General features: G+C 36.8%; 1 protein-coding gene across 1 annotated transcript; it reads right to left on the bottom strand.

Annotated features, from left to right (window-relative positions):
- Positions 1-48,183: 48,183 nt before the first annotated feature.
- Positions 48,184-139,554, bottom strand: ITGB8 (integrin subunit beta 8). Its single transcript, XM_060156149.1, has 14 exons — positions 138,551-139,554; positions 102,469-102,554; positions 96,368-96,539; positions 87,438-87,684; positions 85,872-86,037; positions 85,132-85,290; positions 72,015-72,110; positions 62,729-62,818; positions 58,872-59,006; positions 55,820-56,225; positions 53,159-53,384; positions 51,568-51,674; positions 48,403-48,566; positions 48,184-48,306 (listed from the first exon to the last, which is right to left on the bottom strand). The coding sequence occupies exons 1-14, from the start codon at positions 138,675-138,677 to the stop codon at positions 48,184-48,186; spliced, it is 2,304 nt and encodes a 767-aa protein (XP_060012132.1). The 5' UTR covers positions 138,678-139,554.
- Positions 139,555-144,179: the final 4,625 nt, after the last annotated feature.

The raw sequence follows: 144,179 nt of genomic DNA, 5'->3' as shown, positions 1-144,179 counted from the left end.
ATATTTAGGTGCTCCTGTATTGGGTGCATATATGTTAACAAGTGTAATATCCTCTTCTTGTATTGATTCCTTTATCATTATATACTGCCTTTCTTTGTCTTTTGCTATTGCCTTTGTTTTCAAGTCTATTTTGTCTGATATGAGTATTACTACCCCTGCTTTCTTGTTATTTCCGTTTGCATGAAAGTTATATCCCATAACTTCCCATCTGTGTGTGTCTTTCTTCATGAAGTGAGTCTCTTGTAGGAAGCATATTGAAGGGTCTTGTGTTTTTTATCCATTTGGCCACTCTGTGTATTTTGAACATTTCATCTATTGACATTTAAAGTAATTCTTGATAAATACATACTTATTGCCACTTTATTATTTTTTCTATATGGCATAATAGAAATATAGTTGTTTTTGTAGTTCTCTGTTCATTTCTTCTTTTGTTTCTTCCCTTGTGGTTTGATGATTTTCTTTAGTTATTTGCTTGTGTTCCTTTTTGTGTATCTATTGTATGTTTTTGGTTTGTGGCTACCATGGGGTTCATATATGTTAACCTATAATTATGTCTTGTTTTAAACTGGTAGTCATTTAAGTTCAAACACATTCAAAAAGATCTTTTTTTTTTACTCTCCTCCTGCACATTTTGTTTTCGATATCATGTTTTTCATCTTCATGCTTATTCCTTAACTGTTTGTTGTAGTTATAGATGATTTTACAATTTTTTGTCTTTTGATCTATTTACTGCTTAATTTATTATTATTATTATTATTTTTTTTTTTTTTGTGGTACGCGGGCCTCTCACTGTTGTGGCCTCTCCCGTTGTGGAGCACGGGCTCCGGACGCGCAGGCTCAGCGGCCATGGCTCACGGGCGCAGCCGCTCTGCGGCATGTGGGATCTTCCCAGACCGGGGCACAAACCCGTGTCCCCTGCATTGGCAAGCGGACTCTCAACCACTGTGCCACCAGGGAAGCCCTTTATTGCTTAATTTAAATGATTGATCATCAATCTGTACTGTTGTATATATTTGCCTTTCTCAGTGAGATTTTCCCTTTCCTTTAGCTTCTTACTTCTTTTCTATTTAGAGAAAACCCTTCAACATTTTTTAGGGTAACTTTAGTATTGATGAACTCTTAGTTTTTGCTTGTCTGAGAAGTTCTTTATCTCTCCTTCTATTCTAAATGATAATATTGCTGGCTATAGTATTGTAGCTTGAAGGTTTTTTTCTTTTAAAACTTTGATTATATCATGCCACTCCCTTCTGGCCTGCCAAGTTTCTGCAGAGAAATTAGTTGATAGCCTTACGGGGATTCCCTTGCATATAACTCTTTGTTTTTTATCTTGCTGCCTTTAGAATTCTCTATTTAACTTTCTCCATTTTAATTATGATATATCTTAGTGTGGGACTGTTTGGGTTCATCTTCTTTGGGACCATCTGTGCTTCCTCTTGTACCTGCATATCTGTTTCTTTCTTCAAGTTTGGGAAATTTTCAGCCATAGTTTCCTCATATACATTTTCTATTCCCTTCTCTCTCTCTTCTCCTTCTGGAATACCTATAATGCAAATGTTGGCATGCTTAATGCTATCTCAGAGATCTCTTAATTGCTTTCATTTTTTAATTTGATTTATTTCTGCTGGTTTGATTTGGTGATTTCTATTATTATATCTTCCAGATCACTTATGTGTTCTTCTGTATTACTTAGTCTGCTAAGTGTGCCTTTTTATTTCAGCTATTGAATTATTCATTCTTGATTGGGTCTTTTTCTTTTCTTTTTTTTTTTCTTGTGGTACGTGGGCCTCTCACTGCTGTGGCCTCTCCCGTTGTGGAGCACAGGCTCCGGACACGCAGGCTCAGCGGCCATGGCTCACGGGCCCAGCCGCTCCGCGGCATGTGGGATCTTTCCGGACCGGGACACGAACCCGTGTCCCTTGCATTGGCAGGCGGACTCTCAACCACTGCGCCACCAGGGAAGCCCTGGGGTCTTTTTCTTATATTTTCTAGTTCCTTGTTAAAATGTTCACTGTTTAGATCAATTGTTTTCCTTAATCCAGTTAAGATTTTTATTACTAATGTTTTGAATGCTTTATCTGGTAAATTGCTTATTTCTGTTTTATTTTTATATTTTCAGGGATTTCATCTTGCTCTTTCAATTGAGAGTACTTCCTATGCCTTTTCGTTTTGCTTAACTTTCTCTGCCTCTATGAATTTATGTGAAGCAGTTACCTGTTGCTGTGTTGAAGGGGTGTTGTTATGTGGAACATCTCTATACAGACTGCATGTGCCCAGTGCCTAAGGTGGGAGAGCTGGATTTGATGTGGATGCACGACACAGTTTTCCTCATGGTGCTGTCAGCTGTCACCTTGGTAGGGGGTCGGGCTGGAGATGGAGGGGCTAGAGCTGGCACTGGGTGTGAGGAAGGACTTCCTTTCTGCTTAGTGGCTGTCACTGCCTTATCAGGGTCATGGTCTGATCCCAAGTTGCTAAAGCAGAAGCCATGTGGGTCATGCTTGAGCTGGCTCTGTTCCTTATGTGTGTGTTTTTCCCTCTTCCTACACTCTGACCTTTGCCCCAGAGGGGGCAGTGCTGGAGGAAGTGGGGCCTGTGTGCACACAAGGGTCTGATATGCTGCCTGTGCATGTGTTCATAGCTCTGCCCAGACACAGTCTCAGGCACAAGTCTCCTCTGTCTGTCACATCTGATGACTGCCCACCACCTTTGCTGCCCACTGCCTTACCATGAAACTGCTCTATAGGGCTGGAGGAGGCCCATGTGGACTCTCAGTGTGTATCAGTAGGCCAGCTGTGGTGGAGCAGCTGCTGTCAGAGATGTAGGTAGCTCCTGAGGTGCTGCTTGAGTAAGCATCAACAATGGCTGCTACTGTCCCGCCCAGGGCTCTGCCTGTGTTCCCAAGTCGAGTCTTTCCTCTAGTCGTGACCATCCCAGATCCAGTGCTGCACTATGGCATGGAGTGAGGGGGCTGGAGCATTTGCTCAGTTTGGGCTGGGGCATGTGGCGAGGTGGTTGAGGAAAACCAGGCAGCCACTAAGGCAGACCTCTCTCTTCCCTGTCTCAGGGGCTAGCCAGCATGCACTGTCCTCAGGAGCAGAATCCAGGCTTCTCCACCCAGCCTTCTGTTTGTCCCAGCAGCCCTCCAACCAGCCAATTAAGCTTGTCTACTCCATGTTGGACCCAGGACTAGGTCCCCAATCTGTGACTCAATGCGCTCACTCCTCTGGGTAGATGTCCACCTGTGTAATCTCCCTTTTCCTCTGAGTCCCTTCCCGGGGGCATAGGTCCTGACCCATTTACTTTCCTTCCCTTCCTACCCAATTACGTGTATATCTTTCTTACAGTCTTCCTTGTACAGGAATCTTTCTGCCAGTTTCCAGTTAGTTTTCTTCGAGAATTGTTCCACACATAAATGTATTTTTGATGTGTTCATGGGAGGAGGTGAACTCCACGTCCTTTCCCTCCACCATCTTGATCCAATCCCAAGAAAGGCCACATTTAATCACTGGCAATCCCTTTGGACTCTGGCCTGATTAACTTAATTACTTTGGTTGAGGAGATGGAACATAATTATGGATAAAAGAACAAACTTCTTTTAATGTCTGATGGAATGAGGATTCACCCAGAATCAAGCATTGTTGTAGTTCAAATTTATGTTTGGTAATATCTATTTAAAAAGGTGAAAGGAGAGAGGGGTTGTGAATTTGTTGAACTTTCTTCCATCCAAAACAGTTTTAATATCTAATTTAGTTGAAGATGCACATAACTTTTTATCCAGAAATCTCACTTTTATTTATTTATTTATTTTTGCGGGGGACACAATTCAGTCCATAACAAACACTAAACCCTCATAATATCCTTTTTTTAAAAAAAATTCTGTGTAACTTTTATATATTTATTTTTTATAAATTATTTTTGGCTGCATTGGGTCTTGGTTGCTGTGTGTGGGCTTTCTCTAGTTGTGAGCGGGGGCTACTCTTTGTTGCGGTGCGCGGGCTTCTCATTGTGGTGGCTTCTCTTGTTGCAGAGTGTGGGCTCTAGGTGTGCGGGCTTCAGTAGCTGTGGCTCGCGGGCTCTAGAGCTCAGGCTTAGTAGTTGTGGTCCACAGGCTTAGTTGGTCCGTGGCATATGGGATCTCCCTGGGCCAGGGCTCGAAGCCGTGTCCCCTGCATTGGCAGGCGGATTCTTAACCACTGCGCCACCAGGGAAGTCCCAGAAATCTCACTTGTAAGTGTAGCCTCGGGAAGCTCTCATGTATGAATGCAGGTATAAAAACATTTAGAACAGCATTATTTATAATGGCAAAGCAATTCTGTTTGTCAATAGGAAAAAGGTTATATATCGATACAATGGAATCATGCAGTTGAAATGTTATTACAGATCCTTCTATATCAACATCTTTGTGAATCTCACAAACATATGATCATCAAAAAAAGAAAGTTGCAGAAGTGTTTGTACTGTGTAAAACTATTTGCATTTAGTTTTGGAAACATGTAAAGACTGTGATACATGTTGTTTAGGAATATATACAAATGGAGTAAAAGTATAGATAATATATGGAAATAAGCATAAATTTAGAATGGTAGTTATATTGTGAGGGAGTGAGGGGCATGTGATCAGGGATCAAGTCTCAGAGCTACCAAAGTTTTGGAAATGTGTTATTTTTTTCATGAATATGACATTAATTAATGTTTTGAAATAGAGCATGGATAAATGAAAATCTTTACATATCTCAGTGTTTTTAGCATACTTTACACAAATAGTCAAGAATAAAAATTCTAATTTCAAATGAAGAAAATTCATGGCATACTTCCTGGGTTGTGGTTTAATCATTGTATACCCAGGAAGGTATCAGCAGGTGTCCTGTGGAAGCTATTAAAGTTGCTGTCCAAGGTTAAATGAAATTGGTTTATAAGAGAAGCATTGAGAAAATAAGGGAATCTGTTCATGGCTCTTTGATTAATGCCAAGTATGATCAACACAAGGGGGTTCATTAAGCCATCCATCGTGTGGGTAATTTAACATGTCATTGTGTCTGCTGTCTGCTTTGACTGTGCACAGCCTTAAGTCTCAGAGTTGTATCTCTGATACCACTGAGTTCTACATAGAAGCAACCCTCTTAATTCTTCTATTGTACATTTTCCATTATGCATACTTAGTTTTTAGACATATTAAGCATTTCATATAAATTATTTAATGTGCTTTGGGACAGAACTATATCTTGACTTTTTAATGGATTTCCCTCACACTATGTGTAATAAAATTTATTAGGAAACTCTCCTCCTTTTGAATTTTTTCCCCCTAATCATATTTAGTCTTAAAATCTGATGTGACTAAATGCTGTTTGCTAAGTTGGGATGTGAGTGCTTGGCTATATATTGTTTTATTCTGCACACATTTTTATATGTTTTAAATATCCTATATATACATTTTTTAAAGACTGTGTTGGCAGGGAAGATAATGAGGGGGATGTTGGTGTCTTCTATGGTATAATGTTTCTTCATGCTAGGATGGGGAAAATAAAGGTGAAAGACAGGGAATCCCCTATCATATGTACAATCAGCTCTTTGGTGTCTGGTCTCTGCTGACTGGTAGAGGAAGCCCCAGCATTTTGGAAATATTTAGTATATCAAAAAAAGCTTTTCAGTGGATAGGGCCTTTTCTCACTTCCTTTGAAGTACTTCTTAATGTCTCTGTATCATAACAATGCATTTTTGGCTCACTTGGGAAAATAATCTATGGGTCAGTTCTTCACCTTTCTATACAAGGAAATGATAGAAGGTAGTATGCTGTAATGAGCAGAAAATGAACTATGAAGCCAGACCATCTTAAAATCAGATCCTGCCTTCTCCCCCAGAAAGCTATATCAACTTGGGCAAGGGATAAATTATTCAACTTTTCTGATTTGTTGTGAGAGTCAAGTGAGATATCCTCTATAAAGTGCCTGACACATAGGGGCTCAGTCATATCCCATTTTTTTCTTAAGGCATTTCCATATCATTTTAATGATACCTGTAGTCACAGAATTGAGTGATTGTATTGAAAAACCAGATTGAAAGTCATACATTGAAACCAAATCAGGGATTCTCAGGGTACTTGTTTTTTTCCTGACTAAACATTAGAATGGTATGCTGAAAAAGTCAATTAGGCTACTCCTTGATCTTTCTATTGAGTGAGCTGTTACTTAGCAAAGCTAAGGACTTTTTCCTCATATGTAACTGCATAGTAGAGGGTTCTTTATTTATATTAGAACAGATAAGAGTACATGTCTTGGTATTTGTACTTTCTACTTGCAAATTGGTATTTATGATAAAGATTTTCTTTAACTGGAAAAATTATAGCATTTAAATCCATCAGAATTTTAGATTTTAAGTGATCTTTAGAGGACATTCTAAGCTTGTCATTGCTACTGTTCCTTGGCCCCTCTCCATAGTTTATCGGGACCTACTATGGGGAGGGTGATTCCTGGGGCCTGCTCACAAAGACTTGATTGATTCATCACCAACAACATCCTTTTCGTGCCTTCCCTCTTTTAAGTGAGGGGACCCCTAGAGACTTATTCTCTAGCCATCACACTCACTGTCCGTCTTCTTCATCTTGCTGTGGTTTTAAGACTTTTAGAAAGAAAAGTTACTCTTCTTTGGGAGGAATTTAGGCTCTCCTTACCTCATCTAAGCCCCTTCAGCTTCTGCATCACAGTTTGGTCACTGTGTATCACCTTTCACAGCTGCTATTCTGCTTTGATCCCCATTACTAACTTGTTTGATTTTAATTAGCTACCTCTGATAGGAAGAACTAGATAAATAGAAGTTTAATAGAACCCCCCAAAAGTTAAAATTCTTTTGTCTTGACAAATTTGAAGGGCAATAAGGTTGAATTAATTGCTGTTTTATATTAACAGGAGCTTTTACTAACAGAACTGTTGTAGCACTAAAGCACTAAAGAAAAGTGAGATAAAGCAGAAGAGAAAGCACTAAAAACAAGACCCAAAACCAATCAGATAAACAAAATTCCATTATTTTGATTTTCTTTCCAAAATTTATGGATGGCTAGTTCATTTCTATTTGGCTTATAAACAAAGGAAATATTTGTTAACATCTCATAGCACACATTTTTTTCCATTTCTGTATCCTCTGGTTAGAATGTCGTTGTGATTTATGTTTTCACTCTTCCTTGTTATTCTTTACATTTTATTTGATTAGCTAAAGCTATGTCTTCCATTATGGTAAATGTTCCAGAGAAGGAAACTAATCATCAGATGACATGAAAGCAAAATGGAAAGAAGAAATGACATAGGTGGCCCATTCAGCAAAGTAATGACTAAAAGTTCCACATATTTAATGTCAAAAAACAATTGGTTTCACATAAACACATTTTTCAAAAAATTAAAGGTAACTGTTTTAAGCACATTAGTAAAAATATTTGTTAAATATATCTTGAATGCAAGTGTCTTTATCATGGTATAAACGTCAATAGAATGTTTTCTTAATAACTTGAGGGAATACTTATGAGTCTAAGTTTCCCTTTAGATGTTCCTGTAGAGAAGCCAGTGCACTAAATGGGCTAAGATGATTTTTAGAGCTCAGTTCTACTTTTATAGATCTTCTATATGTTTCCCAGTGTTTTATAGGTCTTCTAATGTTTCCCAGTCTGCAGAGACTATAATGAGGCATGTAACATATCTGACATATGTACCTGATACACTAAGGGATTCAATAAGTGTTAATTTCTGAGAAGTAGTTTACAATTAGATGTAGAATAAAAGTAGGTTGATCTTGAGGGCTCTTGTATGGGTAAAATTTTTATGCATGGATCTTTTTTGATACTCTTTTGCTTCTTTTTTTATTGCTTACTTTTCAGTTAGAAAATGGGTGAAAGACGGGATATATTTCCATAGGGAATCATAACAAAGTTTGCAGAGTAGGTTTTCCTAAATTAAGTAAGCTTCTGTGACAACGCTAGATTCTGCCCTAGCTGAAACTTACTGCCACAGTGACTCCCTATTAATGCGAAGTGTGTAGGGCATGAGGGAACTCGGGATAAATTAGATATTAAGTTTCATGTGGTTTGAGGAAAAAGAACAAGCTTATTGCCAATTAAGGAAAGACTTAGAGTTGAGAGTCCAGGAATTAAATTTATGTAACTTTATGTTTTGGGTTGCTTCTAATTGGAATTCCACTTAACTTAATCATTTGTGGTAGAAGTTAAGCATCTAGCAGAAAATGAGAAACAGCCAAAATGTCCAACAGTGAGGGAATAAGTAAAAAATTTATGATATATGCATAATTGGAGTATTATTAAAATTAATTAGTTTTAGACTAATATTTACTGAATGAAAAATGCTCACAATGTCATAAAAAGTGGAAAAAGTAAGATAAAAATGGTGTCTGGACTTGGATATCAGTTTAAGAAAATAAAAATATATATGCATAGAAAAACAAAAAGCAAAACAAAGTGGATAAAACTTGATGGTGGCATGGGTGGAGATTTTAAGAGTTTATTTTCATTTGTATTTCTGCAACTTTCTAAAATATATATTGTATATCTATTATATCTATCTGATATATCTGTCCAAATGTATATATGTACCTAATATATATTTTATATTAGATATATACATATATTATTGAGGGGCTACTTTAAAGAAACAGGCAGCTAACATCCATATACTACCACTACTACTACTATAGTACTTCTACTACTGCTTCTACTACTACTACTACTACTAATATTTCTACAGAGTTGTTACTCTTCTTAGCACCTTGCATACGTTAACTCATTCAACCCTTTCAACAACCTGTTGGAGACAGTTAGTTCTCCATGGGTCTCTTGCACTGCTATCCATCTTGCTGAGAATGCCAAGAATGCAAGACCCTGAGAGCTCTTTACCTGAGTCACTTTTCAAGATTGTGTTTGCAGTGCTTGGGAGATGAGGTAATATCCAGCTCTGGGACAAAGAGTTGGCTTGCTTACAGTCTGCTGTAAAGCAGCAACCTCTCCAGGCCCAGAATTCCTCTTCTGTAGCACAGTTCTCAGTGTGTGCAAGCATTCATCTAGCCAAACCTGCAGTGCCACTGGGAACTTTGTTTTGGGGAACTGACACAGCAATGTTGACACTTTGGCTATCTGCTTGTCTCAGATTCAGAAGTTTTGTGTCTTCTGTCAGTATATGTGAAACTGTGGCAAGTTAATTTGTTAGCTTTCACATAAGGTAAAATCTAAGACTCTTCATGGCTCTTGACAAAATCCCGTTATTATCTGCATTATATAGATGAAGAAAGAGAGACACAGTTTAAGTAACTGGCTTGAGTTTACGTAGCTAGTAAGTGGTAAAGTCAGATGTGAACCTGATAGGCTCCAGTGTCCAGGCTCTCAATTACTACGTTATACTGTTACTTTATAGCAGCTGAAACTAGGTACCTTGAGTGGTCAAATGTCCACCAACTGCCTGTATGGTCGACAATCCTGTAAAATAGCTGAGGGGTTCCTAAGAGTTGCCATATGATGATGCTTCCTTCATCTGCAAACATATGAAAGTGACAGATTATCACTATGAAAGCCTGTGAAAGCAAGTCATAGGTCCTTTTATACCTATAAGATAAACTAAATGTAAAAACAAGGGGGTGGGATAAAAGTAGGTACTATTCTATCATCTTTATATTTTGTATTATATTATTGCATGCTTGCTATTTTGTAATATTTCTGTTAGTGACTAGAAGAAGCCCTCTTCAAAGAGAAAGGAAGTTTTGTTTGGACATCATCACTGTCAGTTATCTCGGTTATCAAAAAAGGTGTGTCTCCTTATCACTTCAAAGCAGTCCCCAGGTTCAATTTTCAGACCTTGACTCTGAATGAATGTCTGGTTGCACTTGGATCCAGGGCTGCTGCTTTATATGATTCCTGAGGGCACCATTCACATGCACACAACATGAATGGTCCTTTTTAGAGTTGTGCGATATAGATACTATTTAACCTTAGATACAGTTCACAAACAGGGACATCACTGGCAATGGGCTTAAGACAAAAACAATGCAAGTAATATCTCATTTTTATTAATATCATCTTGACTTTGAAATAAAAGGATTTTGTTAGAAAGCACTTCTGAGTGAATTTTCTTTTAGACTTCTTTCTTCCTGTCTGATTTTCAGATTAAAAATTTCCATATAATACAAGCTATTCATATTAAAATATTAGAGGCAGATTCATTGGGTCTAGGCAGGGAGTTGAGATGCTACATTGTTTTGTTTTTTTTTTTTGCCGTACGCGGGCCCCTCACTGCTGTGGCCTCTCCCGTTGCGGAGCACAGGCTCCGGACGCACAGGCTCAGCGGCCATGGCTCACGGGCCCAGCCGCTCCGTGGCATGTGGGATCTTCCCAGACCAGGGCACGAACCCGTGTCCCCTGCATCGGCAGGCGGACCCTCAACCTCTGTGCCACCAGGGAAGCCTGAGATGCTACATTTTTAACAGGTTCCCAGGTGATGACTCTGCCACTGGTCCAAGGAACCCATATTGAATAGCAGGATCAGCATTGCACAAAATTCTCTGCTTATAAGAATCACCTGGGCAACTAATGTTTTAGGGTGTTCTCAGGTCCCACCATTAGAGAGTCTAATTAGGTTGCTCTCGGGGATGACTTAAGCCTTTTTTAATGAGCAACCCAGGTGACTTATCATCAGGAAAGTTTGGATATGCCGTTCTAGATTAGTGGTTACCAAATCTATCTGTGCTTTACCATTACAATAAGGCTTTTTGAAAAAACAGAGAGATGCCTATAACCAGAAATGAGGCTCAGGTAACTGTTAGAGGCCTAAGAAATAGTTACCTCCGTGAGGGCAGGGACAAAAGTTGTTTTGTTCAGTGTAATATCTGAAGGACTTAGCACAGTATCTAACAAAGTGAATACTCATAAAATATTTTCCAATTGCCTTATTGTAGGCTCCCCGCAATCTAGCCCTAGATTAGTCAGAGCTCTTGTGATCTCAAGTGACAAAAACTCATCTTAAATCAGCTTATGCCAAACAAGGGAATTTGGGGTCTATAAAATAGAACAGTCCAGGGTTGTTCTGATTGGCATAGGTGGATTCAGATGGTCAAATAATATTATCAGGTATCAAGTTTTCCTCCCTCCCTCCTCCCCTTCCTCCCTCCTCCCTCTGTCTCTTTCCCCCATTCTCTCATTCTCTCTCCCTCTTCCTTTCTTTCTTCTTCTCTCCCCTCCCTTTTTATTCCTCCCTCCCTCTTCCTTCTTCTCTCTCTCCCCCTTTCCCTTTCTTCCTTCCTTCCTTTCTTTCTTCCACCTACTCTATTTCTTTCTCTATTTCAACTCTTATTTCTTCTGTATTGTCAGTAGGATTCTGTACATGGGAAAAGATGTCTAGGCACATCTACAGGTTGACGTGATCTTTAAATTTTATGTCTATGGAAGATGGAGTCTCTTTCCATGATAAATTCCTACAAAATCCTAAATGTCCCATCTGTGTATGTGTATATATGTTTGAGGGAGGGGATACTTTGATTATTGAAACTGCGGTTAATTCTCCCCAAACCATATGGATTGAGGAAGATTAAATGGAAAAGGGGGGCAAGTCATGCACAGCTGAGAGGTGGTGTTGTGGAGACAAATAAATGTCCACCATAGGCTCAGATCTACATTTCCAGCTGCATTGTTCAGCCTATTAGTCAGTGGAATATGACCTACCCTAAACTAGTTGCCAGTCTGTGACTATTCTGTATCTTCCCAATTCCATCCTTTTCCCAAGGTATCCTCTTGATTTAAGATTCCCTAGAATTGTCCCCCAATTCCACCAGTTTATTGTAATTATTCATGTTATTGTTCATTTCAAGTGATCTTTCTCTTTGAAGACTTATTTTTCTAAAGTTGTGGTAAAAAACAACATGAAATTTATCACCTTAATCATTTCTAAGTGTTCAGTTCAGTAGTGATAAATGTATTCACATTGCTGTGAAACACGAATCTCCAGAACTTTTTCATCTTGTAAATCTGAAACTCTATATCTATTAAACAACAGCTGCCCATTTCCCCCTACCCCCAGCCCCTGGCAACTACCATTCTGCTTTCTGTTCTGTGAATTTGATGACTCTAGATATTTCATATAATTGGAATCATACAGTATTTGTGTTTTTTGACTGGCCTATTTTTCTTAGCATAATGTCTTTAAGGTTCATCCATATTGCAGCATGTGGAAGAATTTCCTTCCTTTTTAAGGATAAATAATATTCCACTATACGTATGTACCTCATTTTGTTTATCCATTCACCTGTAGATGGCACTTGGGTTTCTTCCACCTCTTGGCTATTGTGAATAGTGCTGCTATAACATGGGTGTACATGAAGCCTTCTTTAATCCCTTCTTCTCTCTCCTCCAGGTAATGAATTTCTCCCATTTTTATAAGAATGCTGGTTCTTCCCATGCCATAAACCATCCTACCAATGCCACTCTGCCTGCTATGGTACATAGATAATATTTGAGGTGAAGCATGTATGGGATTTGAACACCATTCGTATTGCTCTTGATATATTCATTGACATTCATTCTTATGGATGGCTAACTAGTTGTAAGATTCCACAGAAGAACACTGCCCCAACTATGTAGAAGCCAGTTTCTGTATTTTTCATTTCATTGCAAATTTAGACACCAATTTTCTTTTGAAAAATAGAAATGAGCAATTGAAAACTATGAGGTGAATGTTTAAGCCAGATGGTCATCTAAGGAAGACAAATGTTTAGGATCATCTGCCAAAATTACTTCTCCATGTTGCATGTTAAAGTAGAACGTCTGATGTGTGAAACTCTGTGTGTGTGTGTGTGTGTGTGTGTGTGTGTGTGTGTATGTGTATGTAGGAAGTGTTTAATAAATTTCACGTTTCTGTTCAGATTAATTGCTATAACTGATTTTCTGAAGAAAAATCATAGTTTACCCATACCATTTATAGTTAACAAAGTAATTCTTAGAAATATATTGCCAGAGAATTACAAACCCTTGCAGGAAAAGGCATAACCAACTGCATGGAAGTTAATGGTTTTTTATAATTTTAGTCCTAACAACTCTATTTGAAAGTTTTGGAAGCTATCTGAAATTGCACTTAGGGGTAAACCCTTAAGATGTAGGAGTTGTCTCTCCAGTCTTTCTTGCTTTCAGAAGCTGATTTAAATTTTGATATTTTCCCATAAATATATTTTTTAAAAAGGAGAGAAGCAAAATAATACTACTTGAATTAGGTTAGATATTTTTAATTCATAAAACTTGAATAAATGCAAGTATGAAACTTTCTGTTATAAGCACATTAAGTATTTCATAATTTGGAACAGAATTATTTAGTTAAAAGGAAAAGGATTAGTGATATGTAATCCCATACCTGCTTCAATAGCTAGGAGCTAAATTATGGAACATAAAATACAGGCATTAGTTAACCTAGAAGACATTTAATACTGCAGAAGACCTCTGTTTAGTGCTATTTCATCTTTTCCAACCAGGTAACTACTTTCTAGCCATAGATAATTTTTGTTTCCTTTTACTCTCAAAATCTGTGAGGGGAATTTGTATATTTCTTATAAAAATCAGACTCTGTATGAAAGTGAACAAGTTCTACAAGGTCCAAAATATGTCCTGTAAGATAAAAAATCTGAGAAATCTCAGGTCCCAGTCCAATGTGGAACCCCTTAGTTTGAATATCAAAAGGCATCTCTTTTCTCCTAAAACTTTCATATGCCATGTGATAATCAGAATTAAGAAGCAAGTTTATGGCAAATTTCCATAACTCTTGGAGAGATGAAGAATTCAGCTGTGGCAAATTGAGGACAATATTTGCTTAGACCACATAATTTCCTGTTTTAACATAAAGGTATATGCTCATATCAAAACTATAATTAAAATTCAGGTAGCCTGTGTCTGCAACCAACAGAGAATATAGGATAAAGCTTCAGTCATGTCCTTATCCGAAAGGAGTGATTATCTAGACCCATCAAATGTCTGCCTGAGAAAAGAGATATTTATAGACAATAATTCTTGGCATAAGCAGCTCATCTTGCACATAAGCTGTATGAGGGCAGAGGCTGTTATGAATTATTCAGTGCTCCATCCCCAGAAAATAGAACAGTATCTGTTCACAAAATATCTGAACAAAGAGAAATATTGAATAAATGAATACATTCAGGTGTTCCGAATTTGCTCCTTGGATAGATCTCACTCCCAGGACAATCATGATTTAGTCCTCTCAGTTTTAGTTCCTAAGTTACTCCCAAATCTGTCCAGAGTTCTGCATATTGACCACCACCAAATCCAAAAGCCTCTCTCCTCGTTCTCCTTCCTTCCACTCTGGTAGGTAGACCCAAAGATGTCTGTGTCCTAATCTCTGGAACCTGTGACTATGTTAGGTTATAAGGCAAAGGGGTATTAAGGCTACAGATGGAATTAAAGTTTCTAATTAGCTAATACTGAGATGGGGGAGATTATCGTAGATGATCTGAGTGAGCCCAATCTAATCAAAAGGGTACTTAAATGTGGAAGAGGGATGCACAGTAGTCAGTGGCAGAGGTATGTGATGTGAGAAAAACTCTACTGGCTGTCGCTAGCTTTGAAGATGGAAGGGTGACATGGGCCAAGAATTGTGGGTAGTGTCTAGAAGCTGGAAAAGACAAGGAAACAGCTTCTATCCTAGAGCCTCCAGAAAGGAATGTAGCCCTTTGGCAACTTGATTTTACCTCAGTGAGACCCATTATAAACTTCAGAACTACAGAACTTTAAGATAATAAAATTTGCATGGTTTAAGTGCTAAGTTTGTGGTAATCTGTTATACTGGCCATAGAGAACTAGTACATCCTCCAAATGAGTCTTATTAGCAGTACCTCCTCACTACAATATTTCAATGATTCTCCTATTTCTGTCAAGATGAAGACCACATTCCTTAATATAATCTACAAGGCTCTGCCTGGGCTGCCTTTCCCTAATGCCATATTCTCATCTTCTTTCAAGTTTGCCCTCAGCATCTGTCTGCACTGTAGTCAAACGAGCCTTCTTGGTGTCCTGTGGTCCCTTCTAACACTGGGTCCGTTGCCCTTTTCTGCTACAATTGGCTAGCTCCTACTCTGCCTTAAAAAATAATCACTTCCTCATCTCTGACCATCATGCACCATCTCTGATGCATCTCTGACCTCCATAACCAGGTCAGTTTCCACTACTAGAAGCTTTGTTAACACTGGAGAGTGAGCCTCTCTTGTGTGTAATTATCAAAGGTGTGATTTCACATTTGTTCATCATGTGATTCTCTAATTAAAATCTGCAATTTCTTTGGGATCTTTCCCGCATCTCATAATATTTCTTGTGCCTAGCAAAATACTTTGCACACATTAGGCACTCAATAGCTATTTGTTGAATAGAGGAACAAATGAATGAATGAAGCTGGATCACCAGAAGACTGGGCCTCAGGGTTGTTTGTGGTTCGCCCCTTACAGAATCTGATGGAGAGGCATATTAATGTGATTCTCTTATCAAGGACACTGTAGAAAATAGCCCCATGAAATCTGTTAACTGTGTTTCCTGTAGGGCTATTAGTGAGAATTTTTTTCCATCATACAACTCTGTTTTCTATATACCAAGTAATGAAAAATAATTTATTTTTCATCCTGTTTTGGAATAACTTTGCTTTCCCAGAGAGAGTAATCTGTTTTCTTTCTTTTGTAAGTGAACAGTAGGGGTGCACCAAAACCATGACCTTCAGGATTGAAGCACACATAACAAATCTCCTGGGAGAATGGACAGCTGATGACTCGCAGCTAAGGCCCTTCCCATCTACCCTCATTGCGCTCTGTTGAAGAGAGCCACCTGGCCCAACATTACTCCACTTCCCAGGAGCAGCCTACATCAGTGACAGCCCAATCTGAGGGGGTGGAGTGAGAGTTATAAAGCCTATGTTATCCAATTGGAAAAACTCTGAAGAGCCACCCCAGCTTCAGTGCTCCCCATAGGGAAGCTTTTGTTGGCTTCACAGTCCCATTTCTCTCTACGTCCGTTGGACTTCCCTCACTCCCCCATAGGTGCTAATCCCAAGAGCCCTCCCCACTAAACTTCTTGAAAACAAATCTTTGCCTAGAAGTCTCCTTCCTAAAGAACCTGACTTATGACCTTCTCTTCCTCCAAGGTGAGAATTGAGTGATTATATTCTTCCACTTCACCTAGAAACTCAGAAACCCAACTAAAGAAGCTAAGGTTGCTTATATGTTCTACATATTAATAGATTTGGTCTAGGTTGTCTATTTGCATGCCTGTCTGTCTAGATTTTCTCTTTCTATTCATGTTATACAGTTATTTTTATTGGGCATACTCTGACTTTAAAGTATCTCAACTCTTTTGATTGAACAAGGCAGGATTTCATGAGCAAACAAACCAAATAAATAGGAATATAGTCTGTTTGGAAGACAAAATAAACACTAAGCACAGAGATTTAGGCTTACCAAGGGCATATTGAAATTTTTTACACTAAAGGGTGATAGGTATGCCCAAATATTGAGCATATTGATTGTTTTCCTTCCAATATTCTGCCATTAGGGTACAGTTATTACTATTTGAAGTAAAAGTTAGCTGGGCAGAAAAAGGAGGTGTGAGTGCACTTGTCTTTTCCTTAAAATTTACCTCCTGTCTAAGAAGCAAGCTGGGAAAAAAGAAAAGCTAGCCAGGAAATGAGAAAGTTAGGAGGCACATGGTCCATGGTTCAGTCAACCTTCCACATTCTCTTCCTCTTAGACAGTTATCCTTAAATAACTACTTTAAGCCATTCATCTCCTGAGAAATGAAGCAATGTGTACTGTTAGACTGCTTCTATAAAGTGGGTATGACTCTGCTTCTCAGTTCCTCATTTTTTCAAACCCTTGGTGTAACTGAAGTTACCAGATACAAAAATAGAGTGAGAATTAAATAACAAACATTTCCTGAGAAGCTGTTTAATCCATTTACATGAATCTCATAGGCTCATCATTTTTAGCAGCTAGAAAGCAAAACTTTTGACACTGGATTTTGGCTTGGGTAAGTGAACTATGTGCTCTGCTAACATTCCTGGTACATTGCTCCCTGTGCCCATATCAAAGACATTCACATTCTCTGATCCTGTTTCCTCATGGTATGGTTTTCTGATTATTTCCTTTTTTGAAATTTCATCTCAAAAAATGAAATCAGAAACATGAACTTCCTTGATAATGGTGGGGGAAATGCTAGAATCTTTTTTTTTTTCTTGCAGTTAGGGTCTTTCCTGAGAACACTACATCCTTGATAAGGGAAGCTTTTACATAACCTAAGGAACTTTGAGTCTAATGCATTTCCCATCAATGGCAAATTACTTCTTGCAGCCAGGAGTTCATATATGATAGTTAATGTAGTCCTCAGAGACCGCTGTAACTTGGATACCTACCTAGGTAATATGTGCGTGTCCTAGCAGAAAAGAGATGGAGTGATTCTAGAGGTTCATTAGACTATTGCTATTTGTTTATTACTCTATATTATGGATACAAATTAAGATCTGTTTATAAAAATAATAGTATAGTTAAACATTTCTTTTACCTGTCAGGCAGAAGAAAAATTTCTCCTTCAAAATAGAACTGATCTAATAATGTAAGTTAGCAAAAGAGTGCGAAATCATAAGAAAAATCTTCTTTTAAAGTCAGTTTATTCTGATAATCATCCTAAGGAATGTAGCTTCTTTTAGAAGTAAAGGATTTTTTTTTAAATAAACAAACTTTAGGAGATTAACATAGTTACTTAGCAAAGTTAAGATGGTGTGCAGAAGCATGGCTTGGGGAAATGAATCCTGATGGGAGAGTATCACCCCACCATCTAGGAAGATAACAGGGAAAAATAACAGTATAAGATGTGACCTCCTTAACCCAATTATACTTAAAAAAACCACTATCTCAGTCTTACAGTTTGGCTATAAAATCACTAATAGAAGATAGAAAGCAAAAAAGAAAGACTTATAAGAATTCAGAATATAAGTAGAATGTGACATGATTTTAATTAAAAAAGGAACTGCAATGGATGCTGATACTAACTAGGCCTAACTTAACAGATTAGGAGCACACTCCTCTGTAAAACTGCCCTAATTTCAGACATAGGCTATAATACCAGCTAGCCACAGATTTAGGGATTCTCACCACCCCCACCCCCTCAACGTTTGATAATTTGCTAGGATGACTCACAGAACTCAGGGAAGTGCTATACTTATGATTATAGTTTCATTACAGCAAAGGATACAAATCACATCCAGCTAAAGGGAGAGATGCATAGGGCAAGGTCTGGGAGGGTTTCAAACAAAAAGCTTCAGTTGTCTTCTCCCTCTAGAGTCAGGACTTGTTACCTTCCCAGCACATCAGTGTTATGTCAGGATTTTAAGGGTTTGACTTTGCTGAATAAGAATATAACAGGTGGTGTTCACTTGGTTCCAATTAAGAAATATGTGCTTCTAGCTTTACGTTTCAGGATTTTTCATTTTCTACTTAATGATTTCCAAAACATTAGACTGTGTTAATCTTATTTCATTTACCAAAAAGACAATAATGAAAGCTATTCCTGAATAATTTCGTAAAGTCTTAGCTCATTGGGTCTAAAAACAAGTTTTGCACGTCAGTCATTTCACATGCAAAGGCTTTACGTTTTCTAAAGGTGATAATTTTTGCAGACAATTTTAGTTTTCAGAACTGTACTTCCATCTGGAGAATCTCCAAAGTAATTTTTCCTCAAAGATATTCAGGAAGGTGGCTTACAGAAAGGCATACTGATAAAAGAAAAACAAAGTAAAATACAGAAATGAGAATTAAATCTGATTCTTTCATTGGAAATATCACTTGGAATTACTAGTTGTGTAAGAGTTTCTTCCATTTTTCTTCCCTCCCTCCTTTCCTTTCATCCTGATTTTCAATCAAATGGTGCTTAGTGAGAGAGAAGTTTTGTATTTGCAGATAGAGACTTTCTTTCTTCTTGTTATTTACAGTTATTTAAAATGCTACTAATATTCTACCTAAAGGTATCTCTTTGTAAGTTAAATTTCTGCACTTTTTGAAAAAATACTCAATATCTTAGTATCCTTGAGTAAAAGTAATAAAGCTCTATACTTTCAGAAACTTAGCAAAATGCTTTATAATCCAGCTGTGTAATAATGAAATCCAGAATATTCTACTCTTCATATCCCAAGCATGCAGCCCTAGGCAATTCGGAAAATGTGTGGGTATTGAGCCAAGCTCCTTGTCAAAGCATTTCTTGCTCTATTCTTTCTTGTCATCAAGTGGAGTGGAAGCAGTAGCTAGATGGAGACCTGGACAAGGGCCAGGTTGATAAGTGGGAAGGCCACTGGAGATCAGAGCGTTCCCTAATTATCATTGTAGAAGACAGAACAGATTTCTTTGGTATTTCCCCAGCCAAGATTAATAGCTTTGTTCGTATCTTACCTCCACAGGCTTAGAAACAACCCCAGCCTTTTCTTTCTACCAGTACATTTTCTCCTTTTCCTGTTATTATCTTAATTAAATATCCTCCTATAAAGGATCTGATTAGTGAATTCACGCTAATAAACTAATAAGACCCGAATACGTTTTTTTAAGTTAAAAAAACCTATTTATTAATAATGCATTTAATATTCATTAATATACAACTGAGAGCATTCCTTTCTTCACATAACTATGCCCCTGTTCTTTTTTTTTTTAACATCTTTATTGGAGTATAATTGCTTTACAATAGTGTTTTGGTTTCTGCTTTATAACAAAGTGAATCAGTTATACATATACATATGTCCCCATATCTCTTTCCTCTTGCATCTCCCTCCCTCCCTATCCGAATATGTTCTTAATGTCCCAGAAGGATGTTGCTCCTTAGAGACATTGCTTTGATTCAAAGGAACAAACATTTAATGATAGAATTTTATGAAGACAGAAGAGATGATCATTTTTACAGATGATTCGGATATAACCTAGCCAGCACAAGAAAATAATAAAAAATGCTTAGAATTTAAAAAATCGATTAGATAAAATAAGAGGAATTTTTAAGAATCGGTGACTTTCTTATGTGCAGTTTTATATCTAGCTAAAAGATATAATGAAGAGAGGATGTGAGATATTCTTTACTGAATAGCAAAAATGAAAGCCGTACAACGTATCCAGGAATAATCCTCTAAAACATTTGTGTGTCCTGTGAATAAACATTTGTGTGTCCTGTGAATAAAGCTACAACAATATATTGAGAGGTATAAAAGAAGAGTTGAATTTGCAGATTTGTACCGGAAGACTGATTTTGTTTCTAAAGGTTAATTCTTACTAAATTAATTTTTGAAATCCTAATATATTTACTGACAGGATTTCTTTCTTTGGTGGGTGTGGGACTTCATGCAAAAATTCTGATTTTCACTTGGAAAAATGAAATTAGCTAAAAGCATTCTGAAGAAAAATATAAAAAGGAGGGATTTGCCCTAAAATGCCTAACTATTGTGATTAAAATATCAAAGTAGTGCAAGACGGGGAGGGGGAAGGGTGAGCTGGGACAAAGTGAGAGAGTGGCATGAACATATATACACTACCAAATGTAAAACTGATAGCTAGTGGGAGGCAACCTCATAGCACAGGGAGATAGCTAGGTGCTTTGTGGCTGCCTGGAGGGGTGGGATAGGGAGGGTGGGAGGGAGGGAGACGCAGGAGGGAGGAGATATGGGGATGTATGTGTATGTGTGGCTGATTCACTTGGTTGTAGAGCAGAAACTAGCACACCATTGTAAAGCAATTATACTCCAATAAAGATGTTAAAAAAAAAAAAAGCAGTGCAAGAGTTGATTGACAGAGTAATAGATCAGAATAATCATCCTAGAATAGACAGAATGGATAGAGTAGATGAATAGATCATCCTAAAAAGTAGTCACACTTCCATCACAAGCAATCACAAGGGACTTATTCCTAAAGATTTCCCATAATTCAGCAACTCATTCAGGATGAATGCTGACTAATGGCGTTTCTGTTTACCATTGGAGCAGAAAGCAGCCTTAAATCCCTACCGCAGTCCCCTGAGCTCACTATTGTAGTGCACCCCCCATTCTCTCCGCCGTCATCTGGCTGCTGAAGCAAGGTCTGCCTCCAGAGGCAGCTGGAAGTGTTGAAGAAGTAACACCACAGCCAGTAACTTTTAACCACAGACTGATGAGAGTTGCTGCATAAAATCTCCAGCTCCCTCATTCCTAGGGTAGACACCTCCAAGGAATGAGGTCTGCACTGACAGGTTTAAACTTTGCCCACAGCGATAAAGAGGTTTTTTTTTTTTTTTTTTTTTTTTTTGTGCGGTACGCGGGCCTCTCACTGTTGTGGCCTCTCCCGTTGCGGAGCACAGGCTCCGGACACGCAGGCTCAGCGGCCATGGCTCACGGGCCCAGCCGCTCCGCGGCATGTGGGATCTTCCCGGACCGGGGCATGAACCCATGGCCCCTGCATCGGCAGGCGAACTCTCAACCACTGCGCCACCAGGGAAGCCCCGATAAAGAGTTTGATAAGGCACTCTTCCTTGGTCATTTTCCATTTATCTTTCAATTCCCCATTCCCCTACCAGTGTTTCCTCAGATCACCTCTCAAATAAACCCTCTCCATTCGAATTTTTGGGGGTGAGGGATGTGGCTTCTGGGGAAGCCCAAACTAACCCACCAGTTGCTGGTTACAGGGCTTCACAGACCAGGAACATCATTTACTGGAATACACAACACTGTGCTTCAGGCAGCATGCAGCACGGGAACATAGATGGTATATCATTTTTTCCTACCTCTCTTTTTGGAATTACCATATTCTTGAGAGATTTTAAATTTAGAGTGCAGGTATTAAATTTTGTGCACAAATAATGCTTTGTTAACATTTTCATAGTAGAGTATGTTTTCATATTCCCATAATTCAAATTTATATGCAAGAACGCCCCTCAGTTTGTGTAGTTACAGTGAATTCACATATTAGTAAAAGAACAAATTATGTGATGAATGGCGCTGGGACAATTGGTTATTTATTTGGAGGTGAAAATCAAGTTATCCCTAACTTCATATTAAAAACATAAGTACCAAATTGATCAATGAATTAAATGTTATTTAAAAGCACTCTAAAGCAACTAGAAAATATCACAGAATATCTTATCTTGGGGAGGGAAATGACTTTCTAATCATTAAAACAATGAAAGAAACTACAAAACATTGTTAGATATTACTACATAAAATGAAACATTTCTGTTTCATAATTAAGGAAAGCTAATAGGCAAATTATAGAGTGTGAAATATTTAAGAAGTTTTGATAGGGACTTCCCTGGCAGTCCAGTGGTTAAGACTCTGCACTTCTACTGTAGGGGACATGGGTTCTGTCTCTGGTCAGGGAACTAAGATTCTGCATGCTGCACGGCGCTGCCAAAAAAAAAAAAAATTTTGACTGAGGGCACTAAAGCACAATATTAACAGTATGAACCTTAGAGACAGAAATGGATAAATTCATTGGTTTAAGACTTGTCTATATGTTATAGCTGTGTGACCTTGGGGAAACTAATTAATAATGATGCCTCCATTTTCTTATCTGTTAAAGTGACATAATAACGAATCTACTCATAAGGTTGTTTTGAGTATTAAATGAGATTATCTAGATAAAGTACTTTGCAGAATGCCTGGGACATGGCAAGAGTTCAATAAAGTCTAATTCTAAGTAGTATTATCTTTATAACTGGTTTACATCTTTTATAAATGGTGAATGCTTACAACATTATTCTCTTAAAGATGAATATGTCATAGAGAAATCATAAAAGGACATGAACAATTTACAAAAGAAGCGATTCAAATGATTAAGTACTAGGCATTTATTCTAAGCACTTTACATGCATTAGTTATTTTAATACTTATAACAACCTTATGAGATAGGTACTATTGGTATTTTCATTTTTATGGGTGGGATGAGAAAACTGAGGCACAGAGGGGATAAGGAACTTGCCTGTGATCACACATCTAGTATTATATTAATTTCTCTAGGAGTTTCAATGATTATCAAAACATATAATTTGAAAATTCCTTTACATAATGCAAAGTACCAAAAAAACCACTTTTAACTATTTTTACAATTAATAATAAAATACTTTAAATGTTTTTTGATGGAAATTGGTTAAATTATTTCCTCTCATCCTTACCAGACTTGAGAACAGTGTAAAAATTAAATTTGGTTGAGTGACTTGAGTCATTCTTTTTTATCTACTTTCTCCTACTCAAAAAACTGAAAATATTTGCTGTTTGTGGAAAAATAAACTGTGTGACTAGGGCAGGAGTGGGAGGAAGACTCTCAATAATGTAGTGAAAAATTTCTCCAGTAATGATCTAAAATAGAAAAATTATTTATGACAAAACTAATAAAATGGAAAACTGGCAACCTAAAGGTCAGAAAGAAATGGGAGATTATGTAAGGAAAATTAATCTACTCATATAAAAAATGTCTCAAGTATAGGAAAGTGCTTTGTTGTTTAGGCATAGATGACAGCAAGAGGGTCTAAGTCTGGAGAGCTCAACAGCATCATTGAGATCCTTCTGGATTCCTTAAATACCTGTCATACTCTACACCAAACAGGACTGCAAGGCTGAGAGTCAACATTGGAGGTGGTGGAGATGCGGTGTCATATAGGGAAATTACAGTTCAATGGAAGCCTGCAAGTATACAACCAGAGAAGCTTTCCCAGAGGTCGCAGAACAGAAAGACTCAGAGACTAAACTCAAATCATCAAAACTTATGATTTATTGAATCAACTTAAAATAGAGTGAGAAGTAAGAGAAAATAGATGGGGTAGGTTAATACATTTAGGAAAGGATAGAGAGTTGGAAGGACCACACTATGTGAATTCTGTGCTATACAGTGTTCCTATGTCTTATCTTTCTCTCTTCCTCATCAGTCATTCCCACTGTCAGGGTAATTACAAGGACCAGAGTTGAGAGTGAGCAAGGAACTCAGCCAATAGAAAGTGCCTGAAGTCAATAAATGCTTGTGCTTTAGGAGAGACACAGGGGCAAATATTCCTGGCCACAGCTGTAGCTTCCCCATTAGCTTGCAGAACAGTTGTAGATTTTATCTGCATGTCTTAGGCAGAGGACACGTGAGCCAGAATGGGTGTCACCAATGGGTGGGGGGCAATTTTAAATCCCATGAGTATTGAGTATCTCATAAATATTTGATATCTCTTTTGCCTCATAAATATTTAGTAGAATATGAAGCTTTGGTGTCTCATGTGCCATATGAATATTTGGTGTCTTTGGTCTTTCCATCTCCACCTATATTTATCACTTATGCTCTTCTTACTCTATCTGTGTCTTGTATCTCACAGGGTACTAACTTACTATCTATGCTTAACATGAGTTTCTCCTGTGTCTCATAGCTACTTTTATACTTACTATGTATATTTAATGTTTCTCATGAGTTTCATTGATTCCATTTGCTTTTCTTGTCTTTCATAGGAGAATTGAATATTCTTAAATAATACAGCAAACACACCTTACAAACACACCTTACAGGAAGGGATCAAAGGTTATCCCTTTGAGAGAAGACTTCTTTGTGTTTGTGGAGGTTATTTCCTCCTAAGTGTGGCATGGCTCTGCAGGAGCTGGCAAAGGGTGAGCAAGGTATTCCTCTTCCCTTGGGTAATTCCTATATTACCTCTCAGCTCAAATACTCTGAACTGTCTATACTGGTTTTCATTGATGGCTTATAAATAGGCACTGAAGAAGACTCTACATAGCTGCAGACTTTTGAAGCATTCCTTTCATAAACGGTTCTATGTTGTTTCTTCTTTTACCATCATATCTTTACTAGAACTAATAAATTATTTACTTTAGGTTGACAAGGCTTAGCTAGAAAAACAGCAGAAAATCAATATTATTTCAAAGGATAGAAGAAAGTCTATTCACACAGACTTTCTCATGCAGATGATTCCTAAATTATTCAAGGTAGAATTCAGACTTGCACACAGAATTTGAAATGCGTAACATGTAAAACTAGGATTCATCAAGTATCCTGATCTATTACTCTTAATGCAGTTGACTTGTAGTTCAAGTCATACATTTGATTTTGACCACTGACTACTGTAAATTCCAGCTGAACTTTAATTAGCTGAGTTTTAATATAAAGGAGAAAAATCCCCACTATCATTTACAGTATCAGACTTTCTTCTTTGTTTGTCATCTTGGATCATGGAAATCACCAAAGTTTTACTGTTGTGTCTTAAGATTCTGATCTGAGGGGGGTAGTGCTAATCCAACATTTGGCAATTTCTGCAGTTACTCTGTACTATGTCTGCCATACTAAGACAAATAAATTTCAAAAAGAAATATTTAACAGTTTGCAGTTCCTTACCCAGGTAATTTAATAATCAGCTGGAGACTGTTATTAAGGCCAAAGCTGCAAATGTCCAACAGCATAGGTGGCAAAATACTTCCATGAAAACAGGTGCCAGTTTCATCACAGAAATCCTGACAGAGCCAAAAGCTGCACAGTTCAGAGCTCCCATATGGTTTTAATTCTAAAAGCTGGCTTTAAACAAGGTGCTTTTCATTTTTATTAAAACCAGTCTGCTATGTTTTAAATGGGTTTTCTAGTCAAAGATTATGACAAAATATTCAAAATTATTTTTACAAATTAAGGATTATATTTCATAATTGTTTGATAATGAAACTGGTTGTGTAAACCTATGCAAAATAGTGCTAAATTGATGTTAATAATGTTTTTATGTGATCATATATTTTAGTATTTGTATATTGAATAGCACTTTTCCATGGGTAGAAGGAAGCTGAGTGTGTGTTTCTGGGGTGGGGGAACTACAAAGGAATAGAGATTTCAACACAAGAAATAATAAGTAAACATAAGTATACATAAATTGCATTATGTGTAATTTAAATTCAGATATGTCAAACAGATCTGATCTTTGTATCCCCTACAAAGGTTAGCACAATGTTTCATACAAGGTACTGCTGAGCCTTTATTGTATAAATATATGCAACATTTTATCTTTATTTTATCCATATTTTTACAAAGTATTTTCAGAGAAACAGGAGGCTCTCTTTATCTTTGCAGTTCCACCAAAAAAAAAAAAAATGAGCACAGTCTTTCAGAATTGCTCCAAGAACAGTAAGGGTGGGAGGAGGATTATCTATGGGCATAACATGACTGGAATCTCCCCAGAACTAGAACTAGAAATTCCCTCTGTTATTGTGCTAGGAGAAAAATACCAGTTGTGATACTCAAACATTATGCTACCCTACTATCCTCCACTGACTCTTATCTCCATTTGCTGGCCTCCAGCAATTTCTCCCTTTTCTTGATATTGCTCCTTGATAATAAAAATTTGGAAGAGTGCTCATCTTCAAATGATTGGCCCATGGAGAGAGAACTTAGATAACTGGAGAAAGGCTCATGGAAGAGGTGGAATTGAACTGGACCTTGACAGTAGACAGGGGTCCAGATAGGTGAAGAGAAAAGAGGATTGTGGGTCAAAGGATGAGTGTCAGTCAGTCAGGATAGTGAGGTCCCACAGCTTAGAGTTTGTGATTGCACCTTGTGCAAAATTTGGCTGAATATATAGAGAGTAAGTTTATATTGTGGGGGGTCTTTACAAACAGCTAGGTTAGTTGAACATTCAAAAAAATCAATTAATGTAAATCACCATATCAATGAGGAAAAAAATATGATCATGTCAATAGATGTAGTAAAGACATTTGAAAAAGTCAACAACCATCATGAAGGAACTCTTAACAAATGTGGAACAGAAGGGAATTTCCTCAATTTGATAAAGAGCATAACTATAAAAGCCAACAGCTCATAACTAACTTAATGGTGAAAGACCAAATGCCTTCACCCAAGAGTTGGAGACAGTGCAAAGTGTATGCTTTAATTACTTCTGTTCAACATTGCATTCACTAAGATGTGAGTTTAGAAAGTTCATAAGATAAAAGGTTAATACACAAAAATCAATTGCATTTTTCTATACTGATAATGGAAAATTGAAATTAATAAAAAGTATAATTAAAATTGAATTAAAATATAAAATACATAGGGATAAATCTAAAAAAATATGTGTAAGATTTGTATGTTGAAAGCTATAAATCATTGAGAAAAATCAAAGAACATCTAATTAATTGAAGCTGTATCTTGTTCATGGACCAGAGGAAACAAGATTGTTAAGATTTCAGTTCTCGGATTAGTTCAAGATGGTGGAGTAGAAGGACGTGCGCTCACTCCCTCTTGCGAGAGCACCGGAATCACAACTGCTGAACAATCATCAACGGGAAGACACTGGAACTCACCAAAAGACATACCCCACATCCAAAGACAAAGGAGAAACCACAATGAGGTGGTAGGAGGGGGGCAGTCACAATAAAATCAAACCGCATGACTGCTGGGTGGGTGACTCACAAACTGGAGAACACTTATACCACAGAAGTCCACTCACTGGGATGAAGGTTCTGAGCCCCACAGCAGGCTTCCCAACCTGGGGGTCTGGCAACGGATGGAGGAATTCCTAGAGAATCAGACTTTGAAGGCTAGTGGGATTTGATTGCAGTACTTTGACAGGACGGGGGAAACAGAGTCTCCACTCTTGGAGGGCACACACAAAGTAGTGTGCATATCGGGACCCAGGGGAAGGAGCAGTGACCCCATAGGAGACTGAACCAGACCTGCCTGCTAGTGTTGGAGGGTCTTCTGCAGAGGTGGAGGGTGGCTGTGTCTCACCGTGAGGACAAGGAAACTGGCAACAGAAGTTCTGGGAAGTACTCCTTGGCATGAGCCCTCTCAGAGTCCGCCATTAGCCTCACCAAAGAGCCCAGGTAGCTCCAGTGTTGGGTTGCCTCAGGCTAAAAACCAATAGGGAGGGAACCCAGCCCCACCCATCAGCAGACAAGCTGATAAAGTTTTACTGAGCTCTGCCCACCAGAGCAACAGCCAGCTCTATCCACCACCAGTCCCTCCCATCAGGAAACTTGCACAAACCTGTTAGATAGCCTCATCCACCAGAGGGCAGACAGCAGAAGCAAGGAGAACTACAATCCTGCCTGTGGAACATAAACCACATTCACAGAAAGAGAAGATGAAAAGGCAGAGGGCTATGTACCAGATGAAGGAACAAGATAAAACTCCAGAAAAACAACTAAATGAAGTGGAGATAGGCAACCTTCCAGAAAAAGAATTCAGAATAATGATAGTGAAGATGATTCAGATCCTCAGAAAAAGAATGGAGGCAAAGATTGAGAAGATGCAAGAAATGTTTAACACGGACCTAGAAGAATTAAAGAACAAACAAACAGAGATGAACAGTACAATAACTGAAATGAAAAATACACTAGAAGGAATCAGGAGCAGAATAACTGAGGCAAGAAAATGGATAAGTGACCTGGAAGATAGAATGGTTGAATTCACTGCCATGGAACAGAATAAAGAAAAAAGAATGAAAAGAAATGAAGACAGCCTAAGAGACCTCTGGGACAACATTAAACACAACAATATTTGCATTATAGGGGTCCCAGAAGGAGAAGAGAGAGAGAAAGGACCTGAGAAAATATTTGAAGAGATTATACTCAAAAACTTCCTTAACATGGGAAAGGAAATAGCCACCCAAGTCCAGGAAATGCAGAGAGTCCCAGGCAGGATAAACTCAAGGAGAAACATGCTGAGACACATAGTAATCAAACTGACAAAAATTAAGGACAAAGAAAAATTATTGGAAGCAACAAGGGAAAAACAACAAATAACATACAAGGGAACTCCCATAAGGTTAACAGCTGAATTCTCAGCAGAAACTCTACAAGGTAGAAGGGAGTGGCATGATATATTTAAAGTGATGAAAGGGAAGAACCTACAACCAAGATTACTCTACCCGGCAAGGATCCCATTCAGATTCAACAGAGAAATCAAAAGCTTTACAGACAAGCAAAAGCTAAGAGAATTCAACACCACGAAACCAGCTCTACAACAAATGCTAAAGGAACTTCTCTAAGTGGGAAACACAAGACAAGAAGAGGACCTACAAAAACAAACCCAAAAATATTAACAAAATGGTCATAGGAACATACATATCCATAATTACCTTAAACGTGAATGGATTAAATGCTCCATCCAAAAGACACAGGCTTGCTGAATGGATACAAAAACAAGACCCATATATATGCTGTCTACAAGAGACCCATTTCAGACCTAGGGACACATACAGACTGATAGTGAGGGAATGGAAAAAGATATTCCATGCAAATGGAAATCAAAAGAAAGCTGGAGTAGCAATTCTCATATCAGATAAAATAGACTTTAAATTAAAGAATGTTACAAGAGACAAGGAAGGACACTACATAATGATCAAGGGATCAATCCAAGAAGAAGATATAACAATTATAAATATATATGCACCCAACATAGGGGCACCTCAATACATAAGGCAACTGCTAACAGCTATAAAAGAGGAAATTGACAGTAACACTATAATAGTGGGGGACTTTAACACCTCACTCACACCAATGGACAGATCATCCAAACAGAAAATTAATAAGGAAACACAAGCTTTAAATGACACAATAGACCAGATAGATTTAATTGACATTTGTAGGAAATTCCACCCCAAAACAGCAGACTACACTTTCTTCTCAAGTATACATGGAACATTCTCCAGGATAGATCAATTTTGGGTCACAAATCAAGCCTCAGTAAATTTAAGAAAATTGAAATTGTATCAAGCATTTTTTCTGACCACAGTGCTACAAGATTAGAAATCAGTTATACGGAAAAAAACGAAAAAAACACAAACACATGGAGGCTAAACAATACATTACTAAATAACCAAGAGATCACTGAAGAAATCAAAGAGGAAATCAAAAAATACCTAGAGGCAAATGACAATGAAAACACGACAATCCAAAACCTATAGGATGCAGCAAAAGCAGTTCTTAGAGGGAAGTTTATAGCAATACAAGCCTACTTCAAGAAACAAGAAACATCTCAAATAAACAATCTAACCTATACCTAAAGGAACTAGAGAAAGAACAACAAACAAAACCCAAAGTTAGTAGAAGGAAAGGAATCATAAAGATCAGAGCAGAAATAAATGAAATAGAAACAAAGAAAACAATAGCAAAGATCAATAAAAATAAAAGCTGGTTCTCTGAAAAGATAAACAAAATTGATAAGCCTTTAGCCAGACCCATCAAGAAAAAGAGGGAGAGGACTCAAATCAATAAAATTAGAAATGCAAAAGGAGAAGTTACAACAGACATCGCAGAAATACAAAGCATCCTAAGAGACTACTACGAGCAGCTCTATACCAATAAAATGGACAACCTGGAAGAAATGGAGAAATTCTTAGAAAGGTATAACCTTCCAAGACTGAACCAGGAAGAAATAGAAAATATGAACAGACCAATCACAAGTAATGAAATTGAAATTGTGATTAAAAATCTTCCAACAAACAAAAGTCCAGGACCAGATGGCTTCACAGGTGAATTCTATCAAACATTTACAGAAGAGATAACACCTGTCCTTCTCAAACTCTTCCAAAAAATTACAGAGGAAGGAATACTCCCAAACTCATTCTACGAGGCCACCATCACCCTGTTACCAAAACCAGAGAAAGATACTACAAAAAAAGAAAATTTCAGACAATATCCTTGATGAATATACATGCAAAAATCCTCAACAAAATACTAGCAAACAGAATCCGGCAACACATTAAAAGGGTCATACACCATGATCAAATGGGATTTATCCCAGGGATGCAAGCATTCTTCGATATATGCAAATCAATCAGTGTGATACACCATATTAACAAATTGACTAAGAAAAACCACATGATCATCTCAATAGATGCAGAAAAAGCTTTCAACAAAATTCAACACCCATTTATGATAAAAACTCTCCAGAAGGTGGGCATAGAGGGAACCTACCTCAATATAATAAAGGCCATAGACGACAAACCCACAGCAAACATCATTCACAATGGTGAAAAACTGAAAGCATTTCCTCTAAGATCAGGAACAAGACAAGAATGTCCACTCTCACCAGTATTATTCAACATAGTTTTGGAAGTCCTAGCCACAACAATCAGAGAAGGAAAAGAAATAAAAGGAATACAAATTGGAGAAGAAGAAGTAAAACTGTCACTATTTTCAGATGACATGATACTATACATAGAGAATTGTAAAGATGCCACCAGAAAACTACTAGAGCCAACCAATGAATTTGGTAAAGTTGCAGGATACAAAATTAATGCACAGAAATCACTTGCATTTCTATACACTAATGATGAAAAATCTGAAAGAGAAATTAAGGAAACACTCCCATTTACCATTGCAACAAAAAGAATAAAATACCTAGGAATAAACCTACCTAGGCAGACAAAAGACCTGTATGCAGAAAACTATAAGACACTGATGTAAGGACTTAAAATGATACAAACAAATGGAGAGATATACCATGTTATTGGATTGGAAGAATCAATATTGTGAAAATGACTATAGTACCCAAAGCAATCTACAGATTCATTGCAATCCCTATCAAATTACCAATGGCATTTTTCACAGAACTAGAACAAAAAAATCTTAAAATTTGTATGGAGACAGAAAAGACCCCGAATAGCCAAAGTAGTCTTGACGGAAATAAACAGAGCTGGCAGAATCCGACTCCCTGACTTCAGACTCTACTACAAAGCTACAGTAATCAAGACAGTATGGTACTGGCACAAAAACAGACATATAGATCAATGGAACAGGATAGAAAGCCCGGAGATAAATCCATGCACTTATGGTCACCTTATCTTTGGTAAAGGAGGCAAGAATATACAATGGAGAAAAGACAGCCTCTTCAATAAGTCGTTCTGGGAAAACTGGACAGCTACATGTAAAAGAATGAAATTAGAACACTCCCTAACACCATACACAAAAGTAAACTCAAAAAGGATTAGAGACCTAAATGTAAGACTGGACACTATAAAACTCTTAGAGGAAAACATAGGAAGAACACTGTTTTACATAAATCATAGCAAGATCTTTTTTGATCCACCTCCTAGAGTAATGGAAATGAAAACAAGAATAAACAAATGGGACCTAATGAAACTTAAAAGCTTTTGCAAAGCAATGGGAACTACAAAGAAGACGAAAAGACAACCCTCAGAATGGGAAACAATATTTACAAACGAATCAATGGACAAAGTATTAATCTCCAAAATATATAAATAGCTCCTGTAGCTCAATATTAAAAAAACCAACAGCCCAATCAAAAAATGGGCAGAAGACCTAAGTAGACATTTCTCCAAAGAAGACATACAGATGGCCAAGAAGCACATGAAAAGCTGCTCAACATCACTAATTATTAGAGAAATGCAAATCAAAACTACAGTGAGGTATCACCTCATACCAGTTAGAATGGGCATCATCTGAGAATCTACAAACAACAAATGCTGGAGAGGGTGTGGAGAAAACGGAACCCTCTTGTACTGTTGGTGGGAATGTAAATTGATACAGTCACTATGGAGAACAGTATGGAGGTTCCTTAAAAAACTAAAAATAGAATTACCATACGACCCAGCAATCCCACTATGGGCATATACCCTGAGAAAACCATAATTCAAAAAGACACATGCACCCCAGTGTTCATTGCAGCACTATTTACAATAGCCAGGTCATGGAAGCAACCTAAATGTCCGTTGACAGATGAATGGATAAAGAAGATGTGGTACATAGACACAATGGAATATTACTCAGCCATAAAAAGGAATGAAATTGGGTCATTTGTAGAGAGGTGGATGGATCTAGAGACTGTCATACAGAGTAAAGTAAGTCAGAAAGAGAAAAAGAAATATCGTATGTTAACACATATATGTGGAACCTAGAAAAATGGTACAGATAAAGTGGTTTACAGGGCAGAAATAGAGACACAGATGTAGAACACAAATGTATGGACACTAAGGGGGGAAAGTGGCAGGGAGTTGGTGGTGGGATTAATTGGGAGATTGGGACTGACATATATACACTAATATGTATAAAATGGATAACTAATAAGAACCTGCTTTATCAAAAAGTAAATAAAATTCAAAAGAAATGGAAGGCTTATCTTCATAACTAGAAAAAGAAAGAGATTTCAATTCTCACTACATTGATCTATGTAGTTAATAGAGTCCTGATTAAAACCTCTTCAGCCCTTTTTACAGAAACTGAAAAATGTATAATTTAAAATGTGTGTGGAAAGCAGAGTACCAAGAATAGCTAAAGAACTTTTGACAAAGAAAAAACGAAGTTGGAGAATCCATACTGATTTCAAGATTTATACTTTAAAGCTAGAGTAATAAAGCCAATGAAATACTGGTAAAGGATATACAAATAGACCAATGGAATAGAGTAGAGTCTAGAAATAGAACCACATACATATATGGTTGACCCTTGAACAACATTTGGGTTTGAATTGCTCAGGTTCACTTATAGATGGATTTTTTCAGTAGTAAATAGTACAGTACTACATGATCCATAGTTGGTTGAATCTGCAGATACTGAATCACAGACAAGGAGGAACCATGCACACAGAGGGCTGAGTAAAAATTATGCCCAAATTTTGGACTGTGCAAAGGATCAGTTCCCCTAATCCCTGCATTGTTTGAGAGCCAACTGTAGTCAATTGATTTTTTTTTTTTTTTACAAAGGTACCACGTTTATTTAATGGATAAAGAATAGTCTTTCTAAGAAACGTTGCTGGAATAATTAGACTTTGAAAAAATGAACTCCACTGTATTTTTAAAAAACTTAAAAATGGATTGCATATCTAAAAGGAAAGCCTAAATTTATAAAACTTCCTGAAGGAAATATGGAAAAAAATATTTTGACCTTTCATTAGGCTAAGATTTCTTAGATATGACACCAAAAGTAGGAACCACGAAAGAAAAAGTAGACAAATTGGACTGCATCAAAATATGAAATTTCTTTCCTTGAAAGAGTCTGTTAAGAAGATGAAAGAAAACAAGCCAAAAATCTGGGAGAAAACATTTGAAGAACACCTATCTTATAAAGGATTTATACCCGAAGTATATAAAGAAATCTTTTAACTCGAGAACAAGAAGACAACCCATTTAAAAAAAAAATAGACTGAAGGCTTGAACATACATTTTACCAAAGAAAAGATATGAATGGTGTGTTAATTATCTATTATCACATAACAATTTACTAAGTAACCTAGTTCCTTAAAATAATGATATCTGAGTTTTTGTAGTTCAAGAAATCAGGAGCATTTTTTTTTTTTAAAGCTGTGGTTTTACTCTTTTTTTTTGAAGATGTTGGGGGTAGGAGTTTATTAATTAATTCATTAATTTTTGCAGTGTTGGGTCTTCGTTTCTGTGCGAGGACTTTCTCTAGTTGTGGCAAGCGGGGGCCACTCTTCATCGCGGTGTGCGGGCCTTTCACTATTGCGGCCTCTCTTGTTGCGGAACACAGGCTCCAGACGCGCAGGCTCAGTAGCTGTGGCTCACGGGCCTAGTTGCTCTGCGGTATGTGGGATCCTCCCAGACCAAGGCTCAAACCCGTGTCCCCTGCATTAGCAGGCAGATTCTCAACCACTGCGCCACCAGGGAAGCCCATGAAATGAGGAGCATTTTAACTGGTGTTGTTCTGTTTTATAGTCAAGATGTTGGTGGGGTTGCAGTCATCTGAAGCCTTAACTGGGGCTTGAGGATCTGCCTTCACAATGGCTCACATGGCTGGCAAGTTGGTGCTGGTTAATGTCAGGAGGCCTGACGTCCTTATGTGGATCTCTCCATAGGGTTTTCTCTTTAGGCTTTTTGTTTTTGGCCACTGTGCTTACCAGGTGGCATGTGGGATCTTAGTTCTCGGAATAGGGATCAAACCCATGGCCCCTGTAGTGGAAGTGCAGAGTCTTAACCACTGGACTGCCAAGGGAAGTCCCCTCCATAGGGTTTTCTGAATGTCGTCATTATATGGCAGCTGGTTTACGTCGAAGTGAGTGAGCCAAGAGCCATCAAGGAGGAAGCAACAGTGGCTTTTATGACTTAGCCTCAGAAGTTACACTGTATCATTTTCATGGTATCCTATTTGTTATTTGTTACAAAGCCCTATTAAATTTAAAGAGAAGTACATAGAGGTGTGAATACCAGTATCTAGGGATCATTTGTGGGAGGGGGGGCGCGAAAGGTGGGGGAGACTTGGATGTTGGCCACTACAGATAGTAAAGAAGCACATGAAAAGAAGTTACAGATCTTTAGTCATTAGGCAAGTGCAAATTAAAACCAAGATAGAGCAGTACACAGCTGCTAGAATGGCTTTTAAAAACCTGACACTACAGGGCTTCCCTGCTGGCGCAGTGGTTGAGAGTCCGCCTGCCGATGCAAGGGACGCGGGTTCGTGCCCAGGTCCGGGAAGATCCCACATGCCGCGGAGCGACTAGGCCTGTGAGCCATGGCCGCTGAGCCTGCGCGTCCAGAGCCTGTGCTCCACAACGGGAGAGGCCACAACAGTGAGAGGCCCGCGTACCGCAAAAAAACCCCAAAAACCTGACACTACAGAGTCCTAACATGGATGCAGAGCAACTGCAATACTCATCTGTTGCAGCTAGGATTGTAAAATGGTACAGCCACTTTGCAAAACAGATTGGTAGTTTCTGATAATGTTAACCATACACTAACCATTTGACCTAACAGTTCTACTCCTAGGTCTTTAAACAAGAGAAACAAAACATATGTCTGCATTAAGGGCTTTATGAGAATGCTTATAGCAGTTTCACTCAAAAATCATTAAAAACTGGAAGTAGTCCAAATTCCCATTAACCAGTGATTGGATCATCAAATTGTGGTACATTCATACAGTAGAATCTTACAGTTCAGCAATATGTATTACTTATACGTGCCATTACGGTTGAATCTGAAAATCACTATGCTATGTGAAAGGAGCCATACACAAAAGGCTATATACGGTATAATTCCATTTGTATGACATTCTGATAAAAGGAGACTATAGGGACGGAAATCAGATTAGTGGTTGCCAGGGGCTGGGGATAATAAGAAAGAATTGACTGACTATAAAAGGGGCATTGGAAAGTTTTGGGAATGATTCTGTATCTTGATTATGATAGTGGTTGTACAGTGATACACATGCATTTGTTGAGATCCATCTGAAAAGAATAAATTTTTCTATAGGATAAATTATACTACAGTAAACCTGACTTTTTAAAAAAACAAAGGTAATTTATTTAAGTATTATGCTAGCTTCCATACTTAATTGCTATGAGAAGATTGGGTTTGGATAAATGTCAGGGGAAGGTCTGTTAATTCTGAGGGAAATTACAAGTAAGAAAGCTGTTTGGTTATGGTAAGAGAAATCAGTCGATTCAGTGACAGAACTGATTGAACTTCAATTTCAATTGATTGGATGAGGCCCACCTACATTATGGAGGACTTGAAGTCCACTGATTTAAATGTAAATCTCACCCTAAAACACTCTTACAATAATATCCAGAATACTACTTGACTAAATATCTAGGCACTATGTCCCAATCCAGTTGACATAAAATTAACTATCGTAAGAAGGGGATTGATTGACCGGAAAGGGGCATAAAGAACCTTTTGAAGTGACAAAAATGTTCTATGGTGGTTATACAGGTGTATACATTTATCAAAACTCATCAAGTTATAAACTTAAGATTTGTGCATTTTATTGCATGTAAATTAAACATAAAGCAAGAAAATCCAAAAGGGATGCTGGGCAGCTATGTCATGACATGTCATACCTCATACAGAGTAGTATATGTAAGTGTGTGTATGAGAATGAGTATGTGTTTGTGTGTGTTTGTGTTTGTGTGTGTGTGTGTGTGTGTGTGTAAGGGCTGGTAGATAAGTGATGGAGATTTTTCCTGCTGTGACTTTTTCTTCACCATTTGTCTCTCTTTTATTCTTGAACCACCTACACCCATCATAAAGACTCACTGATGCCTTCACTCACCATCATTTTAAAGAATGCATTTACTTTCTCCCCATATCTTTGGAAGTGTGTGGGTTTCTTCTTCTATCTGCTCTTGTTTTCAAATGATTACTTACTAATTAGGCCATTATCTACTCATTACCAGAATAGAGAGTTAAGATGTATGCTTATTTTACTAAATGACTGAGGAGCTAGGAAGAAACTTAAATTGCATATATTTCTTTTATTAATAAAGGAAATTTAAAAGCTGACGTATATAGTTACCATTCTAGGCATACAATTTTGACTTGAAGAGTTGTACATATTTTTTCTACCCAAATAGACTCAATGTCATCAGAGGACAAAGTAATGAAATCTTGAAGCTTAATAATTGGCCTTTTCACAATTTATCCAAGGGCAAAAGAGAGTACTGTAGTCATTTTAAATGTTGAATAATAGTCTGTATTTCTATTTTTTAAAAAATAAAAACCGTAGTCAAACAAAAGGAAGCAAGGAAATTGCCAAGTGAAAAGTAACCAATATTTGCAAAATCAATCTGTAGATTAAGGTGAATATTTTTTATACAAAGTAATCTCATGCATATTAAATGCACTAAAAATAAACTCTAAGTAATTTTAAAAACATAATAAACAGTATTATTCCAAATGTTTTCAATACATGTTTTTCATTGTTCTCAAATTCTCTGGTCAGGGTGAGGGCATTTAAATTACACCTAAAATCATTCTTGAGAAGAGTCTGATAGTATTGTTTCGGTATTTGAAATGAAAGAAAATGACACTTATTTATTGTTTCAAATTATATATAATTGTATATATAAGTGCCATTAAATAGAGAATTATATATATATATATATAATGATTATATACTTGTAGAGTAAGAATGACACTTGGTTAGAATTAGGACAGACATACCTAATACTTGCCATTCTTCCCCTCTGGTTTTCATTGGGGAAGATAGGACCCAGGCCGCAGCCTTATGTGTTATGAGCACTAATCTATGATGAAGCGTCTTTTTCTGGCATGAGCTAGGCATCAGAATTCTGTCTCCCAAGTGTAGGGAATACATTTCAAAGGTCCTAAGAGTTCCCTTGAAGCCACACTAGGCTGGAAGTTAGAGGGAATATCCCCTCCTATCCCCAAAGAAAGCTGAAGTGGAGACCCAAGGCAAAGGGTCTCTCAAAAATTATTTTTAACAGTATCCATTCCTTCCTGTCTCTGCCCTCTCTTTATATCCTCCTTGGCCTGAGTGATCCAGAGCCCCAGAATAAGTTCTCAGTACCATTTCTTATTCTTTGGGTCTGTCTGCCCCTGTATACACATATGCATATGTTTCCTTTCCTTTTTTCTATTCACTGATACTGTACAGGTTATTTTCCCTTGTCCAAGTTCACACTAAAGCAGAAATACTACCAAAATAAGTTCAAAATTTAGAGGACCAGAGACAAATTTGAATGCATACCTGTAGAGCTACTTTTTTTTTTTCAGGATGAGATAAAACTGGATCTGGGGTAAGGGAGAAAGGGGTGACTTAGATATTTTTCTTAGAGAAGAGTTAAATGTGATTCCTCAAAGTAAGAGGGAGCAGAAGGGTTTTCTACTCCAGTGACCAGTGGGTGGAATGGAAGGGATGCTGCACCCAGCTGTCCTTGGTATCGCTGTCCCACTTGTATTCCCTATAGACAGCCAATAGACCTTGACACTTGCAAGTGTCTCTGAACAGAGAGGAGGGAGAGAAGTTGTATACTTTGGTGGACATGAGAATATGAAGAGAAGATTCAGCCCTCTAACCAAGATGGAACTCCACAGACCATGTTAGGAATTTCCCTATTAATTAGGGCAGTGGTAGAGATCCTCCACTATCTCATACACCCACACATAAATCTGTATGCATTTAGCTTTTGGGAAGAACAGTGTTTAAGTGACAGAAAAAAAGATAACTGCCTGTAGCTAATAAAAATATTTAATGTGGGCCTCTACATACACTGGATATGTTAGGCTTGTTTTAAAAAGTAATTGAAGTCAATTTTATTTTCTTAAACAACATACCAGACAATCATTTTATTACTTTGATTTTAGCTATAATAAATGACAGACAAATTTTGAGCACAGTCTTTTCAAAGGGACATGTCTGAGGGGCTCAGAGAAAATAGAACATCACTGACTCATTCAACACTTAATAAATAAGTACTTGCACTGAGTATTGAGTATCAGGTACTCGTCTATGTGCACCAGTAAGCATATTCTATAGCTTTTGGTTTCCTGATGCTAACTTTTACTCTTTATGGAAATGGTTCTTAAACTTTGGCAGGCATCAGAATTACTTAGAGAGCTTGTTAAAACACAGATCTCTGGGCCCCATTCCCAGAGTTTCAGATTCAGAAGATTTGGGGTAGAGACTAAAAATCTGCATTTCTAACAAGTTTTCATGTGACACTGATGCTGCTGGTCTGGGAACTACCCTTTGAAAACCACGGACCTATAGATTATCCTTAATTTAATAAGGGAAAATATTTTAAAAAATGTTAATGGCAAATTAAGATTTTCTTAAATGGATAATTATCTCTCATGACTTTAATGATGGTTAGAATGTATTTTGTACTCATAACAATGGAAAAACAGCACAAAGTATGACAAAGCCCAATAAAGAAAGAGTTTTCCTCTGACCACTGTAGACAGATAGTTTTTTATGACCTTTAAGCAATTCATTGGAAGAAGTCTAAACAGCACTGGGCCCTAAGTACGAAATAATGCACCAGTCCAAATAAGTGCTAAATAGGATTGCCAAGTTGGAAGCCAAGTTGCCATTTGTTTTTCTTGTGCAGCCCACCACTACTTCTGATTATGATCAAAATATTCATATATAAATAACTAGGTTAAAAGGAGATACTGCTTATCTTGCACTTAGGCTTATTTTGATAGTACTGAAAGCATGACCATTGACATGGTTTAAAAATTTGCAGCTTTGGTTTTGTCTGGCCAAATATTTTGATGAAGTTAGAATTTAGTCTAAAAGTCATGGACTGGCAAGAACAATGTGGTTTGTGAGACCAGATTGGGAGTTTTATCCAATTTGGGTAGAAGTCTGTAGTGACTTTCAGAGTTGGCATTAGAATTCTGTTCAACTAAATTCTTTCCTTATCACCTGTATCTAGCCAATCTCCAAGTTCTCTCTAATTTTCCTTGTAGCAGTAGCTCTTATTCCCTCCCTTTGTACTTTTGTCTAAATCTTTATTTCCTCATGAAAATTCCCTAAGCTCATTTCACTGATTCCACTTTGTCATAATTTGAAATGCTCCCCTATTGTACCTTAGACCAATACAAACCATCCCAATATAAACATTTCTCTCTGCACTGGTTCCCTCTCCTCTGCCATTATAAATGTGCAGATCTCTCCCATTCAAAAACAGTTTACTTAACCAGTCTCCTCCTATTGAATACTAAAGTTGTTGACCATTGTTTTATATTTGTTATCATTTCTTGCTCATTCTTTTTCTCTTGAACATAGAGCTAAGATTGTGGCACATTCTTGAATGGGATTATATCCACCTAGTAAAACTATAGTTTAAATCTTGACATGGAAAAATGTTTGAAATGTTTTCGAAGAAAAAATATCTTTATACCATACTATTAATAGCATATTTCTTTCTTAGTTACAAACACACGCACACATAATATATGGCAATGGTCAACTCTGAGTGGTTGGATTGGAGTAATATTTATTTTAATTTTAATGTCAAGGTATTTTTAGATGTTTTACCACAAATATGTGTTATCTGCATAATAAGCTATAAAGTGCATAGAAAAATAAAGTGAAAATATGCCTACATATGAAAGTGATTGCCGTTAGGAAGTTGGATTTTCAAATTTTTCTGCTTTTGTATACTTCAGTTTCTTTTACATTAGTATTAAATAGTATTTAAATTTATTATTAAATGGCATTTAATAGAGTTAAATATTTAACATTATTAAGTGGTATTTATATTTAGTGTTAGAGGGGATAAAATTAATGTTTAATTAAAAGTTATATTTAGTTTATGTTAGTATATTCCAAACCATGTATAGTTCCAGTAATACCACTTTTCTGTGCAAAAACTTCAGGGCTTGCTTTTTCCTAGTAACCAAAGTTCAAACTTCTTAGTCAGGAAAGCAGGCTTTCCATAGACTAGATCCTGTAGGTTACTGTTTTTCAGTATCCAGTGCTGCATCTCAACAAGATTTCAATGTTCTTGGATGGAATCCCCACCCTTTTCTACTTTACTATTCCCTTACCTCTCCATGACCTTGCTTTTCTGCATGGCTACACTTACCTTTCCTGCAAGGCGTAGGCCAAATGCTATCCTCCATGGACTGCTCCAGTCTAGTTACAGCATCTGAGTGCACTTAACATTTTATTTTTCATTTTTAAGTTCCATTCACTTCTTCCTGTGTAGTGTTTCTGCACATATATTAGCTCCTCAACTTTATTGCACGTTTTTTTGGTTCATAAGGACATAGTTAAACTAGTAAAACTAATTAACTTAGTAAAAATCTATCCTCATAAAACATATGATCAGTCATTTATGGAGTGAAAAACAGATCTTCCTATGAATCCGGCCTTGGCCACCTACTGGCTGCGTTCATTTATACACGGTGCTTAACCTCTATGTGCGTTGTTTTCCTTATTTGAAAAATTGACAGAAATGGTATTTATTATCGCTGAGGAGTAAGACAATTATATAAATAACACATCATTAGAGTACAAAATATCTGCTATACCATCAAATGCAATGGTTTAGCTAAACAGATTGTTTCCCTACCAGGGTTCAGTTGAGGAGAGCAGTTCTTGGCTGAAGGGGAAGCTCTGAATATTTCAGCACAGGGTTACCTTTGCCAAGACACTGCTAATGGTCGAGATAGCAAAAACATGGAAAGGGGAAGTGAGATCCTGGGTTCCTCTCGCATCTGCCCCACTGGCCAACATTTAGTCCTGTAACCACATTTAGCTGCAAAGGAGTCTGGGTAGTTAAGTCTCAGCTGTGTGCTCTATTCAAACTCAGGGTGTGGGTCCTGTTGCTAAAGAGGGAAGGGGAAAATGAGGCCAAACAACACTCATAACAAAATCAGTATTCTGAGCCTGAAAGACTGTAGCCCAAACCCAACTGGGATGAATCCTCAAAAACAAAGGCCTTGTTAAACCTCCTGATAGCTTCCATCTGATCTCTCCAGTGAAACCCTTTTATCTATAGTATGCTACACATATCCTTTCCTTCAAACTATTAAAACTCCTTAAGGACAGGAAATCTGTCTGCATATCTTATTTAACTTTCAGTGTGCTCCCTCATCTGCTTTAGTTTTTCCACTAGATTAAATAAAGGAAAATCACAACACAAGGGTACTCCATAAATTTCACTTGTTTAAATATGGCTCTGGAGAATGTGCAGTTGAAGATTATGAACATGATATGTTTGTATCAGGGTGATGGTAGAAGCCTTTGTCTGCTAGAAAAAGCCCAATTTGTCTTTTAGCTAATTTTTCAGTTTTTGTAATTAGGATATTCCTTCTGCTTTCACCATTGGGTGGCTATTGAAGGGAAATAGAGCGATTAGGATGGCCTCACATTTTTATCATTGGCTCTACAGTTTTCCAGAAGTAGTAGCTTTTTGGAATTATGTAATGTCCTCTACCAATGACCATGTATGAATGTTATTACATTTCCTTGTGTGACAATGTACTATTGTCTGGCAGTGCTGAGAGTCATGTAGCACACAATAAGAAATAAAGAAGCATTCTGTGCATACTTAGATCTTTACATTTTTATTTTAAAACATAGAATTTCATATTGGTTAACACCTACTTTTAAACAGAATGATGCATTAATTAAATGCCTTGTCATAACTGTTATAAGCTCTGTTATAAAAATAAACATCTCAACAAACTACAGTGTCAGCTCTTTAATAAATACATAAACCAAAGTTAGTAGTCAATCAGAATTATATGAACAGGCTCATAGTATACAATGTGAAATCATCGTATTCCCCAATCTTCTATGTCATTTAAGGCAATTTAAATTTATGTATAATTCAAAGCCAGAAATAATAAGAAACTTGCTTAATGAGAAATAGTTTCTTTCTTAGAACTATTTTATATTCAAATATTTTAATTTAAAAATACACTCTATATTAAAAAAATTTTTTTTACAAAGGCAGGACTTAAATGAAACACATAGGTTATATTACTGAAATTTAAAAACATTTCTACTTTTTTTGCAGACATTTAAAAAACTTAAATGAAGTAGCTGGTAAATGTAAAATGGTTTTAAAGTTATGTTAAATATACACCAAATGAATTTCTATATTAATATGTGCAAATTTATATTTTATTTTAATTTAGAATTAAAATATTTTATATTCAATATTAATAAAATCTATGTGCCATACTTATTGTGTGGAATTGTTATCAAAATCACATTTATCTGTTGTACAGTGTAAAGTTAGTAAAAGTTTTTTACACAAGTCATACAGTTTCCATCCTTGATGACTGCAGTGTTTTGGGTTTTTTTATTGTTGGATTAGATGATTTTAACTGAAATAGGTTATGGAGGTTAGAAACCTGATTAGTAGAGTTACCTTACAAAGGTAAATTTTTGTGGGAAAAAGTAATCCAGGTAGATAAAAGAGTAGTGTTATTACTCTCAGATATTTCATTAACAGCTGCCCAGATAGCTGAACAATTGTTTCATATAAGTCAAATAATTTAAATATGCAGTTTTATGACAGTTGTTACATGGGCTTAAGGTGAATTTATCAGAGCCAAAGAAAAAAGTCAAACAAAAGAACAGAAATGATAAAGAATAAAAATGTAAGAGAACTTGAAAGGAAAGTTTTCCTACAACACTGATTGGTTATATATTTTTCTCCTGTCATTGACATACAACATACAAGATGCTGCAAAACCTAAATATGCAAAATCTAAATCTAAATATGATGGTTTTATGTAATATTTTTCCAGTTAATTCTGTCTAAAAGTGAGATGATCATATGCAAGTATTCTTTAGGAAGTAATAGAAAGAATAAAAATTTGTTAACAAACCTGGGAGAAACTCACTCATTCTTGTCAGTTAGGTTAGAGTTCGCTGAAATTGTAGCCACTAGCGTAAAGCATAAGTAGGAGGCTGAAAGAGCTTTTATAACCTAAAGGTCTACAGGATTTGAACTCATAATCAGATGGTTAGGCTCCATGTTGAGTTGTATGTGATCCAGATGTACTGAAAACTGACTTCACATGTTATCATAAATGTGTTATTAAATATTTATACAAAAATGAATGTCCCTATACCCATGAACATTTGGTTAAAGATAAATTAATATAATGTTTATTTAAGCAAAACTTCAAACACTGCATTAAGAGGTCAACAACTGTAAGATACATTTTAGAGATGTTAAATTAAAAAGTGGATGTCTTAGAATTAATGAAATATGAACATGTATAATTAGTTACCCATAATAAATTTACCATTGAGGAATTATAAGAGAAAAGGGAAATGATCTGAAAGAATGCTAGTTTTATATTTCTTTCAAAATATATCTCAGTTTGCATTGCATGAAGTGGAGTTCTTAAGGTCGATATAAATAAGGATAGTTGTAAATTAAATGTTAAGAGTAAATAAAACAATATAATATGCACATGATTGAACTCCCAAGTGGTTGTATTTCACTTGATGCTTTTATTAAAATATATAGATCTCAAATCCTTTAAAATTGAAAGAAGTCGAACAGTTGTAAAAATTTAAAATTCTTCATTTTTAATGGGCCTTTGTTCAGGTGCATAGATTCAAATAACTTTTAAAATCATTAAGAGATGTATGGAAATGAAGAACTTCATTATACCATTACAGTCAGTTATTTTTCACAATTAGGCTTATTGAGCTTGAAGTTTTGGGGCACTCTCTTAGGAAAAATGAATAGAAAAGAACAGGAGTAAGGAAAAGAAGGAAAAGCCATTGAGTTTAACTTACTATATCAGGTACCAGGAGGAACATAATTCTAAGGAGAAAAATTTTCATAGTCCATCATAATCATATTTCAACATCTTATAGATGCCCATTGTCATACATAAGAATATCTTCAATAGATATTAAGTGTATATTAAAAAATTTTGAAATTTATTCTTTAGTGAAGTGTTGCATCTGATGCATCCACTAATTTTAATTTTGAATTTTGAAAAATTTGCCTCCAGAGAAATCTATTCTGTTTAACCTTAGATTTTTTTTTTTTATCTTTATAAACCAAAGCTAAATTAAACATTTAGGACATAATCAGAGTTTTAGTGAATTTCTGAGTGTTTCAGAGAATGTCTGAGACTTCATAAATATTAATAAATTTCAAAAAAAGATATCAGATGCTTATAAATGCATGTACACTGCAGTGTAAAGATATCCCCAGAGAAGTAAAATGCATACAGTTATATTGTAGTGCATATATGGCACATTTCTAAATCATGAAATACTTTAGGGCACAGAAATGCTGTCGTACCAAAAGTGTTGTTGAAGTTCTTAACTTTGTTAATCATTTAAAGTTTCATAACTCGTGTTTAATATCAGTGAATCTCAAAAGGCTCCTGTGTTCATATTAGTTGAAAATAGGCTTTATTTACATAAATTATTTAATCTAAGAATACCCTGTTTCCCTTAACTTTTAATTAATTCTAGCTAGTCAAATATTAATTCTTTTCTCACAAGGAAAATGTCAATTATTCAAGTAAATATAAGCTCTAAAATCTTTTAAGAATTAGACCTTTAAGTAAAAAAGGAAAGCACAAGACATCACAAGCATAACTGCAGTCATCATCTAGCATTGAACTGCCTATCAGAAAGTTTGTCCCTTCCTATGAGAAGAGCCTTGTTCCACTATAAATTAGTGCAAACTAGTGAGAGTGTCAGAATATATATCCCTTTATTTTAAGAATTTCATTTTATTATGCTATTTTGGATAACTCAGCCCACATAGAAATTAGCTTATGAACATCATAATGTTTTAAAATTTTTAAATGTTTTAAAATTTTCAGCATTTCAGTGAATGGATATTTTCCACTTTTTCCTTTTTGGGGGCTGTCAAATATCCATTTATTTTCTTTTTTAAAAAGGATGCTGTGACAGGCATGCTTCAAAAAGAAGTTTTGCATTATCCTTGGTGATCAAAGGTATTTTACATAAGTGAGTCACAGTACTGAATTATGTCAATGCTGCTGATTTCTCATTTGGGGAAAGACATACAGTTCAACCTAGCATCATAATTGCTTGGCTGCAGGGGACAGCTGATGGAGTTATTGTGTTTGTTGGCTGCAGAACAACTTATTATATGTTTTTAAATCCTCTTTAGGGTAGAATATGGAGTGGGATTTAGTCTTCATCGAAATGCAAATATCTGGCACTTTAACTCAAGTGCTGGAAGACAGAAAGTCTGGGAAGCTGATTATAAGAAGACATTTTAAAGGAATTTAAAATAAATTCCTTAGTTGTCATAGGCAAAGCTCTGTACTGCATACAGGACTGTTGGACTTCTAGCCAATAAAATCAGACTGAATAAGTCTGTAAGGATATGGTAATTGTGAGGAAGTTCCTGTTGGGGAGGATAAAAGTTCATGGCCTCTGTCTGTATCAAGCTCTCTGGCTGAGCGCGGAGCACTGCACAACTCCAGGGGGCGCCGTTCACACAGGCTATGGTGTGAATGGACTTCCCTCTAGTTAGGCTATTTTGCAGTCTCTTAGAAGCTGATTAGCAGATAGACTGGAAGCCAACCATGGACAATTCTGTTTGAATTACTCTTTTCTGCTTTGTTTTGAAATTTTCTTATACTTAAGACTTAAGTAAATCACATCTAAAAATACTTGCCAATTGATTATTTTAAAGATTTAAGAGGTAGTATGACATTGTTCAGTGAACACTGGCCTGGCAATAAGAAAATAGTTCTCTTTGAATGTTGCCACTTGGTCACTTAGGGGTTTTTGAGAAATCATTTAAACTTGCTGAGCCTCAGTTCTCTGACTAAGTACAAGAGTGAATTAGCTTATTTCTAAGATATTGTCTATCCTCCTCCAATTGTGTACTTTTAGAATTCTGGTGAGTAAGGTTGAGGTGATTCAAAGAAAGAATGTCCTTAGACTGCATTGAAGGGCAAAACTAATATAGCTTAATTTAGCTTTTAATTTGAAAAATGCTACTATCTACTTGGAATAAATATTGGAGAAGACTCAAAAGTGTGGCACTTTGCTTAGAAACTTCACAGAGTTTCTAAATATCTCGTGAATTTCAACCTGATGATTAGACAAATGAAATGGTGAAATAATCCATCCAGTTTACCAGGTAAGAAGATATAAAACTCCACATCTGCACACAACGAAGCTGTTCAAATTTTGATGTTACTTGAAGTGTCTCTTATTAAATGTTCGGCTTTTAAAAGTATTCTAATAAAGTGACATTGTATTATTATTAGGTTTTATGGCAGTAGTAACTTAGCACTTATTTAATCCAGTCATCTGTGACATTATATAAACTTATCCTGTAAGAAAGAAAACCAAAATATAAAGGCAAAGAGGAAAGAATGTTAGAATTAATATCCATCTTGTAAAAGAAGAAAACAAACACACATGCATGAAACTAGTTTCAAAAGCAATATCCCTCAAGATTAAGGTTTTATCTGTTCATCTCTTGAATGAGTGAAACACTAAACATTTACTCATCTATCTGTTCTTGTCTATTCACTGCCAATTGTTAAAGTGTTTGGCAACATTAGTATAACTGCCATATTATTTTTTCATCTGCATGTTTGGTGCAGGGATTACTGTACCCTTGTAGTGACACAATGCCAAAACTATCTCACAGCATTGTCTCTCTGGGAAGTGTAGAAATGGCGGGTATCTGTAAAGTGTAATCAGTGCTCTTCAGATGATCTACATTCTATGCTGATCTAAATAAGTTATATATTACAGTAAAGTGCTACAATGATACTAGTATCAAACAGTAGTAAGACACATTTTTCTCTGAAGAATTCAGCAGCAGTGTGAGTCACATGATGATGAGGATGCTTGTCAGTCTTCATTCGAGTGGACAACCAGCAACTGGCATGATCTAGAAAATTTATCTCCTCCTGTGACTTATAAAATTATTATTTTATAATAATAATTTTTAGGAGCGATCATTAAAAATCCAGTTTCCCATAAAGTACTTCTTTATCTTTTTAGAAGTTGCACCTGAAAGTTTCATGAGTGTTTAATTTGCTAATGTCCATTTTTATTTCTTCAGGTTTCTCACGTCGGTAGGTTACTGCTCTTGTGCAAACACCTTGCAGAATCAACTTGTCCTTGATGGAGAAGAAATATTATCATTAATTAAGTGCCTAACTATTGAAAGTAGACAAAAACATACTGAAAGTATTTCTGTTTTAGAATTCACTGACCTTTTTTGAGGCTGACACCCTGTAATCTGCCGAGGACTTAACTTTATTACTATTCCATTGTAGTATCACCTGTCTAATAATAAGGACTTTAAGCAACCCAATCAAGAATGTAACTATGAAGATGATGAAAAATATCCTCAAGTAGCTTGGGCTAGAGAAACATTCTGTAAAGAAGCAAATGAATAAATGGTTTAAAAAAATGGAATGAGTAAATCAAAGGGTTCTAACAATAATGTTAGAAGTAAATAATGTTCATCATCTCAGTAGGATCAGAGATATTTGCAAATCTACATTTTCAAAATAGAGGACTGCCATTGTTGATTCAAGAAGTAAACTAATTATTATTACACATTTATTATTCAAATCTTTTCAACAGAAAACTCTCTTTTGGAGAATAGCCACAATTAAGGTATTCAATAAGATTATTTCTTTGCAGCTTGATTCTTTATTTGAACTAACTGGAATATGTCCAAATCCCTTAACCAAATATAATTTTATCCATGACAGAGAGAGGGACAGTATTTTGGTGTGGTGTGGATCACTAAGTGGAAAATAGGATTTAAAAAATTATTTAACAGCTCCGTGCATTAACGTATGTTTTTCTTGTTATGCTTACTCCTCATTTGTAACACATCAGTAATGGAAAATAAAGTAAACATCTGCAGAAGCTAAAATCAGTACTACTTTAATAGATGAATAAATATTTCCTTTGAAACTGCAGTGTAAGTTTTCATTATTATTACACATAGCTTCTCCAGGAAATGGGAGTGTATAATTTGGGACAATACCCAAATCTCTTTCCTCAATTGTTATTAATTTAGTTTTTACTTGTCTGTTAACCACATCTATCCTATTTTGCTTCTAAAAATTCTGCTTTTTGTTTTTTCAAGAACAGATAATTACTAGCTGGAAAAGGAAATGCTACATTAAGAGGAGGGGCATTCTAGGTCTCTGTTTTAGCCCTAGACCTTTGGCAAACTCTAGTTGGAAATTCTGCAGGCTCTGTGGCTGCCAGAGGTATTACCCTAATCTAAGAGGAACATGGTTGCATAATACACAAGTACGTCACAGAACTCACCAGCTGCCCCACACTCACAAAATTACCTCCTGGCCTAAAGAAGCATGTGTTTTCCGTGCATCCTCCAGACTTTGGGGACTTCACCTAACTGTCTGAAGGTCTCCTTGAGAATGCCTTTTGGGAGGGGACCTGCCAAGGCTTAGAAGAACAGTCAGTCATGAGTGATTTGTGTCTGAAATCCCAGGGATGACCAAGCATTGCTCTTGAATACGCCAAGAATTCAGTAACAAGGGCAGGGGCTCTTCTCTAAGTGGGAAGACTTAGAGCCCAGTTTTCTCTTGGTCATAGTGATAAGGTTCCTTGAAAGAAATGCTAAAAGGAGGCTGGAGGACTACTAACTGGAATAGAAGCACCAGATGCAAGTGCAAGTCTCCCTTTGTTATAGTCTCACATGCAGAGAGAATCCAAGATGCTCTGTTCAAAAATGGTACCCTTGGTGGTGCCCAGGTTTGTGACATGCATGCCTTTCATTTCCCTTGGCTGACTTAGAATACTTAATCAGCTAAGGTGGCACGTGGCTTGATCTCACTTAATGGCTTCTTGCCTAGTAGGAGCTTAGCCAGAAAGACCAAAAGAACACCCTTTAAGTGTGATCAAGTGGATAGATAATAGAGGTGGCTAACAAATGCCCTTTCCCTCTCCTTGCACAATAGTTGTGAAGGGGAGGGTAGCCCCCTAGCTACTAATACATTTTACAAATATTTCTAATGGACATTTTTGGGACTCAAATCTGCATGCATTTTTAAATTTCAAAATTTGGGGAGCCAAAAATTTAGCCCTGGCCATGCCTCTTTTCTTAGTTTAGGTCAAGCAAGGGCTTTTCCTAAGGAGCTTTAAGGGAATAGTTTTTGTAACCACACTTAGGTCAGAATAGGTTTGTTTCCTTAACATAATAAATTACATGTTGACAATAAGAGCTTTATTTATTAGAAAAGGCACTTGGCTTTGGGGTGTGATTGCTGCAGCCCCAGCTGGCAGCACATGGGCTCTTTTCAAAGCCAAATTTATTATGGGCTAAGATTAGTGTGGATGTGAGGGGAGAGGGAAACAAAACTCTGGAGAAAGTTTATTCTCCTGTGCAATCTCTTTAAGACCTGGAATTATTCTTACAGGTTAGAGGAAAGACTAGAAATAGTAGTAGCAGTAGGAACATTTTAATGAATACATAATTTCAAGCTTCATTTCTAATTCTTATATAGTTTAACACCTTAAACCTGAACAAAATGGGGGTGCTGGCTTTTGAGTTCTAATGAACTTTTGTCCAAAATGATCTTTGAACGCAGCTTTCACATGTTTCTTCCATTCATATATCATCTTTTAACTGAAAAAGTTTTTTCATGTTCACTGGCTCATTTAATCCACACAACTCTTTGAGTTTGGTATTATTATCTCCATTTTACAGATGAGGAAACTGAGGCTCAGTGAAATTTTGTAAGAGGGCTGATATTTCTTAGCTACTAGTGTCAGGAGACATGCCTTAAGCTAAGGTCTTCAGACTAAAATTTCCATACTCTTTCCATTGTGCCACCTTTATATTCATTCACCCCTAAATTATATTTATATCAGAATGAAAATTATCAGGGAGGAATGGCCCTTTTGAAATTATGTACTTTGCAAAATTAAATCATTGCTACTTAGAATTTTTTGGCATCACCTGAAACATGAAAATAAATGTTCTTGTGACATGAGGAAGGTTATAACTGGAAACAAGTTTGGATTGTGAAGGGTAATGATGGCTCCATAGACCTTGTCTCTAAGGGTGAAATGGACTCTACCTAGGAAACTCCTATTCTTGGCTCACTGAGGTCTCTCTAGAAAATCTGTTTGGTATACTTCCATGGAGGTGCACAGCATGCGAATTTAGCTGGGTAGTTGAGATGGTAGTTTAATTGTTAGGTGGGAGATCTAGCAATTCAGCCATACCATGGCAAATATCCTCAGCTGGTTTTATAGAGCACTATTTCTTGGAGGTTGAAAACATTGAAGCAGTTAGTTCTTTCTTTAGGATGGTTGATTATGAGCCTTTTTGGGGAATATGATTCTCTACAGATACTCTTCAGTACTTTGATTATTAACCTTTTGTTTACCTGATGTTTGGTCCACATAATGCTGTTCCTTGAGAGTACATGAGGTTTTACACCGATCAAGTATAGCTTGAGACAGATTGTGAGGGTGAAGGCATTGCACACAATTCCTGTAAGGGGAAACAGAAGTGAAAACATTTAATTTTTTAAAAGGTTGTAGCCTATAGTATTTTCTGTAAAAAATAAAATAGGGTACTGCTTTAGGACAGCAGAATTGTAAAACTGGGAAAGAAAACTATGACATTTATTTGTAATCTTGGCTGAATTTAATACCATGGCAAAGTTACATTCTAACCACTTAAAATATTTTAATGTATAAAATTAACATAATGATTTTTCTGTACTGAGAAGAAAATCTCTAGGAAATGAATAAGATACTCTCACTGCAAAATCAAAAACAAAACCAGCTAGCACAGATGTTTTAGAAGATGAATATTATGATACTACTAGAAAAATTTAGCAATGAACATACAGTTCAAATTTTGGTTGGGTTCATTAGAAATACCTCCATCACTCCATCGTTATCTTCCTAGTGTGTTACATAACTTACAGTGTATAATTTAAAAAATTTTACTTGAGAATGTCTTTTTAAAAATTGAATAAAACAAATTGTAAGGCACAGTGATATTCTGAGTAGTGGTCTTTGAGCAGGACTCAAATTGTTATTGGAAAGTTAATTATTGGCACAAAACAACAATGCCACCATTATTTAACATCACCTTTCCCTTATCCATCACTTCTTTCTAGAGTGCTTCGTAGCCACCACTTTTTATCTTTAAAAGAATAAAAATAAAACAATAATAACAGCTAACATTTATTCTATGATTACTATGCACCAAGTACAAAGGTTTAGGTATATTTTGCATGAACATCTAATTTAATTATCTCACAGAATTATACCACAGTATTATTACTATCCTCACTTTTAATATCACAAAACTGAGGCACAAAGAATTTAAAAAATCTTGCCCTAGATTAAACAGCTAATTAATAGTAAGTTGGGAAGCAGGCAGCCCCTAAATCATCACATCGTACATCTTAAACTTACACGAGGTTATATGTCAATTATATCTCAAAAAAGCTGGGGAAAAAAAAATGAACCTTTATGAACACTGAATATTATTCTTTAAAAAAAAAAACCTATTTCAAAAAAGGCAGTGAGGGCTTCCCTGGTGGCGCAGTGGTTGAGAGTCCGCCTGCCGATGCAGGGGACACGGGTTCGTGCCCCGGTCCGGGAAGATCCCACATGCCGTGGAGCGGCTGGGCCCGTGAGCCATGGCCGCTGAGCCTGCGCGTCCGGAGCCTGTGCTCCACAACGGGAGGGGCCACAGCAGTGAGAGGCCCGCGTACCGCAAAAAAAAAAAAAAAAAAAAAAAAGGCAGTGAATACCTAGATAAATTTTCATGCATGGCCAAAGATTGGAATCTAAGTCTTCTAATTCCTAAATTCCTCATTCAGTTCTTTTTTAGCGTGATGATAACAATTTATCTGGAGAAGATCCTGCTTTTAGGTTAAGGTAGGCAAAATAGAAAAGGTCGAACATGACTATAATGAAGGACTGCTTTATGTATATTTGGAATCAGGAAACACATACCAGTTTTCATTGCAGGCTGTGTGACATGTGGGACAATGTTCACAGAAGCGGCCGATGCTCCTGGGATCGGTGCACTCACACCTGCCACATACACATGTGCCTCTTCCACTACACACTTGGCCTTTTGGACTGACACAGTGCTGGGCAGATGCTGTTGGGCACTGGCACCGATCCCCTTCCCAGCCCCTGAAGCACTGGCATTTGCCTGCCTCACACTCTCCATGCCCTGCAACAAAGACACTCCAAGACCTAAGTTATTGAGGTCACTGACTTTGTGAAGCATTTCCAAACATGAATTCCCCTTCCATTTCCATGGAAATACACGGACAGTCAAGTGAATAGAAACAGCATCACTTTCTATTTGTCTGACATAAACAATACCAGGACTTAGGAGTGTCTATTTTCAAAGCTGTTCTGTTGTAGATAATCTCCCCATGGTAATCTATTGTGCTGACAATTGTGAATTCTGCCCTGCTGCAGTGGCTGCCCAACTACTTGAAGGTCGCTGTACATTCAGTTTTAAATTAAAAAGACAAATACAAAGAAGCTACAGAGGCTGATGTAATGTTGTCTGATTTGAAATTTGAAAAATGGGTATTTTATGAATAGCTTCCATAATTTTTCTCTTAGTCACTCATTATTGCTCAGGGCCTGGGATAACTTTGAAGGTCTATTTGGCAAACCCTTTTAAGTGCTTCAGTTCTGCTAGTGCCTTGTTTAAAGATAAGATCTCTGGGGAAGTTGAAGTAATCCTTTCACATCTTCAGCACATTATTTAGCAGGTTTGTGGGACATGTCTTAAAGTATGCTGTGAGGTGTTATTAGGTGGTAAATGAGAGAAGGCAAGAAAGAAAGCAAGGTGGTATGTGTGTGCATGTTGTAGTTGAAGAAGAACACTGATTATACTCAGTTAAGTGGATTTTAGCCTGCAGGAAGTATGCAAGATTTAATATGCTAATGTGAACTAGAAATCTTCAAGAGAGTGTAAATTTTCAGGGCTGTAAAATGTTTTTCAAGTTTATCTGGCCAAAGACTTTCCCTTCCTTCCTTCTTTCCTTCCTTTCTTCTCTTTTCCTCCCTCCCTCCTTCTCTTCCTCCTTTCCTTCCTTCCCTCAATTCCTGGCTTCCTCCCTCCTTCCTTTTATTGTAGAGCACGTCACAGGGTAACTGTTCCTTAGCATCTACTTTTGGATCAGCTCAATTTGTTAAATGTAGAACTAATGATATCCAGGCCAAACAAATGCCTGCCAGACCCGGTTCCCTGTATATGGGCTGCATGCCTAATCCTAGCCAGCATATCTGTGATCGTGTGTTCTTATTCTCAAAGGACGCTAGTGAAGAAAATGCTTGTCAGCCTACAGTTTGCATTTATAACTTATATACAAATAATTCAAAGCAGATTCTCAACTGCCTGTAGGTCAGTAGTATCATAGTCATATAGAAGGACCAGTACATTGATTTTTAATTCTACTATTAACAGAGACTGGGATTCTCAGTGTATTTCAAAGTTCATTGAGAGCTTGACAGCTGTGGGAAATGATGATCTCAGAATTCTTTTTCTGCCCTGTCCCAAACAGGATTAACACTAAAATATTAGATGACAATTGCAGTTTGTTCTAAAGTCATCTATAATCCATTCTACCTAGATACCAGGTACAGCTGAATAAATGTTTAGAATATAAAATATTATGTGTATAAGATAGAATATAAAGGAAATTTGCCATCACATATTTATGTGATATAGGGCACATTTTTAATTTACACAAGAATAAAAATTTATTTTGTATAGGTTTGTTACTTTCCATATGCTTATTACAATGAAATATTTCATTTCATCAATAATTTAATTAATATTTGCTTACCAAAATGCAAACTTTAAAAAGGTGCTTTAACAATAAGTGGATTTAGCACACTGTCACAGAAAACTTAATTCATTTAAAAATAATATTTTGTATTAATTTTCAAATGTTGCATATATTTTCTAGAATCTAACCTCTAGGTGGCAGTAAACTGAATTAGCCAAAAAGTACTTTTGATATTTTCATTTTAAATTATCTCATTTTTAAATCTGGTCTTTGTGTGGCCTCTGGGCCTAATCTAGATTTCTTATGAAACCAGCATTTTCTTGAAGAATTCTGTCCTTTGACAGTTTTGTTGCTGGCGTTGTTCCAAAAATAAACTAGAGAAATTTAAATTACTACAGATTTACAATGCCATCTATGATAATGCATTAAGAATTTTACAATGAATGAAAAGTATATTTTTATAGCTAACTATCCTCTGAGCAAGATGGAGGGAGTAACCACGTATGAGAATGAATCAGATCCTTCTAGAAGAATACCCAGATTATAGAAAATCTGTCAGACATTATCAGTAATTTCCTTTTCTGGTATATGTCTTTACAAGATCAAGGCATACTTGAAAATAACAATTAACTTTTGGTTTTAATTTTTAAATATTTCCTGTATAAAATAATTTAAACTATAAATATCAGAATCATGTACTGTAAATCTGTAGCTATGTCCTAATTTCACAGACTTTGAATATTAAATTCATAGTCAAAGTTGGTAATTATAAAGATGTGATTTAAAGATACTTTAACATATATGCTAGTTTAATATATAACTATATAAATAACTGCATGTACATACTTATACTCACCAGCACACAGATTTCCATGGTGATATGGACAAGAAAAGTCATCTTTTTCACAGTATTTTCCATACACTTTTCCAAGCTTAATTTTGTGACATAAACATTTCCCACAAATACAAACTCCTCTACCGCTGCAAGCAGGTTGATCCTTGTGTGACTTGCAACTTTCAGAAGTAAATTGATCTTCATCAAAATGACATTTATTCTCATCACACTGGAAGCACTTGGCATCTAGAAAAGTTTCTTCTACACACTTTCTTTTAGGTCCTCTGCTGTCATCACACCGACAGCTGCAGTTTCTATGTATATGAATTTTAGTGGTTTCATTGAAACCAATAGGTTTGATTATTGCATAGCTCTTTCCTTCCATGACATCACATTTTTCCATTATAACTGTTACATTGAAAAGAACCTAAATATTTGGGTGGGGAGGAAGAAAATATATTTATATGTCTTGATAATTTTTATTACCAATATTATATCTGTTAATAATATTTAAGTCAATAATATACCATCTTATAGAAATTAATATTTATAAATTACACATGCACTCTCATATGTAGACATAACATTCCTTTTTAATTTCATTTATTTCCTAATTAATGAACTGGAGAGTTAAAGGATGCAATGACTGAGACTTGCCTGTATTACAGCATTAAATGGACATGGGTTCAAGCCTATTTGAAATGTGTACTCTACTTCCGATCATTAATTTATATCCTCAACTGACTTCTTAGTAAACTTGAGAGAGAATAGACCATTTTCTGGATTCAGTCCTTAACATGTGGAGTTACTGAATATATTTGGCACTAAAGATAGATCAAATAAAGTAAAGTCAAGAGCTTCTGCTCTACTGGTTTAAAACCCTGAGATGAACAATTGTTCAAATGAACAATTTTTGTTTCTGTTTTCCAGGGGCCCAAGTAAGTTTTAGAGTTAAATTTTAGTTTATACATGGTGTTATGAAGAAAATATGGGGCTTTCCCTGATGTTACTCAAGGGAAAAAGATTCAGGATTCTCACTTTTAGATCTTAAGATCTCAATAAAAGGTCATACATTTGTCTCACTGGAAGATGTTAGTCCACAACTAAGGATCTGGCCTGGCAGGAATTGGTTTCCCCCATGCAAACTACAGAATGTCTTTCTCCTGCCAAATTTTTCCTTTTTCTCTATTTTGCCTTCCTGTACAACACGATTGGCTTAGTGTGTCTATTTATATTTGTTAACTCACCTTATGATCTTCAGGTACTTTGGCAAATAAGAAGGTTACATGTTTTTTTTCCATGTTAGACTGAGATAAGTTACAATTTAAGAATACTTTATGCTAGGCTTTTTGGTTGGGATGGAGTTAGATTAGATAGATAGATAGATAGATGATAATAGATATGGATGATATATATAGATGGATATATATATGAATATATAGAGATTCACGCTCTCTCTCTCTATATATATATATGTATGTGTATATAGATATAGATAGATAGATATCCATCCCAACCAAAAAGCCTAGCACAAATATACACACTGATATGAAAGGTCTAAATTTAGGTTTATACGTTATATATATATCCATTCGGAATTAGAGTTAGTCTCATAATATTAAAATCAATACAGTTGGTGTCAGACTTGAAATGTTTTTTCTCTTTAAAAATATAAGGATTAACAGACTAGGATAATGTGGTCAACTGCCAATATTAATAGAGCAAAACTTGGGGTTTATATAATTAAGTGGTCAAATGACTCTTCCTTAGTCAAACTGTTTATACTACTTGGTTGAAAGTGAGGGGAAAAAAGGGATGTAGACAAAGAAAAAGAAAAAAAATGTAAGGAGTAAGGAAAACCATTCTGCCAAAATCGATTTTGAAAGAAAGAGCTTCTTCTAAAAATGTAACCTTTTCTCAGAAACTAACTTAGCACTATCTTTTGCTAGCACAAAATTTCTCTATATTCAGTGGAAATTAAATATGTATTTTGTAAACTGGCATAAAATATCTTTTGAACAAAATTCAAGGAGTGATTATGGAGGAGCCTACAGAATTTGAATTTGAAATAATTAATTTCAAATATACAGCTTGTTGGAACAACTATACTACCTGCAGATTCTAAACTTCCCAAGAGAGAAAATTATATTCTAACTAAAGAGAAGGAAGATTCTCCTTTATTCAACCTTAGAATACTAGGATTTTTAATCTCTTTCAATAACTTTTTCTTTTTGTCTATAGCATGATATTAAAATAATAACATCATAGAACCTTGGAGATGGATGGAGGTAGGATTGGAAATCTTCTAGTTCTGTTTATTTAAAAATGAGGCAACTGATGCCTCAAGAGGTAAATGACTCACTGAAAATCACTTCATTCTACAAGAATTTCTTGTAAAAGCATATTTCTGTATATTTACTTTCTATTGTGCCAATGCTGGGAGAATCCGTATCTTCCCCAGTCCTATTTCCTGATGCTGCTATAATCCGGATCTCTCTTTTCCATATCTCATTCCTTTTTAGTTAAATGATGACACCTTTTTTGTTGTTGTTGTTGTTCTTAACAAATTTCCCTACCTCGTAGGTCATTGTATTGAGCTAATACAAGTGTACTGGGACAATCACAAAGTGAAAGATTTTGTAATTCTTAATCTTTATCAACAGCATTCTTCTCTGTCGTTTTTACTTTCAACTTTCACATTTACTCTGAGAATTTTCAGATTTGAAACAAAAAGGTATTATCATCATCCTAAGTATAGGCACTTCTTGTTTGAGGAGATATGATTTCCTAACATTCACTGTCTGTGTCATCTAAGTTTAAAGTTATTATTATTAAATAATTATTTAATATGATATATATTTATTTATTTTAGCTAGAGAGTTTGAGAAAACAGTCAATGGAGTTACAAGAAGTAGGAACTTAGGGATTAGATAATAAAAGTTACTTTGAAGTGTAAATGAGATTCTTGAGGTCGGTAGTAAAAAAAGTTTTTCTGAATGGTTTGATTTTTCTGTAAGAAAGCATGCCAAACAACTTAGTTTACTTTAAATGGGAAAAACGCACACGCACATACTTCGTCATTGCTTGTCACATTTCCGCATCCGTCTGTGCCTGGCTTTCTGCTCCCATCTGGACAGATGGCAGTAATGTTAAAATAGATGCCTTTTATCTGGTTTTCCACCTGAACTTTCACTTCTGAAATGAGTTTCTGCAGAGATGACATTTTTTAGTTGTATACTATAGCAGTTTCTAATGTAAGCAACAAAACAGAGTCAAGTTTATCATGTCATTCTAGATTTAATTTTTAACTAAATCAAAGAGTTTGTCTCTGTAAAAGGTCGATTAAAAAGTGTTTCCACATAATGACCCAGTTACATTTGAAATACATAAAAAATACTGAAGGATTATCTGCATTTAAATGGCTCTATTTTTTCACATATTTCCATGACTGCATTTTGATCACTTCAGAGATATTTCTCAGTTAGGAAAATAATCATTTTAATCCAATAACATTTATATTTTTTGGTAAAATTTAAATAAAGCATTGAGAATACATATATCATCACAGAGGCTAAATCTTGACAGCTTAAAATCTGGAACATGCTTCTGACATTTACAGCTGTTAAAGAAGCATTTCCGTTTCAAACATTTTAGACTATCATGAAAGCTAAACTGCCTTACTGATACAGAATTGAAAGGTAAATTTTTGGGAGGGCATTTCTATACTGTAGGTATAAGAAATACCTGCCAGTTATGGCTCTATAAATTCTCCAAGAATGGCCTAGAATTTTTGCCAAATCCCTGGTGCTTGCTTATGTCAATCAAATTTGTTCCAATTGTTAATACTGAAATAGGGCCCCTTACTGGGCAGAAAATCATTTGCTCATTTATTCACTAATTTATATAATCATTCAAAAACCATGTATGTATTGCCTATTATGTATCAAGCACATCCTAATTTCATCCAATCTCTGGGTTCCAAAAGTTCTAGCTACATTAAATATATTCTGTAGATCTGTGTGAATTTCATCTGATAAAACTAACAGTCTATCACTTGCAAAAATCCTTAACTTATTTTTGTAAGCAAAAGGAAAGGGAAAAGATGAAGTATGTACCTAAGGAAAGAGTGAGTAGCAGGGTGTGAAGGAAAAAGAAATCCCCATGGTTTCTAATTCTTTACTTGAGTAATTTTTCTTCTTCAACTGTATAATCAATAAAGAGATGTGTGCTTACTGATTAATAATTGATCATGGAATTATGGTAGTAAATCTTTAGAGTAAGATACTTCCTCAAATTTTATTTGAATAAAGGTAAGACTATATTAGTCACATTTTTTATCTACTAGAGAATTCATACATTGTAATCACTTAATTAAACAATTTCAGTAAAAAATAGAAACTTCTAATGGTATACAAATGGTATTGATATGGTTGGTTTGACAAATCAGAAGGAAGTTCCTAATACCATGACTGTTCTTTTTGCCCTTTTGAAATTCTGCTTCCCTTAAAACCTTAATCTAGTTTAACCAATGTTTTTCAAACAGGGTATGAAGACAAATATCTAAAATTTTGCCCAGTTTTGAGATTAAGAAATTAAGTTTCAGGGCTTCCCTGGTGGCGCAGTGGTTGAGAGTCCGTCTGCCGATGCAGGGGACACGGGTTAGTGCCCCGGTCTGGGAAGATCCCACATGCCGCGGAGCGGCTGGGCCCGTGAGCCATGGCCGCTGAGCCTGTGCGTCCGGAGCCTGTGCTCCGCAATGGGAGAGGCCACAACAGTGAGACGCCCGCGTACCGCAAAAAAAAGAAATTAAGTTTCAGACACAGTCTTAAGCTTGTCTTTTAATATCTAACAGGAACAGAGGCAGAATTTATTTTTTCTAATGTATAATTATTTTTTATTCAACATAATTTTTTATGTCTTAATTTCAGCTAAATTCCTATTAAGTTATTATAGTCATGATTTTTATATAGTTTTAATTCTAATGGCAATGCAGATGTAAAGGATAAAAAACAAAATGCAATCACATTCACCTGTACTAAATTTGTATATAATTTTATAAAAGTCTTAAAAAGGAAATGCAAAGTATTAAAAGTTAGAATAAAATATTTTTATTATTTTTTTCTTCATTGAACTGTGAACAGTTTCTGTTGAGCTGTGAAGACAAAATGAAATTTCAGAAGAATTTTGAAAGTATAGACATATATAAAATAATAACAGAATCCCAACTTAAGGAGATTGTTTCGCCAGAGTTTTTGTTGGTTTTATTAAAATTGTTATTCAGATTGTTTAAGGTTAATCAGAACTGCAATTAGATAATGCATCACATACCTATCCTAGCAAATAAAGAACATGAAAAAAAACCCTGCTGTTCCCCTTTCCATGGGTGCAGTTTGAGATACAGGAAAGTTTGTCGACTTATATTTTTTCTTTGGGGTAATAAATGGGTTCATACTATGAAAACTAGGGTGACTTTCTAAGACTGTAAGCTCCTTTCTTATTTTGATACTTGGGAACAAACTTCGGATGGGAACGAATTGTACACAGGTTTGGTTTTCCTTGATAAGAAGCTCCACCAGTCTTAATGTTTTTTGTTTTTGTTTTTGTTTCGTAACAGTGAAGAAGAAATATAATTAAAGATGCTTTTCTTATTTCATCCAACATAGTCTTCAGATATAGAAAAATTCCTTGGCAAAAAACACAAAAACAAAAAAATCTCGCAAGGTTTATTTTCCTTTTAAAAAAAGAAAGTTTAAACAAGTCCTTCATTTTCTATCCCGTGTCTACTTCCTGCCTTTCTCTTTTGTAATTGAGTTGAAGGCAGATGTTCCATGAAGAAAATGAGAAGCCTGCGATTTCTCACAATGCTTGGGCTACTTTAACACTGTTCAACTCTACTGTGTCAGGAAGGGAAAAAGAGAATTTTGGGAAGTGAGAGTTTATCAATGGTGCATAAATTCAGGGTAGAATAAGGCATATCTTTAGACACTATGTAAAAAAGAAAAAAACAACAACAGAAAAACAGATTGTGTAACACAGGAGGAAGCACGTGGAAGCTAGAATTAAGGAAGACCTAGGTTCTGGTGCTGCTGCTTCTGCTTGTTAGCTGTTTGGCCTTTGATTGATTTGCTTAGCTTCTTTGAAGTTCTACAAATACACAGTGGGAGTACTAATACTTGCCTTATAGGTCGGTTGTGTGGATTAAATGAGGTCATGTATGGAAAATAACTGGTTCTTAGTGGTATTAAAATGACAGCTACTATTATTACAACTTCTTAAAAGAGATTATTCTATCCAGAAATGACTTAGATTGAGAGAGCAGATGTTTCTTAAATCTTTGCATTTGGTACCCACTCTACACGAACTGGGGACAGCATACAACTGTCATCTCAATAAAGTAGTGTATCTCTTAGGGTGATTCTTTTAATCAAACTAGTTTAGTAAAACTGCTAAAGTAAACGATCGAACAACCAAGTTATTGATCTAGGAGACCCCAACAAAGTTCCCTTAGTAATCTCTATATCTCATATAGTTCATTTTCCCTGGAAAGTTGCTGTTTATAACACTGTGGATTGATTACTTTATCTTTATGGCACTGGAAATTGTGAAATTTCTTGGTAATAAAGTATGTTCTATAGCTGTGATTTGGTGACTCACTGAACATTTGATGAGGAAGGAAATTTAGATAGTCTGTAACTCAACCTGAGTTTAGTAAACTGTGTCATTGAGACATAGTGAAGCACAGAAAACTGAAATGACTTTCCCAAGGTTCTGTAGCTACTTAGTGGTAGAGCCAGGGCTAAGCTCAGTTTCCTAATTCCTAATCTGTTTTTTCCACCACTCCTCTCAAGATGACAGGGCATTAGTTTGTACCTTGCCATGGAAATTGGGGTTAAAAGTTTATTTGAAAAAATGTGTACAGTATATACATACCTTATAGGCTTCTACAACCAGATTATTGAGGTTTGCAGCCTTTGATTCTATTTCACCAGCAATGGTGCCAGGCAAGAGGGGTAGAAGATCCTAGAAAACATACCAATAACCTGCACTTAATGACAATAGTATACAGTGGTTTAGCAATCAACAAATATTTAAAAATCTGTAGTTATCAGTGGAAGGTGAGTCATTACATGAATCAAAAAATATGAGACACAAGAAAAATATAAGCAACTAAGCAGAGCCGCCAAAACATATGTTTCTGAAATAGTATGTATTTGTATGTGCATGAGTGTGTGTGCGTTCACAAGTTACATGCTGACCTAAAACTCAAAGCACAGACCGGCATTTCCCAAACTATCTCCCATAGAACATGGTCCCAAGAGATTTTAAAATGAAAAGGGTTCTGAGGGCAAATAAGTTTGATAAGTTCTGCATATGGTTTATTCCACATAGAGACTCAAAATGTACACCACTGCAATTCAGAAATAATTTAGCATTATTAAATGCAGCATTCCCTAACATTTACTTAATTACAAAACTCTTTTCTCATGTAACATATACAACTATTTTGCAGAACTACTTTTCCATGGAATGGTCTTTAGGACATATTTGCCCAGACAGGAGAAAAAAATCAAAGTCACAAATGGAAGCTTCATGGAGCGGGTGTTCTTGATGGATGGTACATAATAATTATGGAATCAACTCTAGGTATTCCTAGTGAGAAATGAGAATTAGCAAAGGCTTAAAGGTTTACTCAAGTTGTAGATGAAGTAAGAATAGAGAATAGTCTGACTAGAATGAATGGTGCATATTTATATGGAATCAGATTATGAAAAGTCTTGAAATACATTTATATACTCATTTTACCATTCACAAGTATCATTAAGTTCCTGCTGTATGCCAGCTACTACTTGGTTACTAACAATTTGGTATCTCAGGTAATAGGGAAAATGGATCAGTTAAATATTTTAAAAATTCATTTATACAACCTTGATTAACTAACCACCATATACCACTTTGGGAATGCTAAATTGCTACGCCACATAGTTTCCATCCTTAAGGATCTCACAGCAATATAAATGACAGTTTCAAAAAACAACGTACACCTGAAGCAATAGACATATGTACAGACCCTAATGAGAGGGATACTGAGCAAGCATTTGAGAGCTGGGGAAAGTTGTCAGGGACTGTTTCCTGGAGGAGGTGATTCATGAGCTGTGTCTTAAAGGATGAGTAAGAGTCACGTAATGATGGAGAAGGGCTTCCAGGCATGGGAGTTAGGTAGCAAGAACAAAGTCACAAAGGAAAGAAAGAGCCTGGTGAGTGTGTGTACACAGGAGGATTAGAAGCACGACTGGAGGGACAAGTTTAACGCAGACAATATTAAAGACTTGATCCTCTAGATCAGAGGGAACCACTGGAACATTTTACTCTGGGGAGTACTGTGCTCACACCTATGATTCAAATAGCTCATCCTGCAGCCGAGTGGAAGATAGATTTGGGAGATGAGTTAGGAGGCTGTTACAATCCAAACAAAGATAATTAATAAAAATATCTCTGAGCAGCCAAATTAGGTGACTGAAACGGCATACACAGGACTCTTAGCAGAGCCTGTCAGGCTTTTAGAACCTGCTGACTCTTACTTGGCACACAATTCAATTAATAATAAACCTGGTTTTATGGTTTAACAGTCAGTGGAAATTTTCTTAAAGGAGTAGGGAGAAACTGCTAGAGCTAATATCACCATCAAGAAGTAATAGCAGAGAAAAAGGAGGTAAAAGCAATAAAGAGCTGCACAGTAAGTTGAAATTCAATTTGAAATTTAAGCTTAGGGGTTAAGAACACAGGATTTAGGCTGTTAGGAAAGTTTGGGGAAGTATATAACTTCCCTAAATGCATTTCCTTCATCTTTAAAATGGGCATACTAGTAATATTGCCCTCATTGTTATGAGTTTTAAGAGTATTAAATGAGTTAATGTTAATAAACTCAGTGCCTGACAATAGTAAGTGCTCAATAAGTGGAAGCAGTTACTATTGTTAATAAAGTGATTCGGGCATTTAATTTGGGTCAGAGCCCTACTTCTGTGGATATTAATGGTGGTTTGCTTAAAAAGGGGGTTCCATGGTATATAAGTTTGGGAAAACAGGGATTTATATTTTCACTATAAATTTCTAAGAGAAGAAATGGTATAATTTAAGTAGCACTTTCAGATGATAAACGTGGTAGTCAGGTATTAGGGAAATTGTTGAAGGGAACACCAGCTTTGTGGCAAGTTAAAATGGATTCAAGTATTTGTTGAAGCCAAAAGAAAATGTAGTTTCTCTGAAGTATTAAAAAATAAGTAAAGGACATTAGGAGTAGAAGGAAGAAGCAAAGACAACAAAGGAGATGAAGAAGACCCAGTGAACAGATAATGTGTAATGAAAATTAGGGTATCACAATATTGTAGAAATGAAAAAAAGAGAGTTTTCTGGAAAAAAGAACCTTAAAGACTGTGCAAAGAAAGCTATAGCAGGATCACAGAAGTTACAGGTTTGGGGGTGACAGGGGGAATCCCATTGGGTGCTGCCAGAGTGACATAGGTGCCAAACGTCTTTTGGGCTTGTAGGACTCACCTGGCCCAAAAGATACTGGACAAAATCAACATTATTCTTATGTAGGAAGGCTTTGACTGGGTTAGCCACTTCCATGGCTCCTCTTGTTCCTTTACTAGATGACCTAGACCAAACCTAGGTACGTTGGTGCTATTTTAAAATATGCTGCTATTCCCCAACGTAATCTATTATAAAGATACGCCCATGGGCTAGAAAAAGCAGAACTCTGGACATGAGTGGTATACTTGGAGTGTGAACTACTTTTCACCTGATAAAAGTCTCCTCCATTATTGTCACAGTCAGTACAACACCAAGTATCAGTGCCCACACTTGGTTCTAGGTGTTACAAACATAGAATTTATACTTATTTATACTTAACTGCTAACTTAAGATCCTGTGTAGTATACATTACTTTTTTTAAAATTTCAACATCTTTATTGGAGTATAATTGCTCTACAATGGTGTGTTACCTTCTGCTGTATAACAAAGTGAACCAGCCATATGTATACATATATCCCCATATCCTCTCCCTCTTGCATCTCCCTCCCAGCCTCCTTATCCCACCCCTCTAGGTGGTCACAAAGCACCGAGCTGATCTCCCTGTGCTATGCAGCTGCTTCCCACCAGCCATCCATTCAACATTTGGTAGTCTATAAACGTCCATGTCACTTTCTCATCTCATCCCAGCCCACCACTCCCTCTCCCTGTGTCCTCAAGTCCAGTTTCCACATCTGTGTCTTTATTCCTATCCTGCCCCTAGGTTCTTCAGAACCATTTTTTAAAATTAGATTCCATACATATGTGTTAGCATACGGTATTCGTTTTTCTCTTTCTGACTTACTTCACTCTGTATGACAGACTCTAGGTCCATCCACCTCACTACAAGTAACAAAACTTCGTTTCTTTTTATGGCAGAGTAATATTCCATTGTATATATGTGCCACATCTTCTTTATCCATTCATCCGTTGATGGACACTTTGGTTGCTTCCATGTCCTGGCTATTGTAAATAGAGCTGCAATGAACATTGTGGTACATGACTCTTTTTGAATTATGGTTTTCTCAGGGTATATGCACAGTAGTGGGATTGCTGGGTCGTATGGTAGTTCTATTTTTAGTTTTTTAAGGAACCTCCATACTGTTCTCCATAGTGACTGTATCAATTTACATTCCCAACAACAGTGCAAGAGGGTTCTGTTTTCTCCACACCCTTTCCAGCATTTATTGTTTGTAGACTTTTTGATAATGGCCATTCTGACCGGTGTGAGGTGATACCTCATTGTAGTTTTGACTTGCATTCCTCTAATGATTAGTAATGTTGAACATCCTTTCATGTGTTTGTTGGCAATCTGTATATCTTCTTTGGAGAAATGTCTATGTAGGCTTTCGGCCCATTTTTGGATTGGCTTGTTTTGTTCTTTTGATATTGAGCTGCATGAGCTGCTTGTATATTTTGGAGATTAATTCTTTGTCACTTGCTTCGTTTGCAAATATTTTTTCACATTCTGAGGGTTGTCTTTCGTCTTCTTTCTGGTTTCCTTTGCTGTGCAAAAGCTTTTAAGTTTCATTAGGTCCCATTTGTTTATTTTTGTTTTTAATTTCCTTTTCTCTAGGAGGTGGGTCAAAAAGGATCTTGCGGTGATTTATGTCATAGAGTGTTCTGCCTATGTTTTCCTCTAAGAGTTTTATAGTGTCTCGCCTTACATTTAGGTCTTTAATCCATTTTGAATTTATTATTGTGTATGGTGTTAGGCAGTGTTCTAATTTCATTCTTTTACATGTAGCTGTCCAGTTTTCCCAGCACCACTTATTGAAGAGGCTGTCTTTTCTGCACTATATATTTTTGTCTCCTTTATCAAAGATAAGGTGACCATATGTGCGTGGGTTTATTTCTGGGCTTTCTATACTGTTCCATTGATCTATATTTCTCTTTTTGTGGCAGTACCACACTGTCTTGATTACTGTAGCTTTGTAGGATAGTCTGAAGTAAGGGAGCCTGATTCCTCAAGCTCCGTTTTTCTTTCTCAAGATTGCTTTGGCTATTCGGCTATTCAAGGTCTTTTGTTTTTCCATACAAATTGTGAAATTTTTGTTCTAGTTCTGTGAAAAATGCCATTGGTAGTTTGATAGGGATTGCATTGAATCTGTAGATTGCTTTGGGTAGTATAGTCATTTTCACAATGTTGATTCTTTGAATCCAAGAACATGGTATATCTCTCCATCTGTTTGTATCATCTTTAATTACTTTCATCAGTGTCTTATAGTTTTCTGCATACAGGTCTTTTGTCTCCTTAGGTAGGTTTAACCCTAAGCATTTTATCTTTTTGTTGCAACAGTAAACGGGAGTATTTCCTTAAATTCTCTTTCGATATTCCATCATTAGTGGATAAGAATGCAAGATATTACTGTGCATTAAATTTTGTATCCTGCTACTTTACCAAATTCATTGTTTAGCTCTAGTGGTTTTCTGGTAGCATCTTTAGGATTCTCTATGTATAGTATCATGTCATCTGTAAACAGTGACAGTTTTACTTCTTCTTTTCCAATTTGGATTCCTTTTATTTCTTTTTCTTCTCTGCTTGTTGTGGCTAAAACTTCCAAAACTGTGTTGAATAATAGTGGTGAGAGTGGACAACCTTGTCTTCTTCCTGATCTTAGAGGAAATGGTTTCAGTTTTTCACCATTGAGAACGATGTTGGCTGCGGGTTTGTCATATATGGCCTTTATTATGTTGAGGTAAGTTCCCTCTATGCCTACTATCTGGAGGGTTTTTATCATAAATCGATGTTGAATTTTGATGAAAGATTTTTCTGCATCTATTGAGATGATCATATGGTTTTTCTCCTTCAATTTCTTAATATGGTTTATCACAGTGATTGATTTGCATATTGAAGAATCCTTGCATTCCTGGGAAAACCCTACTTGATCAGGGTGTATGATCCTTTTAAAGTGCTGTTGGATTCTCTTTGCTAATATTTTGTTGAGGATTTTTGCATCTATGATCATCAGTGATATTCGCCTGTACTTTTCTTTTTTTTGTGACATCTTCATCTGGTTTGGTTATCAGGGTGATGGTGACCTTGTAGAATGAGTTTGGGAGTGTTCCTCCCTCTGCTGTATTTTGGAAGAGTTTGAGAAGGATAGATGTTAGCTCTTCTCTAAATGTTTGATACAATTCACCTGTGAAGAAATCTGGTCCTGGGCTTTTGTTGTGGAAGATATTTAATCACAGTTTCAATTTCAGTGCTTGTGATTGGTCTGTTTATATTTTCTATTTCTTCCTGGTTCAGTCTGAGAAGGTTGTGCTTTTCTAAGAATTTGTCCATTTCTTCCAGGTTGTCCATTTTATTGGCATAGAGTTGCTTGTAGTAATCTCTCATGATCCTTTGCATTTGTGCAGTGCCAGTTGTTACGTCTCCTTTTTCATTTCTAATTCTATTTATTTGAGTCTTCTCCCTTTTTTTTCTTGATGAGTCTGGCCAATGGTTTATCAATTTTGTTTATCTTCTCAAAGAAACAGCTTTCATTTCCATTGATCTTTGCTATCATTTCCTTCATGTCTTTTTCATTTATTTCTGATCTGATCTTTATGATTTCTTTCCTTCTGCTTCCTTTGGGTTTTTTTTTTCTGTTGTTCTTCTTTCTCTAATTGCTTTAGGTGTAAGGGTAGTTGTTTATTTGAAATGTTTCTTGTTTCTTGAGGTAGGATTGTATTGCTATAAACTTCCATCTTAGAACTGATTTTGCTGCATCCCAAAGGTTTTGGCTCATCGTGTTTTCATTGTCCTTTGTTTCTAGGTATTTTTTGATTTCCTCTTTGATTTCTTCAGTGATCTCTTGGTTATTTAGTAGTGTATTGTTTAGCCTCCATGTGTTTGTATTTTTTACAGATTTTTTCCTTTATTTTATGTCTAGTCTCATAGCACTGTGGTTTCCAAAGATACTTGATAGAATTTCAAATTTCTTAAATTTGCCGAGGCTTGATTTGTGACCCAAGATATGATCTATCCTGGAGAATGTTCCATGAGCACTTGAGAAGAAAGTGTATCCTGTTGTTTTTGGATGGAGTGTCCTATAAATATCAATTAAGTCCAACTTGTTTAATGTATCATTTAAAGCTTTTGTTTCCTTATTTATTTTCATTTTGGATGATCTGTCCATTGGTGAAAGTGGGGTGTTAAAATCCTCTACTATGAATGTGTTACTGTCGATTTCCCCTTTCATGGCTGTTAGCATTTGCCTTATGTTTTGAGGTGCTCCTATGTTGGGTGCATAAATATTTACAATTGTTATATCTTCTTCTTAGATTGATCTCTTGGTCATTATGTACTGTCCTTCTTTGTCTCTTGTAGTAGTCTTTATTTTAAAGTCTGTTTTGTCTGATATGAGAATTGCTACTCCATCTTTCTTTTGATTTCCATTTGCATGGAATATCTTTTTCCATCCCCTCACTTTCAGTCTGTATGTGTCCCTAGGTCTGAAGTAGGTCTCTTGTAGACAGCCTATATATGGGTCTTGTTTTTGTATCCATTGAACCAGTCTGTGTCTTTTGGTTGGAGCATTTAACCCATTTACGTTTAAGGTAATTATCGATATGTATGTTTCTATTACCATTTTTTTAATTGTTTTGGGTTTGTTATTGTATGTCTTTTCCTTCTCTTGTGTTTCCTGCCTAGAGAAGTTCCTTTAGCGTTTGTTGTAAAGCTGGTTTGGTGGTTTCTCTTAGCTTTTGCTTGTCTGTAAAGGTTTTAATTTCTCTGTTGAATCTGAATGAGATCCTAGCTGGTTAGAGTAATCTTGGTTATAGTTTTTTCTCTTTCATCACTTTAAATATGTCCTGCCAGTCCCTTTTGGCTTGTAGAGTTTCTGCTGAAAGATCAGCTGTTAACCTTATGGGGATTCCCTTGTATGTTATTTGTTGTTTTTCCCTTGCTGCTTTTAATATTTTTTCCTTGTATTTAATTTTTGATAGCTTGATTAATATGTGTCTTGGCGTGTTTTTCCTTGGATTTATCCTGTATGGGACTCTGTGCTTCCTGGGCTTGACTGACTGTTCCCTTTCCCATATTAGGGAAGTTTTCAACTATAATTTCTTCAGATATTTTCTCCTTCCCTTTCTTTTTCTCTTCTTCTTATGGGGCCCCTATAATTTGAATGTTGATGCATTTAATCTTGTCCCAGAGGTCTCTGAGTCTGTCCTGAATTCTTTTCATTCTTTTTTCTTTACTCTGCTCTGTGGTAGTTATTTCCACTATTTTATCTTCCAGGTCAATTATCTGTTCTGCTGCCTCAGTTTTTCTGCTATTGATTCCTTCTAGAGAATTTTTAATTTCATTTATTGTGTTGTTCATCCTTGTTTGTTTGCTCTTTATTTCTTCTAGGTCCTTGTTAAACATTTCTTGTATTTTCTTCATTGTATTTCCAAGATCTTGGATCATCTTTACTATCATTACTCTGAATTCTTTTTCAGGTAGACTGCCTATTTCCTCTTCATTTGTTTGGTCTGGTGGGTTTTTATGTTGCTTCTTCATCTGCTGTGTGTTTCTCTGTCTTATTTTGCTTAACTTACTATGTTTTGGGTCTCCTTTTCGCAAGCTACAGGTTCGTAGTTCCTGTTGTTTTTGGTGTCTGCCCCCAGTGGGTAAGGTCGGTTCAGTGAGTTGTGTAGGCTTCCTGGTGGATGGGACTAGCGCCTGTGTTCTGGTGGATGAGGCTGGATCTTGTCTTTCTGGCAGGACCGTGTCTGGTTGTGTGTTTTGGGGTTTGTGTGAACTTGTTATGATGTTAGGCAGCCTCTCTGTTGATGGGTAGGTTTGAGTTCCTGCCTTGCTAATTGTTTGGCATGGGGTGTCCAGCAGTGGACCTTGCTTGTCGTTGAGTGGACCTGGGTTTTAGCTTTGAGATGGGGATCTCTGGGAGAGCTCTCGCCGATTTATATTTCATGGGGCTGGGAGGTCTCTGGTAGACCAATGTCCTGAATTCAGCTCTCCCATCTCAGAGGCTCAGGCCTTACAGCCGGCTGGAGCCCCAAGACCCTGGCAGCCACACGGCTGGAGAAGATGGGCTATGAGTTGGGTGTCAGCCACTGCCCTGTTGTAGCTCTGTCTCAGCTGTCTCCAAAGGTCACCCAGATACATTGGGTTATTCCACCAGCAGAACTTACACATGCCAGTCTGGGATTTATAGATGTCCTCCTGATACTCTTAATTGAAATACCTTGCATTCATGGTGGTGCGAGATACGCTAATAGTGTTGGTTCTCTTCAGTTCAGAGTCTGTAACAGTCAGCCTTCATGTGACCAAGTCAGGAGTAGCTGGCCAATGGTCCCAGAGTGATAACATGTCAGATTCCAAGAAGGCTTTCTGCAGCACCTGAGCAGTAGTCCCAAGCAGCCACTCCGCTCAGCTGCAGTACTCTGACTGGGGCACTCAGTGGGACCCTCACACGAGGATTTCTGCCGGCCCTGGAGCCTGAGTTGCCCACCCAGGCAAGGAGTTGAGGAGAGCATCTCCTGCCCCATCTCACCAGAGGAATGGACACCTGGGCTATGTTAGGTAATACAGTATTAAATTTAGATTGTACAAAGTATAATAACTCCAGAATCCTTACCTGGGGTTCTAAAAAGTATTCTAATTTTAACTATAGATGCAAACATTTTAATTTTTATATTTTGGGAGTTAACATACCTTATACCAGTGAAACTGTTTTCCTTGAACTGCAAATATGACATTAATGTTGTTGTCTATTAACTTTTCTGAAAGTTGGCCTAACGAGGGATGTTCCTGTAACAGAAAATGAAATAAAGAAGGAAGTGAAATTTAGTAGCTCAATTCCACACACTTCCAAACATCTGTTATGAGGAAAACTGTATGATTAACATAAAAATGTATTGTGTTGGGAAGGATTATCATTTTACTAGAGGCATTTAAATTCTTTTAAAAAATAAGGTCAGGGCTTCCCTGGTAGCGCAGTGGTTGAGAGTCCGCCTGCCGATGCAGGGGACACGGGTTCATGCCCCAGTCCGTGAAGATCCCACATGCTGCGGAGCGGCTGGGCCTGTGAGCCATGGCCGTTGAGCCAGCGCGTTCGGAGCCTGTGCTCCGCAATGGGAGAGGCCACAACGGTGAGAGACCCACATACCACAAAAAAAAAAATAAATAAATAAGGTCAACGTCAACATTATTAAGGATATTTTAAAGACAAAGGCTCCATAAAAACCTTAGAAATTCAGAAAAATGAAGAGGATTGCATTCAACATAGTACAAAGAGTGTTTAGCAGTTCTTTAGATTAACATTGGATTCCAAGTAATATAATTGACAGATTATTTAATATTCAGAAACAGAGACCTATTAGTGACAATCACATTCTGAGGTGAAATTCAGTAACAAGTTTTAAAATGCAAATATATGTATGTATATATATATACATATTTACATACATATAAAAATTTGATATATAACATGGTATAGAACAAAGTTTGTTTAAAAGAAGAAAACCCTGTATTCAAATCTCGGATTGTCAGTTTATGATAAAAATTGTATTTCAGGTCTATCCTCTATAACATGTGAATGGTATCTGCCTTCCATGATTGCTGGCAAAAGTAGAAAGATAACAATAGTATGTGAATTATTTAGAGCAGTTTCTTGCATATACTCAAAGGTAATAGCAGTTATTATAATTTTTATTTCCAAGAGCTTATACAAGGTGTAAGTTACAGATCTTTCAAGTTATTATCATTATACTTTTTTGTCATTTATGTATACATATATTTTATTACAAATCTGTCTTACATTGATATATAAAACTTATGTAGCTCTAACTGTGACACTCTGCAGTAGTGGGAAAGAAAGCAGGGGATGAGTAGAAAGGGAATAAAACTTAGTAAATATGAGAAATCTGACAACTATGGAATTTGCTATATAAAGTTATGTAGTAAGACATAGTACTTGATATTTTTCTTTCTATAAATGCTCTTTTAGATATTAAAGCAATCTCAAATAACAACTCTAGATACCTTTAGAGAAATGATGTCAAACTTCACCTGCAGTTGGGCCCACCTGGTTTTGGTGCCTAGTAGTGTAAGCCAAGGATCATGTGACAGCCTAATTAGTATCATCTGATTCAAGTTCAGATTACTCGGTAGTTTTGTTTCCCCTTTCACCCTCCAATGCTAACTGTGCTTTTGTTAAGGGAAAATTTTGTTTAAACCATCTTGGTTAATATCTCTGGATTTTGGCAACTATATGAACTTAGAAAGAGCTAATTTTACTAGTTTCACTTATAGCCTAAGTTCTTTGACCCACTTATTAAACTTATATATATATAAGTTTAATAAGATACAAGACACAGCCTTGTGCTTAAAACTACCATCACTAACATGAGTAACTGGTGTGATTTGAGTATCTATGTCCCGCTTTCCAGATTCATACATTGAAATCCTAACCTCCAAGGTGATGTAATATTAGGAGGTGGGCCTTTAGGATGTGATTAGGTCTTGAAGGTAGAGCCCTCTTGAATGGGATTAGTGCCCTTATAAAAGAGAGCCAGTGGAGAAAGTTCCCTTGCACCTTCTGCCATATGAGGTTATAACTAGGAGGTGTTGTCTTTGAACCAAAAAGTGGGCTCTCACCAGACCCCGAATCCTCTAGTGCCTTGATCTTGGACTTACCAACCTCAAAAACTGTGAGGAATAAATTTCTGCTGTTTATAAGCCACCTAATTTATGATGTTTTGGTATAGGAGCCCGAATGGACTAAGATAATAATCATAACAAATATCCTTTATTTCTATATAATCTATAATTGCTTTGTAGAAACAAATAAAATTTTCTTGAACTACAATTAAATGTGATATGACTCCAATTTACGAAGGGGTATAAAAAGTATTACCACATGGATTTGCATAAGAAAAATTCTACCCACAGCAATTCTTAAGAATATAATTTTAGAGTAATAGAAGAACAATCCCCAAAATATAAGTTCTATCAGATAAATTTTTATTCCTTGTTCCTAATAATATGCATATTCTTAAAATAGACTTATGACAGTTTGCATAATGCTGGTAAATTAAAGAGAACAACAACAAAAAAGAGAACAAGTAAAAGAAGGTAAGTCTAGCTGTATTGGGAATATTTTTTTTAAGGGCAACAACTACTTTTCAAATATTTTTGCTTTGACAAAAAATAATCACAGTTTGCCAAGCATTCCCCCTTCTTAATTTTTAAAACCATTCATATTTTCAGGAAAATTTAATCCATATGTTTTTAACCAGCTTATACTTAACTCACATAAAATCAATATTAAAGAACAGTCCAAAATGTAAGCAGCTTTTGGAGGCTGCTTAATCTCTTTCCCCTTTTCAAAAACAGGAAGTCACATTGACCAAAAGTACACAAAATTTAAATCTAGAAAGTTCTTGTTTGCTCCGAAGATCATTAAGAAGGTCAGTTGGATTTTTAAGCTTAAAAGAACACATTTTTTAAGCCTAGAAAAAAATGTTTTAAAAGAAAATTCCAAGTACCTCGAGGCAGATTGTTAAAACTACAAATGTTTAATAGATGTTTAAACAAACCATTGTTGATGGGAGAATTTTGGATTAATGGCCATTGTTGAAGCCCCTTCCCCTTTCCTCCATGAAGCATAGTATCTTTTAAGTATTTTATCTTTTATGTCTTGTATTTCACTAGCAGGAACACTCCCTCTCGGCCAGCTGTCCTGTGCTGGTGACGTCACTGCTCCTCAGCTTTAACTCCCCCTCTGTCTAACCCATTACATATTGTTTCTCTGAACTCTGAAAATAATTAATGGAGATAACAAGCATTTCTGGGGCAGAAGGGAGAAGGGAAAGCAATGTGCCAAGGCAGCTGCTAAGTAATTAAGGGCAAAAGGATTCCATTCACATTTTTCTTCTTCACCAACACCTTCACTGTGATTTGTGGGAAATAACTTATAAATGTTAGAAGGGAAGATGAGGTAAGAAAGATTCAATGGAGACAGTTTCGGTTAAAGAGATAACTATGTAGAGATGTATGAATTTTAATAATGTGCCTGTGTAGTGACAAGAAAATAAGTGTTTAAGATTCTCCATAAAAGTGAGTTTCATTATAAAAAGTTCTTATAAGATAATATAGAATTTGAAACATTGAATATCATAATAAGATACAAAACAAAAAACCAATGTCTTGGTTAAATGAAAGTATTCAGTTATCTGGATTACTTTTTATAGTTCACTTTTTAGAGGACAGAGACAGCATGAAAACAATGTGATAGCACAGATTTATTTAGAGACGAAGATCTTATGTGTTGTCAGTCCCCATCTCTCCCCATGGCCTATTTGTCTATCTATATGGCTGCATAGTCATAATCGCATAGACCCATGTTTCACATTAGTGGCGCTATGGACAGTTTGTGTTGTGGGTGTGAGGCTGTCCTGTGCATTGTAGGGTACTTGGCTACATCCCTGGCTTCTACCTATAAGAGGCCAGTATCTCCCTCCTCCCCCAGTTGTAACAACCAAAATGTCTCTGGACATTGAAATGTTCTCTGGAGGGCAAAATCGTTCTGGTTGAGAGCCATACCAAGAGCAGGGGCTTGGAAGCAGACCACCTGGGCCTTCAACTCTTGGCTCTGCAATTACTAGCCATGTAACACTGGGCATCTGTCTTAACCTTCTATGATACAGTTTCTATATATGTAAAACGTATAAATACTAGTATCTACCTCTCAGGGTTATGGTGGGAATTAAATGGGTTAACATGTGTAAAGACTTTCATTTACCATTTTCTAATTGGTAAGTAGAAGCTCATGTCCTGATGTCACACTGCTTGTCATTTACCTAGGCACTACTATGCAGGGCTGTGTGACCACAGACAAGTTCCTGATCCTTTTAGTGCTTCCATTTTCTCATTTATAAAATGGAGGTAATAACAATATCTATACTTCACTGGGAGGCTGGGTGGTGCTCCCTAAGTGTAAAGGGACAAATACCACAGGGCTGCTTAATAAAAGACAGCTTTCAATAAAAGACTGCTTAATAAAAGACATTTGGAGGCCATTACTAAAGGCTAAATGCTGGGCTCTTGGATATGCTTTAACTTGCCTCATTTATTTACTTTTTGCACCTGGCTCCTGAAGTGTTCGAATTTGTGGCTCTTGCCAAACATGGTATCAGTTGCATTCTTGATATCCTTGCTACTGAATGAGGGGCATGGAATAACCATTTTTGTAAGCTTTTCAATGAGAATGGTAGTAAGTTTTCTGCTTAAATATGACTTAACCAAACATATAATTTATTTGGAACAGTCTATTTCATAAGTATTTTCATCAATTTTTGTTTTTATTGAGTCACTTTGGAAAATCAATATTTTTTCTCATTTTCAGGGGCACTATAAAAGCAACATGAGACTACTCTGAGCCTAGCTCAGGTGATTCTGTGTGAAACTTTTGCTTTCAATTTTAAAGAAGAAAAAATAAATATTGTTTGCAGAAATAATTTCCTGGGTAATTTTCTGCAAGCATGACAAGCATTAAAATTAGGTCTATTCTAAAGTTATTATTAAAGTCATTATTGTTCACATGCCCCCTCCATCCCTCTCCCCACTGGTAACCACTAGCTTGTTCTCTGTATCTGTGAGTCTGTTTCTGTTTTGTTATATCCATTCATTTGTTTTATTTTTTATATTCCACATATAAGTGAAAATATGCAGTATTTGTATTTCTCTGTCTGAGTCATTTTACTAAGCATAATACCCTCTATATCCATCCATGTTGTTGCGTATGGCAAAATTTCATTCTTTATTATGGATGAGTAATATTCCATTGTATATATATACCACAGACTTCTTTATCTATTCAGTTGTTGATGGACGCTTACGTTGCTTCCATATCTTGGCTGTTTTACATATTGCTCCTATGAACATCGGTGTACATAGATCTTTTTGAATTAATGTTTTCATTTTCTTCAGATATATATATACCCAGGAGTGGAATTGCTGGATCATATGTTAGTTCTATTTTTAATTTTTTGAGTAGCCTCCATACTGTTTTCCAAGTTGGAGGGTTCCCTTTTCTTTACATTCCTCACTGACATTTATTGTTTGTGGTCTTTTTGATGATGGTCATTCTGACTGGTGTGAGGTGATATCTCATTGTGGTTTTGATTTGCATTTCCCTGATGATTAGTGATGTTGAACATCTTTTCACATGCCTGTTGGCCATCTGTATGTCTTCTTTGGAAGAATGCCTATTCAGGTCTTCTGCCCATTTTTTAAATCAGGGTGTTTTTGATATTGAGTTGTATTAGCTGTTGATATATTTTGGATATTGCCCCCTTATTGGACATATCATTTGCAAATATCTTCTCATGTTCAGTAGGTTGCATTTTCATTTTTTTGATGGTTTCCTTTGCTGTGTAAAAGCTTTTAAGTTTGATTAGGCCCCATTTGTTTATTTTTGCTTTTGTTTCCCTTGCCTGAAGAGACAGGTCCAAAAACATAGTGCTAAGATCTTTATCAAAGACCATACTCCCTATGTTTTCTTCTAGGACTTTTGTGGTTTCTGGTCTTACATTTAGGTCTTTAATCCATTTTCAGTTTATTTTTGTATATGGTGTGGAAAAAAATGTTCTAATTTTATTCCTTTGAATGTAGCTGTCCAGTTTTCCCAGCACCACTTGTTGAAGAGACTGTCTTTTCCCCACTGTATATTCTTGCCTCCGTTGTCATAGATTAATTGACCATATGTGCATGGGCTTATTTCTGGGCTCTCTATTCTGTTCAGCTGATCTGTATGGCTCTTGTTGTGCCAATACCATACTGTTTTGATTATTGTAGCTTTGTAGTATAGTCTGAAGTCAGGAAGCATGATACCTCCAGCTTTCTTCTTTTTTCTCAAGATTTCTTTGGCAATTTGGGGGTCTCCCATGGTTACATATAAATTTTAGGATAATTTGTTCTAGTTCTGTGAAAAATGTTATTGGTAATTTGATAGGGATTGCATTAAATCTGTAGATTGCTTTGGGTAGAATGGCCATTTAAACAATATTAATTCTTCCAATCCAAGAGCATGGGATGTCTTTCCATTTCTTTTTATCATTTTCAGCTTCCTTCGTCAGTGCTTTATAGTTTTCAGAGTATAGGTCTTTGACCTCCTTGGTTAAGTTTATTCCTAGGTATTGTATTCTTTTTGATGTGATTTTAAATGGAATTGTTTTCTTACCTTCTCTTCCTGAGAAAATATATAATACTAATACATTATTAGTGTATAGAAAAGCAATAGATTTTTGTATATTAATCTTGTATCCTGCAACTTTACTGAGTTAATTTATTAGTGCTAATAGCTTTTTGATGAGGACTTTAGGGTTTTCTATATACAGTATCATGTCATCTGCATATAGTGATAGAATCATCTATATTCATCAGACATATTGGCCTGTAATTTTCTTTTTTTTTTTACTGTATTTCTCTGGTTTTGGTGTCAGGGTAATGGTGGCTTCATAGAATGAGTTTGAAAGTGTTTCCTCCTCTTCAATTTCTTGAAATAGTTTAAGAAAGATAGGTATTAACTCTTCTTTATATGTTTGTTAGCATTCCCCTGTGAAGCCCTTTGGTCCTGGACTTTTGTTTGGGAGGTTTTGATTACTGATTCAATTTCAACACTAGTTATCAGTCTATTCAAATTATCTATTTCTTCTTGATTCAGTCTTGGAATATGTATGTTTCTAGGAATTTATCCATTTCTTCTAGGTTGTCCAATTTGTTGGCATTAACTGTTCATTGTATTCTCTTATGATTGTATTTCTGTGATAACAGCAGTAGCTTCTCTTTCATTTCTTATCTTGTGTATTTGGGTACTCTCTTTTTTTTTTCTGAATGAACCTGGTTAAAGACTTATCAGTTTTGTTTATCTTTTCAAAAAATAAGTTCTTGGTTTCATTGATCTTTTCTGTTGTTTTTTTGGGGGGTAGTGTCTTTAATTTATTTATTTCTGCTTTGATCTTTATTATATCCTTCTTTCTGCTGACTTTGGACTTTGCTCTTCTTTTTCTAATTCCTTTAGTTGGTAAGTTAGGCTGTTTATTTGAGATTTTTTTCTTATTTCTTCAGTTAGGCCTGTATCACTATTAACTTCCCTCTTAGAACTGCTTTTGGTGCACCCCATATATTTTTGAGTGTTGTGTTCCATTTTCATTTGCCTTGTCTCAAGATATTTTCTGATTTCCTCATTGGTTTCTTCATTGACCACTGTTTTTTTAGTAGCATGTTGTTTAGTCTCCATGTGTTTGTTCTTTTCTTGTTTTTCTTTCTATAAATGATCTATAGTTTCATGCCATTGTGGTCAGAAAAGATGCTTGATATAATGTCTATTTTCTTAAATTTGTTGAGACTTGTTTTGACAAGCATGTGATCTATCCTGGAGAATGCTCCATGTACACTTGAAAAGAATGTGCGTGCTGCTGTTTTGGATGGAATGTCCTGTAGATATCTATTAAGTCCAACTGGCCTAATGATTCATTTAAGGCCACTGTTCCCTTATTTATTTTCTGTCTGGATGATCTCCCCATTGATGTCATTGGGATGTTAAAGTGCCCTACTATTATTGTATTACTGTCCATTTCTCCCTTTATTTCTGTTAATATTTTATATATGTATTCCTGTTTTGGACACATATATGTTAATGAGTGTAATCTCTTCTTGTATTGATCCCTTTATCATAATATAGTATATAATTCCCTCTTTGTCTTTTGTTATAGACTTTGTTTTAAAGTCTATTTTGTCTGATAAGGGTCTGCTGCTTCAGCTTTCTTTTGTTTCCATTTGCATAGAATATCAACCCCTTACTTTCAGTCCATGTATCTTTAGCTCTCAAGTGAGTGTCTTATAAACAGCACATAGATGGGTTATTTTTTATCCAATCAGCCACGCTGTGTCCTTTGATTGGAGCATTTAGTCCATTGACATTTAAAGTGATTATTGGTAGGTATGTGCTTATTGCCATTTTGTTACTTTTTTCTGGTTGTTTCTCTGTTTTGTCTTCTTGTTTTAGTCTATCCCCTTGTGGTTTGATGATTTTCTTTAGTTGTATACTTGTGTTCATGTCTTTTTAGTTTTAGTCTCTCTTTAGTTTAGTGGTGTGCTTTAGCTCATCTCTTTTCTTTTTAGTTTTTGTATGCCTATTGCAGGTTTTTGATTTGTGGTTATCATGAAGTTCATATATTTTGACCTTTAACTATATCTACTTGTTTTAAACTGATAGTCATTTAAGTTCAAGGACATTCTAAAAGAGCTACATTTTTTACTATCCCCTCCACATTTTGTTTTTGATATATTTTATATCTTCATATCAATCCCTTAACTATTTATTGTAGTTTTAGTTGCTTCTACAATTTTTGTCTTTTAACCTTTGTAGTAGCTTATTTAGGTAGTTGAACCCCTGTCTTTACTATATATCTGCCTTTACCAGTGGCATTTTCCCCTTCCTATAATTTATTTCTTTGTTACAGCCTTTTCTTTTTCACTTAAAGGACGCCCTTTAATGTTTCTTGTAAGTTTGGTTTAGTGTTGATTAACTCTGTTAGTTTTTGCTTGTCTGAGATGCTCTTTCTCTCTCCTTCAATTCTGAATGATGACTTGCTGTATAGAGTATCCTAGGTTGTAGGGGTTTTTTTCCTTTCAACACTTTAAGTATATCATGTCACTTCCTCCTGGCCTGCAAAGTCTGCTATAAAACCAGCTGATAGCCTTATGGGTGTTCCCTTGTATGTGACTCTTTATTTTTCTCATGCTGAAGTTCTCTCTTTACCTTTAACTAAAAGTTGTAACAATATTTTTTTAAAAACCAGCTGCAGATGGACTTAAAACTTTCTGGGTGCATTTAGCCTGAGTGATATTCCCTTTACTTTCCTGATGGTGCATGTTCATAAAACCCAAAGGGGCTAACACTCTAAACTGATCTTATCTTTTTAATTAATTTAAAAAGTTTTTCTTATGCAGTGTTAAGCAGAGAAAAACAAAGTAAGAATCAGGAAATAAGGTGAAAATTTTTATTATATGCTTTAGTTTTGACATATTAGAATTTTAATGTTATTATTCTTATAATTATGTATCAGTAATTTCCATGAGACTAAATAAGTAAAGGAATTCTGAGGAGTTAAATGATAGGAGGGGTGAAGAATCACTGACCATAATATGATGGGGCACAAAAAAATGCTCAGAGAAAGAAACACCATACCTGAGCTACTAATATAATTAGAAGTATGGTAGGATCTTGCTTATTTGCATCTCTCCATCAGGACTGAGAGTCACAGCAATATTTGAAAGTCCCATTAATAATGGTTCATTGCATGACCTGTGTGCCTCTTCCAAATATTTGCTCTTTGGGCCCCTTTCATTGTTACTGGAGACTCTGGTGTTATTCTTGGCCAAGGATGGGGTGAATGGTTGTGAGGAGGGCTTTGCATGAAGTTGGGAATCACCCTGGAGGAGCTGGGTAGGGAGACAGGGTGAAATTCTAGGACCTCAGTATTAACCTGTCTTCTACACCATTAACAATTTTTATACTAACCTCTACCATTTTAGAAACAAATCCTTATTTTAAGCTGGCATTATTACTGGTAAATTATAAAACTACATTACTACTCAAGTTTTTCATACTGGCAACTGGAGAAAAAGCAGTGGAAAAGGTAATTTATTTAATACTATAATATTATTTGCCAATGGCCATATATAAAATGTAACAATGCTTAAACTGTTTAAAATTTTATCATGTTATGTAATTTAAGTAAGCCAGATTATCTGCTTTATTTCTTCTATAAGTAAGACTGTAACTAGAAAGTTAGAGCAGAAACTACAGCAAGAACTTCACTGCTCTATTTATTCTAGTTTTCCCTTGAGACACTGTGGCAAAGTGGTTAAGAATATAGATTTTAATAAAAGATTGAACTGGATTGAACCCTACCTCTGCCACTTATTAGCTTCTTAGCTGTCTGTCCTCAGTCAACATTCTTAGTTTCTTCTCCCCTCAGTTTTTCTGTTTATAAAAGAAAGATAACTATGACTATCTTACCAAGTTGTTGTAAAGATAAATTTCATACTGTATACACTGTACTGTATGCAGTATACTGATACTGTATGTACATATGTGGTTTCAGTTAATAAAAACTGAAAACAGGGTAGATGTTATAATTCTGGAATTCACATTGACCCTCATGAAATAGCTAGGTGAATAAGCAGTAGAACTCTGGATCATGTAATTTAGACATGTAAAAGTTCTTTTATCATTTCCTTTTATAAATGAAAGGACCAGAGTCTTGGCCCAAGAAGCTCAGGTACTATTCAACATTACTGGTATTGGCTGCTAGACATAAAGCCAAGAAGCAAAGTGTTTGATTGCTTGTCTAAATAATACCTTTTTAAATTCCTCTATAATGGCTGAATAGGAGAGAATGGAGGTCATTTTAAAATAAGCAGGTACATATGCTTATTAGGCTCAGGGTAGCTTTGGATGTAGGAGGTTTCAGAGCAGTCGTACACCTTGTGTATATAAACACATAGTCAAGGGATCAATCAAAATGCTTCAACTTCTTTTGTTTTAGGGCAGTGTCCCTGGAAATGAAGGGAATGAACTTCTTAGGAAGAGGATCTCTTAAAACACAGACATGGGATAAATGAGATAAAAATATTCTTCTAAGCTATTAATAAACACACTACTCCTTGGTTTATTCAATACATATCAGTGACATGTGGAAGGTTCATTGTTTTAAGTAGGTAAAACAATTTTCAAGAAATCAAATAAAGTTCATGATAGTTTGTCCAAATTCCTGATATAAGAGCCCAAACACTGTGTAAAATTCCTTCAGAATTATAATTTGTTTCCATAAGGTTATATGGGATGGCATATGTCTAAAAGTATGAGAACATTTCTTTGCCTTAAGGAATCCGTCCTATATGAGCAACAGCACCCTCTAAAATACAGTTATGGAGCGATGACTTCAATGACTTGGCAAAACTTCAAAACGATAATGCAATGCAATTTGAGAAAAATGTGATTATTATTTTCCCTTTAAAAAAAAAAAAGCTTCTACTTGTCTCACAATAGAATAGTTCCTCTTGTCTTCTCCTCCACTCCCAGTAAATGAATTAGAACTCTGTCTCAGATTAAAAGAGGTTGAATGGAAGGAAAAATAATAAATGACTTAATTAAAGTGGATGGGCCTACCAAAGTGCAATGTGGCTGAGTAGAAGAGAATTAGCAAAGAGAAAGACACTAAGGGAATAACTCCAAATGCTAAAATTTAAAATTCAAATTCTAGTTATTTTTAAAAATCTTTAAATGTTGAGGCTGCTTTCAAGAATCTAAACCAACCAAGGGTTGAACTTGTTTTATGCGGTAATAACAGTTGCTCCTCTAGACTTTTAAAAAGTCTGGTAGAATGTTTCAGATTAACAAAATTTAAACTATTTAAATTTCACTCATGGGAACCACACACATTTCAGCATAATTTATATGTTTCTAATATTGCATTTCCCAAACTCTGCATGAGGTGCCTTAGAGCACTGCAGTACACTCACCAGGGTACCTCAAAATATCTTGAATTTTTAAGGGAAGCACAGTAATACGTGGCATCTGTCAGGTACCCATGAACTACTAGCTGGAGGTGGTTCACAGCTTTACCATTACATTCGGCTCTGTTCTTTTAGATGATGCCATATCTTTGCAAAACTGGGCAACATAAAAATCAGTGCGGAACAGGAAGTGAGGATGGTTATATCTAGTCTGATTCCAAGGCTTGGGAAGTTCCCATTGTAACTTATTTACTAAGAATGACAAACTATACATATATATATATATATATATATATATATATACATACACACACACACACATATATTTTTTGATGTTCATGTGTATTATTTTTTTAACTGGCTACTAAGTTTTTAGGACACAAATAGTTATGTTATTTGGACCTAACTACTTAATAAACAGAACTGTCAGGCTCTTTGTTTGCTTGTTTTGCCTACGTGTACGAGGGAAAAGATTACTAAGACACTAGGTACCGCAATATAAGAAAGTTTGGAAGCTTTTGTTCTAACATTTGCATGCCTGTATAAGTAGGTGTCACGTCACAAGTAAATGATGCTTTATGCAGTTATTTTCTACATGAAGAATAGCTAATGCTGGGAAAGATGTTCTAAGAGATTGAATTTAAATATTCAGAGCCGAAACTAACCCTCAGGAAGCAATCCAGATATGCACTGTTTAAACAAAAGAGCTTAAATATAGATAAACTTCAGAAGGATGGAGTGAGGTATAAAATTGAAAGCCGGTTTTGTTTTACTCCTTTTTTCCCCTAGTCTCTACTTTGATTCTGTCTATTTTACTGCGAGGATTCCTCAAGCCAAATACGTTCTTCTTAATCTCTAATATGTTTTTCAATACTAACCCTGTAGAAGTAGTTATAAGTAAACTAGTAAGGCAAACGTATATGTATATGCTCTTTTCCTTTTAAGGTCCTTCAGTTGAGTAAAAAGTAAGCTCTTCTATCACTCTTATTTTCATAAATTATACAGTGCTTTGTAGGATGTTAGAGAGTCAGCTACTAGATATTATCAAAGTATTTCAGCCTTATATTTTATTGAGCAGAATTTATAGACTGCATTGTTCTGTAACTTGTCTTTCATGACTTATCCTGACTCTGCATCATGATCCTTTAGGTAATTTCTCGGTACAAGAACAGCTGAATTGCCAATTTAAACTTATACTATAACCAGAAAAGTCATAACTACTAATAGGCTGTTGCTGTATTACCATGCTCGTTGATCTGACGTAGACGTTGTTTTTCAGATGGCAGTTTCCGTCATTTGGCACCACTATGCCTGCCAATTTGCTATCTAGAGCAAGATGAGATGTCTGATCTGTCATCACCAGCAGCAATCTTTTAGCTTCTTTTCGCCATCCAATATGACTCTTAAAATAAACGTGTAATTAGATCTTGTACAATAACATAGATCTTTACTATGGTCTTCATTTCAAGTAAACATTAAATTTAAAACATTAAGTCAGGCTAGAATGATGTGCATAAATTCAGTGCTGTTTCATAAATAGCATTAACTTTTATTTGTATATCCTCTTCCACAGCCGTTTGACCACACTATCTCCTGGCTAGAGACTTCTGGTGTTCCACAGAGGAGGAACAAGCCAGGTTTATGAAGTGCAGACTGCCCACTGTGATGTGAGTAGGACAACAAGCTACTTCTGTTTTTTTCCTTGGAGAGTAGTGAGTGAAAAGAGCAGCACTTTTGGAAATGATTTTCCAAGTGCATAAGTTATTCTTTCCCTTTTATCTTTTCCTATTTATAACCCTCTCCTAATTTAGCCCCTCTGTCCTGAACACATACCAAAGTGAATAATACTGGTGACAAATAACAGATAGGAGAAGAATGTATTCTTCTATGCTATGTTTTCACTCCATAAATCAAAGGGAAAAATCCTAAATTCTTGGAGAATTTTTCATCTGAGCAAATATTCAATAATGTGAAACTTCTTACCTCACAGACAGCTGCCTGAAGCATAGCATCAAAACCTCCTTCAGGTGTATCTATATTTCCAGAGATCTTCTGTCTGTGAACTGCTTTTTCAAACTCAGTGATGTTTTCCGTCAAAGACAGCACATGGATATACCCATGGGGAGGCATACAGTCTAAGTTGTAGTCACTATATGGGTAAAGAAGAAATGCAAATTCTGTTTTGCTATGCATCCTTCAAAGATCCAAAATACTACTCATGGTCATAGTAAAAGTGTGTGGTTGATGTGAGAAGGGAATACCTTTTTTAGTTTTGTCAAGAAAATTTTATTAGAGAAAATCTGTATTTTATAAAATCAGAGAAAAGCTCAATATTGGTGAATATTTCTTTGCATGTAGCAATATAATGCCTTGGTCGTCAAAACACAAAGAAGATTAAACATGTTTAATATAGGACACCTAAGGGCTTTTATTATGCTAATATGCACTGTTAATTTTTAAGAGGAGATGAAAATTTACAGTGATTTCCTATCACATTTGCCCATGGAACAGCTGAAAAACACTTTTTGGGAAATGTTTTCAGGAATTTAGTTAAAATATTATACTACTGTTAGATATTTTAAAATATTTTGCTAATTTTAAAGTGATGCTTGGTGTAGAATTATTGATGAATGGTCAAAATTCATTAAAATTGTTTTGAGAATTCCATAATGTCCCCAAAGGTAAGGATCATTCCTCAGGTGCATTTGTATTCAGGGAGAAGGTGTGTGAAGCTCCATGTGGAGAGGCATCAGTCTTGTTCCTCTACAACAGAAAGCAGAGTTGTTTTGGTAAATTAGAGTATATACTGTAAAGTGATCTGGGCAATTCATGAAAGTAGGAAAGAAGACGATAAAATGAAATGTTTTGTTAAGGAAGAACTGAACACATTTATAGTTCTCTCTGAAAATTCAACAGGCTAAGTATCGTGTGAGAAATTCATATTTTAAAGGTCTGTTTTCCTTTCATAGTAGGGAATATGCTGTTCCAAAATGATAAGAAAAAGGGCTCTTTCTAGCAAACGAATTCTCTCTTTTGACCTACCTATCCTCCATGTGCTAGCTGAGTTTTGTTTGAAATCACATCATAAGCAATGTAATTATAAACAGTCACAATACAGTAATGGAAATACAGATGCAATACTGGCAAAATAAGTACTTTAAATTTGATAAACCTTAATTCAGCAAATTTGGATCAATCAAAAAAGGAATACAGAAGTTTCAAAGACGTATTATATATATATATATATATATATATATATATATATGGTAGCCTGATTATTGGAGGTTTATCCAAAATTACTAATATTATTTGTGTTTTTTGTAATAGAAACTAAGTGAATGATATTTGAAAAAATATAAAGTAAAAAGCCACCCTTCAGTCTCAGAAGTTTTCAGATAGAAACATACTTCTTCTATACATATTTTCATTTATCATTTAATTAAAACAAAAATATAAAATTTAGTAAGTCTTTGATTTAAAAACAAAATGAGGTTTTATAAGATTTTAAATTTGTTTAGCATTAGGAAGTCCAAGTCAAATATTAGATACCTGCATTGATTATGAATTCTTTCTGGATGGATACTAATGTATGGTGAAACTGTTTTATCAACGTATGAGCCAAATCCAAGGCGGAAGTCATGGGAGAAAAATGCCATTTTTCTAGATAAATCATTTCCAACTGAATTTAATTTTTCAATATTATTGTGCATTGATGCTGAGACATCAACCAGATAATAAAGATCCACAGGATATTTCTTCAGAGGATGAATTTTCAGCATAAAATTAGCTTCAGCTCCTAGTTCAGAGAAAGACAAACATAGTATAGTATTCATTTTAAACATCTCAGGTTAAGCTATCAATAAGCCAGTCACATTTTAGGTATAGAACAATTATCACAAATTTGTGCATAATGAATGAAATTGGGAATATTCCAGAATAATTTCAAGGCAGTTTGGAAACTGTACCATCCCAGACATACCAATGTCTTAGTCTCCACCTTCTACAGTGCATTTCTCGTAATTCTATAGGGCAGATAGAGATAATAACAAATAGACCAGCTCAACATAAATGTAATAGGTAATCTATTTATCACCATATGAACCTGTATTTCTAGTGTCTAGTAAAGCACAGCACAAACAGCAAGCAGCATTCTATCATAAGAGAGAGTAGGTGTCTGTGCTTGTTTTCAGGTCGCATTTAGGTATGAAGACAGCCAGAAAGGTATTCTAAGAAAATTTACCCCTTATTGGATGCAGGTGTAGATTCATTCTTTGGGGTTAAGGTATATTTACATATGAGATGTGAAAACTCTGGTACTGAGAAGTACATTAAGCTATTCAAAATAATTCCTACCTCATCATGTTACTTGATTAGATTCTCCCCAACAGTTAGTTGTAAGAGGAAATGAGACAGTGGTCTGAAGAATGATATGCAGCATTGCCACATTGAGGACCAAGACAATGTAGGGGACAGCATTTGTCCAATGCATAATGGGTGCATGATAAACATATGTTGAAGAGGGATCACAGGGGCAAAGAAACTGGATGAGTAGAGAGGGTCACCATAAGAATTGTTGGAGCCTCCAAAAGACAACTGTCTTTGCAATACAGTTTTATTTAGTTTTCTGTCCATTATCAAGTGATACAAGGATTTGGTACCCTACAGAGTTAGTACTTCTGTATTTAACTTTTTGAAGTACATGATGAAAAGTTATCAATTTAAATAGAGGAAGTTTGTGAATTTTACTCTTTTAAATAATAAAGCAAATGCTTGTAAGTCATTAATTATTTGCACATGGGGAATATTTTGAGTGTAAAAAATTTTTTAATAAATACAAATTTGTATACATAATTGGTAGCCTGATCTACTTATTAAAGGAATCTTACAATTTATCAAATCATATTTTCAGTCTTAATATGCTTAAAAATAGCAATATTTTAAAACTTACTTCACAAATCAAATGTTCTTCAGCCAGATTATGGAATGTATTAAAAATAGTAAGGTTTTTTGGTTTGTAATATTAATTATGGGAGAAAGGGGCTATTTACTTGTTCCTAATTTGCCTTTAAATGCAGGAAACTTTTTTATTATAACATTCTTGGATTTTCAGCCCAAGAGTTTGGGAGGAGAAATTGGGCTTGCATAGCCCAGCCCAGTCAATTCTTACACTCCTTTTTTTTTAGGAGCTGGGCTGCCTCCAGTGAACATATATTTGGCTCTGCTTTCCAAGTATCTGGTGAAAAATCCTGCCCATGTGGAAGTGTCCTGCAATTTGGGTAGAGAAATTTAATTCAGAAGAATGATAGAATCTGGTAGATAGGGCTGGATTGATGAGAAATAGAAATGGAGCGTATTGGGGAGTGTGGTTCATGTGGAGGAGCTTGAATTTTAATGTGTGGGTCAGCATTTAATTTTAAATTTTTTTAAAGTTGTGTAGTTGTTTTTTAACTGTTGACTTGGACATATGGCTGAAGGCATTAGGAGCTGGCCACATGGTATTCTCATCTTGATGGATCATTATAGTTTATGGTGGCTCTGTCTAAAGATGAATGGCTGCCTATTTTTATAGAGTCATCGAAAAATGTACCAGATATTCAGCGTATTGTGTGAGTTGTTATATTATTGGTTGGTTATCTCAGCCAACAGGCAGAGTCTACATAGCATCAGCAAAAGCACAGGCCTTGGAGGCCTGAGCTATTCAGGGAGCTCCAGTAAAATGCTAGCCACACAGGAGCCTTCAGCACAGGTCAGCTGCTCATAGCCTAGCAAGCGAATCCTAGTCTCACTGACCTCAGCAAAGAAGAGGGCTTTTAGGAAGCCTTGCCAAATGGCCATGGTTAGAGGGTGCAGGCTGCTGTAGCTCGATTTTGATTACATAGATGCTGGCGTTAGCACATGTACCTGGGTCAGTTGAAGACCTCAGCGTTGGCTGACACCTCAGTAAGACAAGTTTTCACTAAAGGAGAAAGGAGAATCTTTCTGTACACAGGCCTTTTACTCATCGCTGGAGAGAATGATAATCGCTACTTTTAAACTGCAAGGCACTTGAGTTTCCTAAAAGGTTCTAGCTTTAAGTAGTAAGCTTAAGGTGGGCAGCCCTACATAGGCTGACCCCAAACCCCACTCTGCTTGTTAAGGAGGAAGCTGAAGGGGCCAAGCTTAGATTACCATATTTTGCCCATGAGCCTGAGACACTCCCCACATTATGCTCTCAAGTTGGCTTTGGATTGGATAATTATATATGATGGAGAAACCTTCTCTTGGAAGCAGTAGAAATATCTTTTCATGGGAACACGGATACCATGTCCCTGGATAAAATCGCCATTCAGTTCCTACTGGGGTGCCACCAACACTGGGCTCAAAGGGAAGATGACATTAAAGAGGTTTTGAATATATCGAATGAGAAAGAAACACATCTAAAAATAAGACAATATCTGCGGCCATCACCACTGTGATATAAATTCCAGCAGCAATGGTCTTAAATGCTACTCTGAGAGAAGGAGCTATGTGGGGGTGGATTCTTTTAGTGGGTAAGAGCTACTAAGTGCAGTGATCCATATAAAATATTTACCACAGTATTTGGTACACAGTAAATATATAGACATTAGTAATTATTACCATTAGTATTACTAGATTCTAACATTAGATCTATTCTAATGTTAGAATAGATGATAGATAGAACTGTTGTATCTAACATTAGATAGAACAACATTAGGATAAGAACTGTTTATTTATCTCTGAAGCCTCTGGGTTTGGTACATGCATAGCCACTCATAAATGTTCTTTAAACTATATTGGAAGAATATTTTGATACAGCATTTCAAAAGGCCCATATATATACCACAGTAAGAAGCTAATATTTATAACTTCTTTCCCATAGTTTAGGGAGATCTTAAATAGTTTCTCTCTATAAGAGGAAAAGAGTATCATCTGGCCCCCAAAATATTTATGCCACCACTTACATTATCTCCAGGAAAGCTTCATCCTCATAATTTGAGATTCTAAAGGCTCAAGTCCTATTCCTTTGATTAACTTTAAAGGCAAGAAAAGAGTCTGTGACATAGAATAAGAAAGAGGACTTGGAGGAAAGTTGAGACCTACTTAGAGCTATTGCCAATATTGGTTTGAATAGACCAAAAAAATAAAGTTGTTCGAATGAGTTTTAAATCACTCAAATAATGGTGTGAGCATCTCTGAAGAGCTGGCTACAACAAACATGACTGGATATTAAGAAAAGATAACTAAGAAATATTCTGCATAAGATGAAACTGAAAAACCATAAGAAAATATGGAGAACTGTAGCAGGAGGAAAGAGCTGCCAATTTCTATTCATTATCCTTGAGCAGGGGAAGGAGAAGGCCCAAGAATTAGACTAGTTTGAAACAGCAAGGTACAGATTCCAGCACATTTCTGGATTTCTGTGTGGGATAAAATGGGGGATATGTGCCAGGTGTTGAGGAGGAAAAATGCATGACTCTATATTTTTAGGTTTTTTGAAAAAAGTTTTGAATTCAAGAAGAATACCTGAAAAATCTTACATTTTAAATTAAGCTACACTAAAGAACTTTTTTTCTTTAAAATATTAAAGTGAATCAAGTGTGAAACCTTTTCTTCAATTAGTGAAGTACAAATTATACTCATCCTTGTCATATACATTATATTACTTCTGAAACAGAAATCGAGAATTATCTTCTCTCACCTATCTTCCTAAAGATTTCATTTCATTTCACTGTTCTTAGGGGACATAAACTAGGATTAGTCGCCTATTTCTGTTATTATTTTTCCATAAAATTGATAGGTAAAAATTTTTAAAAGTATAGTTTAAGAAGTGAAAAGTAAAAGAAAATATCTTTTTAAAATCTCATTTAAAATATTCAATTATATATATTATATACATATTTTATATAGCCCTAACATTCCTTTAAAAACTTAGTATATGATATAATGGAAATATTTTTATTTTTAAAAATAAAAACTTTTTAAAATCCTTAATAAATGCTACATTGAACGTCATGAATTTTTATCAGGTAAGAATAAAGTGGTTATCTATAAATAAATCTAATAAATCAAAATTAATATTAGGGAATAAATGTATTTTACACTTAGGTATTCATTATACCAGACCCTCAACTCTTATATATATATTAGGGTGCAAAGGACTTTACATTTTAAGGAATGAGGTTCCTATATATCTGGAGTTGGTAAAATACAGCTTTATATATTATGCCCCAAAGCTGGCATGTCTTTGATGCCACGATGCACTTTTAGGTGAACTTATTAAATCTATTTTAATAATTATTTGCTATATATGCAGATTATAAAAATATAGTTCTGTCATAGCTATGTTGGAAAGATAACATACACGTTAGACAGTTAGTAACTATTTTCACACAGAAATTCATGAGGATTGGAGAATTGACTAAAATCAAACCCTATAATGATTGACATAGACATTAAGCATTTGTGTTTTGATTCTCCTACTCCCATGATCTCATTCATACTACCTTCACTTACTACCTCATGTTGACATCTCCAGCTTCTCTATCTCCAACTCTGTCTCTCCCCAGAACACCTAATGGGTAAGTCACTACCTTAATTCAAGATGTCTGTTTGAACTCAGACTCACCCCCTCCACAAAGAGCAGCCTTCTCCACCTCACCTAGATGCTCGAGCCAGAGCCCAGGTGTTCCCATACTCATCAATCACCAATCCCTGGGGATGAAACCTCCAGATTATCTCTCAAGTCTGGCCATTTTTCTCCTGCCTTGTTACCATTACTGCCATTGCTTATCTACAGCACTGAAATAACTTCCCAACTTTTGAACTGTTAATTTATAGTCTCAGGAGGATTCAGCCACCATTATGTCTACAGAAGAGAACAGACTAAATTCATTTAAGTGTATAAATTTAAAAGTAACATACCAGTATAAAAAAATGCACCTTGTAATTTTCAAATCTCAAGTATTTAAAAAAGAGCAAGACATTTTTAAAGGCTATTAGTCATTTTTTAGAGGTAAATAATATATAATAAGCCTCATCTGTAAGCTGTTGAAAATTAATATTCAATGAGAAAAATAAGCAAATTTGTATGGAGGGGCAAATCACACACAAAGTGGAGAGATAAAGATAATTAATAAGCTTAAGAAAAATATTCAAGCTTTCTAGTAATAGGAAAAAGACAAAAGAAAACAGCTAATAGACTAATTACACTTAACAAGTTGAAGAGATTAAAAAGAATGAGAATGGGTGAGGTTGACTCTTGAAAGCCTAACTGGACATGAATTTTTCTTGTGAATAATCTGGTAATATACATGACCTAGTAAATCTATTCCTAGGAATGTATCCTAAATAAATATGTTGTTATATATATGGAGAGATAGATAGATAGATATAGATAGATACATGTATAATGACTATCACTGAAGATTTGTTTAAACAAACTGCATTTAAATTTGATTGGGACTGTCTTACATTTATTGATTCACTTAGATTTTGTTACATTACTAGAATATATTTATAGAAAGCTGTTATTTTTATAATATTGTTTCCCTATTCAGGAACATAAAATTCTTCTGCATCTATTCATACTGTCTTTTACGTAGCACAATAGACTCTACATATTTTTTAGAAAGTTTATCACTAGGCAGTTTACATTTTAGGTTGCTGCTTTGAAATGATCCCTTTTTAAGTTATATTTAATACTATATAAGAAATTCATTGATTTTTGAATATTTAAAAAATTTCCTGCCATGGCCTTTTATTTTTAATTTTAATAGTTAGTTTTCGTTGATTTGCCTGGATTTCCAGGTAAACATATAATGATAATTTTGCTTTATCTTTTCAAAATGTTGATAACACCTACTTGGTTTTCTTGTCTGATTGCTTTTATGTAAAACTTTCAGAAGGATTTTAATACATATTAAAGAAGTAGTCTTCAGTTTTGGTTTGGGCAGGAATGGATACTAAATTTTTTTTGTATGATATTTGGCATCTATTGAGATAACAATATATATTTTTCTTCTTTTGGCAAACTAAGATGATAAAAATACATTAATTTTAAGACAATCAACTACCCTAGGTTAGATCTACTTGTATGGTGACATTGCTCTTATTATCACATGCAGTTTAATTTGATTTCTTAAAATGTTATTAGGGATTTGATACTAGAGTTATGATAAGCTTGTAAAAATTGAGTAGCTTCTAAGCCTTCTCTAAAACCATGGAAGAGTTTATGTAGCATCGGGATAATGTGTTCCTTAAATGTTTAGGGGAACATGAAATCATTTCTCCCCATGAAATCCTTTAGACCTAATGTTTTTAGGGGGAGTTTCTTTTATAATTTTCTTAACTTCTTATATCTTTATTAGGTTTCTTAGGGGTTTCCCTCTTCTTGAGTCAATTTTAGTCATGTATATTTTCCTAGAAAATTATCTGTATTATTACGATTTATATATTTTACCACATTTAATGCATTTTACCATTTTTAATATTTTCTTAAAGTTTTTTTTTACCCAATATTTGTTTCTCTGGTTATGGTCTGTATAATCAGGTCATTTGCTTTTTGTCCTTTTTTCTTAATTAGCTTTGCCAACAATTTGTCTATTTCATTGGGCTTTACAAATAACCAGATTTTGGATTTATACGTTTGTTTTAATTTTTTATTTCTATTTTGCATTCCATTTTGTTTTTTTTCTTAACTTATGAATTTCTTCCTCTTGTTTTCCTTACGGTTATTTTGTTTTTGTTGTTTCTATACCTTTATCTGGATGCTTCATTCTTCTTTAATAATAAAAGCATTTAAAGTTTTGAATTATCCTGAGAGCAACTTTGAACACATACCATTATGTTATGATGTGTGTTGTTATTATTGTTATTATCAAATAGTCTATGACTAGAGTTTTGATTTATTCTTGGAGATAGAACTTATTTAGGAAAATCTTTTCTTTGTTTCTCTATTATTTAATATTTGTTTATCCTCTTGTATTGATTTTAAATTTTATTGCGAGGTGTTCAGAGATGTTGGCCTATAAAAACAGTTTCACTTTTTGGAGTTCAGTTTTCTTGTATAAAATATAATTAATTTCTAAAAATATTTCATAGCTTTTGAAAACATTATTTTATATATCAAGAATTATGGATTGAATTTTGCCCCCTCCCTGCCCGCCCCCAGCCAAATTTCTATGTTGAAGCCCTGACTCACAATGTAATGGTGTTTGGAGATGGAGCCTTTGGGAGATGACTAGATATAGATGAGGTCCTGAGGGTGGGGTCCTCATGGTGGGTTCAGTGCCCTTATATGTAGACAACAGAGAGCTCCTTTTCTGTCTGTCTGTCATTCTCTCTCCCTCCCCAGAAACCGAATCTGCCAGCACCTTGATCTTAGACTTCCTAGCTCCTAGAACTGTGAGAAAATAAATTTCTGTTGTTTAAGGCACATAGTGTGTGGTATTTTGCTATGGCAGCAATAGAAGGTGGCAAGTGTCATAATCTTACCAACCTAGTTACTTTAATTTTTGTGTACCCCTTTCCAGCTGTCACTCATTTATGTCCATACTGGGCTGTATAATTGTTGGATATGGTGAAGTGCACAGTTTTAATTGGAAGCTGGGAATATGCCTAGGGCCAAGAAAGAAATGGATTTCGTTATTTTGGTAATCCAAGAGTCTGGGAAAAATAGCTCAGCTTTGGAATTGGGAGGTCATATGTTGATAATGGTTATTCAAAAGTTTAATGACAGGACAAGACCACCCAAAATGAAATAATGATGGCTTGAAGGCAATCGCATACCACTTAAAACTAAATGTATCTAGTTGAGTGATGCATATCTTTGTACCTGAACTTATCTTGCCATATGTAGTTAGTTCATTGGGATTCTCTGGCACTGGAGAAAATGAATAATTTCCAGTGGCCTGCTACATGTGCAATACACTGGTGTGGAAGGACAAGTATAAGAGAAGTATTGGAGGAAAAGCGTATGTTACTCTCAGGGGCCAAATCAGCTCAAGTTAATTATGATAATTATGAATTATAGTTTTCTGTTACAAGCTTATCACACAGGCTCTAAGACTTAGCTTAATTCACATCTCTTACTAATTAATCAACTAACAAATTCAGCAAACACTTATGGAGTGCTTACTACATGCCAGCACTCTGTTAGGCATTGGAGAAACAGAGTGGAATAAAACATGTTCTCTTTCTTCCAGAGCTGGCAGTGGCATAGGAACACAATTACAGTACAATGTGATCAAGTTTGGAAACACATAATTATAATATAGTGTGGTCAGGTTTGCAGAGTGTCCGAGGCCACACAGCTAGCTATAGGCATAAGAAAGACTAGAATTCTGATTTCTTGATTCTGAGCCCACTCTTATTTCTACTGTAGCAATACTGCCTGCCATAAAATGTTAAATATGAGCAAATAAAGCTAGATATAATTTCAAATGAAGAATCATCATTGATTTATTTGAAAATAACCATACCTTGACGTAGCTGAATCAGCACTTCTCCTGGTGTCACCTGGGTATTGATTTCATTTTCACTTGGTGTTACATGCACAGATGGGTATTCTATCAAATCAATTGAGCAGCCTTTGTTTATTAAATTGGAAACAATATCACAACGTTCATTCTTTGATCCACCTGAAATGAAATCCTGTTTAAAAGAAGGAAAATCACTGATGTTTTTAGTGCATATCATCTCAGTTATAACCAAAGAAAACCACATAACGAACACTGCAAAGAAGCCATCTTCCAATATTGTACAAATTATACAACTGTTAAGAATAGCTGCATGTTTCCAATAAGAATACTGGCAAATTTGTCTTAAATAAAGCTTTAATTTCTAAATGTTATTTTGAAAGAAGAAAATGAATATTAAAAAGGAGATTTAAACTAAGTACTTTAAATATTGTTAACTGATCACTTTAAAATTATACCAACTTAACTCCTTCTAAATATTTTACTTTGGAAATACTGCTCCAAAAGAAAATTTAGCCAAAATAGACCATTCAGTGTGGTTCCACATGTAAGCTTCAGTTCTCAAAGAACCCAACTGGTATGTTTACTATATACTATTATGTTTGGAATGTGAGAGCAAGTCCTTAGAAATCACATGCCTAATTAGGTACTGAAAATTCATAAAAGAATGAATTGGAAATCTATATTTCTTAGACTAAAAATTCCCCAACTTCTTATACACGTAACAGCCTGTAATTCAGTAAACCAAGGAAGATGCTCATAATGAGACTGGGAGATATAAAAGTGCAGCTCAAATTCTCCTGATTTTGAACAGAATCTTGAACTTTCATTACCATTCAGCACTGGTTAGTTGATGGTAATCCAATAGCCATCCATTAAACTTGGAATTAATGGAGCAAGCTTAAAATATAATTTATCTTGACTGAGAAAGATTTGATATTTTTATTTTTGAATGTAACCATTCAGGTTTTTTCCTAAGAACAGGAAATGTATTGAAAAGTATAGAAATATAGTTTATTATATATGATGTTGGCCTGAATTATTTGGGATATTTGCTTAGTGATCTTCCTGGATGTGGCTATTTTGATCTGGCATTCAGTCATTCCTCATCTAGTTTAACCGATTCAGAGAACTGGGTTTCTGATCAATTACTCATTCAATCGAAGAATGTTGACTGAATACTTACTCAGGGACAGTAGTTTGTTAGGTGCTGAGGATACAGACTGGAACACGACAGATAGAGTCCCTGTTATCAGAGTCAACAGACCATCAGTGAATTCAGCCATTAAGCAAGTAAATGTAATTATCATAGGCATTAAATTTAGGGGAAGCACAGAATGTCATAGGGTTATGGAGAAAAGAGATTATATTCACGTTTAATATTACTTGACTATGAGATCACTAATTATGAATAAGGAGATCCTTGGCACTGGTGAGGAATTAGATGGGATGGTGGTAGGCAATATAAAAACATTCATACAAAGATTTTAATTTAATTCTTCTCTCAATTTAGAAAAAGGGTTGGAAAACTAGAGACAGTGGGACAAACACAGCTCATGGCTTGTTTTTGTATGGCTTGAGTGCTAAAAAATACTTGTTACATTTTTTAAATGCTGTAAAACAATAAAAACGGAGAAGAAGAATGTACAACAGAGATAGTATGTGGCACAAAAAATTTTACTATGTGACCCTTTACAGTACTGATCCTGAATTAGAGTGTGGTGCACAGTTGCAATATAAATATAATTTAAAAGACAAAAGAGAGGGCTTCCCTGGTGGCACGGTGGTTGAGAATCCACCTGCCAATGCAGGGGACACAGGTTCGAGCCCTGGTCGGGGAAGATCCCACATGCTGCGGAGCAACTAAGCCCGTGCCCCACGACTACTGAGCCTGCGCTCTAGATCCCGGGAGCCACAACTACTGAGCCCACGTGCCACAACTACTGAAGTCCGTGTGCCTAGAGCCCGTGCTCCGCAAGAGAAGCCACTGCAGTGAGAAGGCAGTGCACTGCAATGAAGAGCAGCCCCCGCTCGCCACAACTAGAGAAAAGCCCACACACAGCAACAAAGACCCAACACAGCCAAAAAATAAATAAATAAATTTGTTTTAAAAAAAGACAAGAGAGAATAGGTTCTTTTCAGTCAAGATCTCCAGGTGTCATTGGTGAATGACTTCATGGGAATAGAAGAATTCGATTTGCCTTGCTATTGACCTTGCTTGCTGAAGTTTAAAATGTTTAAAGCCTTAATTTCTCATTTCCAAGTTTATCCTATCTGTTGTTAAAACTTAGAGGTTCTGAATGTGAGATTTAGTTTTTAAACAACTTGGAGCTCCTCAGAGAAAGGTGGCATGTACTGCTAGATATAAGGGGCTGGATGAGGGATCTCAGCTGTCCCAGAGCCTGGGGAATACTGAGGGCGCATAAGGCTTGGTACATGTATGCTCATTCATGCCTCCCATGAAGGCCACAGACCAAGGGCCACATGCGCTTTAATTTAATTAATTTAAGTAAAAACTGCAAGCCTTCAAATCAGGAAAGGAAATAAAGTACAAATAACTCTGATTTTTCTTTTCAGCTGGAAATTTTGTGATTTATATATACAGAATGAAAAAGAGGGGAAGGTGGTTAATTCACTGCAACTATACATCAATCTATGCCATTTGACCTTTAAATGTCAAATCATTTTGCTGAAATAGGCAAAAAAATATCATTTGTTTTGCAGTGTCTGAATCAGCATGGCTGTTTTTACTCTACTGTAAAAACTAAGTTAGAAAAACATTGCCAATTTGACAATTAGGTTTGAAAAGGGAAGAAAAGATCGTGGCATCAAAATAAAGAATGGAATGCTGCCCCTACCCACTGTGGCCTACTTTCCACTCCGTATAAAGGAAAAGAATTTGAAACCACACCCTTTTAACTTTTGGTGTTTTGTGTCATTTTAATGTCTTCTAATTCTTATATTTTACTTTTTCTACAAGAAATACTCAAGCAAACTTATACTCCAGCTGTCTAAAACCTATTTGAGAATGAAAAGCCCAGGTTAGAAAGTTACCCTGGTTGGCTTCTCATCAATTGTTACTTTCATCCATTTAATGTAATAGTCTGGAGATATAAATAGGAAAAGGTTTTTCTCCTACTCGTTTCTGAGTCTTTCTAACCTCCAAGCATGGCAATCTGTACAGAAATGAAAGAATTCCTTCATCTTCCTTTTTGACAGTGAATGCCCTTTGTATTGTATTTTGGTTTAATTATGCTCCAAGGCTGCCCTGTAAACTTCTGACTATGTAATCACAACCTGTATCTGACATATCAGGCAGAAGAGGAGAAGTCTTCAAAACTTTCACATACGTTAAGTCATCTTTTTTTTCACATATGTTATGTCCAGTCTTTCACATATGTTAAAATGAATATGAGGCATTGAACTAGGTAATATTGATACAATTTTGTCTATCCTAAATATTTTCCAGTTCCTTTTATGTAGCATGGAGAGAAAGAGAAGTCAAAATATACAGAATGGCAGATTGACATGCCACACAAGAATGCAGACAAATTGATTATACTCTGTGTAAATTTTCTAGTGAACTTTTACTTTTGACCAGCTTTGAGAATTATACAAACCAGGCTTAAGTTGGTCATGTTTATCTTTTCTAATCATGAACAGAGAAAAAAATGCCTCTTTCTTTCTTGTCCCTCTTCTCTTGCTGGCTGAGAAATAAAACCAGCAGTTGCATATGTGACTAAATGGTAGGCAATCTTTCAAAATTAACCATTGCATTTTTCCTTTCAGTGGTGTCAGGTCAGCATGTAGGGAGTGGACAGCTCCTTCTGTTAATGATATGGCCAGTGACTGAGTGCTAACATGGGTTGCTTCCCCTGACGTTGTATTCTTAACACAGGCAATTTTCTTAGTTTCCTAAGTCTGAATGAATTGCTCTAGAGTCTCACCATAGTTCTTATAGTAACTTAAGCAATGCCTGTGTGCTAAATGCCTTCCACATACAGTTTCATTTAAACTTCACAACGGTGTGTCATAGTTACAGTTATTATTTCAATTTTAGAGCTAGGGAAAACTGAGGCTCAGAGTGGGTAGGTTAACATGGCCAAGTTTACATAGTTGGAAATGGATGGCACTGGGATTTGAATCCAAGTTGATCGCATTTCAGAGCCTGCTTTGTCAATACATAAATTAGACTACCCTGCACCACATAGAAGAATATTTCGGGATATGAACAGCCAAGTCATTTCTGGATGTTTTCTGAGATCCCCTTCTGAGGATTGGACCAACAGCAGACACCTCTGGAAGCCAGCCTACGTTTCCTCCTTGGCTTACCTCCTTCAATTTGACCACCCATTCCTCTGAATACACAAAATCCCTCCTCCGTGGCAGGACTGACATTGCTCCTCCCATAACTGTGACTCTCCAGACTTTTCATGCCAGTAGAGGTGTGAGATGGAGAAGGGTGCTCTCTGGAAACTGACATTCTATATGGCTGGCGTGTTGCATTTAGCTGGTAACTGGGTTTCTGAACCATCTTTTGAAAATCCCTCTAAACTATAGTCACTAAAGTTCTCAGGAGCTGAAGTTAAGTTGGCACAGTCTTCACAACTCTAATGATCTTCCTTGGTCATGCAGTAGAGGTCTAAAACGGAGTGTTGGGTGAGGGTCATGAAATATCAACATATCAACAAATGTAAAACATACCTGACAAGGAAAAACTGGAAGTAAACTTCAAACTCAAGGTTATAGAGATGCGGAAAGGGAGGCTCAGAGAAAAGAGTGAATTCTGTCTGGTCATTTGGATCATAGGAGGGAATGAGATTGGTCCTGGAAACTGTGGAATTGTCCTCTCTATGACATTGCCTGGCTCCATGGGTTCTGGCAAAGCACTGCCTAGTTTTGAGTGACATCTGATTTTCTGACCGATAAAGCCCAGAGTACGTCCAGGAAGCCTTTGGGCTGTCAGTAGGAGGGCTGCTTACTTCCGGAAGACATGGCTACTGTTTCATGATCCCCTCCCCTGCCTTTTTCCTGACTTGTTGCATAGAAGAAAGTAATGTCCATCATCCTTTGCTACTTTTCATATTTCTGTTTCCTCTTGGGGGATGTATAAAAGGACAAGTAATAACAGGAGAGATTGGAAAGCTAATGGTAGATACAGTTTTTTCATCTAAATCAGAGGCTGCAAAAGCTAGAGATTTCTCTTCATGTCAAGCAAAAGGCCATTAAAGGTCTGTTTGTTTCAATTCTCAGGAACTACATAAATAATTGTAAAGTTACCTAGGTAATCTCATAAAAAAAAAACCAAATTAGCAGTTGGCTTCCTCATTGAAACTTATTATATAAGGTAGTTTTGATTGAAGATTACCAACAAAAGAAAAAACTCAATACAAGTTTAGAGCCAAGAAGGAAGGAACACATTATAATCGTTTTACTATAAAGTTTGTTATTAGGACATGTTTCTCTTTATTTGACTATAAAAACATAAATTTTGAAGAATAAACATTTTCTGGTTATTCTCCATGTAACAGAATTTAATGTACACAATATTGCATGAATAGGGTCGCATGTCAAAGAAAAGCATCCCATTTTGCATAAGTAGCCAGTGAACTGATGTACAGTGTTATGAAATGGAGCAAATCACTTATCTCCAAGTATTTCAAATAAAAACAAATGAGATGGAACAATAAATTAGCTTGCTTTTCTTTAATAAGCAAGCACAAGACAACGATCCAACTTGGATATATAACCTAATGCCCCAAGCTGCAGCAAGAATTTCGCACAAAGCCTACTGACCTATCAAAAGTTACTATCCGTGTTTGCCAATTCTCTCTATAGAACAGATGGAAAACATAAAATGGTTTGCACTTCATTTCAAAATTACCATAATTTTCCTAATAAAAAGGTTATACTTATATTCAGCCAGATATGCTGTTTCCAAGCATGAAACCAAAGAAAATTTTCCTGATGCTCAGCAGTATCTTTCTTTTTCCTGATGCATCTTCAAGGCACAGAATATTAGGTCAGTGAAATCATGCTAGAAAGAAGGTCAACTTTAAGGAGAAGAGAAAAGAGCAAAAAAGGAAAGAAAGAAAAAGGCACACCTCTTGAGCACACCATCCACATTCCGGACCCAGCGCAAGGCACTTGGTGCAGGACACTGCATTCGAAGATGCACATCTATTGTCTTCTGTAATGGAGGATAAAATGAGGCATTACGGTTTACTCTGATATTGGGAAGTATGTGCAATTCTAGACCAAAATGTATTTTGAAAACTGACATAAGCTGACCCATAGTTTTAAGTATATGACATCAAAAATATATAATTTCTTTGGGAATTGTTAACCTGATCACTGCAATTAATATGTACCGTATTTTCTGGATAGCTATCATCTGGTTTTATAAAATTAGGGAAAAGAAGGTGATAAAAATATGACTTTAGGTTTTGGGGTTTCGTTTGAAACTCTGTTGCAATGGCAGAGGATCCTCCAAATATTTTAGTGTGCTAAAGGTTCACTGTAGTTCATATTATCTGAACCAATGAGGTGTTTTTGGATCTAGAATTTTTCTGTAAAAATAATCATATACAGACCTCAATCTCAACATGTAAATCCATATTGAGTCACAGTGAATGAAGTTTCTGAGAAACATTCTTGATGGACATACACAGTAGTTCACTTGGTAATTCTGACTGCATTAATATTGATTATTTTGGCATGAAGGATATCAGAACCAGACAAAATGGCAATGATTCAGTATTTTAGAAGTAAAGTGGTTAAAATGAATGGGTTGTTTTAGTTAACCTAATTTAGTTTCTCTGACTGGACCACTTTAAGATTATGACCAATTCACTTTTCCATAGCTACCCACACTTGTCTGTTATGTGTTAATAACATAGTTGTGCCTGGATACTATTTACCTTTATCTTTCTAGCTACTACTTAGATCATTAAAAAGAGGCTCATATTACAGACTTAAACACATAAAATATAATAAAGAGAGAGTCATAAATTATTTTATCATGAGGTTTTAGTGGAACAATCACATGCTTCCCATACTCCATCCTTTACAATGAAATGTCCCAAGGACATGGGAAATCACAGCATTCTACCCATCTCACACGCACACAGTAAATAACATAGACATCCTGGCTTTAAGTAGTTCACAGTCCAGGTGAGGTGAAAACTGTATAAGAAAACAATAAAATACAGGGTGATAAGCATAACAAAATATCACCAATGCACTATGGGAATATGGTGAGGCTCTTCTCACTCTACTTAGAGGGAAGGGCAGGGGTCAGAGAAGAGGGCATGTTTACAGATGGCTCCCCAGAGGCAGTGATACCCAGTATGTCTCTTTGCCCTCTCATTTTGTTTCTTCTCATTTGTGTTCATCTCTTTTTAAAAAATGTAATAGGCATGAAAGAAGACTGTGTGTGTGCCCAATCACACATGTACATCGGAGTTTGAAAGGGGATAGAGTCTACAAAATCTCTAGCTATCCCCATCTAATTGGTTTCTCTTTTCCTTCTCTCTCAACTTGCCCCAACATTCTTGAAGACAGGCTTAAAACGGTTCTGACCTGGAGGTGGCATGGGATGGGTGTTGGCAGTGAAGAGAGAGAGAGGAATACAGAGAAGTAAACATAGCAGAGAGGTGCATTGGGATATTGGGAAGTATGTGCAATTCTAGACCAAAATGTATTTTGAAAACTGAAATAACTGGGGTGGTAGTGAGCACTCTTCCCTGTATTTCCCCAGATACCAATGAGTTAAGCTAAAAGCATTCTTCCTTAACATCTCATTGTTCTATTATCCATCTCTTCTGTCCCCTTCATCCTTTGTCCTTGGCTTTACATCAGCTTTTAAAATACACCATCCAAAACATCTTCCCTGATCTAGATGCACTGCACTGGGCTAGAATTTTCTTCACTGGCCTAGAATTCCAAGGACTAAAAAAACTAAGGTTTGGGCTCTCTTTACTACAGTGTGGTCACCAACTATGAAGACTCCATAATCTAAAAATCTTCCATCTGGCTTATCCTCCAAAACTGTAAAACCTGCTTATTCCTAAAGTATTCAGAAGAGGAGTGACCTTTTTAGTTTCGTTCTCAGAAAGCAAATCAGTTTAGGTCTAGAAGTCAAGCACATTTGCAGACCTAACTTGACCTTTACCAACTCTTAAGCTTGACCCAGCTGGAAAATGGAATTAAGTCTATTTCAGATCAGAGTTGAGCAAGCCTTTCACTGAATAGGTAGGACTTTTGCTGTGGCAAAAGACAGCAGTCTCCTAGAAGGGAAGCTGCAGATTCTATGACTTTGGTCTTTGTTTCAAATGGTTGTCTGACTCTGTCTTAAGTTAACCTGGTTCAAGTTCAAGTCAGGCTCCTACGTCTATAGCACATGTAGTAAATAATGAATTTATAAGCAAAAATCTGTTCTCTCTGAATCTTTTTTTAAAATTAATTAATTGATTTTCAGCTGTGTTGGGTCTTCGTTGCTGCGTGTGCGCTTTCTTTAGTTGCGTTGAGCGGGGGCTACTCTTCGTTGCAGTGCACGGGCTTCTCATTGCAGCTGTTTCTCTTGTTGTGGAGCACGGGCTCTAAGCACATGGGCTTCAGTAGTTGTGGCACGCGGGCTCAGTAGTTGTGTCACGTGGGCTCTAGAGCGCAGGCTCAGTAGTTGTGGTGCACGGGATTAGTTGCTCCGCGGCATGTGGGAACTTTCCTGACCAGGGCTCGAACCCGTGTCCCCTGCATTGGAAGGCGGATTCTTAACCACTGCGCCACCAGGGAAGCCCTGTTCTCTCTGAATTTTGCTTTCTGTTTTCTTTTAAAAGTTCTAGTGCCAACCTCTGTTCTCAAACTTCAGACACCTAAGGATGATGACCAAGGGACACAGAGACTTTGGTTCTGTTAATACTTCCCTGGTTCCAAGGCTGACATTTCTCAGTCTATTTAACTACAAGAAAAATGATCCTGTTTAGATGATATGTTTATTAATATTATTTTGAGGGTGTTTAATCTACAGAAGTGAAAGGAAGAAGAAAATGGACCAGGAAAAAAATAACCTAAAGACCGTAGAAATTTCAACGTTTAGCTTGGGAGCTTTCCATAAGTCACGTGATCAGATCAAGTGAAAGTTCTAGGAAACATTTCTAATGTTTTTATGGTCTAAAGTCTACACCACAAAATTTCAACAAAATTTAAAGGATGTCCATAGTTATCTGGAAGAATGAACCGAAAACTGATAAAGATTATCGTCTGTGGTATTTAGAATCAATCATTCTAGATCCTCCTGTTACTCCTAGACAGAATGATTTGTAAAAAACGCAGAAATGCATTTTTTCCAGACAGCATCCTCTTCCTAATTGCATTTACTATACTAATTAAATTAAACTTGTATAATTATGTAAAATTGCTTCCTTTAAAAAAAACAAAATAAACACTGTTATAATGGATATGTATTCTACTTTGATAACAGTCAAAACCAGGCAAACTGAGTATATGTAGAATAAAGTTTGGAGTATAACTTCAGGGTTTCCTTGTTCTAGGTGTATATCATAGTCATGTAAATGTTACAGATATCTTCAAAATACATTACCTGATTACTGAAAGTTCTTGCATACACGACATTTAATGTGTTATCATTTGATATAAAAGTTAAAGAAATAGATTCGTGTTTTAATCACTTGTAATTATCTACTTATTCCAAGTTTTGACTGAGGAACTGTTTCGTAAAGGCCCCTACAAAAATATAGGGAGGGAGGAGGTGGTTTAGGTCTCCTTCTTTGAAAATCAGGCACAGGAAACAGAACCAAAGTCACAGTTAAATTTCAATAGCGATTAAGTAAAGGGGCAAGGGAGAAAAGGTGGAAGCATGGGAAGCTCTTTGGAAAAGATGGATCTGAGTAGGGAAACGTGGAAGAGCTTAGAAATGTATTACAAGGTTGGTTCAGTGGGTTGTGTAGGCTTCCTGGTGGAGGGGACTAGTGCCTGTGTTCTGGTGGATGAGGCTGGATCTTGTCTCTCTGGTGGGCAGGATCACATCCGGTGGTGTGTTTTGGGGTGTCTGTGGCCTTATTATGATTTTAGGCAGCCTCTCTGCTAATGGGTGGGGTTGTGTTCCTGTCTTGCTAGTTGTTTGGCATAGGGTGTCCAGCACTGTAGCTTGCTGGTCGTTGAGTGAAGCTGGGTCTTGGTGTTGAGATGGAGATGTCTGGGAGGTGTTTGCCGTTTGATATTATGTGGAGCTGGGAGGTCTCTTGTGGACCAGTGTCCTGAACTTGGCTCTCCCACCTCAGAGGCACAGCCCTCATGCCCGGCTGGAGCACCAAGAGCCTTTCATCCACATGGCTCAGAATAAAAGGGAGAAAAAATAGAGAGAAAGAGGATAAAATAAAATAAAGTTATTAAAATAAAAAATAATTAAGAAAAAAATTTTTTTAAAGTAAAAAAAAAACAAAAAACCGGACAGACAGAACCCTAGGACAAATGGTGAAAGCAAAGCTATACAGACAAAATCTCACACAGAAGCATACACATACACACTCACAAAAAGAGGGAAAGGGGAAAAAATAATATATCTTGCTCCCAAAGTCCACCTGCCCAGAGATAAACCCACGCACATATGGTGACCTTATCTTTGATAAAGGAGGCAAGAATATACAGTGGAGAAAAGACAGCCTCTTTAATAAGTGGTGCTGGGAAAACTGGACAGGTACATGTAAAAGTATGAAATTAGAACACTCCCTAACACCATACATAAAAATAAACTCAAAATGGATTAAAGACCTAAATGTAAGGCCAGACACTATCAAACTCTTAGAGGAAAACATAGACAGAAGACTCTAAATCACAGCAAGATCCTTTTTGACCCACCTCCTAGATAAATGGAAATAAAAACAAAAATAAACAAATGGGACCTAATGAAACTTAAAAGCTTTTGCACAGCAAAGGAAACCATAAACAAGACCAAAAGACAACACTCAGAATGGGAGAAAATATTTGCAAATGAAGCAACTGACAAAGGATTAATCTCCAAGATTTACAAGCAGCTCATGCAGCTCAATAACAAAAAAACAAACAACCCAATCCAAAAATGGGCAGAAGACCTAAGTAGACATTTCTCCAAAGAAGATATACAGACTGCCAACAAACACATGAAAGAATGCTCAACATCATTAATCATTAGAGAAATGCAAATCAAAACTACGATGCGATATCATCTCACACCAGTCAGAATGGCCATCATCAAAAAATCTAGAAACAATAAATGCTGGAGAGGGTGTGGAGAAAAGGGAACACACTCTTGCACTGTTGGTGGGAATGTGAATTGATACAGCCACTATGGAGAACAGTATGGAGGTTCCTTAAAAAACTACAAATAGAACTACCATATGACCCAGCAATCCCACTACTGGGCATATACCCTGAGAAAACCATAATTCAAAAAGAGTCATGTACCAAAATGTTCATTGCTGCCCTATTTACAATAGCCAGGACATGGAAACAACCTAAGTGTCCATCATCAGATGAATGGATAAAGATGTGGCCCATATATACAATGGAATATTACTCAGCCATAAAAAGAAATGAAATTGAGATATTTGTAGTGAGGTAGATGGACCTAGAGTCTGTCATACAGAGTGAAGTAAGTCAGAAAGAGAAAAACAAATACCGTATGCTAACACATATATATGGAATGTAAGAAAAAAAAAAAAAAGGTCATGAAGAACCTAGGGGTAAGACGGGAGTAAAGACACAGACCTACTAGAGAATGGACTTGAGGATATGGGGAGGGGGAAGAGTAAGCTGTGACAAAGTGAGAGAGTGGCATGGCCATATATACACTACCAAACGTCAAATAGATAGCTAGTGGGAAGCAGCCGCATAGCACAGGGAGATCAACTCGGTGCTTTGTGACCACCTAGAGGGGTGGGATAGGGAGAGTGAGAGGGAGGGAGATGCAAGAGGGAAGAGATATAGGAACATATGTATATGTATAACTGATTTACTTTGTTATAGAGCAGAAACTAACACACCATTGTAAAGCAATTATACTCCAATAAAAATGTTTAAAAAATTTTATCTAGGTAACAAGAACTAATAATAGTAACTAATATTATATTAAAAAAAAAAGAAATGTATTACAAGGAAGTTAGTGCCTGAGGCAGTATCTCAAAACAGGGAGAGCAAAGAAATAATACAACTATTGGTATTTCTCTTTTTTCTTCTAGTTTTTTCCTTGGAGTTCACATAAATAATACAAAATTGAATTGTTCATTTATGTGTTCTTCATTTCCTCTTTTAATTAGTATTCAGAATACATGAAACATAATTTTACTTTTGAAATAGACAAAGAAGCAGATATAATTAAAATAATTATAATAATACTTATGTGGCAAAACTTCAACTACTAAAATAATTTTTATGCAACAAATGCATATTTTAAGTGTGCTCATATAGAATTAGTTGAAAAAATTCACTTTAATATTTGTAGTTTGTTACTAAACTATAATTCAGAAAATACTATTCTCCAGCAGCAGCATCTAGCCAAATTGGCAAATTTTTCTCCTCTACCTCTAACATACTGCTTAATTTCTTTTGAACTTGTAGCAAATAAGCATTCAGCCCATATAAATGAAAATGAGTACCTTTATGGGAAAACCATTTTGTCTAAATAATTTTGCCTCTACTTGCACTTGAAGAAACATACACCTACATTTATGTTTAGTGAAAAACACCTTGGCTTTCTTTCTTTCTTGTCTCCCTGTTAGTATTTCCAGTGATTAGGTTTGATAGTCTAAAGATGTATTTGGAGAAAAGTTGGTGGTATGATAATGTTCAATTCTTATATAGTGGCTCAGGAAGAAGGGTGAGGGGATTCTAAGAAAAAATAATTGTCTTAGATCCTCAGAGGAAGAACCTGAGAGAGATTCTTGGCAAGTGATTTTTGAGAAGGGAAGTGAGATGAGAAGGTCAGGACAAGGTGCTCAGCAAAGATGTTGGTGCAGTCCAAGTCTGATCTCAGTCTGATCCAACCCAGAAGTCATACCCAATTGACACCATGGAGTTATCCCACCTTGAGGCAAGGGTGGTCTAACATTTATACCCTCATACCAGTCAGTCATTGGCTGCAGGCAGCCTGGAGGGCATAGGGTGGGGTCAGGGTAGGTTAAAGTCCCAGATATCTTTGAGCCATGTAGTTTGCTTTGGTGGAAGCCAATTCTGAGAAGGTGGCATTTGTGAGCCATTAACAGCCAGAATTCACAGTAGCTGGGGATGGTGTGCCAACCTATAAAAGGATTCCAGATGGGGTGCCAGCAACATCTACTAAAATGATGTACCCCAGAGAGTGATAAATAATTAGAGTAGCAGGCAGAGATTGCTATTTGCCTGCCTGTTCTTTACTAAGAGTATCTTAGTTTTGCTGAAGATGGCATTGAGAAGAACTGGAACATCACACTTTCCAGCCTCACTTACATGGTCATATGACTAGTTGTGATGACTAGGATGAGGAGGCAGAAATTGCTGAATGGGGCTTCTGTCAAAGTTCTTCAAAAAGAGGGCTGATTCAGCTGGAAGGCCCCTTTTGTCTTATGCTTGTCCTGCTTCTTCCTGCCTGGAACATGGATGTGATGTCTCAAACAGCAGCAGCAATCTTCATACTTGAGGTAACCTTCTTCATAGAAGCCAATAGTAAAGATGGCAAAAGTAAAGAAGCCCAGGCCGCTCATCACTGTGGAGTTCCTGCCCCCTTTCTGGGTTGTCTCTCAGAACTGTTTCTGACATTAAGAGGAAAATTCACCCCAATCTTACTTAAGCCACTATTTTTAAAGGCCCTCTTACTAGCAGATGAACACAATGCCTCAGACAGTTTTTCATCTGAGATTCAAAATATAAATTAATGAGATGTTCATAGCAGCATTATTTACAGTTGCCAAGATATGGAAGGAACATAAGTGTCCGTCAATAGATGAATGGATATAGAAGATGTGGTATATACACACACACACACACACACACACACACACACACACACACAATGGAATATTACTCATCCATGAAAAAGAATGAAATTTTGCCATTTGCAACAACATGGATGGACTTGGAGGGTATTATACTAAGTGAAATAAGTCAGAGAAAGACAAATACTGTATGATGTTACTTATATGTGGAATATATAAAATAAAACAAACTAGTGAATATAACAGAAAGGAAACAGACTCAGAGATATAGAGAACAAACTATTAGTTACCAGTGGGGAGAGAGAAGGGGGGAGGGGCAAGATATAGGTAGAGGATTAAGAGTTACAAACTATTATGTATTAAAAAAAAAGCTAGAAAGATATATTGTACAACACAGGGAATATACCAGTATTTTACAATAACTATAAAAGGAATATAACCTTTAAAAATTGTAAATCACTCTGTTGTACACCAGTAACTTACAATATTGTATGTCAACTATATCTCAATGAAAAAATGAAAAAAAAATTACTAAGAGAAAGACTTGAGCAGAATTAATATAACTGCTTTTTTAGAAATGTTAAGTATAACATTACTTTATATGAAACAGATCATCCACCCTAAAGAGACTGTGTTTTTTCATGTTTTGCTATTCTTTGGAAAAGTAAGACTACTAGACTGTCAGTTCCTAGAAAACAAGTGCTTACATGTATTTTCTTTCTTTCCTCAGTGTCTGAGCCTAGCACCTGGTACACACTCAATTAATGTGGGATGATTAATTGATATTCTAAGTTGAGTTTGATTTGTCAATTTAATTTCTCAGGTCGTTCTAGCTCCTGAATATGCATTTTAAAATAATCTTTCTTACCGAAACCTATTTATTGCAGAAGGCAATATAACTATGTTTACTTAATGTTTCACATCTGGATGACCTCATCTTGATGTTTCCAAATGTGAAAAAAACCAAATATACCTATAGTGACAAATTTCTTTTTTTTTTAACATCTTTATTGGAGTATAATTGCTTTACAATGGTGTGTTAGTTTCTGCTTTATAACAAAGTGAATCAGTTATACATATACATATGTTCCCATATCTCTTCCCTCTTGCGTCTCCCTCCCTCCCACCCTCCCTATCCCACCCCTCTAGGTGGTCACAAAGCACCGAGCTGATCTCCCTGTGCTATGCGGCTGCTTCCCACTAGCTATCTATTTTACGTTTGGTAGTGTATATATGTCCATGCCACTCTCTAGTGACAAGTTTCTTTTCCTTACATTTGGTCTTCTGATATTGTACAGTGCCGCTGATTTACTTTAAAGCAAGGCTAGTTTCTTTCTAAAGAACTCTGAATATGTGATAGAATGATACTGAATTGAAATAGCACTTTTGAATGCTATTTCATTTTATATTTATCAGATGCAAAACTACCAAATTCACTTTCTTTTTTCTTATTGTTGAGATCTAAATCACATTCCATTTCAGCAAATGTTTTATGCCCCTATGAGGTTGAGTACCTTCTTACTGAGAGGAACTTCCTTATAATGCCAATGTTAGGAAATAGCATTAGTATCTTTTCTTCTTATTAACCAGGTGTATTAGACTTTTATTACATGTAATCCTCGTTTCAGGGACAAATTTCAACCTCCCTTGTTATATAGCAGAAAATCATGTGAGTACAATAGGGTTTTATGCTAGCATAAAGATTTTTGGAGCACAAACGGGGAAAATAAAGCCACTTTCAACACTGGGCAGGTTAAGAAATGTTAGGGCAATGCTTCACATTCCATTAGTCTGCCCTGCCCTGTTTGGGGCAATCCCAACATGAGTCAGTATTTAAAGTACGCTGGGATGGCATAAATCAAAACTCTAGTTCATGATGGAATTTACAAGAAGAACCATTGTGAAGCCACTGATGACACTCATTTGTGTTGAAATGGGCCACATCAAGAAGGCTAGTCTGGAGGGGTCATATCAGAAACTTTTATTGTGACTCATTTACACACATTTTAACCAACTTTGCTTTGAAAAAGTTCTGATTGCAGGCCATCTTCGGTGATTGTGTAATTTATGCTCTATACCAGAACAATTTTAACTTGAAAGGGGGAACTATTAATTACACTGGTGAAACAGGTGTAAACTGAAACTCCTCAGGCAAGCTGAGGCCTCAGGTTACCCTAAATGCACAGTAGTTTGGTGTGTAGAACAAGAAATAAAAACAATACACAAGGCAATCCGTGCTCAGGTGATAGAAAATGTACAAGGAGAAATAAAATACCATGAGTTATTATTATTATTATTTTTTATAGTGTGATCTATAAGCTTCATGTATTTGCATATCCAGTTCTCTCTTCAGGTTGAGAAGTTCTCAGCTATTATTTCTTTTTTAAAAAAATTTATTTTATTTATTTTTGGCTGCATTGGGTCTTCTTTACTGCACGCAGGCTCTCTCCAGTTGTGGCGAGTGGGCTTCCTCGTGGCGCACAGGCTTCTCACTGCGGTGGCTTCTCTTGTTGCAGAGAAGGGGCTCTAGGCGCTCAGACTTCAGTAGTTGTGGCACTCGGGCTCAGCAGTTGTGGCACGTGGGCTCAGTAGTTGTGGCTCCCGGGCTCTAGAGCGCAGGCTCAGTAGTTGTGGCGCACGCGCTTAGTTGCTCCGCGGCATGTGGGATCTTCCCAGACCAGGGCTCGAACCTGTGTCCCCTGCATTAGCAGGTGGATTCTTAACCACTGCGCCACCAGGGAAGCTCCCATGAGATATTATTGATGAGGGAATCTCTTCACATTAAGGACAAACCGTCAGGTTTGAAAGATAGGTAAAATGCAGAAATCTGGCTGAAATTTGTTTGATTGTTTTTTAGGTTATATCTTCTTTGAAATGGGAAGGAGACAAAAGAGTATAAAGAGTACTTGTCATTTGCATTTGAAAATGACTTCGCAGTTCATATTATTTCCTAACAGTGAATTTTCTTTTGGTGGGCCAAGCAGGTATTCAACAAGATAGTTCAACAAGAAGAGGCTCGAATCAAGTTTTGCATTTACTCCTTTGCCTGTGCATATCAGTTTGTCTTCTGACATTCACTCACCTGGTGGGAATTTGTGACAAAGCGAGGGAAACTCAGGAAGAAAGGTGAGGGGCAAAAACACAGCATCTCTCAATATTGCTTTCCTACTTCAGACTTGGAACTTGAAAAAGGATCAAAATCTCAAGATTCAAGGAGGGCTCCAGAGGCCCCTCTGAGGCAAATTCTGGTTAAAGCTGCATTTGTCTAACTTGGAAAAGCAATATTAGTCATGTGCTTTGTGTCTTGTTTTAACTGGAACTTTTCCATACATTCCAACTGTCCTGTTTATGAGGCACACTCCCTTTTTATAAAAGCCAAAATATTCACCGGTTTCCCACTCTGTTCCTCTAAATAATGTTTTTTAATCTAACACACTAGAGTTCTAGGGGCTCTTCCTATTTTCCTCTCCAACTCTTGGCATGTATGAATTTCCTTTCTCCCCCCTAAAAAAAAAATCATAGTGCTATTCATGTCAAAACCCAAATGCCCCAGGATAGTAGGAATACATTTTTTTCATTGTATCTTTTAATCTTGAAGTCACGTTGCAGGTGTGCACTTGATTAGAGCAGCAGGGAAACACCCTATATTGTAAAGAATTTTATTCTAAGTAAAAAAATAAATTAAAACTCAAAGTGAATTTTAGTTAATTCAGCATTTGGTTTTCCTGTAATTACACTTCAAAGACCAAAAAGGTATCTATAGTTGACTCTGCCACTTGAAAATCAAACCTATATATATGATAGGATAAAATTAGGGAAAAAACCCCAAATATTTATTAAGTGATTACTCTCATTTGGGCCCTGTCCCAAGCACTTTATATGTATTACCTCACTGAAAATTTATAAAAGTCCTATGAGGAAAGCACTACTAAGCCCATTTTAAAGATGAGGAACTAACTAAAACTCAGGCAAAGTCTCATCTCAAAGTCAGAGAGCTAGTAAGCACAGAGACCAAGTGTGAACCCAATTCTGACTACAAAGCCTCTTCTCTTAAACATTGTCCTGTATAGAACAGAGAAAAACATAAAGAAAGACAATTATACCGAAGTATGATTTAAAACCTAAAACCCTTGTTAATTAGTACTATTATTAATTCTTAAGTTATGACTCAATAATAATTTCCATGTAGCTGAAGACAATTCTTTCATACTAGTAGTATGTCATTACTTTCCTATCATCAGTCCCACTCTAGAGATGAGGATGTTAGATTCTCCCCAGTAGTAGGATTATTTTCTGTCCTCAGTGCCAAAGACTTCCCTAAGTACTTCAGTGCCCTTTTCAAAATTCACTTTATTTCTAAGCACAAGGAAACTTTGAGTTTTAACACCAAAGCCCCAGCTTGAATGTCTTACCAAGTGCCTGAATCAGATTGGTTGGCACTTTTTCAGCAAGGGAGAGAGCTTCTCCTTTTACTACTGTGTTTCCCCAATATCTTGCCAGGGGACAGTTCTGGGCTGCATGCTAATTAGGCAGAAGCACTTGAAATGGTGTTTGCAGTTGCAGTTTCCATTTGTGAATTTCCAGTTCTGCCCTGGAAGCCAAATCTGGAACAGGGAAGCAAGCAACTTGTTCTTGTCCTAACTGCCTATTCTCAGACCTTGGCTTCATAATTTAACTTTGCTGAGGTTTTGCTTCCTTGCTGATGAGGTAGGGAAAATGCTCCTGCTCTTTATATGCTGTATTCATCTACTGTGTTGTGAAAACACTTTAAAAAGTAGAGTATGAGTTAAAATGACGATTGGTGGAAAACTTTTGCTTTATAGCATGTACAGTCCTGTTAGTTTATGCGGACATTTTAAGATGTAATTTATAATATGAAAGATGTGTTTTTAAAGGTCATCCACAACCCTATATGTTATATATATCAGTTACTCATCAGTTGTCTGTAATGCGGAATCATTCATTGTTTTATGTTTTAACCTTGTCAGCAAAGAAGTACAAACAAACTTTTGCTGGGATGAAAGTGTTCTGTATGTTGTTTGTAGTGTTAGTTTCGCAGGTCTATACATCTGTCAAAAACTGTTCATTTGACGCTTTAAATCATGTAAATTTTATCAGTAAGGTTGATTTATTGATATAATATTTATCAATAAAGTTTATTTAAGATTAGCATTGTAAATTAACTTTGATAGAATATTATTCGTTAGATAAAGGACAATCAGAGCACAGTGGGGAAATATATTCCTTTCTTGAGAATATATATAAAAATATTAAATTACTTTATGTGGTTTTTAAAAAGTATGCCAATGACACATTATATAAATCTTTTGACTTACAGATCAATTTGTGGTTAACTAAAGTCATTTATCCCTATACTATATTTACCTGGTTTATATAACCTATTCAGATCGAGGGGTAAATTATTGTAATGCTCCTTCAAACAGATTGAGCTCAGCTGTGAGATGATAAAAATTTTTTTCAGGTTAAAAAATTATTTTTTATATTCTACTTGGAATTCCTTGCAAGGCTTCAGCAGCATGAAAAATTGAAAGGAGTGTGTACTAATACCAAGTGTAAGATTAAGTATCTTAGTAATTAGTATTAATATTAGCACTAATACTAATATAGTTTGAAGTACACATTAATAATATATTTTATTGTCCATTCTCTATAATAAATCACTTCAATCTTCAAGCCAAAGATGATTCTAAATACTTCAGTGTCTCTTATAAAATTCATTTTACTTTTGGACTCAGGAAAAGGAAATTCTGAATTATAATTTTAAAATTTTCACCTTACTCTACCTTATAGGAATGAAATTTAATATTCTATAACATTTAAATTACCTAAACTATTTCAACTAATTGCCCAGTTTACTTCCATTGGCTGGAATTTGACTAGGTACTTCTTGCTACATACATATATCAATGATAAGTACTTTACCTCATAATCTTCAAGGTGTACTTTCCAAGGACAAGGATATTCTCTTATAAAACCACCAAGAGTTGGTGAATTTAGGACATTTTATATTGATACTATAACACAAACTAATCTATAGTCCATATTGTCCTATGAAATTCTTGTTCCATAGTCTCCATATTTCCCCAAATGGTCCAGCTGTTGCTTCCACTTCATCAAAACTCAGCTTTATTAGAGTTTATCATTCTTTGGGTAAATCTTCAACCAATGCTTTAATCTTCTTGCTCTCACTAGCTGTTTGTAGGCTTCTCCCCCCATTCCCCCAGTCTCTGCCTCCCAAAACGTGTCAACTTCTATTCTTTCAAAGTTCACAGCTCGTATCTAATATGCTCCTCCCAATCTTTGTTATCATCACCAGACATTTTTCTACATTTTACAAAGTATTATCTTGCTCATGATTTTCAGCTTACCCAATTCCATAAAATCACCCAAATCACCCCACATCTCACTACCTCCACCTTAGACAGAGTTGTTGGGAATCCCTAGGGCCTGCAGCAGGGAATTCTCATGAGCTATTGGGGCCAATGGATCATGAAACCATGAGAGAGTTATTAGACCCAAAGACCAAAAGTAGGATAAAGGACAAATTCAGGAGGAGCCAGAGGATGGGACAGAAGGCAGGCTCCTGAGCCAAGAATTCTAAACATGAAGTTGAAAATAAACAGAAGTAGTGTTTATGCATCCCAAGCAACAGCTTATACCTTAGCATCTGAAGCTGCCTTTGTGGGGCACTGTTTCTTCCAAATTTCTTTCTCATTTCACCTAACCCCTAGGCCTTATTGATTCATCTCTTGTTGACTTTCCATCATAGTTTCTCACATTCACTATTCTAATTCTTTCTCTTCAAATCCCCAAACGCTTCTGCCAAGTCCTCATACTTAAGATATGACCCAACCTTACCTTTATATTACCTAGAATATCTAAATTACTTTTTTTTAAGTCAAATTTGTCTTTGTTCTCTTTTCAGAGGAAGAAGAGTTTCGTACTTGCCAAGATCATTTCCTCTATCTGTCTAGTGAATTCCTCACTCAAAGGCAAACGATAATTTCCTAATTATATCTAGCAGCTAGTATTTAGTAATGTTTAAGTGTGCTCTGCCTTTTAACAGTGAGTGGACACTATCACTTCTCCCATTCCCACAACTAATTCTCTTTTTATGTCTGGCTGTTTTTACATCTCTCTAAACTCTATACCTTGATGGCTTCATGAACTAACATGACTTTAAGTCTCATCTGCTTGCACATGACCATCAACTTAGTATCTGCAGTTCCAAATTCTCACTCAAGTTTCTGTCTTGAATTTTCAGCAGTCTTCTGGACATTCCACGTAGGTTCCTACTGGAACTTCAAAAGCTGCAAGTCTCAAATAAAAATCATCTTCCCATCTATCAGTAGCTCTTCCTGACTTGACTGACCTATTTCTGTTAATTACAGTATTTTCCTAGTTATTCTGCTTTAAATCTTTATGGTCAACATTGACTCCTCCCTCTGCCATAATCCCAGCAACGTGTTAGTCACCAATACTTCTTGCTTTTACCTCAGTATCTTTAGCATTCATCTTTCCCTTATTGGACTTCAACCTAGTTTAGACTCTCATTTATCATTTGCTTTACTGTTAACAATTTTCTCAGTCTTTTACCTTGGGCATCTACCACTGAAATACTTTATACAGATGTTCCTCAGTTTCTCCAGGGGGTTGGTTCCAGGACCTTCCGCCCCATACCAAAATCCACGGATGCTCAAGTCCCTTATGTAATATAAAATGGCATAGTATTTGCATATAAGCTATGCGCATCCTCTCATATACTTTAAATCTTCATGTTAATGCTATGTAAATATTTGTAAATACAGTGTAAATATTATGGAAATAGTTGCCAGCATGTGGCAAATTCAAGTTTTGTTTTTGGAACTTTCTGGAATTTTTTTTCTGAATGTTTTCAATCTGTGGTTGGTTGAATCCAGGGATGTGACACCCCTGGATATGGAGGGTTGACTGTATACATTATAGCCTACCCTACTGAACAATCAGATAAAAAGCCTTCAATGATTTCCCACCAGCTGAGTAGTCAAGTTCAAACAAATTCACCTATATCTAACTCAATGGCTCTCACTTTCACTTCTCCCCTGATGCCCTAGTCATGGCCAGTATGTATGCCTCCTCTCTCTGCCTGAAGAGTCATCCTGGGCATTTCCCTCTATTACAGTCCTTCCAGTTCTTCAGCATCCAGTTAAGACACTTATCTTACTTTTACATCTCTGCCATCAGTTCCTTCCTGTTCCTTTCAGGTGTGGCTTATCTCGCTACTTTTGAGTCCTTACAGAATTTGCATTGTGATTCTTACATTCTTCATTAAATTATAGTTATTTGTATGTATTTTATTTAGTTATTTGTGTTTTATTTGTTTATTCAGTTAGTTGCAGATTATGCAAGTGTGGGTATAATTTACATATTAACGTTTGTAAATATACTTAGCAAGAAGCAAATTCCCCCAGGGAGGAGATGATGTTAGATAGTTTGGAAAGTCTTCAATAACCCCTTTCACTTCCAAAGCGTTGTCTCGGATAATCAGCTCCAGCTCATTGTCTGAGGAGGTAGCCCAAGGCATTCAAAAAAAATGTCCATCTCCCGCTCAGTAGGAGATTGAGTAGCGTGAGCATCCTCACACCAGAACAAAGTCAGGCTTCCTCAGACCGTTTCTCTTCCTTCCATAGAATCAAGAACAAGCCCCAGAACATCCACCTTCCTCTTGCCACTCACAGCTTTATCACCACTATCTACCTTGAGTTCACAAAGACTAATCTGACAAAGACTAATCCGTGTTCACCTCAGTCGCTTCAAGGAGTCTAAGACTTGCAAATGCCCCTCTAATCCCTATTAGGCTGTACACAATCTCTCTTCTCCCCTCATCTGCGCTCTTTTACAACTCCAGAAACCCTCTTCTTGTGCTCTCCAAAATTGTTAGCCCATTTCCAGAAGAATTCCCTGTATATCGGTCTCTTCTATGAATTTTCCCACTCCTTGCTCTAATGAAAACTGAATCACCCCTGAGGTTCGCTTCCTTTGCTGACCTCATGAGTGATGGCTGTTTCTCCCATGACCCTCATGACACTGGGCCTAGAGGCAGATAGCGGCCCTCCTTAGTTCTTATTGCCACTTCCAGGGCACTCTCACTTCTCCCAGTTTTGACACTCTTAACTCAGATTACATCACTCAAAACCCTGAATTACTACGGGCATTTACTGACGCCAGGGTGATACCTTCTCATTTCTAGAGAATTTTGACTTATTGCTTATCACACTCTCCAATACTACTACTATTTCAGTTCATGGCAATTTCAGTATATATGCAGAACATCTTTGCAATACCTAGATGCCCCACTTCCTCATTCTCTTCTCCAGTTATTTTGTCCTCCACTCTGATTTAGCTACTTGCTTAAGCCACGGTCATAGCTTTAGACCTTGTAATTACCAGTAATTGCAACCCCTCTACAATCCCAATATTTCCCATATTACCCTCTCTGACCACTACCTCCTGTCTTTCAATCTCACTCACTTCCAGGATCCTGACACCAACAATCTGCCACCTCCACTCCTTCCATCTTCCCATCTATGTCACATCTCTTACATCCCTTGATAGCCTCTCTTTTTTTTCTGATCCCCTCCACCAAGTATCCACAAGGCTAACTCTCACTGCCCTTAAGACTTGGCTCAGACATCCCCTTTCTTAATGATGTCTAGCCTGTCTAATCCATTTAAAATGGCAACTCCCACCTATCCCCCTAATCCTGGTCTACTATTTTCCATAGCACTTAGCACTTTCTAACATACTATGTAATTATGTATAACCATGTTTACTTTTTATTTTGTTTCCTCTTCCCCCAAAATATAAGACTCATGAGGACAAGGATTTTTGTCCTTTTGTTTCCTAATGTTTCTTATACATCTTGAACTATGCTTTCCACACAGTCATTGTTGAAAAATTATTTGTTAAATGATTAGCACTTATTAGATTTTAGTTTAAATTATAGAACCTATTAGATTATAATTCACGTTTAAGTGCCAGTCTCTTCCTTTCAAGTGACATATCACTGAGGCAGATGCTATCCTTTCATATTTCCCTCCAGGACTTGGCTCAGATATCACATTCTGATGGGAGGAGGCAGACCATAGACAAAATAAATAGAAGGTCTAGCATTCTAGAAGGTGCTATATGTCTAGCACTTTCTGTAGAGAAAAACAGACTCAGATGGGGAGTGAGGAGTGCTAGAGAGGAAGGTGTGAGCACTGCTGCTTATTCCCCAGCTGCGTTTGTTTTCACTACAGAAGGTGCTAGATAAATAGCACCCTCCAGCACGCTGGACATTCTATTTATTTTGTCAATGGTCTGGCTCCTCCCATTAGGATATAAACTACATGTGGGCAGATATTTCTGTCTATTTTGTCCACTGCTCTATTTTCAGGACTTAGAGCAATATCTGGCACATTATAGAGACTCACTACATATTTGTTTAATGAGAAGATGAATGCATGTCTCCTCTGCATTGACCAAAATGTCCCGTGTGTGCCCTCTCCCCCAATCCCTTCTCTCTCTGAGTTGATGTGTTTACTTCTGCATCATTCAGTTAACTTTCTCCCAATTGTGTCCCCTTCTCTCAGTCAACTCTGGAATTCAGCTCAGGATGCCTCCCCTTGGGGAAGCTTTGTCCTGTTACTGCACTTATTCTCTCTGGCCATTCTGCACTGCTCCCCAGCACTCATAACACTTTCTTTTTTTGACACGTTGTCTCTGAATTTTGCCACTTTGATATCCCTAGTCTACTCATACGATAAATTAATCCTTATATTTCTGTTCTTCCTGTTTTTATACACTCATTTAACAGTTTTCTGCTAATAGCTAAAGACAATGCAAGTAATCACATATACCTTTAGGGTAAGGGATACACAACCTGGATTTGCTTTATGTTGATGCATTTTATGATGGTTTCTAGGAATACATTGTACCTAAAAAGGTGAACCATATGTATAGTAAAACCTAAGTAGTTGAAACCTTCAGTTAATCAAGGCTCTGCACTTTAATTCTCTGCTGAAGCATAGGAAAATTTAAAATTAATATTTAGAAGGTACTTTGAGGTTCTGTCTCGGCATCAGGACACACTTGACCTATATCCTGTCCAATTCCGGAGAAGTCAAAAGCCCTGCAACACTAATGACCCAGACCACCCATCTCGGCCCCACATCACTATCTTGTTTTACGTACTCACACAGTTCCCAAGCTCAGCTATCCCACCTGCATGATATCTTACATCTCCTCTGTCCCCATAGCAACTAGTACAATGCCAAATGTACTGAGTAGGTGTTCAAACAATACCTTCTGATTTATTGATTGAATGATAACTGTGAGGCTTTTCTCAAATCTCAAAGTCTGAATGATGTACTTACTAAGATAGGAAAGTTTACAAATACATCCTTAAAAGGTTTTCAAAAGAAAGCATCAAACTATGAATGACCATGGATTTCACATACACTGTATAGGTAACCAGGGTTTTACTATAACTGTTGCTCACCTTCTCATGGGCAGCACTGTTAGTATTATTAAAAGATTTTTTGGGCTTCCCTGGTGGCGCTGTGGTTGAGAGTCCGCCTGCCAATGCAGGGGACGCAGGTTCGTGCCCCGGTCTGGGAAGATCCCACATGCCGCGGAGCGGCTGGGCGCGTAAGCCATGGCTGCTGGGCCTGCGCTTCCGGAGCCTGTGCTCCACAACGGGAGAGGCTACAAGAGTGAGAAGCCCGCGTACCGCAAAAAAAAAAAAAAAAAAAAAAAAAAGATTTCTTGAGTAGAAGGAAGAGAATGGACAGAGATTTGGTCAAAAGAGGAAAAGATTATCATCTGGGAACACAGCAGAAAATTCCACTTCGTAAGGAATTTGAAGTTATAATGATTTGGATGGCCTTCGTCCATTCATGAATTATTTGGTAATTGTTTAATACCTGCTATAATCATGGCATTGTGAAGGGTCTTAAGAATAGGTTATCTACCTTGTGAAGCTTCTAGAGTAATAGCAAAAACTAACATATGACAGAACCTTAATAAGTGTGCTGTGAAAAGAACAGGCTAGGTGCTATGGCAGCAAACTATAGGAGGAGGATGTCACCTAAAAGGCAGACTGGGAGGGTCAGTAAAAACTTCCTTGAGGAATTTGCCAGATCCTTTTCTTACATAATTGCATCTCTATTCTGTCTTGTTCCCAAATATATACTGTCTGTTAGAAATCACACAGTACTGTTAAGTTGCTACAGGGGGTCAGCCCATTCAGCTGGATCAGTTAAAGTTGGCAAAACAGCAGCAACCCATTCAGAAAAATGAAATCATTCCCCAACATACAACACCCCAGGTCTAATCTCTGAACCCTTCTGTTTTCTACTCAGCTTCCCCTTGGCCCTTATATCCCTTTTGTCTTCTGATACTTAACCACCCCTTTCAAGTTCAACCTCTATGCTTCTGCTAAAGACTCCCAAGCTGCCTTTTAAAATACATAATCAAGTATGATTATTTTTGAATGGTAAATAGGAGCTGTTTCCTCACCATGACTGAGGCTCTTGAGTGCCTCTCTATCCTGTCAGACCCATTTTGCAGATCCACTGAGTGTGCAGAGATAGGTCAGTTTATCTACCCCTTCTTCCCTGGAAGATTGTATTCTATTCCCAAACAAATGACAACCTGACTCCAAACTCTGTTCCTAGGCTTCTGTGCTCTCACATGCATGTGTACCTGTGGCCATTGATTACTTGCCTCCTGAACAACCCTGAGACACCCAGATTCCCACCACACTTCACCTTTGCACACCAACAGTTGAAAAAGGAGCTGAATGAAAGGTCTTTTTCAAAATATATTTTTAACATATAAATTAAGTTATATACATTATTGATAATGTCTTCTCAGATTCTAGAATTCCCTGCCAGTCTCCCAGTGTTCATGTGGTATCTCCTGTGATCTTTTGGATGGAGGGGGCCACTGTATATCTGGGCAATATCCAACAGCCTTCTTTGTATAACCAACTAATTCAGACTATCCTAGGCCAATTACTGTATAGCATCCTCAAAGCTTTGGAAAGGTGAGTTTGTGCTATTAAGGGTAAAGTTCTTGGGAACCCAAATTCCTCATAGGTAAGTCATATATAGGAGTGCCACTGTGCTGTAGAGGTAGGCTTCCAAATTTTAGGTAATTCCATATTTCTTGGGATTTTTCTGGGTGTTTTAGTTCTCTGCTTGTCAATAAAGACCCCTAGGAAATATCCTAAAGTGGATTGACCAGTTAGTAGGTCATCTGCCACTATGGCAGCTCCACAGAACTCAAAGGCCCAATTCTGGAGTACTCTGGAGCTTGAATTCTTTAACATAGAGCTAGAAGCATCTACAGGCTTATCTCATTTTATTGTGCTTCATCTTATTGCGCTCTGTAGTTACTGTGTTTTTGCAAACTGCACGTTTGTGATAACCCTGCATCAAGTGTATTTGTTCACTTCATGTCTCTGTGCAGCATTTTGGTAATTCTTACAATATTTCAAACTTTTTCATTATTATTATATTTCTTATGATCTGTGATCAGTGATCTTTGATGTTATTATTGTAATTGTTTTGGGGCACCACGAACCATGCCCATATAAGACAACAAATTTAATAAATATTAAGTGTGTTCTGACTCCTCCACTGACATGCTGTTTCTCCATCTCTCTCCCTCTCCTCGGGCCTCCCTATTCCTTGAGACACAAGAGTACTGAAATTAGGCCAGTTAATAACCACGTGGTGGCCTCTAAGCAGCCAAGTGAAGGAAGCGTCCTATGTCTCTCACTTTAAATCAAAAGCTAAAAATGATCAAACTTAGTGAGAAAGGCAGGTTGAAAGCTGAGACAGGCCGAAAGCTAGGCCTCGTGAGCCAAACAGTTAGCCAAGTTGTGAATGGAAAGGAAAAGTTCTTGAAGGAAATCAAATGTGCTGCTCCAGTGAACACACAAATGATAGGAAAGCAAAACAGCCTTACTGCTGATATGAAGAAAGTTTTAGTGGTCTGGATAGAAGATTAAACCAGCCACAATATTCCCTTAAGCCTAAACCCAATCCAGAGCAAGGCCCTAATTCTCTTCAGTTCTGTGAAGGTTGAGAGAAGTGAGGAGGCTGCAGAAGAAAAGTTTGAAGCTAGCAGAGGTTGGTTCATGAGGTTTAAGGGAAGACACAGTCTCCATAAAGTAAAAGTACAAGGTGAAGTAGCAAATGCTCATGTAGAAGCTGCAGATAATTATCCAGAAGATCTAGCTAAGATAATTAAAATAAAGGTGATTGCACCAAACAACACATTTTCAGTGTAGACAGAATAGCCTTATATTGAAAGAAGATGTCATCTAGGACTTTCATAGCTACAGAGGAAGAGTCAATGCCTGGCTCCAAAGCTTCAGAGGGCAGGCTGACTCTCTTGTTAGGGGCTAATGCAGCTGGTAACTTTACTTGAAGCCAGTGTTCATTTACCATTCGGAACATCCTAGGGCCCTTAAGAATTATGCTAAATCTACTCTGCTTGTGCTCTATAAATGGAAAAACAAAGCCTGGATGAGAGCATATCCGTTTATGACATGGTTTACTGAATATTTTAAGCCCACTTTTGAGACCAGCTACTCAGAAAAAAAGATTCTGTTCAAAATATTACTGCTCACTGACAATGCACCTCATCACCTAAGGGCTTTGATGGAGATGGACAAGATTAATTTGTTTTCACGCCTGCTAACAAAAGATCATTCTGCAGCCCCTGGATAAAGGAGTAAGTTTGACTTTTGAGTTTTATTTAAGAAGTACATTTCATAAGGCTATTGCTGCCATAGATAGTGATTCCTCTGAAAGATCTGGGCAAAGTCAATTGAAAACCTTCTGGAAAGGATTAACCATTCTAGATGCCATTAAGAACAGTTGTGATTCACGGGAAGAGGTCAAAATATCAATATTAACAGAAGTGTGGAAGAAGTTAATTCCAACCCTCATGAATCACTTCGAGAGATTCAAGACTTCAGTGGAGGAATAACTGCAGATGTGGTGGGAATAACAAGAAAATTAGAAGTGGAGCCTGAAGATGTGAGTGAATTGCTACAGTCTCATGATAAAACTTTAACAGATGAAGAGTTGCTTCTCATAGATGAGCAAAGAAAGTGGTTTCTTGAGATGGAATCTACTCCTGGTGAAGATGCTGTGAAGATTGTTGAAATGACGACAAAGGACTTAGAATATTACGTAAACTTAGTTGATAAAGCAGCAGCAGGGTTTGAGAGGATTGACTCCAGTTTTGAAAGAAGTTCTGCTGTGGGTAGATGTGATCAAACAGCATTGCATGCTACAGAGAAATCCTTTGTGAAAGGAAGAGTCCATCGATGCAGCAAACTTCATTGTTGTTTTATTTTAAGAAATTGCCAAAACCACCCCAACCTTCAGCAACCACCATCCTGATCAGTCAGCAGCCATCAACATCCAGGCAAGACCCTCCACAAGCAAAAAGATAATGACTCACTGAAGGCTCAGATGACAGCATTTTTCAGCAATAAAATATTTTTAATTAATGTATGTACATTATTTTTTTTAGATATAATGGTTTTGCATACTTAATGGTCTACAGTATAGTGTAAGCATAACTTCTATATGTACTGGGAAACGAAAAATTTCATGTGACTTGCTTTTGCAGTATTTGCTTTATTGCAGTGCTCTGGAATCAAACCCAAAATATCTCCAAGGTATGCCTGTATGTAATTTAGTAAAAGGGCCAAGAAAACCCAAGTTCTGTACATGGGCTTTTCTGTTTTAAAAAAATTAAACCCAAAGGAATTGATAGGTGCCCAGTGTAGGAGAAAAAACCCATGTCATCTGGGCAGTATTTGAGAAGTCTATCCTGTGGGGAAGCGGGGTGTAACATCCAGTTATAGGTCTAACCGACAAAACATTTCTGCACTGCCAAGTAATTCAGTCAGAAGCAGCACTTGTCTTTTTTTAACTTCAAAATCAAACACATCTCTGAGAGGCAGGATTTGTCCAAAAAGCCCTGATATCTGACTTCTGATAATGCCCATAAGTTGATTTCTACCCCAGTAAGTCTACCACCAGATGATCTAGCCTGCAGTCTTATCCTCAGAGAGTAATGATTTCTGGCATCAATGCTATGCTGACCTGCAAGTAGCCAAGGGTCGGCCCTGGACATATATATTAACACACATGTGCTCCCTAACAGTGGGTGCTGGGCTTTATTCTCCAGCTGTGTCATGCTGTCTTCATTGGGGCACAGGTACCTATTCAGGACACCTCACCCCTTCTAACACCCCGTCTTAGTCCCATCAGATGTCACCAAGCATCGTGTGGCGGTGAAGTCTTCAAGAGGCATCAAACAAGTTATATCCTCTGAACTAAAGACTGGTACTAATAACATTTAATCTTCGTGTTTCCATTACCAACCTCAGGGGTTGGGCCCTGTGATTATATACATTGTCCTTCACCTTAGGGCTCTGTTTCTAGACGGTTGTGGTTGAAACACTCATCAAAAGGGACATTTTAAACCAAAATTCAGGATGCCTGAAACTGACTCCCTTCTTGAGTGTGTTTTTCAGTGTTATCATCTTCCAGATAAATTTTCTTGGAACTTGAGCCTCTTGTATCATTTCTTGAGGGTTTTCTTTTGCAAATTATGGTTCAGTTGTCTTCAATTCACCATATAAATCCAAACCAAATGCACAAAAGACAATAGAGTGATACCTTGGGAGGTATGCCTTGTACTAAGAAAGAGACCAGGTAGGTCATTTTTCAGCCAATAATTCAGTTCTGCTACAATGAGTTCTTTGTTTCCAACTAGAACAGCGAGTTCTACAGCAATTTCTGCACACCCCAAAACTTTCCTGCATTCTTTGTTTTACTGCAATCAATGAATACCTTACACCATTAGGCGTAGCCAGCCTGACCTCCAAGCCTGACTTGAGTAGGCAATTAAAAAAGACAATGCCTAGTCTGGCACTCCGTAAGGTACTTCCTTAAGGTTCTGTAGAATTTTGAATTTTTCTTTTAATTATTTTCTTTGTTTGAACTCATAATATTCTAAAGCTCCTTCAGAGCATAGTAGTCATCCCTCATTCTATAAGATTGAAGATCTTTTCCCTACCTAGTACCTGCAACAGTTACTAGGGAATTATACTGAATATATGGCCCCCACTGAAATCAGGAAACACGCTTGTACCTTGGAAAATGTTTGTGGTTCAATTCCAAGGATAGGACTCTGTTACCATATGTATATTTGGAACAACAGTACCTTGACTGTGGCTGTATTTTACCATTGGCATATCAACTCTTTCAATCCTAGAAGGAGGCTGGGTCCAAAATATCAAAACATCCCTGACCAAAAGTTACTGCACACCTCACATACGTAATGAGAAATATTTGGCACGTTTCTTCAGAGCTGACATATTTCTAGTCTGCTATTCTCCTGTCTTCATTACCAGCCTTTCCCATTTCCAGTCTTTCCAAACTCAGTCTCTCTCATGGACTTTAGCTTGAATTAGCCTTTGGTTGCTACTCTCGTTCCTCACTCTGTACTACCTGGGTGCTGTGATTTTTTTGGGCAGTTCTCCAGAGTAATCAAACTGTACCAGTACTGATCTAGAATGGCAACAGACTCTATCTTTGACAACTGTTAACAGTGGATTAAAACAACAAAAACACCTGGGAAAGAGTGTAACAACTCTCTTCAAAATAACTATAGTAATGATAGTTTGGCTCATTGATAAGGTCAGCATGAAAGATCACTTTTTAAGACTTTATATGCTTTTTTAAAATATGAACTTCTAGTACTTTGAATAACAGCATTGAAAATAAAAGCGTCCTTTAGAATCATCTTAAGAGTATATATCCAATAAGACCACTATAATTTAACACTGCAATTTTAATTTAATGATCTTATTCGTATTTCCTAAACTAATTTCCTAAAGTTAGAGAAGATAATTTTAATATATCTATTTAATATTAGTAGTTTCCTAGCAAGAATCGATCCTAGTACTTTTGTTGAAATGTAGGACTGTTTTAATTAAATTATAAAATCCCAATGGAAATCATTTTGACTTTTATTACATTTTTCTTTCATATGTAAATTAGAGTAATTTACTTGCTGTAAAAACAGAAAGGAGGTCACATTAAGACTGATATTTATTATACTCCAATAAAGATATTAAAAAAAAAAGAATTGTAGGAAAAGAAAAAAAAAACTGATATTTAAATTGGAAAATAGTCCTTTTAGTCCATAAAGGCAGTCTGGCAGTATTTTTTCCACACATTCATTTACTTATAGATATTAAATATATGCCAGCTGAATAATTCAACCGAATTTGGCTAATTCATGTCAGTAAAATGTTCTTTTCTGTGACATGTTTTAAACCAATAAGGGGAAATAAAAAGTAAAACTAAATTAAAAAATGTATACACTAGACTCTCTGTATGACACTGTTTTTCAGGAAAATAGAATTTAGTGTAATCTGTATACATCTCAGAGCTTTACCAAATAGCACCTCGACATAAAGTAGTTCTCTTTATTCAGTGATCTATGGTGCATTCATTGTCTGTCACCCTCCCCCCAGTAATATTTAATGTACTAGACAAATCTGTCCCTAACTTTTTTTAGGACAGGAGCAAGAATACAAATCGTTGCAGGCATAACAGGATTAAATATTTAACAGTTAAAACCCAGGCTAAGAAACTATTACGTAAAATATGTTCTGTTTTCCTACATTGATAAACACGCATTGATAGTGCCCTAGAAGGCTAGGTGTGAATTTAGAATTTCAGATTCTTAAGATTTCTGGTTGGGAACTTTGCAGTGTATGTTGTTCCTCCAGCCCTCAAGCTGCCCCTCTTCTCTCTCACTTCTAGGTTTATTCTGCAAAGCAAATAGCCTATCACTTACCTGCATGGATACTCCAGCCTTTATGCCCAAGCTCTATTTATTTCCCCTCTCCTCGGGCTTGGCATATGGGTGGCACAGTCTAAAGAAAGTAGGTTGGGGCTGCTTGGGCAGAGAATTCTAAAGATGATCTAGAAGGGAATTGAAGACTCTGGACAGGCATGCCCCATGGATTCCTTGCCTGTGGAGAGGGCCAGAGCAAGGCCCTCCAAGGCCCGGGATAGAGACTCTGGAAGATACCCCTGGAAGATAGTCTGTTGTGAGGTTGAGCATACAGAGTCAAACCCACGCAGGTCTGAATTCTGGTTCTATTACTTATTAGCTAAGAGATCTTGAAGAAGTTATTCAATGACTCTTTAACTAGTTTGATTACCTATAAAATGTGAATTATCAGAGTACATACCTCAGAGGGTTGTGGGCATTAAAGGATATATTTTCCTATCATATATACAGGAGTGTGTCTGGCATAGAGAAAATACCTTACAAATGTTAACTATTGTTATTCTTTTAACTCCAGAACAGTGTCTGACACAAAGCTATAGATGCTTTAAGAAAATCTGAGTGTATAATGACTAAATTGGTTAGAATATCTTGTTTTTTCATTACTTTTTCTAGTATTTGGTTAAAATGACTACAAATTTCAGTTTGTATAATCTAAGTAGAAATCAATTTTAAAATACACACTGAGGGTAAAGGATCAGGATTACTTTTCATATTAATTAAAAACAATGAAAATAATTATCACAGAAATTTGAAAGCAAAACAAATTTGTAAAAAGTAGATTAAAAAACTAAGTCTCTATTGTGATCTTTGCTAAAGATTTGCCTATCAAATCAAGAGACTGCTTTTTGGAGTGGACTGGGAATGCAGAAACAAACATCCTTTCATGGTGTTAAACCTTTTATAGTAGAACTCACATTCAAAAGAAAACTGTATTTCTTAAAGTTCAAATTCTAGTGAGGATTAGAGCTGAATAGGGCTTATTTGCTTAGCTGCCCAATTTAAAACTGATCACTATTATCCTCACCTCATTCACTGAGTCATTTACTTCAAATAATTTATTAGGGCCTATTGCATGCCAGGTATTGAAAATGCGGAATCAACAGGCACAGTTTCTCCTCTCAAGGAGGTCACAGGTTGATGTGGAGACAGGACTGGAACGAGGAGCCAGAATGTTAGGCATGGGATGTTCTGGAAGGGCTTTGCATACCATGCAGAGGAGCCTGAAGACAATGGAAGCCATGAAGATTCTGAGTAGGGAGGTAAAGTGTGGACAAAGGTTTGAAATGATGGAGACTGGTTAGGACACTCATAGATTTTGCCAAAAGATTTGCCTCATGGAATGAAGACTATTTCAGGCTTTCTCTACTCTATTGGCATTGTATTAAAAGGAGCAGATAGATTCGAGAAACCATTATGGACAGAGTTGATGCTAAAAAACAAAAATCTCCATTTTCCTTTAGTCATCTTACCTAGAATCACCCACCTATTTATCATCTTGTCACCCCCCCACTACCTTTCACCTCTTTTCTTCCTAGCCATAAGTGATAATTTGATGACCTTTAATAGCAAAGGGGAAAAAAACTCCTATTACTAACAGCTTAGAAATCCTAGTGTATCTTTTTGCCTCCCATTTTCAGGAAGGAGCTAAACTATCGGAAAGATTGTGAAATGTCTGACGTGTATCATAGAAAGAAAAAAATTTAAGAAATTTAACGTTATCTTACTAGAATGACCTACTCTGATTATCCTGTATATAATAGTAGACTGTCCAGTCCCTCTCAGGTCAGTTCCCTCACTCTGCTTTATTTTTTCTTCTTTTTACCATATATATTCACACACACACACACACACACACACACATATATATACACATGTGTATGTATGATATATGTCACATGTGATAAATTGTATATCATATATCATGCATATATACACATGTATATATACATGTATTTGTCTTCTTCAGTTAGAATGTAAGCATCATGAGAGCAGGGACTTTGTTTTGCTCTCTGCTGTATTCTTAGTGCTTAGATAGAGCCTTTGATGTCTCAGCATTAAACTCTTTCCCGAAGAGTCACAATCTCTTGCACTCTTTGGATGGCTCCCACGGAAAAGAGAGGTGAGGAGAAAGGGCCATTCTTCCATCAATGAGGTGATGAACAGAGAATAAACCATCAGCATTTACCTGTGCGTATATGGAGTAGGCTTTAAAAGAAGCATGGCCCTTGGACACTCAAAGAGATCTGGAAGTTTGCCATGAAGGAGGTGGGAACTCCAGATGTGTACACTGACACGAAGTTTAACAAAGCTGTCTGAGCCAAAGGAATAAGGAATGTCCTATACCATATCCATATGTGGGAAACAAGGGTGAAGATTCACTAAACAAGCTCTATATGTGGATAACCTATAAATCTGTCACCACTTTCAGAAATCTATAGACAGTCCATATAGATGTGAACTAACCGCTGCTGTCAAATAGTTATAAAACTGAAATCATTCACACACACACACATACAACAGAGCAAAAACTTCTGCCTGAAGAAAGTACAGCAGTAGACGCCTTGAGCCTGGCATATACTGGAAATGCCATGCTCTAAATGACCAATATTGGTAGACTACTGGCTATGGCTAATCACTGTAAATATTTAACAGCCAAAAAAACACTTACTTTGTAAAAATGCATGGAGAAAAAATAATATGAATATATTAAACAACATAGAGTATCAAGCTGTATAATAGAGTGGCTCCAAATGGCTAGGAATGCTTTGAGCCCTATGTTGATCAATGGTGTGATGCCTTGTACCATGATTTTGTCCCTTTGAACACTGACTGAACTGGTTACCAGCTACTTAGTAGCTCAATGTCTTTCTCTTTTCCTTTCTTATAACCACAAGTCAAACACATCTGTAACACATCGGAAATCCTGTGGGAGGCAGAGTTTCACTCCAGTTTACGCCCGTAAGGCCACATGTCTTCTCGCCCTTTCTTACTCCCATATGAAAACAACCATAGTGAGGTGTATATGAGGTTGAGAGTATTTGCCTCCACAGGAGGTATGTTTTCACCATGCCCTGATTCACAAATCTTTATCTTCCTCGCTGCAGTTACTCCGTGAGGGTAACAGCATTACATGGCATAGCCCAGCAATCTCCAGGGAAGGAGGTCCAAACTCTGTTCCTAGGCTTCCGTGCTCTCACATGCATGTTACCTATGGCCATTGTTTCCTTGCCTCCTGGACAACCCTGAAACACCCAGATTTCCACCACAATTCACCTTTGCACACCAACAATTAAGAAAGGGGATGAATGAAAGGCCTTTTTCCAAATATGCCATGGGCCTCCTCATGAAGGTCCTCTATCTGACAGTCACACTGAATGTATAACTTCAACATCTAGAAACTTTTTAAATCAAGTATGAGGCAGCATAACCGAATTCAGATCCCATCTTTTCTACTTACTAGCTAGGTGATTTTCAGTGAGTTACTTATCTCCTCTGTGCTTCAGTTTTCTCATTTCTATAACAGGAATAACAATTCTACCTCTCTCATAGTGTTAGTATGAAGGTTAAATTAATGTGGTAAATCATTTATATCAGTGCATGGCACAGAGAGAGAGCTACCCAGTTGTTTGTGAAATTACATGAGCATTGCACTTTCTTTCCACTACATATAGAAGCCATACTTATATGACATCTTTAGGATACAACTGGAAAAGTTACATTTTTAGAGATTAGCAGTTAGGTCACCTACTTAAGAAGCTCAGTATTTAATTGTTCAATTTAATAAAATGCAATATGCATAAGCATAAAATATTTTTTCTATGGCTTCTTTTATAATCAATAAATAGCTTACAGAATACATTTCATATATAACTGGAGAAGATACATAGGGCCTCACAGTCCTCATGCTGGCAAAACTCCTCTAAATGTGTAGACTTGGGCTGCAACAGGGACTAGAGTTCTGAGGACCAAGAAGGACTGAGCATAAACAATACAGGATTAGTTATGAATGTTGTCAGGTCATTCAATGAACATATAAAAAGACTATTTCCTTATGTCACTTTGTTAAGGTAAGATTCAATAATATCAAAAATAACATAATTTTTATATAAGTTACTCATTGAGACCTATCACTGAGACCTATCAAACCAGTGAAAAGACATCATTTAAATGACTGAGAATGCTATACAACAGGCACTTTCAAAGAGGATGCTTTGAGCATCTTTCCTTAATAAGTACAAACAAGAGAAAGACTATATCACAAGGCAAACAGTTTATTACTTTTTAAGAAAACTGGATGGTCTCTGCATATCAGGCCCCATTTATTAAAGTTTAAAGAACTTTAGATAAAAACTGTACCCTCTGAGATCCATCTAGTGATCAATAGAATGGCCCTGGGGGAGAGGAGTGGTGAACAAAGTGAAAATTTAACATAAACTATACCTGGATAAATCTAATTTAGCAGGTGGGGCAGAAAAGGCTGTTAAAAAACACAGACCAGATTATCTCAAATACTTTATTTGCTTCAAGGAAGGTTCATTCAAAATGGAGTACAGGAAAATTGAAAAGGCAATATACTGTTGCTATATCATGTTATTTCTTATGTCTCATAAAAATATCAAATTGGACTGAAAACTGATTATCTTGTTAACTGTCTACATTAAATCCTATTCAATAGTGTCCCTTTCTCTTCTAAACTATATCCTCTGACTTCCCTTGTTTTATTAAAGTTACTAATTTTGTTTTCAGTCCAATCAAGGCTTAATTAGCTTAATAGATATATATATTCATGAATAAATAATATATCTTTAAGACTTAAACATACATTTAAAAAAATATCAGCTGGTTAATATTATTCTAAGATCTTTTTCTACCTGGTCAGTCCTCTTATTCTTCAGAGTGCTATATAGGGCTCTACCACTTGAAGATATCCTATACTTAAAAAAAAAGTTATGGTATTAATTCAACTCAACTTTTATCAAATCTGAGTGGACGAAAGAAAATCACAGCAAAATCAGCTTTTTAGGCAATTGAGGTGGTGAACTGACCATGGAATGTGGGAGAAACAGAGAAATCAAGGGTGCTGCCAAAGTGTTATCCCAAACTACTGGAAGACTGACATCGCTTACTGAGATGAATAAGTGTGTGAAAGGAGCAAACCTGAGGGAGAAAATTGGAAGTTTGGTTTTGACTATGTTAGGGTTAACTTTGCCTTTAGACATACAGTGGAGATGTTGAATAGGCAGTTTGCTAGACCCTCTGGAGATGAGATGAGAGGGCAGGACTGGAGTTGTCAGCATAGAAATGGTATTTAATACCCAAGACCTGATCAGTCCACCTGAGACCAGTATATATCTAGAAGAGAACATCTGAGGGCTGAATCCTGGGCCACTCCTATATTTGGAGGTTGGGACATGAGAAAGAACCAACATCAGGGATGGAGAAGGAGCTTAAACCAAGAGAATGTGGGTCCAGGAAGCCAAGGAAAGAAGTGTTTCAAAGGTGGGAGTGATCAACAGTGTCAACTCGCCGACAGATGGTAGGTCAAGAAGGATGAAGACAATGAACTGACCATTGGATTGACAATAGGAAGGTCACTGATCTTAACAGAGTGGTGTAACTTCAGGGATGGTAAAGAAATCCTGAGCAATGGATTAAAAGAGAAGGTGAGGAGAATTGGAGATAGCAAGTATGGACAACTCTTTCAAGAATTTTTGCTACAAAGGAGACAGAAATAGAAGATGAGAGCTATTACAGCATGTATGGATATGCATATGCTGCAAATGATCTAGCAGAGAGGAGAAAACTGATGGTGCAAGAGACAGGGGGAACATTCCTTAAAACTGAAACTCAAACAAGGTATACTTGCTGTGATTCCACTGGAATAAAGTAATTACATTTGTCTGTATTTTTTCTTTTTCATATGCATGCATACTTTTTAAAGAATATTTTTAATGGAGCTATATAATAGAACCACTGAGAAGCAAATACTTGAAACTGTCTTTGCCTTTGCTTGCCTCCCTCACTTCCGCATTCCTCCCTTTAAAGATAGTGGATGTTCTGTGGCCCTAAATTTTAGCTAAAAAAATTCGTGTTATGGGAATTAATGAAGCGTGCTTCTCCTCCAGTAGTATTTTGATTTACTGATATATTTTAGGACAAAATGATATGAGACATTTGCTTCAAAATAGTCTTCTTGGGGGAAGAAAATGAAATGCGTGGGGGAAGACATGAAAGAAGTTGGGCTTCAGTTGATAGTTGATGAAGCTGGGTGATGGGTCTGTGGTGATTCCTTACACCATTCTTTCTTCTTCTCTGTGTGTTTGAAAATGTCCGTAATATAAAGTTAAAAATTAGAAGAAACATAGTGTCAATACCATGCTTAATCCAAAGAAATCCATTAAATGGTGAAAATTTTGATAATTTGGTAACAGGTGAAAGAACTGTTCAGGGGCACAGGAATTTTTATGTCATTTTTCAAATCATATCACCTACTTTGCTGGTATGATTTGAAAATATACAGCACAAACATAGCCTTTTCATATACAGTACAAGCTTTTTTATCGGAAAGTATCTCAGTTGCTTTAAGATAGAATTAATTTGGATGCTTATTGTGCAAATAATTTGGAAAACTGGATTTTTAAAAATGAAGCGTTGGTTCTCTTAAATATCCTCTCACTTTAGGTAAGCATAAAGAATTCTGAAACTTATTCTATAAAACATGTTCTGAGGTAATATATTACACTTATAAAACAATGCTAATCCAGTTGATTGTTATGTAAAAGAATAAATAGTTGATTATGCACAGAAGGTGAAATTTCAGCGCAATAGTTACCACTTTCCAAAAAGAAATGGTAGTTTCTGAAATTTGTCACTCTTACGTTGCTATATAAAAATTTAGGTTAAAAAGATTTTTAGCCTTTCAAAACTAGCAAATGTAGAAACAGCAGTGTTAGTACATTAGCTCTTCAAATATTAACCATTAGGTATTCTCTAGTGTTTCCCAGTTACTCATTAACCATTTTATAGTGTTACTGTTTCTCTGATTGTCGGTAATTTCCACCAAGGAAAGTTGAAAAACAAACTCCAATAATTTTTTTTCTAGATCAGAATAATGTTCAGATTTTATTAATAACATCCCCCTTTCTCACTATATATTCATTATTAAAAGTCCACTATGTATTTGGGACCTGTAAATTCTACTTCAAAAATTAAACCCAAAGTTGTGCTGTTTATGGTTTCTTTTGTATGGCTTTATTGCCCTCAACATTTCCTTGGTGTAAACTACTGAGCAAGGGAACAAGATTTCCTTTGTAAGTGATACCTAAATTCCTATTCTGCTTTAAGCATCTAATTTGTACTGTGAAGACATATAATTTGAGACTTGTAGCTATATCACAAAAGTACAACAGTTTACGCTGATCTCTAATTTTCTGAGTTGTACTGGCTATAATTTAAATTTTTTGCATGTTTTTAACTGCAGTGCAAACCAGTATACATCAGAAATCTTTGTATATTGACAGAGACTAGGAAAAGGATGCCTTGTTCTGATTTCAGATAAGCATTCCCTTTTCACAACTGCAGGTGCAAGAGAGCTCATTCATAATATTTGCTTCAAATCAGCTACAGTCACTGGATGGAAATACAATGCTATTACACGAGAACTTGACTAATCTTTACAAACACAATGAATATTTTTTAAAAACTCACAATTACTAGCAAAATCTGGGGGCAAGTAGCACTTTTTCTTTTGCCTAAGTATTGGGAACAAAATATACTCTGTTGACACGAGTTTTGGTCATCTTACTAGTGTATGTGCGTGTGTATGTATTTACTAAATCCAGAAAAATACTTTGTCACTTATTGACACAGGATGGAGTTATGCTCAGTGGTGTCACTTAACCGATAATTGATAATGTTACTTTTTCCTTTGCCTTAAGTTTCACTTATTTTGAAATCAACTTATAAGCCAAAAAAGAGCCACAAGATAAAAATTAACTCTGCTCTCATTTCACACAGTTGGATAAATCTTCTTTGGAAACAAATATTAGACAGCTGTGTATGCAACCAATAAGTGAAGCTAGCATGTTTCCATTATAAACCCTTATTTATAAGGTTATGACTTGATGGTTTTAATTAGCTTCAGGCAGAAATTTGGCTCATCAATTCAAAGCATAGGAGAACATTTTAGTATACAGAACAATTACAACTCTCCTTCAACAGGAGAGGCCAGAGAAAGGCTCTAATAGAATTTAAGTCTCAATGACCAAACACAGATAAAGTAAACATGTTCCAAAAAGTATGGCAATAATCATTGCATTGGCAAAAATAAATATTTGGCCTACATTTAATACCAGTAAGAACTCATCCTAAATTCATGATTATTATTATCACTTACTTTATGTCTTACTGTTTGCTAACAATCCAGTACTGCCACCTTAAATTTGCATCTAATTCACAAGTGCCAAAGCACCTTTTCATACACTATTTGACTTGAGCTTCTCTTTGTGATTTGTAAAATGAGGGGACAATATCCTATATAAAGAAGTATCCTCTCCAAATCAGGTAGTTCTGACAAAAGTGGCTTGCCTGGACTGAAAGGTGTCAATCCTGCTCTCGGGTTCTGTCTCAGGGTCTCGGTCTCAAGGATTGATCTCACTGAGGGATGAGTTAGCTAGGAATTGTTTCTTGAGCTGAAAAAACAGTGACTTAAAGCAAGAATATTCTTCATATATGTTTAAGTCATTCAAGCTGAGCACTATGGTAGAGGAAACTTGTGTGCAGCTATCCTTTTCTTTCATGGACTCAAAAACAGAACGCTCACTCTCATTATACCAATTTATCCTCAGGCTTGAATCAAATGCAAGCTAGGGGTTAGTGGACCCACATACTAGAAAGATGGGGAGCATCTTCAAGGATGCCTTCAAGGAGGATGCTTTCAAGGAGGATGCCTTCAAGGACGGGGCAGAACCCCTAAACGGGCTTCTGTAAATACGGCCCACCACCCTCCCAAACTTCCATGCTATTACTGCCTCCCTCAGCAATACACAGGGTCTCCTCAGGTAATCAGTTATTGCTGTCCCTCTAGGGAGGAAACGCTTGACACCTGGCCTCCCTCGAGCCACCTGCAACGGAGAACGGCGCCACACACCCACCCTTCTGAAGTTCTCTGCAGATGGAGGCTGTCACCGGGCCGCTTACCTGGCCGGGATGCTCTTCGTGACAGCCCAAGACCTTTGAGGAAGGGAAGAAAACAGAAGAAAACAAAACAACTTACCACTTTGGCCCAGTCCAAGAACAACTGAAAACACCCAGGCCGCCCGGAGGAATGGGGCAGGACCTGGCCTGCAGTTTTGCAGGCAGACTAATGTGGCAGTAAAAAAAGCCAGGGCCGAGCGGCACATAATGCAAAGCAGCCCGCACTGCACCGCGCCCGCCGCCTGGCTGCTAACCGGATGCGCGCTCGCGCTCCCGGGCGCGAAGTGCCAAGTGTTGCTAGGACGTTTCCAGCAGGCCCGGCAGGCGGACCCCGCGGCTCGGAGCAAACGATGCAGGTACGGCGGCCTGAGCACAGCTCGGCATTTCAGGGCCCCCGCGGCCCTCCCAGCTCCGCACGGCTGGTCCCGCGATCTCCGCGAGAAGCACCTCCTCTGACGGCCAAAGGCCCGGGGCGGCGACGCGAGCAAAGGCTCCGCAGCCCGCTCTGGGACAAAGAAAAGAGCTTTTGTCTCTCTCCAGCCGATGGGGCTTCTGCTGCATAAATCAGCTTAGCGAAGAGCCAAACACAATCAAACCCAAACAAAGCCCGAAGCTGGGGGGAAAAACCAGCCTAATGTACATTCAGTGGGTGATGCTGCCTCTGTGGGAGGGGACGCTGGCGAGGCCGAAGGGGAAAAAAGTCGATGGCGCATCAATGAGGTCGAGCTTCTTCCACAGGTGGGCAGGGAAGCCAACTTCACTTAATTGCAACTTTGCAGCCTCGTCAGCTGAGCAGCGGGCAAAGTCGAAGAGGCAGCGTCCTGGTTGGCGAGGGAGGAAGCTTGATGTGCCAGCAGCAGGGGGAGGCGGCCCCGGAGCGCCCTAGAAGCCCCCGCCGGCGCCCGCGGACACCGAGTGAGGCATCGCAGCTCCCTGCTTGACCGGGAGTGGAGCGCACGGCCGCGAGCGCAGGAGGAGAGGTCCCCCAGGGGTGCAGGAGCCTGGCTTCACGGGGGCGGGTGCTTCGTGCCCTCGTCCTTTTGGCTCCAGTGTGCTGCTCAGGCGTCCCGCCGTCCGGAGCCGGGACAGCTGTCGCGCTCTGGGATGCACCCCGGAGAGGATGAGAAGGAGGCGAGGCTGGCGAGGGGCGGGGGAGGAATGGTCCTGCCCCGGCCCCGCTGGGGTGGGGAGGGAGGGTTGGGGCTCCCAAAGTGCGGCTAGCTAGGCGCGTTCGGGCTGCGAGTTGCTAGGAAACCGCCCCACGCTACAGAGTTCCTTGCCGCGGAGGCTCGGGCTGCAGCAACAGCTCGGAGCAGCGTGGGCGGGACATTGGTGAGGCATGAAGTCACCGCGGCCCACACTCGCTCTTTGTTTTGCTCACTCCAGCTCTTTTTCCTCCCCTTGGCTCTGAGAGTTGCCATTCCCATCGTTCACAAGAACTCCTGATGCGTAGCCGCGCAGCAGGAATCTCACACCGTGTTCTCTTTCCCCCTCCTCTCCGAATCCCTACATCCCAACGCTCGCCTAGGTGGCGCGGAGACTAGCTCAGCAAGACTGGCAGCTGTGCGCAAACCCCAGCCTCTGACCCCGAAGCTGCGCGTTCCTTTGTTGGGAGATACTGCTCGGCAGCTGCCACAGACTACGTGGAGTCCAGGCACCTTTCCCCGCCCCCCAACACCCTCTGTTTCGCTGGTGAGCACTGCCCACTTTGCTGGCAGAGTTCGGAGCTCACCCTTTGCCCCACCCCGAGACCGTCGTCTCCCCAACCCTTGGAGAGTTGGGCCGGTCCGCAGGGGCTGTACCCGGAGTTGCAGCTGAAATTTCTCACGGCTCCTTCTCCACTCCGAGCCTCAGCCCTTGAGGTGGACAGCCCTGCTCTTCCCAGGGTCTGGTGGTGGCTCTGGGCTTTTGCCAGTCACGGTGGATCTTTTGACCTTAAGCGTCACCTTCCAAATAAACGGAACAAAGAAGTTACAAAGGGCGGCGGAGCAGAAGAGTGAGACTAAAGAGAGGAGGTGGGAGGGCCGTTCTGCCTGTTGGCAGCTCAGAAATGTCGGTTCAAGCCTGGAGCGGGTGTTAAGCCCGGCAACTGTCGGGGAAGCCGCGCGCCTTCTTGGGTCCCATTCCTACGACGTTACGTCGAGGGAGGGAACCCAGTCCCCCGGATTGAAAACAAGGCGCTGTTTCCAATCTGAGACACAGGCTGATGGTTCTCTTTTTCCTCTAGGGGCAGGAGAGGTTCCCCGTGGTAAAGTCTGACCTCTCATTTTTCCACTAGCAGCCTGCCCGATATCTTTCATAGAGCACCGCCTCTTACAGGCATCAGAGCATTCCAGCCAGGTCAAGGTGAAATATGCGGGAGTTTCCCTCCTTCTTATTTGTTTAATAGTTTCCATCTCCATATTTGGAGTAAAAAAACAAGTAGGAGGCTTTCTCGCTCTTTATTTTTCTTTCTTTCTGTTTTCTAATTGTTAACTGAGTGAATGGAAAGCACCTGGTTAATAAACCACGACATTAAAAACTCCCCCTTTTCAGGTGTGGACTGCACGTTGGGGCCCACAGGCTTAGCTAAGCAAACCAGGAACGCAGGTGGAAAATTACAAGTGCCCTGGATCTACAAAGCAGGTCCTTTTGAGAGACCAAATGAATGACCCAAACCTGAAAAAACTGATGCTTGTAAACGTAATTCCACTCTTGGCAATGTACTCTATATAGAATTAAATCCAGCCCAGCTTCATTTTTTATTTTCTTTCCTTAGTTCCAAGTTTGAACAGCTATAGTTTTGCTTTCGGTGGTCTTAAAGGAAGGATCCTGAAAAATGGCTGGAGTGGGGATGAGGATTTGAAATTTGAACACAAAAGGAACATATTCAGGCTTTGATTAGTGACTCTTCAGTGAGGCAGCATGTGTATTCTCCAGAGATTAGTTCACAACCCTAAGGAATGCAGCCACCCTTGAGACAGTGCAGTGCTACAATAAAGAAAAAAGGTCAATCCATAATCCCTATAAGGATGTATGTGTAAGTACACTCTGCATTGTTGAGTGACTATCACATCAGAGTTTTATGACATTTTTAATTCTTAGTATTGGAAATGTAAATGGAAGTTACAATATTAAATAAAATAAATTTATGCAAATAATGAAAGTAACTGTGAAATATGATAAGGTATGTACAAATTTCTTAAACTCTATATTGTTAGATGTTGATATATTCTATATACTAAGCCAAAACAACTGTGTAGCAAGAGGAATAAAACAAAGCTTGTAAATCGGTAAGCTTGTAAATTTTGAAGCCCTTTGGAAAGAAAGAATTCTGTGTTGTGTTATATGAAGCCCATGCAAATATATGTCAGTATACCAGTTTTATGGAGATGTTGAAGAATAAGCACACCTCCATATATTGTCACTCCCCCGTTGCAAAGAGGTTATAATTCCGATTATCAAAATAAAATAAGAGAATATTGCAGCTGTGAGACTATGATTGCAAATTATTTACTAACAAATTATCTATACATTTGGGGCTGTATTACAAAGACAAAAGGGAATTCTCCCGAATCTTCCAAATCATCTGTAAGGGTTTCTTACAGTAAATATAACTAGTGGCCCAGGAGCAAAAAGTTTGCTTGTTTCCAACAACAACAAAAAAAATTTCACCACAACTCCTCCTTTTTCCTGTAAGAAAATGTACAGGATATTGTGAAGAAATGTAGTATTATTCTCTTCATATATTACCTGAAGAATTCTAACAGAGAAAAAATGTTCCAGAAGATGGTGACTTGAGTAATTTTTGTTTCTTTCGTGTTCTGCTGTCTTGCTTTGAAATTTCTGACAGGTGATTTTTCATCATTTGTGTTAATGAGAGCAAGTGAAATTCACAGATAGTCTAAAAATAACATTTTAGCTATTCATTTCAGGCTTCCTATCATCAGAATCTTTTAGTTGCTAATAAGTCATAAAATTGGATGAATTAAGTTTCTGACCTACTACTCCTTTAACTTTGATTTGTCACTAATAGTTTATGGTGAGAAATGAATAAGCTATAGACAGTTAACAGGAGTGAGAGAGACATCTGAGAGACTGACTGCTCCTTTTAGTGTGTGTTCAACCTTTAAGTAGATTTTGTCCAAATTATTGACCCCATAGTTACAGCTAAAACCATATTCACATTTTAATATTGTATCTTTCTGAAGTTGGATCAGAGATTTTCAAAGTTTTATACAGAGGTTTTAAGCTGATGTTCACAAGTTGTCTACGAACTTGCTTCATCTACAGCTTTTAGGAGATGAATGATCTGAATGATCAAGCCAGTGGGATATAGTATTATGACTATGACTTCTAGATTCTTCCAATGATAAAGAATGTAAGCCATCAGGAGGTAATTTACAGAAAGTAGTGTTCCTCATACTGTGAACTGAGGACTGCCTACAACATAGTCACCTGTAGAGTGATTCCTTACTCTATTCCAGGAGATTCTGAATTCGTAGATTTGGTGTGATGTCCAGCAATATGCATTATTACAAACTTCTCAAATACTTCTTTATTTACTGTGGTTTAAGAACCCCTGCCATAATGGATTAATGCAGAGACTCCTCAAAGGCCTCATGTGTGCTTAGTGATAAACTCCAGTGTCAGGTGCAAAGTCAAAGAAAAATGAACTGCTGGAGCCAATGCCTCTTTCCAAGGTATTCTATGGATGAATAACTGTGTGAGATGTTAATATTTTCAGAAATAAGACTTCCATGATTAAGTTTAGGAAATGCTGGGTTAAAGTTAAGTTAAATCCTTTGCTGGACAATTTTTTAGGAACTTAAATAGGCTAACATGCAACTGGATTCTCCAAAGGAAGAATCCTTTATTCAGAGAACATCTCACAGACTAATTTTACATAAAGCACACTGCTGAACTAATACTACTGTAGAAATGTGGAAACTAAAAACCAGGTTGATGAAGAGGCTGACCTCACTTCTTCAAGAGAATTACTGAGCAAGCATGAATCAGAGCTCTGATTCTTCACCACCACCTCATATCAGTGATGACTTTTGGTTTCAAGTAAGAGTCAGACTGTAACTGTCATAAGTAAGAAAAGGAAACTATTGGAAGTAAATTGGGAGCTCACAGAATTAGCAGGAGGCTGAGAGACCAAGATTAAATAAGGCCAGAAACCAAGGAAGGCGTAAGCAGTAGCAGTAAGTCTCCAAAAAATAAGAATGCTCTCTAATCATCCTTTCATCTTTGGACCACTTGCTTAAGATTCAGAATCCTGGTTGAGAATATCTAATTTTCAGAACTTTCATCACATGCCAGTCCCCTGGCTTTCTGGGAGTGGAGAGAAGGAAGGAGGAGCTCTTTTTGCCTTTGGCTTCCTTAGTGGAAAATAAAATACTATTTTCCAACAAGATGACACAAAATTATCTTAGGTTGATGAAGGAAGCCCTGTAAAGTGACAGATGCTCATTACTCACATATCCTGAATTCCATGGACTACTGCTTTGCATTACAGTTGAATTTTAGGTAATGATGTAGCTTTAATTTAGCTACCCTACCCACTAACCAATGCTTTGGTTGACAATATTAGTTATTTTCATGGGTGCTTTTGAATGAAACATTTTATCTGTGCATAGTCAAATTCTAGCTTTCTGTTATCCTTCTATATGTAGCACATAGCAAATTAATGCTTATTTAGCCTTTAACTGATTATCAGTATGATT

The sequence above is a fragment of the Lagenorhynchus albirostris genome, chromosome 8 (assembly GCF_949774975.1).
Source record: "Lagenorhynchus albirostris chromosome 8, mLagAlb1.1, whole genome shotgun sequence".
NCBI classification, from domain to species: Eukaryota; Metazoa; Chordata; class Mammalia; order Artiodactyla; family Delphinidae; genus Lagenorhynchus; species Lagenorhynchus albirostris.
This window is presented reverse-complemented; position numbering and strand designations above follow the sequence as displayed.

Coding starts and splice junctions, on each gene's coding strand:
- ITGB8 (XM_060156149.1), bottom strand. CDS start 138,677: ATGTGCCGCTCGGCCCTGGCTTTTTTTACTGCCACATTAGTCTGCCTG. Junction 56,226..58,871: donor ATGTGACAAGCAATGACGAA/GTATGTGCGTGT, acceptor CCAAATATTTAG/GTTCTTTTCAATGTAACAGT. Junction 48,307..48,402: donor GGGTGTCAGCCTCAAAAAAG/GTCAGTGAATTC, acceptor TTCTCCATCAAG/GACAAGTTGATTCTGCAAGG.